The following is a 144,179-nucleotide window of genomic DNA, read 5'->3' on the forward strand; positions in this document are numbered from 1 at the left end:
GAACATAGCCCTGTGCTATTTGATGAGTCAGAGCAACATGTTACCTGAAATCATAATGACAGCTTCCAGTGGGGGGGATATAGATCATGGCATGTTCCCAGCAGCACCTTACCAGATGCTTCATCTCCCTTGACCCTCCTCCTCCTACCTAACGACTATCTCTATGCCACTGTCCCAGCTGCTGGTAAAGTAAGAGAATATTGCAGTTTGTTGCTGTCTCCTTTAATGATTTTAGTGTCGAAGTCTGATAACTATAATAAATTTGGATCTCAGACATGGGGCCATGGTCCCATTGCTTCTTCATAAAAATAGTCCTTTTGCTGTCATTCTAAACCCTGCTGCAGCTCAGTACATGCCTTCATAAAATTCTATATTTTGTCAGCTTCTGACAGGAGAACTGCCTTGTCAGGAAAGATGATCCATTTCATGATTAGGTGTGGACAAAATGATGACTAATCTCCCCTGTGCTATCTGGCTTCTCTATGGTCTAGGAGTGTTCATGGAATGCTCAGCTGAGCCCCCTGACAAACTTCCTGGGTCAGAACAGCAAGGGTAGTAGGAAATTTTTGTGCTGCTGGAACTGTAACATCCTACCTCAAGAGTCTAGAAGAATGTGGGTTACTTATGGGAACCAGAAGAGGACCTAGCCAAGAACATTTGTAGAAATGAAATTTCTATTTACGAAAAAAAAATTGTAGGATTACAGTGCAGAACAAAACTATTTGTCTTGAAGAAAGTTTGGATTTGGGAGCTTTAAAATTGTTCATAAATATAATCACAGCTCTTTCTGTTCTGGATATATGAATACCTCCCCCCCCCCATCACAGCCCTTTTAAAAACCAAGAAATACTTGCATTTGGCATTGAATTTGATAAGTGAACCCAATGACTCTATGACTTAGGATGTCACAGAACTTAAGTATATTAGATTTGGAAGTGTCATTAAAGATCATCTAGTCTAATTCCTTAATTTTCTAGAGGATGCTAAATTAATAATAAAATAAATTTAAATTAAAAACATTTTATTCTTGATAACTTCCCATCTCTACTTGGCCAATTTCTGCTATAGGATTGTAGGAATGCAACGTTAACTTGAAAATTTAATTTTAAAGGTAATTTCCTTTCTTATTAAAATTATTTTATTAACATTTTAAATTAGCAACAATGAAAAAGGAAATATTAATATATATCCAGAGCTATTTACAAAGAAATAAATTTTCACCACCAAAAAAAAAAAAAACCAAAAAACTAGAGGGAACTGATGTCCAGGAAAACAAAGTCACAACCATGCTCATATAGCTCATTTATTGCAGAATCGTATCTAGAGGTCAGGTCTTCTATCTTCTTTAATATTCTTTTCACTTCTTTCCTGTAAGTACTAGAAATAGTAAAACATTTAGTTGATAAATTCTATGAGTACAACATAGTAACCTCCATAAAGAATACCCCTCCCCTTACTTATTTGAATATTTAAGTGTATGTGAATTCATCCATGTGAGTACCATACCAACCAGATTTCAACTCACTTATTAGAAGGATGGATCCAGTAGGTGGTTTTCATGAGTTTCTGTGGTCAATTACATTGTCATACCACCTATGGAGGTAATTCTCCTCAACTGTCTTGACTTCTCTGCAGCCTTTGACACTGTCAATCATCTTTTTCCCCTTAATACTTTCTTCTCTTAGGTTTTAGTGACATTGCTCTTTCTTGGTTCTTCTCCTTCCGATCTGACCATTCCTCAGTCTCCTTTGTTGGATTTTCATCCAAACCATGACGATTAAACTTTGGTGTTATTTAAGGTTCTCTCCTGGGCCCTCTTCCATCTTCTTCTCTACTATTTTACATGATAATCTCATAAGGTCTCATGGATTCAATCACTTCTATGCAAATGATTCTGAGATCTGTTTGTTCAGTACAACTTTTCCTGATCTCCAGGGTTGCATTTCCAACTACAAGTTAGCTCTGAATATACTATATATGAAGATACTATAGATAACTGAATATACTATAGATATCTAGAACTCAAAATTTTCCAAACTGAACTAATTATCTTCCTCACACCCCTCCTCTATTCTCCCATTTTTAACTTCCCTATTACTGTCAAGGACACCACCATCCTTCTAGTCATCCAGGCTCACAATCCACATATAATTCTCAAGTCTTCATTCTCTCACTCCCTCTATCTAATAAGTTGCCAAGTCTTGTCATTTCTATCTTCCAAGTATCTTAGATATGTGTTCCCTTTCTTTCCTCTGACATTGCCACCCTGGTGAAGGACCTCATTACCTCATGTCTGACTATTATAATAGTCTTTTATTTGGTCTCCCCCCCTCAAGTCTCTCTCTACTCCATTCTGTCTTGTGCTCAGCTATCAGTGATCTTCCTGAAGTCCAGGTCTGACTGTTTTACTTACTCCAGAAGTCCAGGTCTGACCATGTCACTTACCTACTCAATAAACTCCAGTGATCCCCTATTACATTCAGGATCAAATATAAAATCCTGTTTTTTCATTCAAAGTCTTCATTACTTGGCACTTTTCCACCTTTCCATTCCTCCTATACATTATCTTCCTACATGTATTCTATGGTCCAATGACACTGGTCTCACACAAGACAATCCAACTTTCCCTGTTGAGCCTTTTTGTTGACTCTTCTCCATGCCTGGAATTTTGTCCCTATTCATCTCCTCCTCCTATTTCTCTGGTTTCCTTTAAGTCACAGCTATAACCCCACCATTAACCAGAAGCCATTCCCAATCCACTTTAATGCAATTACCTTCCATCTGAGGCTGTCTACAATTTAAACTGTATATGTCACATTTGTACATGGTTGTTTGCATGTTGGCTCCCATATTAGATTGTGAGATCCTTAAGGGCAGAGACTGTTTAATCTTTTTTTTTTCCCCCTAGCAGTTAGTTCAGTTCCTGGCATATTGTGGGTATTTACTAAATATGTGTTTACTTGACTTTATTGGTAATGTTTTAAATATCACCATCATGTGATATTCCATGTGATACCTGCATTATCTTGAAATTCCCTTCTTGTAATAATTTCCTCTCTCTCTCTGTTTTTTTGTTTGTTTGTTTTGCGACTTCATTGGTTCCCATGGTTCAACTATTATTTCTATACTGATGACTAACCAATCTAAATCTTTCTCCTGAATGTCACTTAGTGACTACTGGATACCTCCATCTAGATGTTCATTGTTATCTCAAACTTAACATTTTCAAAACAGAAGCCATAATATTTTCCCTAAACTTGCTTTTCCTCCAAACTTTCCTTTTCTATTTAAGACACATCTGTCTTTCCAGTCACTCTGTTTCTTCCTTTTTCAACTTCCCTCATTCAATTAGCTGCCTAAGTTTGCAAATTCTATCTTTATAACATCTCACATGTGACCCTTCTTCCGCATGGCAAGCCAATGTCATAGGTCATAGCCTAATCACCTCTTAACTAGATTATTGTTAAAGCAACCTAACTGGTCTTTCCATTGTCAAATTCATGCTCACTCTGCATAGTTTCCTAAATTAGCTTCCTAAAATATATGTCTAACTATGTTAGTACTCTGATTAAAAAAAAAAAGGAAGGAAGGAAGAAAGAAAGGAAAGAAGGAAGGAAAAAAGACTTCACTGGCTCCCTATTACCTGGAAGATAATTTACAAACTCCTCGCTTGACCTGGCATCAAAGACTGAACAATTTTGCTAAGATGCACCTTTCCACTTATTACACACACACACACACACCACACACACACACACACACACACACACACAATCAGACAGCTAAGCTAGTACTAGGCTTGAAGTAAGAAAGACCCAATTTCAAAGTCATTTATCAGAGGGCAGCAAGGTGGCACAGTGGATAGAGCACTGGCCCTGGAGTCAGGAGGACCTGAGTTTAAATCCGGCCTCAGACACATAACGCTCACTAAGCTGTGTAACTCTGGGCAAGTCACTTAATCCCAATTGCCTCACCAAAAAAAATCATTTATCAGATACCTACTATATGACCCAGCTCAAGTTATTTAGTTTCTATCAGCCTCAATTTCCTTCTCTGCAAAATGAAAGGATTCAACTCAAAGGTCTCTAAAGTTCCTTTCAGTTGAAAATATATGATCCTATGACTTTTTTTTTCTTTGTATCCTCTGTACCTGGGACTTGCCGTGCATATAATAGTGATTTAATAAACATTATTTGAAATTAATTGAAGTGATTTGTTGTCATCAGCCTGTTATTTCTTCTGAAGTCCAAATTGATATTAGAAGAATATAGTAGATAACAGTAGAATAAGAATGTTTATCCTAATCATACATGTACATGAAAATGATTATAAAAAAATGGCTGTAAAGTAATAAAGCTAAACCCATGAGCCACAGATGCTCAGTAGTGCTAGGTGCTCTCTCTAATTAAGCTAAAATGTGGTCTTTGGCCTCTAATTGCTTGCAACCTATCATAAAAACAAGATATTTGCCTGCACTGCTTAGCTCGGTTGGTTTGATTTCATATAGGCCAATCAGCTCTGCTCAGAAAAAAAATGTTGTTCCATGGCCAGGGGCAGTACTCCCAATCTTATCTCATAGGAGGCTCATGAGAAGGACTGGGTTAGAGAATGTGATTGACTCAATGTCAGCTGATCAGCTTTACTGGGGGTGGGGGGTCCCTGCAGCATCCTAAGTATAGCTCATTTTTCTATATCAATTCAGTTTAACAGCTTGCAATTATAAAGTACTTTACATGTGATATCTCATTCAGTTTATACAACAATCCTGTGGGATAGGTGCTATTATTATCCTCACTTTACAAATACTGGAATTGAGGCTGAGATAAGTTACTTACCTTTAGTCATGCAGCTAATAAATGCTCAACATTTGAGCTCACTTCTTCCAGAGTCCAGCCCCATACTCTACCCACTGAGCCACCTAGCTAACTAGGTTACAAAGTACTTTTTTCACAACAACATATATACATATATGTGTGTGAACATCTAGATGGAGGTATCCAGTAGTCACTAAGTGACATTCAGGAGAAAGATTTAGATTGGTTAGTCATCAGTATAGAAATAATAGTTGAACCCATGGGAACCAATGAAGTTGCAAAACAAACAAACAAAAAAACAGAGAGAGAGAGAGGAAATTATTACACTATACATATGGGTATGTATAGTGAAATTATTATTATGTTCATTTTACATCTGAGGAAACTGAGTTTCAGGAGGTTGCATAGATTTTCCAAGAGGACAGTGCTAACTAGTGGCATAACTGGGATTCTAATCAATGCAAGTATAACTGGGATTCTAATCAATGCAAGTGTTCTGTCTCTAATACTAGGGTTCTTTGTTCTGTACCATACCATCTTAGAAGTTAAGATCAATATTTCATAATATCCCAACCTAGTATGTGAGCTTTGAGATGGGGGCCAGGGTGCACAATGATTTTCCCTGGTCTGGTTGAGCCATGGTTTATAATGAACAGGGCAGAAGAATCTGTGTAGGGAACAGATTGATGGCCCAATGTGCTAAAGGCCAAAAGAGTATTTCAAAATCTGACCAGATTACTGAGTAAAAGGTGTAACAACTTCAGGTACTTAAATTGGCATTATCTACTTCACAGGTTGTTTGGGAAAAGTGTTTTGTCAAGCACTTTACAGGTGAACTGTGAGGTATTGTCCATCACCATAAGGGATTCTATTCTTTGGTATTAGAAAGCTTTGTAATTTTATCAGTATGTATTTCTGTGCCTCCTCTTCACCCTCACCATAACCCCCAACCCAGCCAATGACTCATAGATGGTCTTTAGGATTTGCTGTGTCAAAAAAAAATTAAAAAACAAACAAACTTAACATCCTGCAGTCAAGCTGGGCTGGGCCTATGTTCACAGTCTTTCTAGCTTGGTTGGACCATTAAGAGTTTGCTCAACATTCAGATTGATCTGTGATCTCATCTATGTGGATATTCCCTTCAATGAGGCACTTGACAGCTCACACATGCCTGACCATCCTGTTTCATCCTAGCCCATATTCTCCCATCAGCTCTCCCTTGGAGGTCAATTCATGCCTTTACTTTATCATGTCATTATGAAGATGATAAGAAGCTTCACTGAAATAGCCGTTAAGACCCTAGAACCACCTCCACACACTCACAAAAAAATAAGGCATTGGAGTAGGATTTTAGTGGATTAAGGAGTTCTATATTGAAGGCTATTGTAGGTTGTCTGTGATATGGAAAAAAGTACTCTCCATCTCCATGCTTTCGCACTGACTGCCCCATAGGGTCACTCCTTCCTTACCTTTCACTCACAGAATCACTCTTTTACTTCAAGATAAAGTTCAAACCCCACCTGGTACCTGAAGCCTTTCTTGGTTCCTGCTGTCCTTCCTCTCAAACCACCTTGTATTTACTTGTATTCACTCTAGATAGACAGATAGATAGACTGACAAATAGATACTTATCATATACCCCATTAGAATGTAAACTCCTTGAGAGGAGAGATTGTTTCATTTATTACATTTGAGTCTATGGTACCTGGTATATAATATATACTGTAATAAGTAATTTGTGATTGACTGATTGTAGTATACTCTCTTTATGATAATGGGTAATGAAATAGTAGGTTTATTTCCCTTTTCCTGGAAGTTCAAACACATACACATTTCTTGGGACTAGCAAACAATTTTCCCAAGAGAAATATGAATATCAGTGTCATGTGGAAAAGGGATTAGATTTGTGTTATGTTACTCTGAAACAAGGGTCAATCAGTTGATGGAAATTAGAAAGATGCAATTTGGATCAAAATAAGGAAGAAATTCTGTTAGAGTTGCCTCTTCAAGTATTAGAGCTGCCAAACTTCTCTCAAACTGATATTCTTAAAATGCAGATCTGACCTGTCTCTCTACTACATAAAAATGTTCAGTGGCTCCCTGTTGCATCTAAGATAATATACAAACCTCCACTTGGAATTTAAAGCCCTCAGTGTTCTAGCCCCCACCTACCTTTCACAGACCCTTCTTCCAAGCAAACTAGCCTACTGGTGAAACAATCTCTGCTCTCAAGGAACTTACATTCTAACAGGGATAGATCCAATAAGGATCTATCTATATATCTATCCAGAATGAATAAAAGTAAATGCAAGGTAGTTTGAGGGGGCGCCTAGGAACCAGGAAAGGCCTCAGGTATAAGGTGGTGTTTGAGCATTGTCTTGAAGGAAGAGAGGGATTCTATGAGGGAAAGATGAGGAGAGAATGCATCCTATTCCACATGGGAGATTCCCTCTCCCATTTTCCTGCCATGTGTGATTCTATTCTCACCTGGGACTTAAAATTCCTAGCTGCTTTCAAAGCAGAGTTGGTGGTACCTTCTTCATCAAGCCTTTCATGATCCCACTGGTGCTATTTTCCTCTTGAAATTTACATTCACAACTTCATATATATCTTGGGACTATTTTTTTTTGTCTTTGTAACTCCACTATATGGTATGGTGATGTGAATAAATGTTAATTTAGTTGAATAGAGTTGAAGCAATGAGTATCCTGTCACTGGTGGTGTTCAAGCAGACAGAGGAATGACCATGTGAATGATACTGTGAAAGGTTTCCTACATTGAGAGGACCACTGGATGACATTTATGGTCCCTTCTCAAACTCTAAAACTCTAATTTCATGTTTTTCTCATGACTCTCACACCACCTTGACTCCTTGTTCCAAACTCTTCATGGTATAATTGGTCTAGTAAGGGAAGAATAAATTCTACTGAAGGAAAGAGAAACCAAGTCATTTCATTCTTTGAACATTCTTTGAGTCATTTGAGTAGTTTACATTTATATTAGTGGTGCAATAGGTCTCCTGTTGTATTATTAAAAGATCTCACAATGAACCTCTTGTGAGCATCACCCTAGTTAGTATATTCTTGGATTGCTTATTATTGTGTGTTTATTAACAATTTTTAAAGAACTGCTAAACTGAAACAAGTATGATGAGACAGTAGAAAGAAACCTTTGAAGGAGTTCACATATTAAGTTACTCTCCAGGTCACTCAGATCTTACCCCCAGATGTCTCCATACTCTTCCTTGGGATAAAAACTTATCACATGGGTGATGTATGCTAATTATTTCAGTTGCTTTGGAATAAGCATTTTTCCACACAGCAAGACTTCTAGACCAGCACCCTTGGGTCTGCAGATGCTGAGATTTCTACAGGATAACACTTCACAGTCACTTTTATTTGGAGTTGAGGAAGTCAGGTAAGTAGCTGGATGGTATAAACAACAGTGATAGGAACAGACCAGGTATTTTTCTTTAATGAAGTCACCTGGTTCCACCTTTCCCACATCAAGAGACTGCAGTTGTGAGCCAGTTTCCCACCTCCCTGATGTCTCTTACAACCAAATAATGTGGATCCCAACTACTGACTGCTGGATTTCAACTCCCTCAGGAAACGAACTCAGCTCTAAATCACTTTTCTCCAGACCTTGCCCTTAGAGCTAACCTGATGACTTGACTTAACATAGTACCTAGGGGTGGGTGGGGGGAGACGATGGGACTTGAAGAACTGAGGAATCTGTAGGGGGGTGTGGCCTTAAGAGGAGCTCTGAAAACTTCCGATTTTTAAACCTCCGTTGCAAGAACACTTGACTATTTTTTCTATAATACATCAATATTATCATATACATCACACGCATTTTAGGTTTGTTACCCGCCTGCCCCTCGCCCCCTCAATCCATGCTACAGGCTTCTGCTACTGCCTAATGTCTCTTTTCAATCCACTTGAGGACCTAAGAAAGTGCAAAGGACCTGGGCACCCAGGAGTACCCAGGAGAGACCGGGGTCTTCAGGCAGCCCCAATAGCTGCGGCAGGCACCGCCTTGAGAAGGGCAGCTCCAGGAGGTGTTGAGCGGAAATCCTTCGCACGCTTTGTGATATGTTAAAAATGCAGCATCATCCTCCCCGCTCTTTTCCCTGGAGCTGAAAAGCGAAATTCGCGGGCCATGGGAAACCGGAGAGGAAAGCAGGCTTTTGGTAGCAGCGATGGGTTAACCTGCTTTCCCAGCCTCCAATTACCTCTACCTTTCCAAGAACCCCCAGCCTAACTGAGTCTTCGCACCTTCGCTTGTTTCCTCTTCCACTCACTTGGGTGACCCTGGGCTGGAAGTTAAAAAAAAAGAAGAAGAAGAACAAGAAGAAGAAGAAGAAAAGAAAAAAAGAAAACAAAAGCAAAAACTCCAAAAATAACTATCGGCACTTAAAATTTCAAAAAAAAAGTATCTCTCTGCCCCCTTTTTCCCTCTCCTTCCTCCGCCCCCTCCTTTTCTCCCCCCTCCCATCCCATCCTGGGGCACATGTCTGCCTCTTACAACACCGAGGCACATGGTTCTAGTTAAGTACATAAATCCAGCCGAACTGATAGGATAGCCCTGGGACAGCTCCACACCAAACCACCTCCTCCAAGGGAGGTCGGGGGGGACTGCAGCAGAGAGATGAAGGGATAGCGAGAGAGAAAGAGAAAGCTGCCCATGCGGTGAGCTGGGGGCCCAGGGAGAAGCGGAGAGGGGCGCCAGGGAGGGGCGGAGGTGGGGTCCCTGGCGCCTAGGCGTCCAGCTTGAGTCCCCCCCACTCTCCGTCGCCTGACCCGTCTCTGCCTGCTTCCCCACCCCCCGCCCCCAAGCCCGTTATCCATTTGTGCCCGCCTTGCTGCAACTTGCTGCAGTGTTTGAAAGAGTAGTAGGAGTGCATGGAGGTGGGGATGGGGAAAGACAAGTGGCATGGTTAGGGAGGTGAAAAGGGAGGGGGGAGGGGGTTTGTCAGTCACGTCGGTGGTGGTGACCGGAGGGGAGGGGGTGTCAGCTGGGGGGTGGGGGAATCCGGGGTGAAGGAGGGGGGGACAGCCCGGCGCTTACACATGTCACATGTGCTTTTTAAGACGGCCGGGAGCGTCTGCGAGCTGGATCGGGTGGAGGATGCTGCGGCAGGTCATTCGCAGAGGGCTCCAGTCGTTCTGCCACAGGCTGGGCTTGTGCGTGAGCCGGCACCCCGTCTTCTTCCTCACCGTGCCTGCAGTCCTGACCATTATCTTCGGCTTCAGCGTGCTCAACCGCTTCCAGCCCGAGAGCGACCTGGAGCGGTTGGTCGCTCCCAGCCACAGCTTGGCGAAGATCGAGCGGAGCCTGGCGGGGAGCCTCTTCCCCCTGGACCAGTCCAAAAGCCAGCTGTATTCGGACTTGCACACCCCTGGGAGGTATGGCAGGGTAATCCTCCTCTCCCCACCCGGACACAATATTTTGCTCCAGGCTGAGGGGATCCTGCAGACCCACCGAGCCGTGCTGGAAATGAAGGTGAACCACAAGGGCTATAATTATACTTTTTCCCATCTGTGTGCGTTGAGAAATCAGGATAAGAAATGCGTGCTGGATGATATAATTTCAGTGCTAGAGGATCTCAGGCAGGCTGCCGTCTCCAATAAGACAACAGCCAGGGTGCAAGTGAGGTATCCCAACACTAAATTGAAGGTATGCTCCTCCTGCATGCTTCTGCCAATTAAAGAGGAAGCTCTTCATTTCTTGCCCTAAACAAGCAAAGAAAATGCAGAGGTCTCATCCTGAAGGCGATTTTGTGGGAGGTGGGGGGAGTCAAAGATGGGAAGTGCTGAATGAAGGAAATAATGAATTTTACAGTTAGACATTAAGTAATTAAATGAGAAAAGAAAACTAAATTTTAAAAAGCTTCTTCTGAGACCCTGCAATTATATCTTTGTTAAGGGTTAAAAAAAAAATCAGTGAATGGAAGTGGGAGAGGGAATCCTGAATAGTTTGGGAAATTTCTTTCCTTGCCTGGAGGGGGAGGGTAAGATATATATTTTTATTACTAATTAGAAGTTCAGGTGGTAACATAACTATATATGTGATGGCTCCAGTGAAGACTGGCTTCCGATGTGTCTCGAGGAGTTTGTATCTGTATCCGTGTGTCTGTCAATAGTGAGTTATGAATGTAGTAGGGATTCCAGGAATTGTGGGAGTGTGTATTTGCATACAAAAAAAAAGGTTGGGAATTTTCTCTGAGCAAAAATAATGGTCTGCCACTGACTGATCTACGGTGGGTTGTATGGCATCAAAGATCTGATATTTCTTTCCTCCTACGAAACCTCAAACTGAAAACAAGAGGACTGTAATATTTTGCATCCAAAAAAAAAAAACTTGTTCAGGCAATATAACAGAGTTAGAATCATTTCAAGTTAAATGAGCAGTAAGATGAGTTGTGTTTTTTGAACCACTTTCTCCACTTTCTATAACTTTAAGTGAGATTTTTCAGGCCCATTCTGGATTGTCAGAATTTGTCTGCTGCAGGCAATGAAGCATGCAGCCTTCAGGTTACTGAAGTTTCAGGGACAAATGTGACTTCACAAGAGTCATTGCACCATTTGTGGGCTTAAAGTAGTGAATCTTCTGAAATTGCCCTTTATTACAGTAACTTGAGGCAAATGTAGTGTCCTGAAAAAAAAAGTTTATTTTTTTTCTAATTGTCATGTTAACTTCCTATAATTGCATGATCCCACCATCCCCGGCTAGAAATGGGGAGGGGGAAAACATGGTATTCATTCAGAAACCACAGGCAGTTCATACAATCTGGATAAACAAAGAGCCAACACAGAAAGGTCATTGTATTTGTTTACCTATTGCATTAATATAGTGATGTCTCCACTATGAAAGTTAGCAGTAAGAAAGTGAGCAGGAAAAAAAAATAAGTCTTTCTTTTGAATTGAATTATAGTTGGATACACCGGGCATGATATTCTGACATTTAGAATCCCTTAGAGAGGCCCTTAACCAGCTTTTTTGAAGTGTTGTGCCCTGGTTGAAAAAGATGTAGACTGACCACAGTGTCAGCTGAGGAGCCCCATAAGATTTAGTGAAACAAGAAAAATGATTCATCACTGTTAAATCTAGGTAAGGGCCTTGTGTGGTCTCCAGTCACTGAAGGGAGAGTAAGGAATATGCACATGTGTATGCACAGCAGTGACTTTTAAATTCCTGAATTCCCTGGGATCAACATTATGACTTGCAAAAGAAATGATGATATTGGGAGGTAATTCCCCTAGCCTGCAAAGTTTATATATAGGTCATTCCTAAATAGACTTTATAATGTGAAATAGACCTTGAAACTATTTTTTACTTTAACCTCAAATCTTCCTTACCAAGTCAAGTTTGCACTCCACCAATACTTACTATTTACTGAGACTTATTTCTACTTTCTTTAGATAAGGCAATATTGCCCAGCCTGAATATTTTGTTTATCTGTGCAGATCATATCTCTAAAGTGCTTTAGCACAGTGCCTAAGCACATAGTAGGTGTTATGTAAATGTTTATTCCCTTACTCCCACCACTGACACCCTGGTAAGGAAAGAAGGAAATAATCATTTATTAAGTACCTACCAAATGCCAGGCACTTGGCTATTGTCTCATTTGATTTTTACTACAACCGTGGGACGTAGGTGTTATTATTATCTCTATTTTATACCTGAAGAAACCAAGGCTAAGTGACTTGCTCAGGATCTCAGGACTAGCGAGGTTGGATTTGGACATAGGTATTCTTGACTCCAGGTTCAGTGTCATATCCACTGTGCCACCTAGTTACTTCTAAAGCCCACTATACACATTACTGAGATGCTGAGTGAACTGAAGTAATTAGTAAGTGAGAAGTAAGGCACCACCTGGCCAAGGCTTCTTGTACAAGGACATTGCCTTACACACTCTTATACCCCCACCATACCTACTTTATTCTAAAGAGAGCTATAGCCAGGGTGAGGTAGATGGGGCTTTTTCTAGGGTGCTAAAATTAGATGTGTCTGGTAGCACTTTCTGTCTTTTACTAATATAGAAATAACTGAACTTAGCACTAAGTTATCAAGAATAATTAGTTTTAAATAGCAAGATACAGTGACCCCACCTCTGGGGAATCCCTTCGTATACTGGCAAACATCTCGCCCAATATAAAAACCTCCCCAGATGTGTTTGAGGGAACATGTCATGTCTTGACTGGGCACGTTCTTGACACCTGACCCTGAATATAATGGCTATGACTAAGCCTATAGTCAGCTTTCAATAAATACTTATTGACTAACTGATATACACCTGAATAGGGATTTGTTGATATTTATGAAAGAGTGTAACAATCAGAGTTATACCTTAACTACCTATATTATCTTGGGCAAGTCACTTCATTTCTCTTGGCCTCAGTTTCCCATCTCTAAGATGAGGAGTTGGACCAGATACCTCCTGATATACCTTCTAAGCTTTAGATCTATAATGCTATAATACTGTAATAGATGGAAATGAATTTTAGCAATAATAAAGTATTATAAATTGGCCTTGTAAATGGGACATTACTTCCAGTCACTTTATTTTGCAGTCTTCCGAAGCCTATCTTGGACATCTTTCTCAAGATAACATAGAGCAAAATATTCTTGTGTTTTCAATTTCTTCAGAAAGGATTTTAACTTTATAGTCTTTCACTTTTCTCCTTCAAATATATTATTCAAATGTTCAAATATTCAAATATTCAAAATAATATTTTCAGTAATAGCAAGGCCATTCTATTATGGTTCCATAGGACTAAAAGATGCTACTTCTGGGTGAAAAATAGTGCAGCAACAAACATTATTGAGTTTCTGCTATATACAGAAGAGTGTGCTAGGCATTGGAAGAAATAGCAAGTATAGATAAGAGATGGTCCCTGGCCTAGAAGAGTTAATATTTTAGTTTAAGGATTGCTAAGTGGTTTGGTGTATGGAAAGCAAGGCCTTGAGTAGGAGGACCTGAGTTAAAATCCAACCTCAAACACTTACTAGCTGTTTAACCCTGCTTGCCTCAGTTTCCTCCTCTTTGCCAAGAAAACTCCAAATGGGATCAAGAAGAGTTGCACATGATTGAAATGGCTGAACAACAACAAAACAACAAATAAGGAACAAAAACTAAGCTTGGCTATAATACGAGATAGTACATGGTAAGTGGAGAAAGATCACAGAGCATAATGTATAGAATGTTTCAATTGAAGTCAAAAAGATCTGAATTTAAAACTTTTCTTGACACTTAGTAGTGATGTGACCATGAGCATGTCATTTAATCTCTTCCACTCAGGCAACTTTCTAAGACCGGGTGTTTCAGCTGAGCTGTGATTTGGACTGGAGGGGTTGTATACAAAGTACTAGGTAAAGTCAGAGAGCAAAGCCCCTTATCAGCAGGGAGGCTTCATAAAGGAAAGAGCATTTGAGTTGAGCTGTAAAGAACAGGTAAGAATTCAACAGGCAAAGTGGAGGAAGGAGACCTTTCCGGGCATAGAGAACAGTTTCAGTAATGCATTTATAAAGTACTTTCAGGTTTATGAAGCACTTTATAAATATTATCTCATTTAATCTTCACAACAACTCTGGGAGGTAGGTGTTATTAATATCCCATTTTTACAGATGAGGAAACTGAGGCAGACATAGCTTAAGTGACTTGCCCATGGTCACCTAATTAGTAAGTGTCTAAGGTTAGATCTATACTCAGATCTTCCTGACACCAGATCCATTGCTCTATCTACTTCACCCCCTGCTTCAGTAAAGCCTAAGAGCCATGACAGTATAAGGATCAGCAATTGAGGAAAGGGGTATGTAGCGAATATGTTGCTGGGCATGCTGCAACATGGACTTCATCAGTCAGCAAGCATTTATTAAGTGCCTATGCTATGTGCCAGACAATGTGCTAGGTCCTGGGAATACAAAGACAAACATAAACCATTCCCTGCCCTCAAGGAGTTTACATTATTCTGTCACACTAGAAAATAGGCATGTACATGTTACATAAAATATTTATAAAACAAATACAAGGCAATTTGGAGAGAAAGAATACTAGCAACTGGGAATTGAAGGGAAGGAGTTTTAGGGAAAAAAGCCTTATGTGGAAGATAATATTTGAACTGAAATTTGTTTTGTTCCTTTGTTTTCATTTTTATTGTTACGAACTTGACAAAGATCAATAAGCATGAATATTTCCATAATCAGAGGGACATTTTCAAAAACATATGAACTAAATGTGGAAGGAAACTAGAGATTCTGAGAACTGGCAGTAATTTGATGGAGTAGGGTAGAGATGAGGAGGAGAAGGAAGATACTTGCAGATATCCTGATACTAAATTTACATTGATTGGAGGGATTTGAAAAGCAGAAAAACTTAAGTAAAAAAACACAAAACCTTAAAGGCAGCTACCAAATGTAGTTTGATTTCCAAATTATCCATAGCTGAAACTTCTGGTAAACTTTATTATTCTGACAATGTTAGTTAACCTAGTGGAGGCAGAGTTGTATAAAATTCCAAACTGACCTTGAAGCAGCTGATTTAAAACTGATATGAAGGCATCACAGTCCTCTTAGAGACAGTTGCTTGTGAAATGAAAGGTGGGTAGGAAAAGAGACAAAATCTGAACTATATATCAGCTATATGTCTTCATCACACAATTATATTATTTTCTCTTGTTTTATGTATGTCAGACTTGTTTCCTCAAGTATATCTCAAGCACTTTGATGGTAGGGGCAGTGTCTTATCCTTCCTTTGTTTTTCCCACAGTACCTGTAATATTGGTAGTCATAGATTCGTAGTGTTAAGAATTAGAAGGGACCTTTGTAATTATTTAGTACAACTCTTTCATTTATAGATTAGAAAACTGAGGACCAGAGGGATAAAGTTACTTGCCGAATGTCACAAAGTATGATGTAGTCAAGATTCAAATCCAGGTCCTCTGATTTCAAATTTAGTAGTTTTTCCATTAAACTATGATGTTATATAATTGGTGCTCAACCAACACTTGATGGTTAGTTAATTGCTTGAAAAACTTGACCATAATCAGAGAAACAATTTCATATCCTTAATTACAATTATTTTGATATTTCTCTGAGTTTTCTTTATTCTCTTCAAATTTCTTCATTGTATTCCTGATACAATAATAAGAGCCACTTACTTTCCAGCCGTGACTCTGCAGAATAATATTAGCTGAGAAAATGTGATTTTAGGCAAGTCCCTTGACCTCCCTGAGCTTCAATTTCCTCAACTCTAAGAGGAGGGATTTTAGATTAGAAGTTATCTCAGGCAGTGATCCCATGAGTTTTGAATAAAACGTTTAAAATGATGTATACACCTCACATTTTTGCTAAGATCAAAATGTCACCCTGAAAACCCAAATAGGTTTCACTCAGAACTTTAAGATATGTCTTAATTTTTGCTCAAATGGTATGTTGGATTTCAGGTAATATTTCTCACCACCTGCCTTCAAAAGAGCAATAATCCTAGCAATGACTCACATTTTTATAATGTTTTACAGTATCCCTTTGAAGTAGATAGTATAAATATTATCATACCCATTTTTCAGATGATGAGACAGTTTCAGATTGATTAATTGTTTCCCACACAGTCACATAAACAGTAAGTGTTAGAGCCCAAATTTAAATATATGTTCTTTGAATATAAGGATAGGGATAGAGAATGACCTGTAATACAATTGGTATAGGGAACTGCCAGGGGAGCAAACCATGTCTACCATGAGATTGTTATAATCTCTGCAACTAAAAGTCTTAGAAAGTTGCCTAGAACCCTGAAAAGTTGCAAGGCTTGCCAAGGGTCAAACAGCTATTATCTGTGAAAGGTGGGCCTTGAGTCTAGGTTTAGCTCTATTTACTAAACCTCTCTATCTCTTCTGCCCTTGAACATTGTTACGGTATAATCAATTTTTATTAAAGTGCATTCTGGTCCAGTAAAATTTCCACTACATCTGCCTGCTTTAAAAGAAGGGAATTCTCAGAGTAGTATTTTAGGCAGACACAGTCATGCATGTCTTTCTCTCACTGATTTGAGCCCCCAAACAGGGCATTTTATAGTAGCATCCAGGGTACAAAAAGTGCTGAAGTTCTGTATCCTGACAACAGGAGAAGGGAGAGGTAGGGAAATCTCAGAAAAAGCATACCCCTCGGTAATTGATTTTATTACAGTTCTAGATCACAACTTTGACCGACAAAATGATAAAGTAGATTTGATTTCACCACAGCTTGCCCTTCTGCTGAATTCAGTTACGAAACCACATTTCAGTGTCAATGTTTTGATGAAGTCGGTTTGTACTGTGCTCAAGAATTATTGCAAAGATGGAATTTCCCATTACTTAATAGAAGACAGAATATCCCCAGGCATATTCTCAGAATCTTAGATTTGGAAAAGACCTCCAGAAGTCATTTAGTCTAGCCTTCTTCTGCCTCCGGTTAGAGCAATTTAAAATGGAATGATGAGTGTCTCTCATATTCTTAGAGATCACCAAGGAAAAGTGATTGCACAGCTTTTTTTCCCCTCCTTATTCATTGCAACACAACAAAACTTATATATTGAAACTCTTTCTAAGTGTATACTTAAGCCCATTTCATCTTTATCCTGTGGTAGAGATAAAGAACAATTGTTGCATTCTATATATAATAACCATTCTAAGGGAGAGTTATTACAATACTTCTTAAGCAATCTCAGATCCATATTAAATACAGAGGGACCTCACCATAATGGTGTCCTCTGTGCCTATTTTGTGACTGGTTTATGTCAATCCAATTAAACTGAATCCATTAAACATTTGTCAAAAATGACTATGAGCCAGGTATTTAATGCAAAGTAGGCTGGCCTTAAATTTGGGGAGACCTAGGTTTGGATCATACCTATAAAACATAACTAGCTGTGTGATTCTGGGCAACTTCGTTTAAACTTTAAGTGCTTGAGGAACCTTTCGAGATTCTGTCACAGTTAGTTGCTAGGCAGCATCAGTGGGAGAAGTTTCCACACTTGGAGATTCCTACAATAATGAAATCACAGACCTAGATGAAAAAGAAGAAAGAGAAATAAAGACAGACAGACAGGCAGAAAGAAAGAATGAAAGAGAAAGAAAGAAAAACGAAAGAAAGAAAGGGCACTATGCTGTGGACAAATATGAAAACTGAGTCCCTGAACTCAAGAAACCTATGTTCTATTGGGAAGAATATAAACCAGACTGTCCTAGTATCATAGGAGTTAGAGTTGGAAGGGACCACTAAACCTCTTGTTTTCGCAGATGAAAAAAATGGATGCCCAGAGATGTGAAATGATTTGCCTAAGGTCACACAGGTAGTAAGTTGCAGACCTGGGATATGAACCCATGCATTTGATTTCAGACCCAGTGCTTTTATACTACATTTTTTTTATTATATAATGGCTTTCTCTGAGACTAGTCCATCAACAAGCATTCTTTAAGGACTAACCGTGTACCAGACACTGTAAACCATATCATCTTCAATAAAGGTCCACCATAATTCTTTTTTATAACAAACACATATGCTTTTGTGATATTACTAGGTAGTTTGAGCCCCTCTAAATTGTACTTTCTAAAACAAAGTTTGCATGAAAATATTCTTAGCTGCTTCCAAAGGGGTCGTAAAAATCAGTTGTTTAGTCAAAAGGACACTTTGGTTTCGCCAATGTTGCAGGAAACTTGAGAAACATGGCATTTCTAGTTGTATCCAAAAACTGAGCCATGCTCCTTCACTTGTGTCAGGGTTTGGTGTTCTTCTAGGTTAAAGACCTCCTCTCCCCCTTCCCCACTGTGCTAGCTGTGTCACCTTGGCCAAATCACAACTTCTGTTTGCCTCAGTTTCCTCAACTATAAAATGTAGATAGTAATAGCACCTACCTTCCAGAATCTTTGTGATCATCAAATGAGACAATATTTGTAACTTAGTACAGTGCCTGGCACATGGTAGGTCCTATATAGATTCTAGTTCTTCTTATTATTAATTATTGTTGTTGTGTCAGCAGGTGTGCATGCACACATAATACACTGCAGATTAAAGGTAATAGTACCAGTTTTTCTGGGTAAATACAGAAGTATACAATTGCATTTCAACAGCTCAGGAAAGATGTTTTTTCAATAACGTTTCTTAGCTGTAAATAGATCTGTGCAGGGATCTTGTTGTAGTCAGTGACTACAAAAATAATACTGTGTCCCTTTAACAAAATATACCTTTTTTGCTGAACAAATGTTCCTTTTTATTTAACATTCATTTAAAAAAATGGGTTCTAAATTCTTTCCCTCTTCCACTCATTGAAAAGGTAAGCAATATGATATCAATTATGCATGTGAAATCATGCAAAACATATTTCCATATTAGCCATGCTGCCAAAAAAAGCAAGAAAAATAAAGGAAATTAAAAAAGTCTGCTTCAATCTTCACTCAGAGTTCATCCATTCTTTCTCTGGAGGTCAATGGCATTTTTTATCTTGGGTCCTTTGGAAATGTCTTGGATCATTGCATTGATCAGAGTAGTTAAATCTTTCACAGTTGCTCATCATTACAGCATTGATGTTACCATGTACAGTGTTCTCCTGGTTCTGCTCATTTTGCATCAGTTCATGTGAGTCTTTCCAGATTTTTCAGGAACTATCTTGCTCACCATTTCTTATAGAATGATAGTACTCCATCAAAATCATATGCCACAATTTGTTCATCCATTCCCCGATTGTTGAGCATCCCCTCAATTTACAATTCTTTGCCATCACAAAAAGAGCTGCTATAAATATTTTTGCACATAGGTTCATTTCCCTTTTCTTTTATCTCTTTGGGATATAGGTCTAGAAGTAGTATTGCTGGGTCAAAGGGTATGCATAATCTTATAGCTTTTTGGGTATAGTTTTAAATTGTTTTCCAGAATGGTTAGAACAGTTTACAACTCCATCAGCAGTGCATTAGTGTACCTATTTTTCCATATACCCTCCAGCATTTAATATTTTCTTTTTCTGTCATGTTAGCCAATCTGATAGGTGTGAGCTGATACCTCAGAGCTGTATTAATTTGCATTTCTCTAATCAATAGTGATTTAGAGCATTTTTTTATATGACTATTGATATAGCTTTGATTTCATCTTCTGAAAACTGCCTGTTTGTATTCATTGATCACACAAAATATATTTTTAAACTAACCTAAATATTTTAACAGTTGCCAATTCACAGTCATTTCTGTGATTCAGAGTGGGGGAAAAAGAAGAAAGGCGTTGGAGGCATCATTATCATTGGAATGATAACCTTCCACATCACTCTCCTCTCACTTCCTTCACTTACAAATTCTGAGCATCGGCCTCTCCTTTGTCAAGCACCAAAGGCAAAGAAAAATGTAAGGCCCCTGAAGGGAGGATTGGGCATTGCTTTTGTCTTTGTAGTAGGAGTGCCAGGCACAGTACATGATACATGATACTTGGTGCTGATTAAATGACCAATTGCAGGTGTAAGAATGCACAAGGGGAACACTGGAGCTGTCCATTGATTAAGATATGGAATTAAAGACATTAAAAGATGAATGGCTTTAGGGTGAAATTATCATAGGGTCCTAATATCAAAAGACACAAAGAACATTAGGGATTATAAAATCTAACCCTCTCATTTTTCACAGATGAAGAAATGGAAAATTTCAAAGGTTAATTAAAGAATTGACTTCAACAAACAAAGTTATTAAATGCTGTGTTTATGGCACTGTGCTAGAATATAGGAATACAAAGACAAAAATGAAAGCATTCCTGACCTCAAGGAGCTTACATTCTAACTGAGAGATAAAATAAGTACATATCTAAGCAAACACAAGAAAATACACATTTTTAACAAATTATTCAACATTTAATGTTTTGCTAAGTGCTGGAGATATGAATGTAAAAAATGCCAGTTCCTGCTCTCCTGGAGTTTATATTCTGGTAGAAGAATACAACACATTTAAGGGAATGGTGTCAAGAGAAGGAAGTTTCAGTCTAAGAAATCACGGAGATATTAAGTTTAAATATCTTATATTCTATGCCCAGAGCAGGGGCGACTAGTTGTCACAGTGGTAGAGCACCATAAATCAGGAAGATTTGTCTTCCTGAGTTCAAATTTGGCCTCAGACACTAATTAGCAGTGTGACCCTGGGCAAGTCACTTAAGTCTGTTTGCCTCAGTTTCTTCATCTGTGAAATGAGCTGGAGAAGGAAATGTTAAAAATCTCTAGTATCTTTGCCAAGAAAGCCCCAAATGCAGTCACAAAGAGTCAGAGATGACTGGGAAATGACTAAACAGCAAAATAAACCAGCACAAGAAGCAGAACTTGGGAAGTGAAAGAGAGGGGAAAAGTGTGAAGAAGCAGACATGTTGAGATAGCCTGGGAGAAATAAGGGGAAGGGAGAGCACTAACAACTTAAGGGGTGGCAGTCAGTTTCTTATGTAACCTGTGGCCCATGGCCCCCAAAGAGTCTGAGCTGACACAAATCTAGTCCCATCTCAAGGCTTGCCCCTAAAGGTTCAATTTATTTTCCTTTGGCTCATTGCCTCCACCTGGACTAATCCATCAAAATAACCTAACTAAGGCTTAGATATAGATTGTGTCTAGGATGTTGCAGATGTGGTAGAAGTGTGTCCAAATCTTACACAGATATTCAAAATACCACATTGGACATTGGACATCCTTTATTCCACTCTACAGAAAATTCATAAAAGGCTAAGGACTCAGTAGCATCCCTAAACTAATACAGAAGTATGAAACAGTCCTTCACTTCACCTGCCCCCCAAAAGGGAAATAAACACGGGATTGCTCCTTATGTAACTGTAATTCTAGTAAGGGGCAGCTAGGTGGTACAGATGATAGAGAGCCAGACCTGGAGTCAAGAAAACCCATGTTCCTGAGTTAAAATCTGGTCTCAGACACTTCCTAGCTGTGTGACTCTGCACAAGTCACTTAACCCTGTTTGCCTAGTTTCCTCATCAGTAAAATGAGCTGGAGAAGGAAATTGCAAACCATTTCAGTATCTCTGCCAAGAAAGCCCCAAGTGGGGTCACAACTAATTCTAGTGAATCCTTTACCAGAGTTCTACCATTCTTCCCAAGTATCACTCTGTGCTTAAGGCTACCCTCAAAAAGTAAACACGCTCTGAAGCTTTCTGAACAAGCAATAGTCTTCTCATCAAGTTTACACTGTCAGAGCAACCCACTGGTTTCGCTCTTCTAACAGAGTACTGTGCAAGAGCAATGTAGACTGCCTTTTTCCTTCTCCAAGGAATAGTGTAAACTAGAAAATCTATTCTCTCTCTAGAAGGAGCAGTGTTTAAACTCCCAAACTCAGGAATTCTTGAACTTGGAAGCAACTTTTCAAGCTGGTGCTCCTCAAGAGAACTCCTCTCTCTGCTAAAAGGCTAGATTACATTATCATACTACCTTAAAGCAGAGGTATCCAATATATGAGCCACATGCAATTTACAACACTCTTGAATGTGTCATGACCCAGATTAAAATTTAATTGGGAAATATTTAGCAAATTAAATAAAAATGTAATAAAATATAGACAATATTACATTTTAAAACTAAGTCAATATGTGGCCCTCTGGTATACTTCTGCACAGATTGGTGGTCCCCTTTTCTATATGAGTGACACCCACTGCCTTAAAGAATTTGTAATCTTACTTTTCCTCTTCTCTACACATGGCAGCACGGTTCAGGAACAGTATGCACAAGCTCTGTTCTTAGGCTGTGTGCAAGCACATGTTTACCATGGCCATGTGCTTCTGTTATAAATCATCACTACTGCTCCCAGAAGAGAGGGAGAGAATTAATACCCTTGCACCCCACATTGTACTTGGGAAGAATATCCATAGGGTAAAGTGAAGCTCACATTTAAAAAGCAGAGTCCTCCAGAACTGAGGAATCTTGAGAATGAGGCCAGTTTGCTTGTATAGGCCAGGAGGAAATGTGACTGATTTTCAATCAACCAATCACTTGTGTTATGAATCACTTCATATAGTGGCAGGTACCCAAAAGTGTCAAAAAAAATTTAATCGGGTGTTGTTTTTTTTTTCCTGCATTCTTTATGGCAGCTAGGTCTGTTGCTGTTCTGCTGCTAGATCTCCTAGCTTCTGTGACTCAGCTGAGCCAGGAAAGGTAATGGTAGCCTCAGTTTACTACATGCCAAGGCATATTAGGGAAAGGAGTACATTTACATAATGCCTGCTTTGTGCTAGGTAATGTGTTAAGTGCTATTACAGATATTATCTCATTTGAGCCTCACAAACAACCCTACAATGTAGGTACTATTATTGTCCTCATTTTACAGTTGGGGAAACTGATTCAAACTGAGGTTAAATGACTTCCCCAGGGTCACAGCTAGTATGGGTCTGAGGCCATATTTTAACTCAGGTCTTCCTGACTCTAGTCCCCATACTCTATCGACCTCTAAATACATAAAAATAGACTGGGGCAGAGAACACCTATATGGAAGAGAATACACCAGTACCATGAAATGCTGAAGACTGGAGGAGGCAAACTACTGGAGGAGCAGCAATTTTTCCTGACACAAATGTAGACAGGATGGTGAATAGAAAGAATTTTTCTTATCGTATGATCAACTTGAGCAAATAATTTTACTTTCAAGACTTTAGTTTCCTCCTATATAAAACTGGGGGGAGAGTTGAAGTGGAGGGGGATTGGTAGAGGTAATTGACCTTTCTTGCTCTAGTGATATTCCTGGTAGCTTGCTTCCCTCACTCTGTATCAAACTCCTAAACTTGAGACCTCTTTTTGACTTTAAACCCTCCTGCACCCACCCATTTCAGCCGCTTTATTTGTGGACATTCTGATAAATCAGACTCTTGACCTGGCCTGGCCCCGATCTACATTTTCTTAGATCCCAATTTGGATTCTGACCTGTTTTTCCTCAGTCGGTGGGATTTCTGCCAGCTCTAATCAGTAGCACATGTTACCCCCCTACCCCCAATCCTTGCTAGAGATATGATAGTCACCTGGTTAAATTTCATGCTGATTACTATATTTCAATATTTTCTGAAAACTTTGAAATTAAATCTAACCATTACTTTAAAGAGAAAACAATCAGTATCTCTTTCTTCAGGCTTCCTTGCCTTTATTCCACAATACCAGCAGCATTATGTTGTCAATTACAGTCAATTATGTTAAGATTATGTAAGCACCCAAGGTATGTCAGCCCTACATAAGAGCAAGAGTATTTTAGGGAAAGTGAAACACAAAATTAAAGTGGAGTGTATTTTTAAAGCATCACTCCAGTCACTGCTATCCTGAGACAAAATTACTGCCCCACCATTCACTGAAATCAAAGCTCATTTTCTGTCATTCAAGGCAATTCAGGGGTTTCTGAAAGGTTCCTGATGAACAGCACTCAAAACTCGTGGTCTGATTTAGTCACAGGATGTGTTTGAGCAGCAAGTGTTTCCTTTCAGATCTGTCTTCCCGATTTGGGGGAGTTTCACCTGGACCATCATAATCTTAATTAGCTGTCTCAAGGTTCTTGGTCCAGAGGCATCCAGTCATTAGACATCTTGGGAAAATACCTACAAGCTGAATTCAGATGGAAGCATACTATTTGCTATTTTTCTTTTCTTCTGCTGTGTTTTGTTTCCTCTTTCTGGTGGCTCCTCCTCTTGGTTCTAGTTCTTATTACAACATCTCTAATGTGAAAATATGTTTAATAGGAATGTATAGGTATAGCCTATATCAGATTGTGCACCATCCTGGGGGAGGGTGATGGAGAGGGAGGGGGAGGAAAACTTTGAACTCAAAAGCATATGGAAGTGATTGTTGATAAATCAAAATAAATTTTTAAAAGTGACACTAAAAAAAAAAGAAAGAAAAAAAAGAAAATAGCTACAAGCCCAAAGGAATTACTCATGGCCGCAAAGAAGGCCAAAATCAGTCATCTCCATAGTGAGGGCTAATGCAGACTCGGCAGCCTATTTCACCCTTTGCCTGTAAAGGTTTGTGCCTCCTTTGCACTCCAAGGTCTGTTTCCTCAGCTTCCCTAAACCCAGTGGTAAAAATAAGAATATTAATAGCTAATATTTATATGCCACGATGTGCCAGGCACTGTGCTAAGCACTTGGTATCTCATCTGATCCTTGCAATAACCTTGGAATATAAGTGGTTTTGGTGATACTGAAGTGGTTTGCTATTTCCTTCTCCAGCTCATTTTACAGATGAAGGAACTGAGGCAAACAGAGTTTAAGTGACTTGCCCAGAGTCACACACCTAGTAAGCGTCTGATGCCAGATTAGAATCCATGTCTTACTGGTTGTAGGCTCTATCCGCTGTACCACCAAGCTGCCCCGGTCACGTAGGGCGGACACTGTCCAAGGGTGAATTTGATATAAAACTTTTACTAATGGTGGGGAGGAGCATAGACCCATAAGATTATAGATTTTAGAGGTAGAAAGGCCTTTGAGGTCACCTAGTCCAGCCCACACATTTTGCTATGGTCCACAAAGATGGAATGACTTGCCCAACGTGATACTGACATTAAGCGGCAGAATGAGGATTTGAATCCAGGTCCTTTGACCATTCATATTCATTGGACCACACCACGATAAAAGAATACTTAAAAAAAAGAAGACCACATTTCTTGGTCTCCCAGACCTCATAGGTTCATTGGGTTCAATTCTATTTCTCTTGCTTTCAAGGGTTACTGCTCCTGCTGCTCCTTATATCACATGTCTAAGGGACAGTGTTAGGAGTAGGGTAGAGATATTACCAATTAGTCATTATTGTCGCTATTCATTCAGGCATTGCTACTCTCTCCTTGTCCCCTAGAAAAGCACAAACATGCATAGGCAATCATGTCCAGGTGTGGATGACCTCTAGAGAATTCTGGCCCTGATAACCCTATCTCTGTCTGTCTATCTATCTATCTATCTATCTATCTATCTATCTATCTATCTATCTATCTATCTATCATCTATCTATCTGTCCATCTATCTATCTGTCTGTCTGTCTGTCTGTCTGTCTGTCTATCTGTCTATCTAACCATCTGAGAGGAGATATCTTAGGGAAATGTAGACATAAGAAAAATTTACTCAGAGTTGAAAGACCTGGGTTTGAATGCTGGCCATGATTACGTGGTGTCTGACTTTGAGAAAGCATTTCACCCTCAGGATCCCAGTTTCTCATCTGTAGAATAAGAAGTTTCAACTAGAAAGTCTCTAAGATGCCATTGAAGGACAGTATCCTATGACTGACCATATTAGAAATGATTTAATTTATTTATCTGAAGAATGATGGATAAAAGGAATTAGACTTAAGTATGATTTAATCTGTGAGGGGATCTTCTGGAAACTACTTCCACCAATGCAAAATTCCTAAGAAGTTAAGTGATAGCCACAGTAACACAATAAATAAGTGTTAGAGGCAGGCCTTCAACTTTGGCTTTCTTGATTATTGTCTGTCCTCTATATAACATATCAGGAATTCTTAACCTGGAGTCTACAAATTTAAAAAATCATCTTGATCACTACATTTCAATATAACTGGTTTCCTTTATAACCCTCTGTATTTTATTTTATTCATTTTAAATTATTATTCTGATAAGGCTTCATCAGATTGTCATAAGAGTTTATGACACAGCAAAGGTTAAGGACCCCTGTACCATACCATCTGAGTTCGCAAATGAATAGATTGTAAACTCTTGCAGGCAAGTAATAGTTCATTTTTTGTCTTTGTGTACCCAGCAGTTAGCCCAGTATTTAGCATGTAGTAGGGTTTTTTTTTAAAAGGTCTGTTGATTAATTGACAGTAGATAGATTATATAAATAGATTATAGATATATAGATAGATATAGATAATAGATAGTTTATATATAACATTTATTACTAAATGCAAGAATGATTATAAGATGAATCTATTTGTTCATTTTGGTCACCTAATGTACCACACGTTTATTAAAAAAGAAAGTTGCTTTTATTATTTATTGACCTTTTGTTTTAATAAAACTTTAGCTCAAAACCATTTATTTGTTCAGCTCATTCACTTACCAGTAATTTGTTAAATCCTTCTTATGTACTAGGCACTGGGAGGTATATGAAGATGAATAACAATCCCTGAATTCATGGAGTTTATATTCTACTGAGGGGAGGTATGGTATAATATAAACAAAAAAAATTCTATAATTATAGTATAACTATAATGAAGTGAATACTTAAAAGGACCACAAATCTAGAGTCTGAAGGGACCTCAGACACATCCTGGCCCAACCCTCTGCTTTTGCAGGTGAGGAAACTGAGGCCCAGGAAGATTAAATTACTCATCCAGTGTCTCACAAAGAGTCAGCATCAGATATAGAATTTGAACCCAGATACTCTGCCAATGAACGTAGGAATCTTTCTACTGAGACAAACTGCATCCTACTTCAATACTTTTAAGGATCCTAGATCTTTGGTGTGCAAAGGAGAACAGAAGTGTGGAGATGTTGTGGAAGCTGAACCCCTTTCAAAGAAACACACACACACACACATACACACACATACACACACATTTAAGGCAGCTACTGATGCACTATTATGGATACAGCAGGTAGCAATCTATTGATCATTAAGCCAGGAGTTAAGAAAACCTGAATTCAAATATGTCCTCAAACACTTACTAGTTGTGTGACCCTGGGCAAGTCACTTAACTGTTCTGCCTCAGTTTCCTCAATTGTAAAGTGCAGATCATAATAGTACTCATATCACTGAGTTGTGATAATGAAATATTTGTAAAGGGCTTAGCACTCTGCCTGGCACATAGTTGGTACTTAAATGCGTGTTCCCTTCCCTCCCCTTCTCTATTTGGGAAGGTCTAGAGTGACCTATGAAAACCTCATTCCCTTCTCAGGCTTCATTCTGGAAACAAGTTCTCATTGTTTAGTACACAGTAATACAGTCCATAAAGGAGCTAGGACCGAAAATCTTCTGAGCCTTGGACACAGCCCCATTGGACCACATCTTAATAAAAATCAAATTCTCCATATTTTCCCCTAAAATAGAGTGCTAAGGTCAAGGAGAAGAGAGAGAAAGGGTAATGCATTGGAGTCTGGTTAATTGAGAGTTCTGGTTTCACTAGGTTTGTTTAATTAAGATTTTACTGTATTCTCTTCACAGCAGGCTTTGATCCATCACACTGGTATTCCCCTGAGGGCTTTCTTACCAGCTCCTTAGGGAACCCATGATTTCTTTATTCACAATCAGTTGGCAGCTTCACTTTTCAACAGTCCCAACCTAGAGACTCTGCTATAGGCCAGAAGGGTCAAACACCAACCCACAGGCCACATGTGATAGTCCAATATAATCAGATCAAAATGGAATTGGGAAATGTCTAAAAATAAATAAAAATACAATAAAACATAGATAATGTTAATATGTGGGTTTCTAAGTCAATATGCAGGCAGCAGAGATCCCTATATACAGCTTACTGGCCCCTCCTTTTCATTTGTGTTTGATAGTACTGCTCTAGAATGCTCTTCCAAGGTGTTTTTCATTTTCAAGGCCAAACTTGAGAGACAGCATAACCTCCACGATAAAACGAAAGTAGGTGTTGCTTCAGTTACATCTTTTACACTTTAAAAGAAAAAAACAATTAACGCTTAAGAATCATGATAAAGATTTTGATCTGAGTATGAAATTGAGGATACATCAATGTTATAAAATATATAATGGGAATTTCACCTTAAAATATAAATGTTTTGTGTGTAGAGAGCTATCTTTGGAGTCAGAAAGACCTGGGTTCAAATCTTTCCTCTGATGCATGCTGGTTATATAACCCTGATCATCACTTAACCTTTCAGTACAAGTCTAAGATTACAAGTTGCAGAGCAGGTGATGATCTGTTTCCTCATCGAGAGGAGTTCTTTATACCAGTGCAATCATGGCTCCATACTGATCCAATGTTACCTAGGAATGGAAAAAGGGTAATATGGAAGTTTGAAGTTTGTACCCATAACAACCCTATAAGATAGGTGTTATTATTGCTGTGGGGGAAGCTAGATAGCAAAGTAGATAGAGTGCTGGCCCTGAAGTCAAGAGGACCTGAATTCAAATCTGGAGCTGTGTGAACCTGGCAAATCATTTAACACTGTTTTCCTCAGTTTCCTCATCTGTCAAATGAGCTGGTGAAGGAAATAGCAAATCACTTAATTAACTTTTCCAAAAAAGCCCCAAATTGGATCACAAAGAGTCAGATGTGACTGGAATGGCCAAGCAACAACATTGTTACTGTAATTTTATAGATAAGGAAACTGAGCCTAAAAAACTTGCCCAGGTTCATACTGCTAGTAGATATATGAGACAAGATTCAAAATCAGATCTCTATGGCTCCATGTCCCATGTTCTTTCTATTGGTCTGCCTAGCTGCCACCACATTTAGAGCCAGAAGGGTCCTTAGAGGCCACTCAGTTTGACTCTTTGTTTCCTCCCATTTTCTGCTTCATGAAACTGAGGCCCACAGAAGCAACATGACTTTCTTAAGATTGCCCAGATAGTAAGTAAAGAAGGGATTTGAATTCAGATTCTCAGACTTCAAATCTAGCACTCTTTCCAGTATGCCAAAGGAATACGCGAGTGTGTGTGTGTGTGTGTGTGTGTGTGTGTGTGTGTATGTGTGTGTGTGTGTATTCTGTCTTTCTTCCTCAGTACACTTTAAGGATTGATGTATTCGATTAACTATGGGGTTGAAAATCCAGAAAGGTAAATGGAGGAAACAAGATTCCTTGATTAATCAGTGTGGGTGATATAGGAAGGCAATGAGGCAGCTATCTGTGTGAATAGGGATGGGAAAGGGTCATGGCAATAGGGAGAAGGAGGGCTGCATTGCAGAAAAACCAATGACCCTGTATATGCTCTGTTAAGTAATAGGGATATCCAGCTTGTCACAAGAACCACAGCATAAAATAGCAATTTCAAATGCTGTGAGGTTCTAAACTTTCATTGAGCTCCTCTTTTGTCAGAGGATCAGATGTTTGTTTGTTTTTTACCCCCCTAAGAAATGGTAGGTCCAAAAGAATTTAAGCTTTAATAGCATGTAAGACATAATCAGAGTCTCTGACTGAATTCCGGGTTTACCTTTTTGGTGTTAGCCTTATTTGATGCTAGGTAAGTCACATTATCTCACTGTGTGATCTCTTACATAGGGGTTATTGGGAGCATCAACTTTATTCAGGGTCAAGGCAGAGCATAGCTGTGAATTAGGTCAGGTTTGGCTTGGACTCATTCAGCTTCCTTGTTGTGCATTGTTTGGCCCTGTCAGTAATTTCATTCTCACTTTGCTTGTCGTATTACTTTTCTTTTCTGCCATTTGGAAAAACCTGCTCCCAGATCCTTCACATACACTAAGGTATAACATTTCAGTGTCCACAGTATTTGCATTTTAAAAAATTAAATAGTTAGCTTAAAGGGATGAACCTCTGATAGTGAAATTACAGGCAGCTGCCAGTGGGTGGGAAAGATTTTTGTGTTGTTTTTTTTTTTAAATTTTGCATGGGCATCTTCCCAATCATGCCTTTATTAACCCCGCATACTCCTGTATATCTATTGGATTTTTGTGTTCAGACTTTTGTTTTTCAGTGGAAAGATAATTGTAAATACTCTGAGAAAGGAAGTAGGAACTTAAGAAATGCTAGTTAACCTTCTGACTCTACCTTGGTGTATACGTGAAAGATCTGAGAGCTTGTAGGAAGAGGACAACTGGAGTGAAGTTGAGGTCATTAAAGGGGCTTTGGAGTCAGTGGACCTGCGTTTGAAAGCTAACTCTGCCCCTTCCTACCTTGGGCAGGTCACTTGCCTAAGTTGGGCCACAGCTTCCTCAACTGTAAAATGAGGGGGTTAGACTACATAACCTTTTCAGTCATTTCCAATTCCATATCTATGATGCTATTATTCTATATTTCCCAAAAAAGGTGTTCTGTGGAATATATGTATGTATGTATATGTATGTATGTATGTGTGTATATATGTATATATATATACATATATATATGTATGCACACATATACATACAAAACATATATGTATATATTAGTTATATATACACATATACATAAAAATGTGTATGTATGTAGAGCTATAAATATATATATATATATATATAAATATGTGTATATATCTGGTATTATCATCTTTTTCCTTCCGACAGATGGAGATTTTAGTAGCTGATATTAAAAATATGGAGAGCTTTTTCATCTCTACAGGCCCAATCTCATTCTATTCCAAAGTCAATTAAAATGTTGCATTTAGCTTACTCCCAGTCATTTAATTCCCTGGCCAATTTAGAAGACAGTGGAAAAATACTATAGACTGATTTGTTCTATTTTTGTTTTTTTTCTATGTTGGTTATGGAAAGGTTTGGACATATTATTATTTATAAATTTTTAAGTATTTCTAGGATATCAGAAGGCGTTTTATATTACTTTTAGTAGAGTTGGTGAGAAGCAATAAGAAATGTTTCAGTCTTATGAAGAAAGGGGGGGAATGAAAAGAATAGTTTTTAATGGAACTCAATCTTTTGCCTTCCTATGTCAATTTAAGGTGATCAGACATCTCAATTTTGTACAACCTTTGCAAAGTGTCCTAGGGAAACCCTAACCAAGGACAAAGATCTTCATATGGTTTTATGAAGAAAATGAAAAGTGAAGCATAGTGATTTATAAATGACCATATCACACATCAGAGTTTTGAAGGTATTTTATTAATTATGCTGTCATAGAATAATTCTTATTACTTTTCAGTGTGTCTATAATTTAGCATATAGACCCTGGATAAAAGGCAGCCTGCAGCTTGATTCTATTGCAGAACAGGATAAGAGACCTTCCTCCCTCCTCATCCAGAGAAAAGAATCCATGCTCCCTTCTAAGCACTTCAGCCACAGGATTGGCATGGAGAATGTGTTAAAAAAAAAAGTGCAATGGGTTTTTCTTTAAAAATTAACTGAAGAAATGTCCCTCACTTGGTACCACAGTTGCTTTGTGTAGCTTTTGGGAGTGTGTGAAAAATTGAAAAACTGCCACCATCACTCCCACTCCTATGCCTTGAGCCACTGACAGGTCCCTTCCAAGCTGTCATCGATTGGGTGATCTTATTATATAGGCATATCTTTATCAATGTCTTTCTAGTTCCTATGCTTAAAAGATTCTGGATTCTGAGTCATTGTGAAAATAGTACATGATATTTTTAAGGATACCATTACTTTATTCATTACTTCAGGTAAGATAAACCAAGATAAGTCAGTTCATCTCCCCCCAAAAAAAGTAAGCTGTGGCATTGTAGTCTAGGTGGTCAGAGGATGGTGTGGTCCTGAAACTTGAAGAAGCATATTACCATTTATAATAGACTTTTATATTTTTATTAAAATTTATTATTGTCATAAACCCTGTTTTCTTTAAACTTAACTACAAGACTTTGAGGCTATGATCCTTGCTAATTTATATCATTTTTCTCTCCTTTCCCTCTGTCTTTCCCTTTCCTCCCTCTTCCTCCCTTCCTCCCTCCCTCCCTTCCTTCTTTCCCTTCTTCCTTCCTTCCTTCCTTCCTTCCTTCCTTCCTTCCTTCCTTCCTTCCTTCCTTCCTTCCTTCCTTCCTTCCTTCCTTCCTTCCTTCCTTCCTTCCTTCCTTCCTTCCTTCCTTCCTTCCTTCCATAGCATTATGACTTATACATAGTAAGAACTTCACAAATACTTGTTGAATAAATTAAGAATGATGGTTCCAGCTATCACGTTTTTAGCATTATAAGTAGAGTAACAGGTCTTGTGAAGTCCTGACATTCCATTTTAGTTTGGGCTTTAAAGGTCAGCCACATCACTTAATTTTCATCTTCTGTTTCTCCACCTGTGAGAAATAATATTGCCCTACCTCTCTTGAGGCATGAGTAGTGGCAAGGTTAATTAATGAATTTAGTGAGCTAGAAACCCCTAACTCATCTATAAAATCATCTTGGCTTCCCCAGACCAGTGTAGTATTCCAAATCATATCAGAGCATAATTAATATAATGTCCAGCTTAACAGAAAAGTGTGTTCATTCAAATAGAGTGAATATTTGAAGTGAATTCCAGTAACAACAAGTCATAACAATCTACTTGCTCTTCTTGGGTCAGTAAAAAGCTTATCTGTTAGCAGCTGAGTGGGTTCACAAATCATAGCCTACCTCTTCTTCTTGTTTTAAAATGGCAATTATAAATCACTTCCTACACAGCACAGAAATGATATTTTCCCAGCTGGTGGGAGGTATGTGCGTGCATCACTGACCACTGCTATGTGAAAATTATTCTTCACTGAAGTGGTTAGAGTCCCCCAAATACCTTTGCATTAAATACCACACCTTTTCTCAAGTAGGCCAAATAACCTGAAAAGACCTAAATGCTTATGGGATTTTTTTCCTTATTACATCCTCCTGTAACATGATGGCAACTAACATTCAGTATCCTCATCTGTGAAACATGGCGTCATTCTGACCTATTTCAAGGATTTACTAACATAATAAATACCATGTTTGGTTTTCTAAGTGGGCATGAGATCATTGAGTTGGGACACTATCTGAGTGAGACTTTAGAAGGTCATCTAATTCATCTCTCTCCTTTCCAAAAGAACTGTACATTTTATTAATCTTCAAGAGTCAAGATCACCAGAGTAGATTCTACATCTTGTGCAGAAAAGCAGGCTAATGTTGAGTAATTATCCTCAATAGGAAATGATTTCTTATAGCCAATCAAAATTGTTATAACCTGAGCCATTTCTACTTTTTTGTCCTCAATGAAAATAACAGACTGGACACCATCCTCCAAGCCATCATTTTCCTGAGTCCTTACTTTATTTTTTTTGGGGGGGGCGCTACACTCTAGGGAGACAATAGTTTAAACCTGTTATATTATCATTATGGAGACTTCTCAGCTTCTAATTTGGAAAAACCCACCACCAAGGCAGATTGGCAATTTATGTGAAACTTATAATCACGAAAGTGAGAGGTTAAAGTGATTTATATATCATCACACCCGTGCCAGAGGCTGGACTTGAACCGAAGTTCAAACACGTTAAGATTTGCAAAGTACTTTACAAATATCTCATTTTATCCCCATGATGACCGACCCTAAGAAGTTGGTGCTATTATTATCATCCCCATTTTATGGATGAGGAAACTGAGGATCAGGGTCACACAGATAATATCTGAGGACAGATTTGAGTATTAGTCCTGACTCCAGGTACATTATTCTACCTATTGTATCATCTGCTTGCCTTAACCACACTGAATCCGTGGCAGGCTTTTTATTCACTACTCAATACTGCCTGCCTTTTAGTCTTTGGATAAAATTATTATTAAATTATCCTTATCTCTCAACTGAAAAATTTCAGACCCCAAATAACTTTGCTCATTGTTTATTCTCTTTGTTTAAATCCTAGATTGTGTTACCATGTGATTCTAACAAAGATTAACATGTAAAACATTGTTTCTGCATATGGAAACTTGTTCTTTTTAAAGAATCTCCACGGCATTATTCTTTTAATGGAAAATTTGAACCATGATGACGATTAGCTAATGTAAGAATTTAGAGCACATGTAACAAAAGCAAAGGTCATCCAGTTTTGGATTACCTGGATGTCATCTGTACCCATCTCTTAGTTGTATAGGATAATAGAGCAGAGACAAAGCCAATCCTTCAGTGATGCACAGGCCTCTTTATTTTATCCAGTTATGCCTTGATTAGCTTGCATTTTCTCTCTTTTTTGTCCCTGTCTTTTGTGCTCCCTCAGCTGAAGGATGTATAAGGGCCAAGAGAGAATCAGGTGAATGAGGAGAAGCTAAGGTCCCAGAGAATCCACAAACCACAACATTAACACTTGAATAATCAAACCTAACCATCTGTCTCCTCTTCAAAAAAGATAAAACAGACTCACCCAGGGAAGGCAGTCTTTTTTGGGGTGAATAATATGAAGTATTTTTTTTTCTTTTTGAAAACTGTAGGCATTCAAATGGAGGTCAACTAATTTGTTCTACCTCTCTGACTTATTAGCAAGAAAATATTTTGTTGTCATCAGACTTTGAAAGCTATGAAGTCAGAAAAAAAGCAACTCACTGATATTATGGCACAAAACCAATGAACATGGGACAGGAAAATTGTATGGGTATACACCAAGGAAAAAAACATATGTATAGTTAAAATGATTCCTGTGAACTCACCAGAAGGCACAGTTTCAGTGAGCTAGGTTTATTTAATACTGGAGATTCCCATGACCTCCCCAAAACCCTAAACATTCCCTCTTCCCCCAATAAAAATCTTTACCCCTTCCTTCACTAATCAGGTTCAAGTGTTTAATATAATGTGCATGTATTTTCATATAACATGTATGCATGAGATTTTAGGGAACAGAGATTTAAGCACATAAATAAGTCTTTCATACTTTTTAAGGTCAATGAGGTTTCCTAATACTTGAAAAAGGGTTTAATTATAGGATTTTTCAAAATGTGGCCTGGGGACCCTGATATCTCTTCAGGGGGTCAAAATTATGAAAATGCTAAAATGTTTTCATTCCTAATAAGGTAAATGTTGGTAGATAGAACACATATAAATAAAAGCTCTTTAGGTGGGATGGTCCTCAATAATTTTAAAAGTGTAAAGGGAGTACTGAATTCAAAAAGTTTGAGAACTTTCATTTTATTGCATTATACGGTAGACCTAAACCTTGAAGTTACTTCAGAGGTCTTTGAGTTCTACCCCTTCAATGTGTTGATAGAAAAAACTGCGGCTTGGGGAGATTAAGTGACTTACCCAGGGTAACACAAATAATTCAAAGATGTGGGATTTGAACCCAAGTCTTCTCAATTGTAGAGTCAATGCTCTCTATACAGTACCATAGCTATGATCTCTAATGAGGATAATGAATGAATAGCCCAGATCCTCTTCTGTAAAATAGGTCACATCACTGCAGTTAATTATTTTGCTAGTATTTGGAGGCATGTGCTTGTGTTTAAAAAAAGTGTCTGAAAGCAGTTTCTCTGAAAGTTTGCACAAGAAGTGTTTGTCTGATAGCTAGGTCTTTGGCTATGTAGATCATCATTGAATAGAAATATTTCGTGTTAAGAAAACCAGGGATGAGAGAATGCCTAGCATTACTCAGAGCAGCATACTTTTCATCAATGTGAATAAGAGTGCAGACCTGTGATCTAATTAGTGTGAAGAACTCCCACTGACAAAATCCCTGTACCAACATAGATAGGCAACTGTTATGCAACTTAGATTCTTGAGAGTGTTGCCTGGGGGGGCTCCAAAGGGTTAAATCCCTTAATCAGGATCATACCATGAGTGTATGTCAGAGGCAGGCTTTGAAGCTACTTCTTCCTGATTCTTAGACCAGCTTACTATCCTACAATCATGGACTGAGATTTGGGAAGAACTTTAGAGACCAGGCTGTTTTGAATAATTACCCAGGGAATTTGGTCAGTTTAGACATTCACTCTGGGTATTTCAAAACAAGAATTACCTGCATGAAAACAAAAGTTTTTTGTGACCTCAATTATTTAGAAAATCACTATCACCTCCAACTTGTAGCAAAGTATCACATAAAGACAATTGTGTTAGCAATAAAGGAGAAAACAAAGTTTAGAGATGAAAGTTTCATTTGGTTGGGCCTTTTCAGGCACAAACTATAACCATGAATTGTCCAGCTCCATTCCCTGGTTCTAGAGGTCATAGAATGTCAGTGCAACTACTTCAAAATGAGGGTACTCATTTATATCATATAGAAGTACAGCTTTGCTTCAAGTGAACAGGATGGACTAGTTGTCTAGCATTATAATGACTTGCATTTTGAATATTCCAGTGTAAATTCCTAATGTTATTCCTAACATTTATTCTTGAAACTTAAAGATTAGAAATGAAAAAAGAAAAAAGATTCACTGCTTAATCAAATCATCTTCACCCAAGAATTAATAAAGGTATATTCCCTATGGCAATTTTTTTCACGAGCAATTTATTCAATTTTATTAGAGTTCAGTTTATGAGCATCTCACTCAATTGATGGGGCTTCTGCCATTTATGCTAGTGCTATTGAAAAGTCATAATAAATCTCACTGATATAGAGCTATTTTCCTTTAATATTTAATTCCATTATTCCTAATTATAATAGCTACCTAGGATGACCCTAAACCAAAGATTCTTAACCTTTTTGTGTCATGGATCGCTTTAGCAGTCTGGTGAAGCCTATGGACTTTCTCAGAAAGTTTTTAAGTTCACAAAACAAATCAAAATAAAAAATTAAGTTACAAAGATAGCCACTTATAGTAAACTATACTTACCAAAATATTAAGAAAAAAACAAATTCACAGACCTCCTAAAATCTCTCCATGGGTCCTGTTGTGGGGGGAAGGGGCTATGGACCCAAGTTAAGAAACTGCCCCAGACCATTCTTATCTAAGATGATATGTAAATATGAGTTTTTGTAAAGACCAAAATAAAAATCCATGCCCAGGTTCATCCAAAAAATCTTAGCTCTTTCTATAATAATAAATTGAATAAAAATAATATTAGAAGCAAATCTTCTAGGACTAACCCAGGAGTATACTGGAGCTAGCTCAAAGGGCTCACTCAGGCTTAAGAAAGTGATGGAGAAAATGTTAACCATTCAAATTAAACTTAAAAGTGTTTCCTGCTACATTTTCAGAGTGCCAATTGTTAAACATTGTCAACACATCCCTGGACCTGCTCCAAATTCAGACTTCTGCATGCTTATAGCTCTAGTCTCCCCAAATGATCTTAACAATGCATAGCATAGACTCGGCAACTAGGATCACAGGACTTGGAGCTGGAAAGGATCTTAGAGGTTACCTAATTGAATCTCCTCATTTTGTACAAATTGGAGGATTTTGCCTTATAGGCACACAAGACACATAAAAGTATAGTCAACAAATATTTACAGATTCTTAATATGTGCAAGACTGATACATTTTAAAGCTTGGGCCTGAGGGGCAGGGGAGGGGGTAAGGGAAGCTTGTCAAGGGTGAATAAGAAAAGAGTTAATCTCATTTTATTTCTTTTGTACATATGCATAATAGACTCTAAAATTTATTTTCTCTTGTCTTGAATAAAGGACAGAAGGTTTATTGAAAGTTTAGAGGCATGGCAATGCAAAAAGGTTCAGAACACCCGTTGCAGTCCTTCATTTTACCCATGAGGAAACTGAGGCCTGGAGAAGGTAAATGATTGATCCAAGATCCCATAGTTCTTGGTAGCATTGTTGGGATTTAAGCCCAGCTTCTCTGACTCCTAATTCAGCTCTCTTTCCCCTGGGATTCAAGGAATCATACTCTCTTGCCATTAGGGAGTTAATAGGATGTCAGTTTTTTCATAGCAGGCAGTATGTTTGCTCCTTGAGAGCCTGTTGTGTAGCTGTTTTTCAGTCATGACCAACTCCTCATGACTCCATTTGAAATTTTCTTGGAAAAGATCCTGGTTTGCCATTCCTTTCTTCAATTCATTTAACAGATGAGGAAACTGAGGAAAACAAGGTTAAGTGACTTCCCCAGGGTTACACAGCTAGTGAGTATTTGAGGCCAGATTTTGAACACATTAAGATGAATATTCCTGATTTCAGACCAGGCACTCTATCCACCTTGCCACCTAGCTTCCCACTTTAAAAGTCTAGATTGTTTTATTTTTGTCTTTGGCACAGTGGAAAGAGCTCCAGGCCCAGAGTCAGGAAGATTCAATTCCAATCTGACCTAAGACACTTATGACCCTGAACAAGTCACTTAACCTTGTTTGCCTCAGTTACCTCATCTATCAAATGAACTGGAGAAGGAAATGGCAAATCACTCCAGTATCTTTGCCAAGAAAACCACAAATTGGGTCACAAAGAATTGGATATGACTGAAATGACTGAAGGAGAACAACAACAATCCTCAGGACATAGTGCCTGGAGGTGCTTAATAAATGCTTGTTTTTATTTTTTAAATTAAATTTTATTTTATCTTGAGATCCTCCTCTTGCTCACACCTACAACCCCCCACATTCAGAAAATAAGAAAACTAAAATCTCTATTAAAAAAATGTGGAGACATTAAAAATAAATTCCTGTACTGTCCATGTCAAAAAAAAAAAGTCTTAGTCTGAGCTTTGAGTCAATCATCCGTCTCTCAGGAAGTGAAAACGTTTCATCTTGAGTCTTCTGGAACTATAGTTGGCCATTATGTTGAATAGAATTTTAATAAATACTTACTGAATGATACCCCTTTGCTGGACCTATAACTACATTGATATTGGTAGTTCCCAGTAAGAATTCCCTCTACTATTGTAGATCTACATCTGTTCTGTACCTCATTGTCTTAGAAAGTTTCTTGGAACAGTGAGAAGCTAGGTGATTTGTCCATTGTCATATAGCCAATGAATGTCACCATCTGGATTTGAATTCAGATCTGTCCTGTTTTTGAAGCCAGCTCTCTATGCATTACACCACATTAACTGAACGTCACATGGAAAGGTAATGATGCAAGGTAATATGAGGTAAGTGCCAAAAAGAATGGCACAGTCATTTTGTGCTATAAGATTTAAGAGGAAAGTGAGATCATTTTGGGCTGGTATAGTTTTATGGAGGAGATGAGATAAGGTTGACCTTAAAGGAACTATCGTATTCAGGCATGTGGAAAGGAGGGAGGAGAGAATTTCATGTGGAAGGAGTAAGTAGCAATCTCGTAGTCCTACTGTACATATATGAGGTAGATAAATTAACATTATGTACACCCATTTTACAAATGGGCTAAGTATCACATTCCTTAGCTCTTCCTTTTCTTTGTTCAGAGTAACAATTCAATTCAACAACATTTATTAAGCACTTATTATGTGCAAGGTATATTTGAGACCCAGCCTTATAGTAGTGAATAGAAAGAATGCCTTGGACTCAAGAGGACCTGAGTTCAAGTCCTGTCTCTGATCCATACTGCCTGTTTGACCTTTGGCAAGTCATTTAACATCTCCTTTCTAAGTTGCCAAAAAGGTGCTGACCTGAATTAGTAAAGAAATTTCTTCACTGGGAGCTTTCTAGAGAGATGAAATCACTAGCAAGGTTTAAAAAAAAAGAATTCTAGGCAGTGTGCTGGCTCCTAGGGATACAAGGACAATAGCAAAATAGCCCCTGCCTGCCTTCAAGAGAGGATACAGTATATATACAATTAAAACCAAGAAAGTAACAATTGCAGTGTTACATTTTAGGATTGGGAGGGACCTACAGAGATACCTGAATCAATTTCTCTGTCTTCAGGTTGGCTTGCACTTAAGCCAGCCCAAAGAGATTGCTGTCCACCCTGTTTTCTAAAAGCCTTCTGAGAAAAAAATAATATAGCACTGTATAGCTTTGGAGTCAGAAGACCCGACCTCAGATTCCACTTCTAATACTACTGGTGTGTCTTTGAGCAAGTTGCTCTACCTGCTGAGGCCTCAGTTTTTTCATCTGTAAAAATGAGTTTGGGCTACATGGTCTCTGAAGTCCCTTCAAGCGCTGAGAGCTACAATTCTATAATCAATGATTCTGCAATCCTTCATTGAATTTCCCTCACCATCAAGAACATCAACTTTAAAGCTAACCCTCCCATGATACAGTTTTTAATGCCCTTCTTCAGTGCCAATGGAGACCCCAGGACCTTCTTTAAAAGGATTCTATTCCCTGGGTAGGAAGCTTGGATGTAATGCCTGCTGAACCTCCAGGAACACCAACAAAGGGATGACTAGTGACTGCTCATAGACACCTCTCTCTCACACTGAGGAAGAGCCCTGTTAGTTCTTTTCACTTGTCAAAGCTGTAAGCTTATTTAGATTAGGAACCTATTTCAATTGTAAATCCAGTGGGCAGGAAAAGTTCCATGTTTAGGACACTGCACAGCTGGTGCTTCCTATATGTTAAATAATTCATCTTCCTCTGAATGAAGAATCTGAAACTGCAGAGCAGAGATGCTGTAAATCTTAAGGTAATATTGCAAAACCTAGTCATTGGGACTAAAAATGGAAAAGGTCTCCTAAATCAGAGTCCATCCTCCCATGGCTTTGGGCAAAGCTGGGGAGGCATTGCTTTTTGCTAGCTTGATTTCATCCCACCCTAGGAACAGAGGGAAGCTGGCTTGCCTTGGGATCATGTGATAAAACTCTGGGGAGCTTAGCCAGCCATTCTGCATTTTATAGGCTGTCATTACAGTGCCACTCATATCCAGGGTCCTGTCTGAAAGTGAAATATTTTGACTTCTCTTTAAAAAAAAATAAAGAAAAAACATGAGTCTCCAGAAATCTGAATGTAATCACTGAAGAATGAAGGAAAAAGCAGCTGTAGTTTGTAAAAAAAGGAAAAAAAAGATGTGATTTGAACAACTCCATGGCTTTAAATTTTTCTCTTTGGGTTTCTATATGGATTCATTGCCATTGCTTGCATGTCTACATCACGTCAAATTCTTCTAGCACATAAACTAATCTCTATAAAAGGCTTGGAAAGCTGCAGTAACTGTTTCTAGCCACTAGGGCCTTGCATTGGGGTGATAATGACTGAGTAGGCTGGGCACTACTGGGCACCAGATCATGAAACCTAGCTCATTTGTCTGCTTTATGAAATGCAAACGACATTGCAGTTAAAAACAAAACAAAACGAAAGCAAAGCAATTTTTAAATAAGCCAGAAGTAACTACCTTGCTGAGTAAGTTTCAGCACTTTGGGAAGTTCATTAGCATTTTTCCAGTGAATGGGAATTCTGAAAAAGTCATTTGTTAAATGCTATTCCAGTGGCCTGAATGACTTAACATTGTTTCTAAAGCATCTGATTTTTATCTAGTATAAATAGAATTTAGTTCAATAGATGACATAGAGTGGATCTACCCATGCAGTAAAACTATAAGCACAGATCTATTATTATAATATATACACACTTATACATATATGTATATGTGCAGGCATGTATATATGTTATGAACGTGCTACGGTGTAATGGAAAGAACCATAGATTTGTAGTTGTAAGATTCTGAATTTAATCCCAGCTTGGCTGCTTAAAATATGTGGGATCCTTGGCAAATCATTTAACCTGACTGTGCTTCAGTTTCCTTATCTGTAAAATGGGGATATGATACCTTCACTACTTGCCTCACAAGGTTGTTGTGAGATCAGATTAGTCCTTTGTAAATTGTAAAGCACTCTATCCATGTCAACTTTTATTGATTCCTGACATGACTAAATGAGGAGCAAGGGTGGAACCTTTGAACGTGCCATGCTTATGGCCATCTCAATATGCCATGATCATAGGCTATTAGAGGATAATATATTTAGAGCTGGGCTCAATTTACAGATGAGGATACTGAGAGGTCAAGAGGTTAACTCCAAGGTCACAAAATCACAGACTCTCTGATTTGGAAAGGCTCTTAGCAGCTGTGTAATACAACCCAAAACAAAAAGAATCTCTTTCTGCCAAGTGCCCAATAAATAGCAATACATCCTGTGCCCCAAGCCCTGTAATTCAGGGAAATCAACTGCTTCCTGAGGCAATCTGTTCCACTCTTAGAAATCTCTAATTGCTAGGAAGTTTCTCCTCATCTCAAATTTTTCTGACCTGTCTCACTGCCCACCAACTCCTCCAGTTGCCCACTTAAATCCCACCCAGAGGTTAACATACTCCGAGATTTGGAACCAGTCCCACACCTAAGCAATGGATTCCCATGGATCTATAACTCACCATCATGTCACTAATGTGCCATACTGACAGTTGGATGTGTTCTGACCTTATGATACTTTGTTTCCAATAACTGGACTCTTGTTCTCTCAAAGCTGACCAACTCTCTTGCCAGGTACATCAATCACGGCAGCTAGGTGCTTGTCTTGCTCTATCTCCCTACTACAGTTCCCTGAGCTATACTCCAGTTGTTCTAGGACTAGGGTCCTGTCCTGGAATCTAATTCCTGAGGTTGACTCCCTATCTGCTTCCAGAGTTCTCCTCACCCCTTCCAAAACCCAACATCATTTGCCTGCGTGCCTGGTCCTCTGAATTTTGCCAGACTACCTTGATGCTCTGCTCCACCTGCCTTCTAGGATACCCACCTGCTGCCCACAGCTAGACCTACCTCCCTGCTGCCAACCAGCTGTCTTCTTGGATCTTTGCCTATTGCCTGCTGTCATAATCCCTTGACACACCCTCCACCTGTCAGACCTATTGCCTACCACAGGGACCTTGATGGCTCAGCTGTCCTGACTTAGCAGTTCTGTCTAGTCTCCAGTCTCACAACAATTCTGGTCTGTTCCATCCTCTGTCCAAAAGGCCCCTTTATTCATCTTGACTAATCAGAACTATCTAATCTTTCCGTCAGTCTGGTTCTTCAGACCTCTGTGAAGCCACTTAGAACAATTCTAAACCTTAGTGAAGAAAGACAATCTGAAAAGTCTGTGTCTAGATAGTTTGATGATCAATGTAATGCATGTCCTCAATGATAATTTAATTACTTTATTCTAAGGGAATTTCACAGGTCACATGGATGGATTAAATTGAATTATGTACCTGGAATCTGGCCAGGTATGAGTAAACAAAGCCTACGTTTTGGCTCATTTGATGAAGTCTATCCCCCATCTCATAAGAATATTTAAAAAAGTATATGCTCTTAGATTGGATCAATGGTTCATGTTTCTGACAGCGGGACTAAGAGATGATTTGTTGGTGCGAACCCCTGTTACAATGGAAGGTTCACTGATTTTGGAGTTGAGAAGAGCTGGTTTTGAATCCATGTTCTGCAAATATTCTACATGTCACCTTGGGCAAGTTACATAGCCTCTATGAGCCTCAGTTTCCTCATATGTAAATTTAGAGGGTTGGACTAGATGGCCTTTTGAGATTTCAGCCAGCTCTCATTCTGCAGTTCTATTTTTTCCTTACAGATTAAAGAAATTCTCCACCCCACCCACCCCACCCCCAACATGATGAACTCCTTTATAAACATTATGCCATGCCTTCCATTGAGAAGCCAAGAGTCTAATCCCACTTTTGTTTATAATCATTTAGAGATAGTTCCATATAGGGGCACCTGTGTGAATTCTGCCTTTGTTTGAAAACTGCTAAGTGTTATATCATTTGTTATGTTAGAAAGAATACAGGACTTTAACTCGACCTCCTTCTAATATCCTAGCTCTGTTATGTTTGCTATGTTAGCCAGAGCAGGTAAAGCCCAGGGCTGAAGGCCCCTTGTTAACATAACCGATTTTAACAGAAAAAGATTTTTTTTTCCACTTAGTTAAGTGAGTGTCACTTTAACTGTATTCTAAAGTAACCAAGCATGTTAGAGACGTAATGGTACTCTAGAGACCCCTTTTTGTCAGGTGGTGACAAAGAGAAACCCCTTGTAGGAATTTTCTAGCAGCTGGGGAACCTGACAGAACTGCTCCTTGCAGTGTCCAAGGGGCCAGAGTGTAGCTGTGCTTGGATCAGAGAGTAAAAGGAGGAAGGTGCTTGAAAGAAGAGACTGGGAGTCAGTGTTTCAGAGACAGTAACTGATAGGGCCTTAACTGATTATCCTTGAACGATCTGGAATCAGAAGAACTAGCTTAGGTCCTGGTTTTAACATTTCCTAGCTGTGAAACTTATTTAGTATTTTTTCCTAATCTATAAAATAAAGCTCTTTGTAAGTTGTCAAGAATTATTAAAAAATGTGATCATTATTGTTATATTTTAAGTAGATGAATTATCAGCAAGAATAAAGTATATAAAGAATAGTTATAAGGAAACTTGGTGTGGGCTATAGTGGGCTAGCCTTTGGGTCAATAAGATGGCTTCAGGTCCTGAGGGGAAAGAGCAAGCATTTAAGAAGTACTTTATGAATATTATCTCATTTGATCTTCACATCAACCCTTTGAAGTAGGTACTATTATGACCATCATTTTATAGTTGAGGAAACTGAGGCACACAGAGGTTAAGTGACTTGCTCAGGGTCACACAGTTAGGAAGTGTCTGAGGTCAAATTTGAACTCAAGTCTTCCTGACTCCAGGTCCAGCTGTACAACCTAGCTGTTTGGGGACTTTTACACATAAATTAGCAACTTTATATGTAAATTAGTGACTCTAAGCATAAATCATTAAGCCTCTCTGACCCATAGACTCTTCCTCTATAAAATGGTAATAATAATAATAATAACTTGGATCTTTTTTATAGGCCATTGCGAAGAAAATACAAGTTGTAAAGCATTACAAAAAAATGATGCTACTGTTACTATTGATATACAGGACATCCCAAGAACCTTAGTGTGATTTGAAGCTACTAATGCTTTAAACCCTGTATTTTAACTGATGTAAGAATAGAATGAGTAAAAATACTTTTGAGGCAAGAAAGCATAGTAGGTAGAAGACTAACCTTGAAGCGAAGAAGTAGTACAATGGAAAGAACACTTTTTGGAGGCAGAAGTCAACTCTTGTCTCTGGTGATTCTTTATATCTCTGCTGGGATCTTTTGTCTTTGTTCATTCATTTCAATGGTGTCTGACTCTTCATACCCCATTTTGGATTTTCTTGACAAAGTATTGTAATGATTTGCCATTTCCTTCTCTAGCTCATTTTACAGATAAGGAAAGTGAGACAAATAGGGTTAAGCGACTCGTCCAGGGTCACACAGCTAGTAAGTGTCTGAGGTCAGATTTGAACTCAGGAAGAGGAGTTTTCTTGATTCCAAGCCTGACATTCTATCCACTGTGCCACCTAGCTGCCCTTGTAATCTTAGGTAAGTAATTTGACCTCTTTGGGCCTCAATTTCTTTACCTATAAAATGAAGGGTTTGACCTGAATGACCTCTAAGTTCTTTCTAGCTCTCACTCTGTGGTACTATGATTATTTGCCAGTGAAATTAATTGCTGAAGGTGGCCCTGGAATTCCCTTCCCCATCCCCCGCCAGAAAATTTTCAGAATATGCACAGCCTTGCTTGGATGACTTAGCTGTAGGACTGACTAGAGCCAAAGGCCTTGGCCTTATGGCCTATTCAGGTCCTTTCCTATCTCATGATTGATGCAGGGAGGATATACAGAGCTGACATTATACAATAAACCATTCTGGCAGAGATGGAAAGGAAGCAGTAAAAGGTCAGGAGACATGTTGTGCAGGAATTTGTAAGATTTGGTGGGCTTGGAAATATCCCAAAATGTGGAAATTTGCATAATATTCTTTTTGTTGTTTTTAATACAATTTTTACTGATATCTTTTGATTTTATATCAATCAAATTTCCTCCTGTATCACTTCCCCTCCCTACTCCCTGAGAGTCATCTTATATAATGAAGAATAAATTTTAAAAGAAAAAAAAAAGATCAGCAAAATGATCAATACATAGAAAACATGTGCAATGCTCCATAGAAATGGACCTCTCACCTCTGCAAAGTAGCAAGGACTGGGCCTTCTCGTATCTTTCTTTGTTCTTTATCATTTTGCAATATTCACTTTTGATTTTTGTGATTGTTGTTTTTGTAGTCATTGTGTGTATTATTTTCCTAGATCTGCTTATTTTATGTTACATCGATTCATGTAAGTCTTTCCATGATTCTCTGCACAGTATACATCTGGTTTATTTGTGACAGCACAGTAATATTACAATATATTTAGATGTTACAATTTGTTTAGCCATTTCCCAGTCAGTGGGCATCTATTTTGTCCCCAGTTCTTTGCTATCACAAAAAGTGATGCTATAAATATTTTGTTATATATATGGGAACTTTCTTTTTATTAATGATTCTGAGTATAGGCCTACTAGTAGAATCTCTGAGTCAAATGGCAAGAAATTTTAGTCACTTTATGGCATAGTATTCTTAAAAAGTGTGTGTGTGTGTGTGTGTGTGTGTGTGTGTGTGATGTGATATGTTAAAGCGCTGGAGGATGAGTTGTTAGCCAAGCATCCTTAATATTATTGGCCTTTATGTCACTTGGTGTTCTTCCTCTAAAGCCAAGCTCCCATTTCAATCAATCAGATGCTGTTTGACAGAATTTTGATGATTTTGTCATTTGGAATGCATGTCAAGAACTCTCAGAAATCCTATCCCTCTAAGTTCTCTGTGCCTGAATTTTCAACAGTTTATAATTTGCCCATTTAAATGGGAAAGGACTCCTCTAACTTATGGAGTGTCACACACAAAAATAGAGGGGAAAATGTATGTTTTTTTGACAGAAAATAGTCACTCATTTAAAAGTGATGAGGAATGTTCTTGTGCCAATATTTGGACCCCAAGAACAGACACACACACATACACAGAGGGACAGAGACAGAAAGAAAGACACAGAGAGAGAGAGAAAGAGAGAGAGAGAGAAAGAGAGAGAGAGAGAGAGAGAGAGAGAGAGAGAGAGAGAGAGAGAGAGAGAGAGAGAGAGAGAGAGAGACAGAGAGACAGAGAGACAGAGAGGGAAAGAGGAGGTGAAAGGGAGGGAACAAAGGGGAAAGAATATTATGGAAAGATGGAATGGGAAGGAGAAAAGGGGAGAAGCGCAAATAAGCAGAGGGACAGAAGGGGAAGAAAATAAGAGGGAACAAGAAGGAAGGAGGAAGAAAGAGGAAAGGAATATAATGGAGAGAGTAGGAGGGAGGCGAGAAAGAAAAAGAAAGGGTATGAGTGACAGAAATTAATTTGAATGTGTAATTATTCTCTGGAGTAGGAAAAGTTGTCTTTTATTTTTTTTGTCTCCAGAATCAAAGCATCATAGACCTCTATATCGATCAAAAAAGTATTTATTAAGCATTTACCATGTGCTAGGAACTGTGCTAGGCACTGCAGATACAAGTACAAAGAATGAAACAATCTTTACTTCCCTAGATCTTATATTCTAGCATGAGATAGATATAAGTACACTATATAAATATAAGTACAAATATAAATATAAGAAACAAAAATATAGCATGAATAAAAATAAAAATATGCCAAGTTTTTAAATAGAAGGTTTAAGAGGGAGAAAACTAGCAGTTTAGTGGAGGGGACACAAAGACACCCACCTAGCACCGAGACTGGTGATTCTGTGGACACCTCTTTCAACTGTCACTTTCTCAGAATATCGCTTGATAATAGCTGTAGAACTAAAGATGCCCCTTCAGGGACACTCAATGAAAAAAAAATGAAGCAAAAGTGTCAGGTTGAATCATAGAGTCAACCTCAGCTATAGGTGTTGTTTTTCATTTGTTTGGTTTTTTTGTTGTTGTTGTTGGGAGGGACTGTACATCCTTTCAGATGAATTGGCTTAGAGAAGGAGAATATTACTAGAAATTGCATAAGAAATACCCTGCTATTGTGATGTCTTAGAAATTTCAGACAGCAGAAAATTCAAAATGTCATTTTCTTTCTTTTTCAGAGTCTAAAATTGTTCCCTTCATGAAACTGCCTCAGGATGCCAGTGCACAAATTAAAATATTAATGAAAATACACAAAATGGCTACAGTTAGTGTTGCATTAAATCCCCTTAGGGGTGAGCCTCTTAGAAAGATAAAGGGGAGAGGGGAGGAAGGGAAAAGGGTAGGATAAGCATCATGGGAAGGATGAAGTCTTTCTGAGGTCAGTGATTTGTCCCTCTTCCCTTTCCTTTCCTCAAGACCCCCTATTTAGCTAACTTTTTAAAAATCTTATATGTTGGAGGAGAGGTGGCTCAGCCTAGATTTTGGTCTGGACTTGGAATGAAAACTGCCACTTTGTATCAGTAGGTTAAATGGCATATCTCGTCTGGTCCATGGGTAACAGTTATGTGTAAATGTTGTAGTGTCTTTCATAATACCCTCTTCCTCCTCCCTACAACCTCCCACCCTCACACACAGGAGTCAAACATCTTCATTTTTATAAATACATTTTGTTTGGTGGCATTTCTCTCTCATTCTCAAAAATTATTAGAGGACTTTTTCTGTGCGGTGGTAGTAGTGGTAGGGTTTGTGTGTGTGTGTGTGTGTGTGTGTGTGTGTGTGTGTGTGTGTGTTATAGTGCATGAAGAAACATCATGCAGATGTATTTGAATATTGAAAATAAGATATTTTTAAATCTCATACAGCATTTTGCCAAGGTTAACTCATCCTTATCATAACCCCTGTGAAGGATGATATGACTCTAGTCATCTTACTAGATGACTAGTAAGGCCAAAGGGAGGTATAGGAAGGGTGAATGAGTTGCCTAAGGCAAAACTTTGAAATCGATAGAAAAAAAAGGAGAAATAGAAACTTCAAATTTAGATTCCTACTTTCAGGATTTTGAAAGTTATAAAATGAGGTCTCCATTAGCATGAATAGATTAAATAGTTTAAGAATGAATTTGTGAATGAATAAATGAATACCTACTACATGCCCCATACTGGGTTAAGTGCTCAGGATTCTAACACAAAATTCACAGTTCATGTCCTCAAGGACCTCTCACTGTAATAAGGGAACGCAACAAATACAGAGGATTTGACCCTAGAGGAGAGAGTTTTGGCCTGGAGAATGAAAGGGACAGTGTGTAGACCCGTATAGCAAGTTTTTTGTCTTTCCTTTTCTGGAGTCATGGTACTTGATTACACTTCCCAAAGTAAGAGGCAGATGTATATCCATGGGAGGTTAGATGGCAAAATGCCCAGGGTGGGGGGTGGCTGGATGGTAGGTTAAACAGCGTCTGGGATATGTTTTAGATTGTATCACCAATTATCTATCTAAATGCCTGCATTTATATGTGTGTGTGTGTGTGTGTGTGTGTGTGTGTATATGTATATATATATACACACATACATATATATGTATATGTATGTATATATATATACACATATATATGTATGTGTATATGTATATATATACATATATATGTATGTGTATATATATACATACACACACATATATATATAATATATATGTAATAGTTTACATTTATTTGATACATTAAGGTTTGCACAGCACTCAGAACAACCTTGTAAAGTAGATGTTATTGCCCTCATTTTACAGATAAGGAAACTGAGTCTGAGAGTCTTTATTTGACTTGTCTGTGCTCCACACAGCTAGTAAATACTTAAGGCAGGATTCAAATGCAGGTCTGGTTGACTCAAAGTTCAGGACGTTAACGACTACACTGAGTGGAGCACTGGTTTATGCCTGCCTTTGAATAGTAGTGTGGTAGATGCAGAATAATTTTAAAAAATAATAATGAAATTGGAGTCATAAGGTGGGCTCAAATCTTAGCTCACCATTTATCATGGAAGCATCTGAGATGAAGCATTTGATTTCTTGTTATCTCAGTTTCTCCATCTATAAAATGAGAAGGCTATAGGCTTGTAAGTTTGTAAGTCTGATCTCTAAGGCTCTTCTCAATTCGACATATTGTGAATTGATGTAAAAACTTGTTGGGGGGCAAGGGAGATCCTATCCTGGTCAGGTTAATGATTATCATGAAAACTAGAATAATTAAAGGAAGCCCTTTCACATATAAAACTTTAATGTTTGTGATTGCTAATGTGACTCAGCTTCCTTGGAAATGTGTTATATATTCCTTTGATGCAGTCTTTCCTCCTCCATGCTGTTTTAATTCAACATTCAACAGACATTTTATCTATAATGCATTGTGCCAAGTACTGGGGGAAATACAAAGGTACTCCTTTGCTCTCATGGTGTTATGGGTCCAGAATGCTTTCCCTCCTTACCTCTGCCTCAGAAGCGTCCTTCAAAGTACAGCTTGACATAACTCCTAGATGAAGCTTTTGGCAGTCAACTCAGTTATGAGTATCATCAGCCCCCCAAACTTGAAATTTCTTTGTATTGATAGACTTCTGTAATATAATAAGATCATTTATTTAGAACTGGGAGGAGCCATGGAGTCCAAACCCCTTGTTTGACATATGAGGAGACTGAGGCACTGAGAGATTAGGTGTCTTGCCCAGGTTCACACAATTAATATGTATCTGAGGCACAATTCGAACCAAGGTCTCCCTGATAACATATCTAATGCTTTGTCTGTTACAATGCTTATCATATTTGTGGTTTCTGACTGCTTAGTAGTATTATAATACATGTATATTCTGCAATTTGTTTAGCCATTTCCCAATCAATGGGCATCTATTTTGTTTCCAGTTCACTGCTCTCACAAAAAGTGCTGCTATAAATATTTTGTTGTATATATGGGAACTTTCTTTTTATTGATGACTCTCTTAGGGTATATATCCAGTAACAGAATCTCTCAACCAAATGGTACAAAATTCCAGTCACTTTATTGCATAATATTCTCAGGATATGTCTGATGTAACAAAGTATTGGAAGATGTTCATGTTGCCTCTTTTTTTTATCTCTTTAGTAGTATATAAACTCTTTAAAGGAAGATACTGTTTTTTATTTTTAGCTTTGTATCCTTTGAACCCACACAGTTCCTGACACTTAGTAGACCCTTAATATATATTTGTGGGATTGAATTTGTTGAATAAAATGTATTGTCCCTGCCCTCAAGGAGCATATATTTGGGTTCCCCTATTAGACAGTGAATGCTCTTGACGTAGACAGATGAAAGATTACTGGCATATCACCAACAAGCACAGTAGATGTCAAATAGGCACCAGGACTTCCCTCTGACTAAAATTTCCTGAGTAGAAATTAAGAAAATGAGAAAATCCCATTAACAGTTTTTGCTGATTTTGTTGGGACTTGATTTTTTGGCTCATTAATATTTATCTGGTATCTTCAGGCCACCTGTCTGGATTGAGGCAACTACCAACAGCTGCCCCAAGAATGAAACAGGTTTTAGCTGGATAAAGGAGAGAGAAGTAACTGCAGTGCAGTGGGCCCAGGCAAATCAGCCTGGGGCAATCGTGCAACAAAAAAATGAAGCCAGAAAAAAAATGGGACACAGAGTAAGAGTTGGTGGAGAAATGACAGTTATCTTACTGTCTTTGGATCTCAGCCTGAGAGATGGAAGGGACCAGAGACCATTTAGCCAAGGCTTATCATTTTGCATATGAGGCACCTGGATCCCAGATTGTGAAGTAATTCCCCCAAGGTCACACACATAGTAAGTGTCAGAACCAGGATTAGAACTTAGAATTTCAGATTCCCAGCCCAGTGATCTTGCCATCACAACAATTTTCATTCCTATTCCAGATTTTGAGAACCTTTCCAGTTTTACATTATGATTTTTAGCACATATTCTGTCATACTTCAAAAATACCACAAATAAGACATACAAGCTCTATCTTGATAATGAGTAGGTGACCTGCACTTTGATAACCAATAGGTGGCCTGCCCAACTAAACATTGTCTGTAAAGCTGCCTGTGTGCAGACTATAGAATTATATAGAGTATGAAAGCACTATATTTGTGCCCCTTATTTACAGAAAACATGGCTGTTGTGTAGAGAACATCTGATTTGGGGTCAGAATACATGGAATTAAGTACCAACTCTGTCACTGGCTTTGGACAAGTCACTTTGTCTCTCAGGCTTCAATTTCCTCATCTGTGTGTCTGGGGGGGGGGGCGTTGCTGAAGACTACATGGCTTCTGAGGTTCCTTCTAGCTTTAAGCCCTATTAGGCTATAGTGGGCATGCCTATTTCTAATCTGGAATTTTGGCTGTAAAACGAAACAAACAAAAATATCTTAATTGAAAGCAGGAGCTGGTTATTCTATGGCTAATAGGTAACAGGTTCTCAAAAATGGCTATGATCTTATACAAGTGGTACTGCTTCAAATAATCGGGCCTACTTGCAGTTTTTCTCATGAGATACTTAATCTCCCACCTCCAGGCATTTTCATTGGCTGTCTTACATGCTTGGAATGGTCTCCCTTCTCATCTCCATCTCTTAGCTGCCTTGACTTCTTTCCAGACTGAGCTCAAATCCCACCTTCTATAGGAGGTTTTGCTCAATCAGAAGCAATTAGGTAGTACAGTGGATAGAGTGTTGGGACTAGAGTCAGGGAGACTTTCATTCAAATCTAGCTTCAGACTTATAAAAGCCATGTGACCCTTCCAAAGTAATTTCTTTTATCTGCCTCAGTTTCCTCATCTGTAAAATGGAGATAATAATTGCACTTAGTTCCCTGGAATGTTATGAGAGCAAAATTAGATAATATTTGTAAAGTTCTTAGCAGTGCCTAACAAATAGTAGGTACTTAATAAATGATTGTTCCTTCCCTCCCTTCCTTTTTTCTTTCCTTCCTTCCTTCATTACTTCCTCCTTTCCTGTCTCCCTCCACATATGCTCAATGTCTTTTCTTTGAGATGACTCTCTCTCTTTCTCTCTCTCTCTCTCTCTCTCTCTCTCTCTCTCTCTCTCTCTCTCTCTCTCTCTCTCTCTCTCTCTCTCTCTCTCTCTCTCTCTCTCTCTCTCTCTCTCTCTCTCTCTCTCTCTTATATTTATATATATATACACACATATATATGTATATATATATGTGTGTGTGTGCATATGTACACATATATGCATATATATGCATATATACACATATGTGTGTATACATACACACATACACACACACACACATATATATATATGTATACATACTTACACATAAAGTACATAATTATTTGCATGTTGTCATCTCCTCCATAAAAATATGAGCTCCCTGAAGGCTGAAACCATTTTTTGCCTTCCTTCTTATTTCTATCATTAACACAGTGACACATAGTAGGCACTCAATATATAATATATAATCACTCCATATACACTTGTTGAGTGACTTAGTGCAGTAAAAAGAGCATTGGTTCTAGTCTGAGGACCTAAACATTTAAATCTTACCTTGACACTTCCCCCTATGACCTTGGGGAAGGCATTTAACCTCCTTGAACCTGTTTCTTCAAGCATAAAATGAAAGGGTTGTATTAGATGACCTCTCAGGTCTCTTGTAGGCCTAGTTTTATGACCTTCATAGATCTCACTTTCCTTATTAAATGAGAAGTTCAGAAGAGATTGTCCTGAAGAACTTGTCTTAACTCTAGTGCTCTAATTCTCTGCTCCTTGGGTTAATGAGAGTAGATGATGTTTACACTACTCACCAAAAATATTAGCCTGCCTTTGCTAGCTCCTGCTGTCCTTAAGATGATAAAAATAAAATTTTGAAAGCCTGGTCTACACTATAGAAGCTCAGAATGTGGCCTATGTCTAGGCTTGGATATAAAAGATTCCACCTGACCCACTAGAAGGTCTATTTCTTTCTGCTGCAGAAATGTTTGTGATGCTTGTTGTTTCTGTCCTTCCTATAGTTTAAGCACTAACACTTCCCACTAAATTGAATCACTGGGTGTTGAACTGCCCAGGGAATGTTCCCTGGACCCAGATTCAGCCTTGTGCTAATTTATAAAAGTGACTTCCCACCTTAGAGAGTGAAGCTAGGATTCTAATTAAAATAGGACATGTAGACAGCTTTCAGCTTAGCTGCATGAATTTTCAGGTTCTTTTTAAAAATGAACTTGTACTTTAATGAACAACACAATCAGATGAGCCTATATTTAACATTGTTTATATATTTTTATTTGCTGACTCATTTTATTTAATCAATTAATTAATTTTTTTAGTTTTCAACATTCACTTCCACAAGATTTTGAGTTCCAAATTTTCTCCCCATCTCATCCCTCTCCCAACCCTAAGATGGCATGCATTCTGAATACCCCTTCCCCTAACCTGCCCTCCCTTCTATCTCCCCCCCTTCTCTTATCCCCTTCCCCTTCTGTTCATTGTTTACATTTTACAAAATTATTTATATGTACAACATATCCATAGCTCCCTATTAGTTACTACCTCCACATTCCCTTTTGTTCTGTTTGTCCATTCAACTCTGTATTTGTGGATACACTTTTTAAATTTTCATATAGTATTTGCATTATGCTATTCTTCAGAATCTACTTTCTTCACTTTGAATTATCATATACTTTCGCAGATTTCTTCTTAGCCCTCATATTTATTATCTTAGTCACGTTACAGTATCCCATTATGTTTCTAAACTTTTTAAATTTAATTTAATTTAATTTTATTTTATTATTTTAGCCCTTTACCTACTGTTGTGCATTGAAGTGGTTTCTAGTTCTTAGTAACTGCAAAAATGTATGTCTACATACATGGATAAAGCACTTATCTTATTATTATTAACTCATTATGTGTCAGTCTTTTCTCTCTCTCTCTCTCTCTCTCTCTCTCTCTCTCTCTCTCTCTCTCTCTCTCTCTCTCTCTCCCTCTCTCTCTCTCTGTCTCTCTCTTCCTACATACATACATACATACATACATATGTATATCTGTATGTGTACATAGGTATAGGTGTTGCATGTGCATATGTATGTGTATGTACATTGTGTAACATATATTTATATTATGGGAGGTAGAGAAGGAAGGGCAAAAATCCCTATTCCTGGTTCCGATTTCCATTATCCCACCTTTCCCAGTGATAGTATTGATTTTGCATGAGAATGTAACACCCAGCCCATTGATTGGGTAATGGATGGACAAACATAAGACATTTAGAGGAATATAAGAAAACCTACATAAAGTGATGGAAGATGAAGTAAGCAGAACTTGGAGAACAATTAACATAATCACATAGATGAAAACAACTCTGAAAGGCTGTTGATAATATACAGTGTCCCCAAAGTTTTAGTGGGCTTTTAAGCTATATTGGGGGGGCATGTTGAAGAATCAGACACATCTACAGATCTGCCACTTCCAAAGTCTCTGTCTCTGTCTCTCTCTGTCTCTCTCTCTCTCTCTCTCTTCTCTCTCTCTCTCTCTCTCTTCTCTCTCTCTCTCTCTTTCTCTCTCTGTCTTTCTCTGTCTCTGTCTCTCTCTGTCTCTCTCTGTCCCTGTCTCTGTCTGTCTATGTCTCTCTCTATCTCTGTCTCTCTCTTTGTCTCTGTCCCTGTCTCTGTCTGTTTCTGTCTCTGTCTCTATCTCTCTTTGTCTCTTTCTCTGTCTCTCTTTCTGTCTCTCTGTTTTTCTGTCTACATGCCTCTTGTCTCTGTCTCTCTGTCTGCCTCTTTGTGTCTCTATCTATCTCTCTCCCTCTCCCTCTCTCTCTCCATGTTTGAAGTCTGTCCTAGAGTCTAGAACTAAGAATGTCACATAGGGACAAAAAAATTACACCACAATGTTGTCTTCATCAATTAGGAGAGTCTCATAGAAAATGCTCTGACCTTGGCTCAAAACATGGATTACACCAGCAAAAACAGCAGCTGTATCTAAAAGGGTAGGTAGCATTCTGTACAAGTAGTCTCTCACCTGTGTAGTAAGAAGGAAACGTTTTTCATCATCTGTACCACAGAACAAATTGTTCATTAGAAGTAATCAGAATTTGACTGCTTTTCAGAGTTCCTTTCATCTGTGTGATCATGTACATTGTTCTCCTAGTTCTGCTTACTTCATTTTCCATCAGTTCATGCAGGTTTTCTTGTATACCTCTAAATATCTTGTGTTTGTCCAGCCATTACTCAATCAATGAGCTGGGTGTTACATTCTCATGTGGAATCAATAATATCACTAGGGAAGGTGGGGTAATGGAAATCTGAACCAGGAATAAGGATTTTGACCTTCCCTTCCCCCTCTGTCCCTGAATATAGACAAAAAAAATGTGGACTTGATACTTTTCAGATGATCTCTAAAGTCTTGTATAGTTTTATAATCCTGAGAATCTCAGACTCTTTTAATGTAGCCATTGAGAAGAGAACATGCTGATTGGAAAGATATGAAGAAAGGACAATATTTGGAGTCAGAGTGAGGGTGGAGTGTGGAATGAGAGAAAGCCTGTATTCTTCCCTTGTATTACTAGGTCACCTTTATTTTTATTTGTGACAATATCCCTGTAGTAGCTGTGGTCTGAGTCTGATAGTGATGACACATCCATTTACTAAAAATGAAATAAAAAATACCTAATTTAGCCTTTTTATTTCCCTACTATGAAAATAAAGAAAGTTCTATCTACAGTTTTCATATACCTATGCACTGCTTTTCTTCAGCTCACCCTCCTATTGCAGCTTTTCTTTCATTGTTCAATCTCCACATCCCTCAGCAATGTACCTTGTGCCCTTATGCTGTCCCCTGCTGCTAATGTTCCTCATTATTGTGCCCCACTTAGGGTCTTTCCCCTTGGACAAGACAGACTTCTCCAGACCCTTTCCCAACCAACTGTCTTCTCCATAAAAAAAACTTACCTCTCCTATAAATTATTGCTTCAGGGGCATACTTTTTATTTTTTGCCAATATGATATATTGGTTTGTTTGTAGGATGTGACTCAGCCCTTGAGCCCAAGGTAGCTCATGACAGAGCTGTGAGCAAGGGTGTGTGTGCTGCCAGTGATTTTCTCTGTAAATATAAAGGAGACACAGAGTCTTGGTGTCTTTCTCTGCATAGTGCATACCAAAAATCATTAACTTGCCATAGAAGGTAGTGATAAGAAATAATCAAAACAGAAACTTTTATATTTTGCATTTACAATGCATGTTCCAATGGAAAAGAGCACCAGTATTGCTTTTCCATGATTTAACCTTTGTGGGAAACGTCTTTTCTCTTTCTCTTAGGGAGAATGAGGCCAATTGAGAACATAATGTGTTTGCCATAAAAGTCAATGTGTTTACTAGAAAATGAGGACACCTTTAGGGTAGATAGGTTGTCCCTGGAGACAGATTTCAATGCTCCCCAGAGTTCTATGACATCATTAGTATCTGGAACAAGCAATTGCTTTGTGAATTTTTTTAAATTTTGCTTCTCAAAGCATTTTCTTAATCTCCATCTAAAGCAAGGATTAAGAAAATAGGATGAAAAGAAAATGCTGCCTGACTTCATGGGTGTTTCTTCTAAGAAGTGATGGTGCCTGCAGCATTTATGCCTTGAGTGATGGATCTGCTGAAAGATCAGGGAAGCGTAGCCTAAGGAGTAAGAGAAAGCTATCTTGGCATAGAGAACCTATTATAAAGGGAACATCCCACTGGAAAATTTCTCTCTCTTAATTTGACAATTTCAAATTGGGGGGAAAAGACAGTGGCTTTATGGGCTTAATTTTTTTTTTAATTTTAAAAAGTTAAAAATTTTAATTAAAAAAAAATTTCCATTTTTGTGCCCCCAACTCATCAAGACACATTTGGTCATTTGGTTTATATGGGCTTCTCAGAGAAGTGGCGTTCATTTTTTCAGGGAAATTAGATGAGAGGCAACCAACTTCTAAGCTCTATTTCTGCCTTTTTCCCTATCCCTGTCAACTTCAAATGTCAAACTCATAACACTATGCCTAACAGAAATTCATAGTTTTGTAAACAATCCCCTTTATCTGTTCTTCTTTGTATACTACAATGTTCATGATGACAAAGAAAAATCCCCCACCCCCCAAAAAACCAACAAATTAAAAGACAGCATTGTCCACAAGCTACACCCCAGGAAATTGTAGATTCTCATCTATGATCATATTTCATATTGAGGTCAGAGGTAGTCTAATATATTTCATATCACATTTATATTTTACCTTTCAGTGCTGGTATGTCCATCTTTGTAAAATACAAATGCTGCTCACTATTTTTATATAAGAGGGATTATAGGGCTGGCCCTGGTCAAAACTTGGAAACATGCATCCTCTTCTTCTATAGGTGCCAATTTTCCAATATTACCATCCTTTCTGTGGCACAGAGCCCTCCATCAACTCATCTGTAAAATTGGAAGATTACACTTGATGACCTCTAAGGTTATTTGAGTTCTAGATCTAAGATCCCATGAACTAGGGAACTTCATACACGTCTCTCCACCACCATCCCACCATGTTTGTTGCAGCTATCATGTGGTAAGACTTACTTATTTAGTGGCCCCCATTGCCTAATAGTTTTGCTGTGTTGTTTGCAAAACTAGCAAATACATTCACCTAGAATGTACTTAGGTACCAGCTTTGAATAGCATCCAAGAATACCCTGAGATAACATTGATTTTTGCAGAGGCCTTCATTTTCTGGCCCAAGGAATTTTGTTTTCTGACCATAATAGTAAGCACTTACAAGCAGATAGAATTTGGTGTCATGGCACAAGGGAGAGAGAGCAGGAATGGTCTTTTACAACTTCAAACCATGTCAGCCACAACAAAAAGACAAGAACAAGAAGAACAAGAGAAAGGAGGAGGAGGAAGAAGGAGAGGAAGAAAAATATTATGTGGCTCCTATCCATCTATTCATCAACTTACAACTCTTGCTTTTTCACATCCTTCCCTCATTTTGGATAGATATCTTTTGCTTCAATGGGTCCCTGAAGTCCAAAAAGAATAGTGCTTCCAAAAACTAACCTGCTCATCTGGATGTTGATAAATTCGTCCTGATTTATAAGTATATGGCACCACCAGTTATTTCATATGAAATCACTTTGAACTTATAAATTACTATACCACAGAATTAGAAGAGTTCATACTTAGAAAGGACCTCAGAGGCCCTCTACCCCAACCTTTATGTGAAAAATAATTCTTTTAGACTCAAGGTTTAGAGACGAGGTGACCCAGTGGTTAGAGTACTGGACTTGAGGTTTGGAAGACCTTCAGTTCAAATACTACCTTAGACATTTACTGGCTATGTGACCCTGGGAAATTCACTTAACATCTCTTAGCCTTAGTCTCCTTACCTGTAAAATAAAGGTTTGGACAGTTATAAATCTATAGTCCTATAACCTTGTACAGCAAAAATGATAAGTGATTATCTAGTCTTTGTTTTGAATATCTGTATTATTGAGAAATTCAGCTTCCTTCCACTGAAGGCTGTTTCACTTTGGGGCATTTTTAATTGTTATTTTTTTCCCCTTATATCAAGGTGGAGTTTTTCCTTTTGCTATGTAAAAAAAAAAAAAGTTAGATACCAGCTCACTTTGCTTGATCTCAAAGAGTAGGTAGTGAAAGGACTCCTGATTTGTTGAAGTAAAAAAAATACAACTCTGTATGTCTTTTTCCCATAGTGTATTTATCATTAGAACTGGGCATAAATTGGCACTCATATAAGGAGTTATAGAGAGGAAAAGAAACAAGGAAGAAGTATGTGACATAGGACACAAAGGTATACTATTCTAGACAGCCAGAGACAGAAAAGAACACTTGGAAGCCAAAAGGTATCAGAAGTGTCTAAAGAATTCAGAACTGAATGAGAGTCTAAGAGAATTGTATCAGATTTCATCAGCTCCTATTTTATTTTAAAATGATCTAAATAGTTTAGATAAATGGGAAACTTAATGTGGCAATAAAGTGCTTTGAAAATAAGAGGATAATGAAGTCTTCTAATGATCTTATTACATTAACTATGACTAGATTCAAACCATCAAAATGGAATCATAAGCAAAAACTTGATCAAGATATTTCTTTCCTTAAATAATACACTGATGTATCATGTACAATTCAACTGATTTCAATGAGCATTTTTAAATGTCTACTATGTTTAAAAATATTACATGCTGGGCATTTGTGTTACAAAGATGAAAAATGAAAGAGACCTTACCCTCAAGGACCTCACTGGATAAGAAGGAGAGATAACATCTATACAAAAAAAGTACACTATGAGTTAGAGTGTAATAGGTGCAAAGAGGAGAGAGATTCAGATACAATGCTCCAAGAAATTTGTGAAGGGAAAGGTCACTTTCAGTTGATTTCCTTTGCTACACAATTTTTCAGAGAAATATTCATTCATTCAAAAAAAAAAGTTACTGATGATTTGATTTAGGAACATATCTATATGTTTGTTTATAGATCCCCAAAGTTCCTTTGGGGCAGATAGGTAGCACAGTGGATAGAGTGCCAGACCTGAAATCAGAAAAACCTGATTTCAAATCCAACCTCAGACATTTACTATTTGTGTGCCCTAGGCTAGGTGTTTAAAAAAAAAACTGTTTGCCTAAGTTTCCTGACCTGTAAAATGGGAATAACAGTAGCACCTAACCCTCCAAGTTTCTGTGAGAATAAAATGAAATCATATTTATAAATGGGCTTTGCATTTATATAAAGCATTTATATAAAATGTTAGCTGTTGTTATTAGTAATATTAGTATCATTATTAGTATTATGTGAAAAGAATATTTGATTAGGAATTTAAAATAGGGATAATATACCTGTATTACTTATCCACTGGGTTGTTGGAAAACCTTAAAATAGCATATAAAAGGTTTATTATCATTGTTTTTAAGATTTGGCCCCATCTCATTTGCTTCTAAATAACTGAGCTCTCCTTTACATCCAATCAGTTAATGTAAAATTGTGTCCTCACCTAGCTCTGTATTCAGAGAATATAGAAATATAAATTTATAGTTAGAAGGGATATTTGAGATCATGTAGTCCTCACCACCCTCTTTTTACAAACAAAGAAATGAAAACCTAAAGAAATTACAGTGGGAATCTGAACTAAAGGCTTCTCACACTCAAAATTCAGCACTCTTTCCACACTACTTGTTGGTAAAACAGGACGTTAGTGTCACTTCTGAGAATTTCTATTATATGGCACTCCATCACTGGAAGTAGAGATTATAGTTTCCACAGATATCTGTCTTTAACCATGTAGGTATTGTTTCTTGTTATCTCAAATAAATTTGCAGTACTCTCTGCTCCTCTTTTGTAGAGAATACCTATACCAAAGACAATGAGTATGTCTTTATAATGAAATGCATATGTTTTATTACAAGGTGAATTATTCATCTCAAAGGGTTGAAAGGGAAACACCTTTAACTTAACCAGCCTTAATGCCCTTTTAATTCACTGGGGGAAACTCCAACATTTGAATATTTTTTGTATTTGTGCCATTTTTCATTTGATTATTCATTGGATAAATTGTTATCCAGCATAAGCCTCATAGAACTTACTCTGCAATAGTTTAGAAAATCTCATCAGTCACACCAGCCTTTGTAATAATACCTCCTTTTCTATTTTACTTGTTATCATTAAGCAATGATGGCTCCATACTTAGTGTAATGTTTTATTGAGATTGAGTGAAAAATGTTGATATTTACTTCCCTCATGAGTCATCCATCACCTTGTGTCACTCTTGGGGAGTCATATCTTTCCCTCCTTCTCCTAGTTTTCATTCACTAAACCTTTTATATACCCAGGTAGAAAGTCATTTTGTCTAGCCATCTCTGATCTGATTCTTCCTTGATAATATTTACTCGTTTGTTTTTCCTTCCACAGGCTCTTTAAAGGAGTGGATTGTGAATTAACTTCTTTTGGCAATCTTGTTACATCAACTATAACCAGATTTAATTCATGGGAAATACTTGTTTCTGCTGTTTCTCACCCATTCCAATTAATAGAAATGTAGACTTAGAGTTGGAAGTAGCCTGAAAGAATAGAAAATCAAAGATGTAGATCCAGAAGGAACTTTACAGGCCATTGGGTTCAACTCTATTTTTTTAGATGAGGAAACTGAGGCACAGAGATATTAAATGACTTGCCCAAAGTTACACAGCTAGTGAGTGTCTCAGGCAGAATCTGAAGCCAGATCTTCCTATTTCCATGTCTAAACCCTATCCACTATAGCATGCTGCCTCTAGCGCATCTAATCTAACTCCCCCATCTTACAGATGAGCAAGCTGAGGCCCATAGAGGTGACATGAATTATCCAAAGTTACACAGGTAGTGCATGAAAGACTTTGGATTCAAACCCAGGTGCTGTGGTGCTCTGATTTCAGATCATTTTTTCAGTCACCCTCTTTCCAGTATCTTTAGGTAGAGAAAGGACAGGCCCCTGCTCAGAGTCACATACATTACATGATAATTGGAGCAACATTAAAAAACCAATACTGTTCAATAACCCTGATAATGTGAAGTCATGGGCTTCATCTACTCTTCTGCCTCTCAGGAAGAGAGAGTTCAGGTTCTTTAATATAATTTTAGACAATCCAGTTAAATACTAGTCAGTTGGCAAATCTATCTATACCATTCATCTCCTTTAATTTAGTGGTTCTTAATCTTTTTTTGTGTATTGTGAACTCCTTCAACAGGCTGGTGAAAACTATAGATTCCTGTTCAGAATAATATTTTAAGCAATTGAAGTAAATGCTACATTTCAGCAATAGATTAGTACAAATAGGGATGATTCCTCCCCCAATTTTCCCCATCAAATTTCAGAACCCCTGAAATCTATCCATGAACCCTTTCATTCCCAATTTAAGAACTGCTCTAATTTCTCCTTTGGTTATTTCACTTCCACTCTGTCTCTCTCTGTCTCTCTTTTTCTCTCTCTCTCTCTCTGTCTCCCTTCTCCTTTCCCCAGCTTCACTCAATACTTTTGTTACACATATCTCAGATCAGGTTCTGACAGTTTCTCTGGCTCTAAAGGAGCCAGAGTGTGTGTATTTGGTGTGTGTGTGTGTGTGTGTGTGTGTGTGTGTGTGTGTGTGTGTGTGTGTTTGTGTGTGTTGGCATGTTTGCATTTTTTTAACAGCTTACTGATATAACATGCATCTGAAAAATCTGCCTGAAATACCTACTTATGTAATTGATTGCAGTGGCTTCAAATAGCCTTGATATGTCAGGCAAAGTGCAGCTCTACTTACAAAGTTAATTGCACTGCCATTGAGTGCCTTTGTATAAATAAAAAATGTGGGATTGTTTTCTTTGTAAAACCTGAACCTAAAAACAGTCTCTCCCATTCTATCCTACTCTTTGCAACCTGCCGTTCTTTTTAGATTATTGGCCTTTCATCAGTGCTGTAAGGAACAGTGGGGGTGTGGCAAAGGAAACAGAGGTTGCAAAAAGTTGGGAGCATCTGGAGGGTAGGAGCCATATCTTGTATTTCTATTAGAACTCCACAGTGCCCCAAATGGTATCAGCTCATAGTAAGTATTCTTTGTGTATGTATGTGTATGTGTTTTGCTGATTTCACTGGTATGGAAGACTGGGGGTAGGGAAAAAACTCTCTACCACAATGGATTAGCAGTTCTGTAACTAATAATCATAGAGAATTGCCTAGGGAGCTGAGACATTGAGTGAACTGCTCTGGGTCACATAAACAACATATATGAGGAACTGGCCTTCAACCCAAATATTCCATGACTGAGGAGTTGTCCACAATTTGAATGCTTAATGATAAACATTTGCTAGTTGGAATTTTAGCTTGAGAGTAATAGAAATACTTGTTCCTGATATTCTTTTTCTTTTCATTTTGACTGTCTTGGTTTTCGTCTTTTTGAGACTCTTTAAGGAGGACATTTGCTATTGGTGGAAAAGTTTTAATTTGTATCAACTCTATTTAAATCTCGGAGTTGTTGAGCAAGGATCAGTTATGCCTAAGACATATATTATAAAATCTTAGAGAATGGGTTTGTTATCTATGAACAATTCAATTCAACAAGCATTTATTTAATGCCTAGTGTGCCCTGAACTGTGCTAGGTACTGAAGATAAGAAGACAAAAACAAAACAATGTCTGTCTCATTGAACTTACATTACATTGGAGATGGCCTAAAAATCAAATACATTGGGGAAGATGTTAGATACTCAAGAATTGTGCCATGAATTAATTGTATGATTGTAGGCAAGGAACTTAAATTTTCTATGTCTGAGTTTTCTCCTCTGTAAGATGGGGGTAATGATACTTTGCCTACCTCACAGGATTGTTGTGAAAAGAAAACCTGTAAATTACCTTACTATGGTGATTAGAAGATGGAATTATGTTATCATTTTTATTTTTTTTTTTAGTTCAGTGACTAAAATGAGATAGGTGATAGTTTCAGCATTTAGGACACACCTGGGGGAATTGAGTTTAGTACTGGATGCCATGTTTTGGGAAGAACACTCATAGTCAAGACTGACAAACTGAAATCTTTGAAAATGAGGGCTAGGATGTTGGAGAGTCTGGAAACTGTGTCTCATGATCCTGTTGTTGGAACTGTGGATGCCTAGCCAAAGGACAAGAAGAATTGAGAAGGGAAGATTTTATTGCTGAGCAGAGTAGGATAAATGGGTGGAAGAATGCCCTAAATATACATATCATTGCCCAACTGATAAATGGTCAAAGGAGATGAAGCAGCTTTCAAACAAAGAAATCAAAGCTGTTTATAGTCATATGAAAGAAAAGCTCTAAATCACTATTGGTTACAGCAATGCAAATTAAAACAACTCTGAGGTACCTATCAGCCTGGCTAATGTGACAGAAGAGGAAAATGATAAATATAGGAGGAGATGTGGCAAAACTGGGACACTAATGCACTGTTGGTGGAATTGTAAACTGATTCAACCATTCTGGAGAGCAATTTGGAATTATGTCCAAAGGGCTATAAAACTGGGCATACTCTTTGATCCAGCAATACCACTACTAGGTATGTATACCAAAGAGATTTTTAAAAAGGGGAAAAGGACATATATGTACAAATTATTCATAGCATCTTTTTTGTTGGGCAAAGAATTGGGAACTGAGGAGATGTCCATCAGTCGGGGAATGGCTGAACAAGTTGTGATATATGATTTTAATGGAATACGATTGTGCTATAAGAAATGATGAGTAGTATCCTTTCAGAAAAACCTGGAAAGACTTAAATGAACTGATGCAAAGTGAAGTAAACAAAACCAGAAGACTGTAGACAGTAGCAACAATATTATACAATGCTCTACTGTGAATGACTTAGCTATTCTCAACAATACAGTGATCAAGATAATTCCAAAGGATTTATGAGGGAAAATGCTATCTACCTCCAGAGAAAGAATCGATGGAGTCTGGATGCAGATTGAAGCATACTATTTTTTGCTTTCTTTATTTTTTCATGTTTTTTTCTCTTTTCTGTTTTCTTTCACAACATTACTAATATAGAAATGTGTTTTGCATGATATCACATGTATGACCTATACCAAATTATTTTCATCTCAGGGAGGGTGGGAGAGAAAATGGAATTCAATTTTTTAAATAAATGTAAAAAAAAATTTTACATGTAATTGGGACAATAAAATATTATTTTTAAAAGAATGTCCTAAATATTAAACTAGTCCAAATAAAGAGTGCAGTACTTTGAGAAGTAGTGAATTCTTCATTACTGAAAGTTTTCAAGAAGTTAGATAGGCACGTGTTGGGATATCATGAAGACGGATCCATTCCTCAGTTGTAGGTTGGACTAGTTGACCTATCTCTAGGACCTTTGTCCCTTCCCTGATTCTATGACTGCAAAGCACTTTAAGACTAGTGCACAGCAGATGCTCTTAGAAGAAATCCAAGAATCTACTTTAATAAAAGGTAGGGGAGGCATGGTTAGATAGTAGTTACACTAAAAATGATCTGGTGGTTTTAGTAAACTCTAAGCTAAATGTGAATCAGCTGTATGATGTGGTTGTAGTGGGGGGAAGTGTCTCTAAGGTTGCATTAAAAGAGACAGATTCTAGGGAAAGTAATTGATGGCCCATTATATTCTGCTTTCCTAAGACCACATCTGGAATATTGTGGTCAATTGTGGGCACTGCAGTTTGAAAAGAACATTGATAAGCTAGAGAGCATTTAGAGGAAGGCAACTAGGTTGGTGAATAGCTTTGAGTCCATGTAAAATGAATAAGAGTTGAAAGAAGAGGAGGTGTTTATCCTGGATAAAAGAAGACACTGAAGGGGGATGTAATAGCTGTGTTCAAGTATTAGAAGAGCTGTCTTATAGAATACTGACTGGAATACTTGTTTAAACACAGAGGGCAGAACCAGGAGCAATGGGTAAAAGAGGCAAAAGTGCCTTGATGTCAGGGGGAAAAAAACTTCTTAATTATTAGTGCTGTCTGAAAGTGGAATGGGTTACCTCAGTAGGTGGTGGTTTTCCTCTTCTTGAAGGTCTTTAAGCAGTGGCTAGACACTTCTTGGGTAAGTTGCAGTGAAAATTACTTTCAAATGTAGGTTGTACTAAATGGTGGCTGTGCTCCCTTTTATTTCTTAAATTCTGTGATCCAAATCACATTTCTTTGAAAAGTCGTGTTGGATGTTTAAACAATAGAACAGTAAACACAGAAGGGCAAATACCATAATTGAGAATATAATAATCTTTTGGGTTTGTATGTGGTGTTATTCACATGCTGTATGTCAAATTATTACTGATGTAATAAAGGTGTCTGTAAATACTTCTGTACCTACCTCTCATTTGGACGTGACTGAACTATGCTTTTGAATACCAAAATTTGCTGAGTAACAAGCCCTAGTCCTTAGCTCTATTGAATATTGTGTCAAAATGATGTGTACAGAGAATACCCCAATGTCTCAGGCACTCTTTATACTTGGGGTATTTGGCAAATCCAAAAGCTCTAGACTATGTGATATCTTCTGTATATGCCAGCTGATATGACCCTGTCAAGTTTCAGGGATGAACTAATTTCTGGTTACAAGGGTTTCTGAACCAGAAGAGTGTTTTGGAGGTGCCCGATTTGGACCAAGCCCATTTTGCTTACTCTAAACAAATTAAAGTCATAGAAATGTCCCAGACTAAATTGGCCTACCTAGAGATTAGACTTTGAGAGCTATACTAAGAATAGAACAAACTCCTTGGGGCAGAAAGAAGAGGAAAATTAGTCTTACATGATTCCTTATATGCCTCCTCTGGGACATTTTTTTAATTTGATGCTCATAATAGCCCTTTGAAGTAGGTAAAAGACAAATATTATTATCTCCTTTTACAGAAGAGGCAACTGAGGATCAGAGAGGTTAAATGACTTGCCTAAAACCATATAGCTAGTAAGGTCAGAGTCAGATTAAAACTTAGGTCATCAGATTAGAGTAAATGTTCTTTGCTCTATTCAAAATCTTTCTTCAGTGAACCCTAGAGATTCTTAGAATTGCAAATACAAACTTATAAAAGTCTCCATTTTGTTGAATATAAGATATTATTGATGGCTTAATGGCCCATTTATCTCATGTCTGAAAGTTTTAGTGTCTTTCAAGAATTCATATTGTTTGACTATTCTAATGCCAAGCCAACATATCTTTTTTTTTTTAAATTTTAGCAGGCCAAATAGGCTCTCTGTACTTCAATCCCCAATTTACCCCTCAGAAAATTAGAAAGATGTGGCACAGTTTATGTATCTGCCTCTTAAAGAGTAAAAAACAGACTTTAAGAGTATCTAGTAAGTAATTTTTTGCTATCAGAAGTAAATGTGAAGACAAAATATTGGTTGTTTGATTAAGAAGAGTAAGACTATTAAAACTCATTGCTCCTGTGAGAAAACTTATAAGCCAAATTAAACCAGTTTCAAACAGGAAATGAAGGTGTCAACTGAAGATGTGTCTCCAAGATGCATATGTTAATTTAAGTAATATTAAAATTGGCCCTCAACTAAAATCCTCCACTGATTCTCCTTCATGGTGTTATGTTGATCCTGTACTCTCAATAGGCATAGTAGCAGAGCCCAGAAATACCTAGTCCCCCACAAACTAGGAAGTTTCTAATAATTGGGCAGCAGTATTTGCTCCTGTCATCCAAAGACCAACTAGTTATATATGGAGCTCACTAAGACAACTGATCATGAAGGAATGATTTTTTTTTCAGACACAGCAAACTCATAAATAACATCTCTTAAGACATGAGAGGTTATGGTCAGCATCAACAGAAGTATACACACAAGGTGAAAACATGGCTCCAGTAGCAAAAGTGCTATTGCTGGAGTCAGAAGAGGTCTTATATTCAAATCAAGGCACCTTAAGAAAGAAACAGGAGGTAGTACATACCAGGAAAGTCAAACTAACACCACTACCCTGACCATCATTTCCTCTGAGATATTGATGCACAAGACCCTGAACCCAAAATCCTTGGAATAGCAATGCCTCCCCAAGCCAATGGACTTGCTCCTAGCTCAGCCCTTGGAACCATCACTGAAGGGAGAAATCATTGTGAAGAAGAGACTGACCTTTCTCATTATTATCCCAGTTTACAGATGAGGCACCTGAGGGCCAAAAAAGTTAAGTGATTTGCCTAAAGTCATACAGGTAGTAAGTTTCAAACCAGGTTTCAAACTTAGGTTTTTCTGACTGCAGTACAGAGTCACTGCTGTTTGCTCTATTTTAAATCTTTCCTCAATGAACCCTAGAAACCATCTGCTGACCACTTGGGCACAAATGCCCTGGAAAAGGAAGTGTCCACTGGTCCTGCTTTTAACCCAGACCTTAAAGCCATCTTCTTGGTGAATAATTCTTGTGGAAATGGGGATAGCCATCCCAACCAACTGCCACCCACAGGGCAGGCAAGCCAGCCTAGCATCAAGGCATCCTGAGAGATAGGAAGCAGCAACTGCCAAAAAAAAAAAAACCCACCATCTTCGCTATGACCTGAGACACTGATGGAAACAGCCCAGAACTCTGAACCCAACAGCCTTTGGAATAGCAATGCTTTCAGCCCACTGCTGTCAGCCATCATCCTGGGGAGCGACTCTTGTGGAGATGAAGACTAGCAGCTGCTTCTGGAGGTATTATAGCCACATTTATCGAAAACTTACAGAAGAAAGTTTTTGCCACCAGTCTTTGGTATTGTCAAATGGTTCAACATGAGAAATTAATATGATTTAATTAGTGGAAATAACATTAAAGAAGAGGCATAATTATCTGCTTTGCCATTGTATCCTATGGATCGTGGCACTTTTCCACTGGACTTGCAGCTGAAATCTCCTATATAAGTTATCTCCATCACTAGAATGTGAGTTCTTCGAGAGTAAGGACTGTCTCACTTTTACATTTGTATCTTAAGTGCCTAGTATGATGATTGGAACGCAGTGAACATCTGAAAAAGGAGTAGCTACAATGTAGATTAAACAGCGGTTACACCTCCCCAGGCCACAAGAGGAAGAAGCAAAGTGGGAGGCTTGGCACTGGTATACAGGAGACAGTGGCAGAATTGAAATGATTGAAGCTCAGCTCTGGAAAGTAGACGGACTCCTGAATTTTCCAAATTTTCTCTAGAATACTCCAGAAATCTTTTTACCATAGAATTTCACTCCATTCCTCTACCATATTCTCTCTCTCTCTCTCTCTCTCTCTCTCCTCTCTCTCTCTCTCTCTCTCTCTCTCTCTCTCTCTCTCTCTCTCTCCACCTCTCCGTCTCTTCCTCTTCCCACTTCCCTCTTCCCTTCCTCCTTTTTTCTCCTCTCTCTCCTCTTTTTCCCTCTTCTCCCAGATCCTCCATTTTAAGGGGAAGGCCCTGGCTAGCCACTTTTTTGTTCTTTTCCATGGTGCACTTGACATTCTCCCAGGCTTTCTGAACAATGCCCATCCACTGGGTATCTTCATTTCCACCCCTTCCCTTTTTTGGCCCCCTTTTATGTATTATCTTCCCCTATTAAAAAGTAAGCTTCTTGCGAGAACAGGGACTGTCTTCCTGCTTTTAGTTGTATTCTCAGAGCTGGCAAATGGTAAGTGGTTAAAGAATTCTTGTTGATTTAATTTAACCGAGTTGTTTTTGTTGTTATTGAGTCATTTTCAGTCACATCTGACTCTGTGTGACCTCATTTGGAGCAGTTTGATATTTCTTTCTCCAGCTCATTTTACAGATGAGGAGACTGAGGCAAACAGGGTTAAGTAACTTGCCCAGAGTCACACAGGCAGTAAGTGTATGAGGACAAATTTGAACTCAGGAAGATGAGTCTTACTGACTCCAGCATGCAGCATACTATCTACTGAACCACCTAGCTGCCCTAACTTAACCAACTACACTTAAATATTTCAAAAGATGCATTATTTCACTGGTCTGATCATTCCCTTTCCCAATACAAATCATAACTTCTTCACCCTTTAGGATTTTTTATGAGTTTTGGTGACCCAGACAATTCGTCATCTGGTGGCACCCCTCTACCCTTAGCTGGACTAGTCCTTGCCCTATAGACCAGTGATTTATGGCTGTACCTGTGTCTAAAGCCTTTCTAACTAAATAGATAGCATTGTGTTCCACTGACGTAGCTTTGAGATCACAGAGTTCCCATTGTGCTACCATGAAGCACTAGAGAAATTATTCAGTTGAAGGTATCTCCAAAGATAATTTCTGTTATCCTTTCTAAATTAGACAATGAATCCCCTAACCTAATGTGAATAAAGTATTTCTGTTGCAGTAACTTTCCTTTTAGGTAGCCCAAAATATTTTTACAAACTTTGTTGCTTATCTTACAGTGAAAAGGAGTCTCATTTATTAGACGTACAGGAGCTCTTTCTTACCACAAGAGTTCAATTTAGCACATTAAACATATTTTTAAGTGCACTTGGTGAAAACGCATCATATCAACCTAAAGAAAAAGTGATCACATCTGAAAGTGTACATTTTTACCTTTATCTCCTACAAAGGAAAGAATTTGGTATTTAAATCTTACACAGTCCTGTAAGATAGGGAAATACTTACTTTCCTAGGGAAAAAAAAACAAACCACTTACTAGTTTCAATTATGTTAATATCTTTGGGAGGCTGGATGGTTAAGTAGCAGTGATGAGCAATGGTGTGGATCACATTAGAATGTATGCCACATAAAATATTTCCTAACCTTGTATGTCCTTTGGGGAATTAAAAAGAAAAGGTAATTTAGTTAAGATAAAATAGGCTTAAATTTGCTTCACATTTCTTTATCTGTGTATTTTACTGACATTGTCCAGTAATTATCTTTCACTGGTCCTGAGAAATAGATGTCTTAAAAAAAAAAAAGGAAGAAAGAAAAAGAAAATGAAAAAGCACCATGCTGAAGGACAACTGTATGATGCTAAAACCAGCACAATCTTAAATAGAAGTATGAGAATGGTATGTTTTGCTCTCTTAGGAAAATGAGCACCTTTAAATGCTGAGGTGTCTTCTTAGCTGCATCTTCAGGCAGAGGATATACAACTGATTTCATCAAAATATGTTCAGGTCACTGAGTTTCCTTGAGACAGAAGCCTCAAATTAGCTTTATTTGGCTCAGGAACAGTGTTACATCCATCTCTAGTCTCTGGAGTTTATTTTGGGAGGGTTGTTTATGTTAATCATTAAATGACTCAGGTGCAGAGAAATGTTTTGAGAACACAGGGGCTGAAATTTTTAATCCCTCTCCAGCCACACAGGACAAATCACCAATTTTCCTAAGACTTTTGAATGAAACATATCCATAGAGGACTGTCAGGACTATCAGGTCAGCCTTCTGTGACTATAAATATTTGGTGATTTTAGGGGTACATCATAGAACTTTGGCATAGTATATTAGCATATTGCTCAGCACATAGTAGGTACTCAGTAAATACTTATTGATTGATTTGGCTTTCATCTCCAAAGTAACCAGAGGGAACATGGTGGTTTAGGTTGGGAGAGTCAGAAAAGGAACTCCTTTGCAAGAATGCAAGTCCAAATCAGAATACCACAGGAGAACTGATATTGAGTACATTCATTCCAAAGACTCTCTGATTCTCTTTAAAGGGGAAACAGACTAGTTTTCATGAAGGACAACCTTGAAAGTACATGTAAGTTAGCAACCAGGGAACATAGGCCCCAACAGTAACTTGCCAGTAATCTGAAATATGATTAATCTTTCATTGCCAAGTGTCTCAGTGGAAGAAGTCTTTACCAAGAAAGAGAAATGTCAGCATGGCACAAGCTGACTTGGACCCAATGAAATTGGTTGTCCGAGCAGGGCTTCTTAAACTTTTTCCACTTACAACCCCTTCAGCACTTCTTGAACTGTGGATCATGACCCCTGATGAGGTTGAAGTTCAGGAGAGAGATTAGGGCTGGATATATAGGTATGTGAGTCATCTGTTTAGAGACAATAATTAAACTTATAGGAACTGCTGGAGGTACGTGGATTAGGTTAGGTCATAACAATCTTGATGGGAACACCCTACATAAGACCAGCAAGAGGAAAGGGCAAAGTGGATATAATTGTTTTAGAGATGCCTGTGATTGGCTGGGGGGAGGGTGATATTTGGCCCATCTTTCCACTCTTTGATTGGTTGATAACACGCCCCTTGGGAGTGAAGCTATGGACCCTTCAGAAACATTCTATGATTTCCACTTTGCTGACCACTGGTCTAGTATGAGTTTAGAAGTTGGGATGCTCTGGCACCGTTCCTAGATATCTCATTGCTTGCTCATGTGACCTTGCCTTGATTAATCACGTGCCACTTTGATCATTCCTTTATACTGTCAATACCCATTTGCACTGAGCAGTACCCTATATCATACTACTTTTACTGCAGCAGAGACTGGATGAACACTGGGTGGAGATACTTTAAAGGGAATTTCTATTCAGGTACAGAATGAGATTGCTTCTGAGGTCCCTCCCAACTCCAGGATTCTGTAATTCTGTATGAAATGCTATTTTTTAATTGTTCTCATGTCATTTCACATGTGTGTTCTGCTTCTTCTAACTTGACTGTAGCTACTTATAAAAAGAAATTACATATTTTGTTCATTTTCTCACCCCATCACCTAACATAGCACTCTTTACACATATGGACTTAATAAGTGATTATTCACTGACATGAAGTTTCCCTTTATTTTTATTTCCTTGGACTTTTTAAAAACAATATGATCATGTGTATGAATAAACACCTCCCCTTTAGGATATGAGCTCATTCTTTTAGGGGATCTTTTTTTTTTGTTCTAAAGGAGATTATTCTCTTTGATGATGGCTAAGTAAAATTCATTCATTCAATCATTCACCAATACTTTTTAATGATTCAGCAGATATCAATGAAAATCTGCTTTTCATGAGTACAATGCTAATTGCCACTATTTTTAAATGTTTACAGATGTATTCTGTTTTTACATCACCTATATCCTCCCTCGTCTCTTCCTCTATTCCTTCCTATAAAGCCATATGTTATGATAAACGACTATAAAAGAGAAATAATTTTTTTTAGCAAAATGAATCAACATATTGAAGAAAGCCTATTATTACATGCAGCGTTCCCCACCTTTGGACATGCCCTCCTGCAAAGGATTTGGGGGAGGTGTCTTTTCATATCTCTTCTTTGGAGCCAAGCTTGATCATTAAAATTTTACAAGGCTGCTTCAATTATTTGATAGTTGTTCTTGTTTTTCCATTTCCAATGTTGTATTCATTGTGTATATTGTTCTCCTAATTCTGCTTGCTTGATTTTGAATCGCTTTATATGACTCTCTCTATTCTTCTCTGAATTCATTGCATTTATCTTTTTTATTTCACAGTAATATTACACTTGTTTGCCACAATATAGCTATACTCCAAATGACAGGCATCAGCTTTGTTTCTAGCTCTTTGCTCCCATAAAAAAATGCGACTGTACATATTTTGATATCTATGGAATCCTTTTTCATTTAATTTTTGGGATATACACCTAGTAATAAAATCTCTAGGTTTGGACATTTTAGGGCCATGGACGTTTTAGTTACTTAAGTGTGTAATTCTAAATTGTTTTCCAGAATGGTTGTACTAATACACAATGTAATCAACAAAGTCTTAGAGTTTGCCAGTTATGGGGTGAAACCTCAGAATTATTTGATTCACGTTGATCTTAATACTGATTTGGAGGATTCTTTCATGTAGTTGTTAATATTTTGAAATTGTTCTTTCGGAAAATATTTGTTCATATTTTTTGACCACTTCTCTATTGGAGATGACTTTTGGTCTCCTATTAGTTCTCTGTATAGCTCGAATATCAATCAAGTCATTTTCAGAGATGGTTGATAGAAAAATTTCTTTTTTCCAGGCAACTATTTCCCTTCTTATCCAAAACACATTATTTTTTCATGTAAAAGCTTATCAATTTCATGAGCACAGAATTATCTTATATATCACATGTCCTTCCCTCTGTCACTTGTTGAACAAAGAATTTACCCTTTATGTAGTTGTGAAAATATATAATGTTATTCTCTCTTAATTTCTTTATTATAAGGTCTTTAATATTCAGGCTTTATTTTGAAGTTGTTATTGTATTCCACATCCCACGTACAAGATAATTTATCCTTCTACCGATATCAATATATTTCTACACTACAAGGAAGAGGGTGCTTTTCATAGGATGAAGTCAATTATAGTCCCATTATTGTAAAGAATTTTGAGAACTTCCAATGAACTGATTTTGAAATAGGCAATGTTGTTCATACTGATAACATGCTAACAAAGGAAAGGACCACTATTACATTATAGGGGAGGAAGCTGAGGTTCAGTGAGATTAAATGGAAGTGCTTTATAAGTGGCTATAGAGTCAGAGAACCTGGGTTCAAATCATGGCTCTGCTACTTTCTACCTGTTTGAACTTGCTCAAGTCACTCTACCACTATAGGTCTTAGTTTTTGCAAAGGAAAATAAAAGAGTTAGACTTTCAGTGCCAAAACATGACTTGCACAAATTTACATTGTAAGTTAGTGGTTGGTACTGAAAGCCAGATTTCAGCTACTCACTATTCTTCCTGTAGGGCCTCCTACAATTCAGTGGTGGGATGGTAAATGTTTAAGTACTAGCTCTCTGGGGGGTGGAGGAGTGTGATATTCTTGACACATTTTTAAGCTTAATCTGTATTATTAAATTTTCCTATCACTTTCTTGAGTCTTGACAATCAATAAAACCACAAATCAAGCCTCAAATTTTTTTTTCAAGCCCTGAACAGTGTTTGCTGATTATCTAGGTAGAAGTGTGTCCACTAAAATTTTTAAAATTGTCTCTAGCCTTCAAAAGCTGACTCCAGCACACCCCTATTTCTACTCCTCTTTTGCTCTCTTCCCTTTCTCACAACATTTCCCCCAATATGCTTCAACCAGCACGTCATGCCCTCATTCTGATTTAATACTGTTCTCACTCTGTTGCCAGAAGTATTTTCCTTTTTTCTTGAAAAACAAAATTTTCTTCTATATTCCATTCCCTCATGGCCCTGCCTACTCTAAGATGCATGCAGATAATTTGATGAACTAGTCTATGCTAATGGATTTATCCTATTATTCCACTGCCTGGCACATAGTAGGGGCTTGAGAAATATTTGTTGATGGATTGATTTTTTTTTAATTTTCTATTTTTAAATTATTCTGAACTTAAGAAACAAAACAAGCATTTCCATAATATTATTTAACATATACCATTAAATAGGAGCCTTCTAAAGAAAATTCCTGGTCCCAAATAATTGTAGTTATGTCAATTTCAGACATTGCTGCTAGCCATAAATGGGAAATAGTTTGGCCTAGTAAGGACTTTGTCATGATCCTCAAACAATATGAAAGGAGTGTCTGTGCTTCAAGGTAGCCCTGGTGATGTTTTAGATAAAGTAGAACATTTGAAGTCGTTACATGAAAAACTCATTTAAAAAAAGCTTTTTATGTAAATCACAGTGATAAGATATAAAGTGTGTTTTAGAGACACTAGAGAATATTACAGAAATAAAGTCATTATTAATTCAAATTTAATAGGAATCTTTGTAGAATATTTCAGCGAGAAGAGAAGAGGTTAATTTATTATGTAGTATTAAACAGAGAACTATGCATTACAACAGAAGAACTAGCAACAATAAAAAGAGACTTGGAATTGAAATAAGTTTAAACCTGAGGTTGGGAGTGAGGTGAATTATCAGTGCTAGGCAGACGTAATATACATGAAATTGAAATGGGACATTTTCAGTCTTCATAACTGTCTAGTCAAACTGTCCATTGCCTTATGTTGAGGTCTCCCAGCAGTAATAGAAAGAAAGACAAGGAAAGGAGTTCTCTGGTCAAGTATGTATAACAACTGGATCAGACTTAGAAGAGGAGACACATCTGGGTGTGATTCTTTGGAAGTGAATCCAGAGGATATTCAGGAGTGGGAGAGTCATGTTCTCTCTATGTCCCTGTCTCCCATTAGCACTTTCCCTACGTCATCCCATGCAAATAGGCTTCTAACTCTTCTGTTCAGATATCATCCCCATGAATGGATTGTCTATAAACTTTATCATTGCAAATTTTTCTAATTATTTTTTTTAGGACACGGCCCTAGGTTGCCAAGTAAAGACGAAATTTCTATATATCTGAATGGAATACATTTATAGTATGTAGATAAGTATATGTAAACATGTATACATGTCATAATGAGTATTGAGCATAATAATCATATTGGTTCTATGTTTTCATTGGTATTGGGAGATCCAATTGGTATTGGGAAATACATATATATATGTGTACGTATATACATATATAGATACATATATAGATACACACATATGTACTATTTGTATATAGTTATTATTAAGTTGTGTCCCCAGGAAACTGTGATCTCCTTAAGAGCAGGAACCATCTTTTGTTTTTCTTTGTATCTCAAGAATTTAGTACAGTGCCTGGCACATAGTAGGTTCTTCATGTATGTTTCCTGACTGACTGCCTCTCACAAATGCTCTTTTGAAAATGATCATACAATATATAAATGAGCATTTATATTGGAGAGGCAACCTGACACAATGGATAGATAGAAGGCCGGTCTTGGAATCAGTAAAAGATGGGTTTAGGTTCTGCCTCTTAACACATACTAGCTGTGTAACCTAGACAGTTCTCATAACCTCTCTGGGTCCCAGACAGCTCTCCAAGTCTATTCCAAGGCTGAAATAGTAGTAAGAAGGGGGGTTCTACCTTAACAGAAGACAAGATTAAAATATTTTTCAGGTATTGACCAAAGTTACATAACTATTTGTATTGATTGGGGTTGGTGAGTTATTTAGAAATTATATGTTAATAGAATAAAACCACATGCTATAGAGGAAATATTACTGTTTAATCAGTGGATTAAGTTTCAATATAAGAAGTGCCCTATAACAATGAAAATAAAAATAATAATAATGATAGCTAGCATTTATATAATGCCTTAAGGATTACAAAACTTTTCCCATATGTAATCTCATTTGACACTCATAGAACAGCCCTTTGAGGTAGGTGCTGTTGCCCACATTTTACAGATGTGGAAACAGACCAACAAGAGTTAATCTATTTCTCCAGGGTCACATAGTGAATAAATGTCTGAGGTGGAATTCATTCTTCAATTCTTTTGGAGGCAATCAGGGTTAAGTGACTTGCCCAGGGTCACACAGCTAATAAGTATCTGGGGTCACATTTGAACTCAAGGGCTCCTGCCTCCAGAGCCTGTCCTCTATCTACTGTACCACCTAGTTACCCTAGAGATAGAATTCAAACTAAGGCCGTCCTGACTCCAGGTCTATTGACTATAGCACCTACTGCCATCACAGGTCTAGATCTCCTTCCTCCCATCCCCCAAAAGGTATGCACATAAAAAATCGATGCTTGGGGGCAGCTAGGTGGTGCAGTGGATAGAGCACTGGCCTTGAAGTCAGGAGGACCTCAGTTCAAATCCAGCCTCAGACTAAACACTTGACACTTACTAGCTGTATGACCCTGGGCAAGTCACTTAGCCCCATTGGCTAACCAAAAAAAAACAAAAGATATGCTTATATATACACGTGTGGTCACTAGTATACACACATATGTAAACATACATGCATGTGCTCATCCTTATTCAAACATCTACTAATTGGATCACAGTATCCATTGCTGCAAGGGACTGAAGATTATCCAAAAATCCCTCCCCTTCATTTTATACTTCAGGAACCCCAGGCCCAGAATAGAAGCCTGATTTGCCCAAGGTCACATAGGCATTACATGGTAGAATTGAGATTTTAGCCCAGATCCTTTGATGCCAACCTAGGTTTTTTTTTTCCCAGTTCACCCCAGAGATGCTGGCTAATTGAATTATCTTGTTGTCCCATAGATAAGTAGGAACACCTTTTGGAGTCTACCTTTATTATTGACAGTCTTTCTAAAATGTGCTTACCAGGGCCTTGAAAAATGCATGGCTACAAGTAAATCTTTCCTTGATGACTGTGGATTTCATAGTGCCTCAGGGTCATCATTTGGAATATGAATAGTCATTGTGCATTTCAGTGGGTATTAAGAGAGGCATGGAAAATCAAATCATAGGTACAGAATCCAAGACACATACTGCAAGTTTCTTTTTAGACAAAATAATTAAAAGACCTTGTTTTCTCCTGAAAGGGAAGTGAGGGGGGAAAAGTGCAGGTAACTAAGGATTCCATTTAATTGGAATTCATAGTTGGTTTGTCCCGAATAAATTATAAATGAGATATTAAATGTAAGAAAATGCTTCTGTGATAAGAATCTTTCTGCTTCCTCATCACTTACCTTTCATGAGATTTTCTGTTTCGCCAAAGAGGCAGCTGACCATCCAAGAGTTTCCGGTAACCTTGCAGTCCATGCTGCATTGAAAATCGATAGAACCTGAATTACAATACATTGTCTTAGGCAGGGGCTGGGTTGCTGAATTATCCTGCAGTGACAGAAAACATCTGAATGTCAACATCGAATAGATGTATATTGAGTAAATATGACACTTGCTCCCCTCTGTTTCCAAAGCATCGCCTGGGGATTTTTCATTGCCTCAATTTTGTTCTGATGTTAATGGTTCAGCCCTCTAGGCTGGTCATAGGAATCTGCTCTTTGGTTTGACTTGTGAATATTGAATCCTCCTCCCAACTGTGAAGGTGGAGACTGCTTGTGGAAATTTCAAATGCTGCAGAGAAGATGACTTCAGCTGATGACAAGCTAAAGGAGCTCAGAATTTGGGTTGAGGATTCAGGTGGCGAGAGCAATCTTGTGCAACTCCTTCCAGTTTCTTAGGGATTTGCATTGAGGAGACTTTGTCCACAAGAGAAGAGTTTGAAATACACTCATTCCTAGGATTACAACTGGAAGGGTGTTTGGAGGTCATCTGGTTCAACTTCCTCCTTCTACATATTGGGAAACTAGGGCCCAGGGAAATTGTCACTCGCCCGAGGTCACGCAAGTAGCAAGTGACAAATCCAGAATTTGGACCCCGGTCCTCTGATTCCCAGTCTTCTTTCTACTGCACATTACCTTGCAAGAGAACAAGTTTCCTTGAATTAAAATGCACCAATGCAAGAAAACATTGATAATAGCTTCCACTTGGACTCACGTATAGCACTTGCTTATCCTCTTACTGGATGATTGATCATACTAGTTATCTCTGTAGGTGTCTAATCCCCTCACCCCAGACTGTAGGCTCTATGTAGTCAGGCACTTGATCACATCTACACATTTTATCTCCCACAGTGCCTGACACTGATCTGCAAAATCTAAGTACTTAATAAATATTTGGCTGTATGATAAATGGATGAATGAATTTAAATGCCTCCTACAGATGTTCCAAATAATTCCATAACATTTATAGTTTACATTTATAAAGTTTATTAATAATAGTTATTATTATCTAGCAGACACTAACTGTGTGACCCTGGGCAAGTCACTTAACCCAGTTTGCCTCAGTTTGCTCATCTGTAACATGAACTGGAGAAGGAAATGACAAACCACTCCAGTATCTTTACCAAAAATAACCCCAAATGGGGTCACGAAGAGTTGGACATAACTAAACTCCAACAACAACAATGACATATAACTTTAAAATTTGCAAAGCACTTTACACACATTATGTCACTGATCCTCACAACTCTTGAAGGTAGGTGCTATTATTATTTCCATTTTATACATGAGGCATAGGTGAAGTGACTCACCCACAGTCATACTGCTGATGTCTTAATGGTTATGAAGTATTTCCCATGGTTTCTATTCTTCTCATATTATGAAAGTGAAACCTGAAACCTGAGAGGTTGTGTCACTAGCTAGTGACAGAGGCAGGACTGGCTTCTGACCCCTAGATCCAGTTTTTCTGGCCCTTTCTCTCCCAATCCAGTTGCTTTTTTCCCCCACTTTCCCATTAGAATGTGATCTCCTTAGCAAGTGACTGTTTCTTTCCTTTATTATCTCCAGGACTTAGCAGAGTGCCTGTGCTTAATAGATGTGTTGACCATCCTACTGTGCCTCTTGAACCTGCCCTTATTTTTTGGTTAAAGGTAGAAAACTCCCTAAAGCCTATTGGTGGCAAGTCTTCCCTTGGATAAAATTCCAAATAGGATAATGAAGACCATGCTATTCTGAAAACAACAAGTTAATAAAAAATAGCTGATTCACGTAGCCCTTTGAGATTTTCACAGTGTTTTGCATATGTTGTCATACTTAGTACTTGCAACAGCACCATTTCTTAAATACTACAGATTATATTCCCCATTTTACTCATGAAGAAATTGAGGTTTAAAGAAATTATTTGACTTTTCTGGAATCATACAGTTACAGCAAAGGTAAACCAAGTTTCACCTCCAGCTGAAAGCACTCATTTCATTACTCTTCAGCTTAAGCGCAAGACCTCGTCTCTGAGATTTGTGAGTGAAGTTTTGCTGGTCAAATAGCTTGGTCTAGTGAATGAAATATTACCTAAGGAGGAAAGACCTAGTGATGAATTGTTGCCAAGCTTATCCATGTACAAGGTTTTTTGGTCCCTCCCTCCCCCCACCCAGTAAAAAGTAAGTAAACTGCTTGAGAGCAGTCAGGGATTTATATATATTTTTTCTTTCCCTTTTTGTATCCCCAGTACTTGGCATAGTGCTTCACAAAGTTTTCACCCCTTCCCCCATGGGGGAGGGGGAACCAGGCCTGTGATTCAATTGGTATAGGAACTCCGAGTGAGGAAATGCCTTCTACCAAAGCAGATAGATACCTTCTCTGCAGTTTACTGTTGCCAAAGGACAGTGAGAGGTTAAGTGACTTGTCCAGGGTGACAAAGCCATCATGAGTCAAAGTCAAGATGAACCCAGGTCTTCCTGACTCCAAGGTAGGCTCTCAATCTACTATGTCACATTGCCTCTCTAGTAGATGCTTAATAGATAAATGTTGAGTAGAACTGAATTTAATTGTCTGAGGTCCAGTGTAGCTCATTTTAGAAAGTTTCATTAACAGGTTAGCTTCTAGATTTTGAATTGTTCTTTATTTGTCTGTTTTGGTTACAGAAGCTCTCAAAGGTCATGTTTTAAGGAAGAGACAGGATTACAATCTGGGCTTGGTAGACCTCACATCCATGCAATCAGGGATAATTGAAATATCGACCTAATTCTTGTTCCTTTCCGTGCCACTGACATTGTCTCCATTGTGACATTTTATACGTATAAGGCATCCTCAGTGTGTGCTTTATGGCAGAAGGCTGAACAGAGTATGTCAAAGACAGAGTCTTTGGGAGTCTTCACTCCTTTTAGGTTGTGCCTCTGCCACATATAAATGCTAGATGTATGACTCAACACAAACTTCTAAGACTTGTTCTTGATCTCAATTGTTTTATAAAGAATTAATGAATGAATGGATGACAGTGTAAAAGGTAAAGTATTTTCCTCAAAGACATCTGATTGACCTTTATTCTTTCATCCCTATCTCTTTTCACCAGTATCACATGAGTAATAAAAATAGTCACCTGCCTAACTAGGAGGCAGTGAAGAATAGTAGGGTTGTAGAATTTTGCTTTGATTATTGGGGTCCAAAATTCCCCTAGTGTGCTTAAATGGTGTTGAAATTACAATACTCCAAATCTACATACCCAAGATCCCATAGATATGAACCAAGATACAAGAGACATTCTTTCAGCATGTTGGTAACTTATAATAAACTGGTAAGTGTGGCAGGTGATGGGAGCCAGCTGGTACATAGGTACTAGCTTCTCAGGAAAGTGAAAATAGAGCTCCTGCCCCTGGAAGGAAAAGAGTTGAAAACCTAAGAGAAACCAGAGTGAAGCTGCAACAGATGTATTCACTCTGCCTTTTCTTTCTCCCACCTACTGGTTAGATTTTCTGTGAATTTGTGTGGGTGAGGAGTGGGAGGGGTTTGGGGGGGATCTTCACCATGTCTTCCGAGGCACTGACACCAGGCCGGGAAGCCCAGCCGCAGGCGCAGGAGAAAGCACCTCTAGAATTTGTTTAGAGCCTTTCTTACAGGTATTTGGAGGGGTTTGGGGGAGAGCTCATGCAAGTCACTACTTTTACCCCACTATCTTGGCTCCTCTGCAACAATAATGTTATACTACTAAAACTATCACTAACCTTATAAGATAGATTTGCTTAACTTTTGTGTAGGACTATGTTCACTTATCTAAATATGCTTCTCCAACAAGGAAACTGGAAGGCGAGCTATCCTGGCTTAAAAGAGGATGAACCTTTCTGCCTCTGAAATACATAGGTGGTTTTCTTGAGGCCAGAGCAATAGGGTCAGCCCTAAGATAAACTATGAAATAGGCAGTCATCTCTCTCCAGAGCCCCCAGACTTCCTATTATGAACCCCTTTCCCTCTTCACTTGATTTTCCTGTTCAGTCCCCTAGGAGCCCAACGGTTTGTTTTCCTCACATTTCAATCCCCTAACCTGCTCTCAATTAAGGCTCTAATATAGTCATTGACTCATTACTATGAATTCCTGTCGTATTGCCAGGTGTGTAATTTACTTTTTATCTTTAGTTATGGAATGAAAAAAAAAAGAAGAGGATTTAGAGTTAGATCTAAAGTTTCAAGTGAAAGGGAACAGGAGGAAAAGGGAGAATGAAATATTTTTGAAGACAATAAGACCATTCTTTGTACCTGTGTACCAGCACCTTGCAAACCATGTGACGTAGAGCAAGTACATAATAATATTAATTGATTCTTAATAGTATTAAGAATTAATAATAATAAATATTGATCGATTGAGTTGGTATGCTGCGTAGGAAAGAATCCTGGTTTTGGAGCCAAGGGCACTTAGTTTGAATCCTAGCTCAGTTAATTACTCACTATGTGATATAGAGCAAGTCACTTCATTTCTCTGGAACTCATTTTCCTCATCTGTCAATCAAAAGGGTTGAGCCAGGTGACTTGTGAGGTTCCTTCAAGCACATGGGCCTTTAATCACTGCCAAGGACCAAGTGCAGTGGCTTACTCAAGGATTACAAAATCCTTGCCATTGGAAAGAATGAAGGTGAAGCTGTGTGATCTCTTGAGGAATTCTGAGCTGAAATAGGCCTATTGTGTGTCCACATTAAGTCCAGCACCAATATGGTTAGTGCCGGGAAGGGGGCACCAGGCTGCTTAAGGAGTGTCAAACAGGCCTGGGTAGTGAAAAACTGAGGACAAAGCTCCCTTGCTTATCAGTGGTGGGGTCATTCCCTGAGTAAACATTGAACTTTCAGCCTCCTCAAGATAAGGAGACCCAGTCTTAGAAAGAAAAAGAAAGAAAAAAAGAAGAGAAAAGAAAAATAACAGCCTAGGAGGATTATTCTTTAAACCACGCCCAACTTTGCTGTGAGGGCACTCTACCTTAAACATAGATTTCTGTATTTTAAGTCAAGCAAAAGCTCCATTTATTTATTTTATTTTATTGCCCCTTTAAATGACAAGGTCTTTAGGTAAAGTTGTTTTAGGTGGCTTCATATTGTTTCTCCTTCAAAGAAACCTTACCAAAATATGTTTGGATTGTGCTCTTAGGGTTTTGTGAAAAGCCCATTCTTTCTTTCTTGCAATTAGAGTGTATATACTGCAACAAAAACAGACTAACTTTTCCAGGAGCATTTTCCATTCAAAAACCTCAAAGGACCTTGAACTGTATTTGTTTGTTTTCATGAGAGAGGGAAAGAAGAAGGAAATCTATTTTCTTTGCTCCATCCATTTAGATAAAAGAAACAGATAAAAAGCGTGTCTTTTCTACCGTAATTTTTGTTAAATAAAAAGGAAATAAGTCAGATAACTTCAAAATGGGCGGTTTTAGCAGCCAAGCAAAGCCAATGAAGACCTGTTATTTTAAAAAGCTATATTTAGACTTCCTAAATTTTTTTTTTGAATTTTGGCCAACTGTATTATCAACATTTCCTTTGATCCATTATAATCTGCAAAATGACTCCTGAGGGATCCATAAATCTTCAGATCATTCACTTGCTAAAAATCCCTCAGAAATCATTTTGATGACTAAAATGAGTACAGGCAGTCAGAGTAACACATGCTGAATGATATAGTGCAAGCTTTTATGATACTTTCCCTTTCAAATACCCAGAAGGGCAAAGCAGCTTCAAAAACAAGTTATCTGGGAGGGAGTGAGGGAGGAAGAAAAGGAAGTGGGATAGAGGGAGGGAAGAAGGGAGAGAAGAAAGGAGGAAACCCATAAAACTTTAGCAAATAAATGTGTGTCCCTGGGGAATTAGCTGAATTGATTATCTGAGACTGAGCTGATCAATTAGAACTTTGATTTAAAAAAAAAAATCTCTGTGCCCCAGAGTGAATTTCCTTGTGCTACTGTCTTCCTCTTTATAATTGACCTGTATTCATTTAGCCTCATTATTTCACAGTTTACACCATAGGATCACGGTATAATAACTGAAAAATGACCTTAGGGGACATCTAGTTCAAATCCCTCACTTTATATAGGAGAGAACTAAAGCCAAAGGAAGCTAAGTGATTTGCTCAAGGTCACACTGATAGTAAGCAACAGAGATAAGATTTGAACTCTGGTCCCTTAATTCAAAAGTCAGTGCTCTTTTCATAAATCTATACTGTTTCTTAATCAAAAGACTCACATCAGACCTCAGTTCCATCAGTGGTGCTATTAGATGAAAAGGCTAGAAAGTGAGCCCAAAGTTAGAATGAGTTAAAAAAAAGGATAAATCTTGATACCTTAATGGAAAAAGAGGTAAAAACCTTTCAAGTCTTGGCTCAGAATAATACAATTTTGCTTGGATTGGCTAGACTGAATGAATTGAGTGGAATTGATAGTGTGTTAATTCACCTTTATTTTTGAGTTTGGGAGAAGAAAACAGATAATGTGTTTGGCATAAGAGGCAGCACTTAGAGTAAAAGGTCTTGGCTTAAATCCCACCTCTGATGCTTGCTACTTGTGTTACATTGGACAAGTCACTTACCCTCCCTTGGTTTCACACTCCTCACTTATAAAATGAAGGGGCTGTATTCGATGGTCTCTGTGGTCCCTTCCAACTCAACATCTAGAATCTGGATGAAGGACCCTTTTAGAAGCATGTATTAGAAGTATTTTTGAACTTGTTCTATTTAAATTCCTTCTAATAATCTTAGGTGTTATGATAATAACTAACATTTATAAAATAGTTTAAAGCTTTCAAAGTTCTTTGCATATGGTATCTCATTTGGTCCTCATAACAACCCTGGGAAGTAGATGCAATTACTATCCCCATTGTTTTTCAGATAAGGATGTGAGATTGAGAGGTTATGTGATTTGTCCATATATGATTTGCCCAAGGAGTTATATGGCTAATAAATGTCTAGGGCAGGATTCCAACTCATGGATTCCTAATTCCAAGACCAATGCCCTATCCACTGCACCACTTAGCTGCCACACACTATTCCCTGCTACTTCTGTTAAAGTTCTGTGTTGTTGTCTGATTATGGCAAGGAGATGATCCTGGGTTCTCAAAATCAATGCCAGTAGAGCACAGACTTTTGCAGGTTATACTACACTGACAGGGCTTTGAGCCCAAGACCCAAGAGCAGAATGTGTGTCTTCATTAAAGAGTACTTAGAGCAGATTATCTAAATGGGAAGAAGTTCAGTATCAGTAGATTGACCACTAGATGATTTGTTATTATTTCTTCTTTTATTTGGCCAAAGCAATTCATGCATCTATTAACACATGAAGAGGTGGAGAAAGAAGGGGCAATGCAGTCTCTGTTGTTGAAGTGCTCACCCAGATCCTTTCAGGTGTCTTAAGTATGTTATCATCCTAATGTTCCAAAAGTGAACCATGAGGAAATGTAATTTCTCACCTGATGACTTTCCATCTCTTCTTTGATTCCTCCAAGGAGTGCCAATCATCAGATCAGTCAATCAAACATTTAGAGCTAGAAGGGACCTTCGAGGCCATCAAATCCAACCCCCTCTCCTTTTATAGATGACAGAGCTTGCCCAGGGTCACACAGATAGTATGTGTGAGCAAGATTTGGACTCAGGTCTTCTTGATTCCAGATCCAAGACTTACACTGTGTCATCTAGTTGCCTTTACTGGCATTAAGGCTGATCACAAAAAGCAGATTGCTTGTTTTCTCCCTAAAAATTCAGCTGTGTGCACATAATAGCAGGCATTTAAAGAGCTGAATGTTTTGAATGTTCATTTCTTATTTAGGAAAAAAAAATTGCCAGAAATGAATTACTCCTAAGGAAGTCTGGCTGAGAGAGAGTGAACTGTGTATGTAGCTGAGGTCATGATGGAGTTTTTGATTGCAAAAACAGAACCCTAAATTCACTTAATCAATTGTGCTTTTAGAAAGATTGACATCACAACAACGGCCTATGGGTAGAGTTAGCATTGCTAACTTAAAGAAACTATGGTGTTCTCATGGGAAAGAATGCTATCTCTAAGCAGGAAAATGGAACAACTTGCCCAAATCTATAGCACTTTTTTTCTTAAAATGTTTCAATCTCCAGCCTGTTATTGTACCAGGTCACCATAGCTTTTTCAATATCCTAAATCTGTATTTCTCCAGACATTTTTCCTGTCCCCCATTCATCTTTCTATGCTGTATAATCTTCAATTTATTCTCGATCTCCTTAACCCAGTTGTAAGGCTATAAATTGGCCAGCCATACTCCGCCACGGGAGAATATGTGTGTGAGACTTGCTTGTGTATCCATGATATGATTCACCCTTTGTGTACATGACTAAATAAAGATGCTTTGGTTAAGCCACAAAAATGCAGAATAATAAATTAACTAGTTGTTAGGTTGTTGTTGGTGGTGGTGATTGCTAATGATTTATACCGTGTTCCCTGATAACAGGGACTAGATCTGTGATTTTATTGGTAGAGGGAACTGCCTGGTTGAGATGGAGGTCAGTACCCTTTTCATTTTTTTTTCTTTTTTTCCCCACTTAATAGTATTTTTTTCCAATTACATGTAAAGATAGTTTTCAACATTCACTTTTACAAGATTTTGAGTTCCAAATTGTTTCTCCCTCCCTCCTTCCCTTCTCCCCTCCCCAAGATGTCAAGCAATCTGATATAGATTATACATGTAAAATCATATTAAATGTGTTTCCACATTAGTCATATGAAAGAAGAATCAGAACAAAAGGGAAAAATGATGAGAAAGAAAAAACAAAAAAATGTGAAAATAGTATGCTTTGAAATGTATTCAGACTCCATAGTTCTTTCTCTGGGTGTCAGCACCCTTTTCTATGGCTTATAATCTTAGAAAGTTGCCCAGTATCCTGAAAATTTACCCAAGGTCACACTTAGTATGTGTCAGAGGTGGAACTCAACTCCCAGACCAGCAGCTCATGCTGCTTTTCATGATATGCTTCTTATTAGATGGAATCGGATTCAGAGAATGTAGTGCTCTGTTCTAGGAGTTTACATTTGGCTCCCAAAGAAGGAAGGTGTTAGGGAATGGAAGTGTGGGATGATTGTGAAGTTATTAATGTGCTTGTGGGTGGTGGGAAGGGAGGTTTGTGGCTTTGCAGCTGTCCTTTGTGATATTGATAATACTACGTGGTATATCCCATGTTAATTTAAAAGGCTGAATTTACTTTCTAGTCCTAAGTTGACTCCATATCATTTGAGTCAGTTCCCAGTTAGTCTGCAGTTAGTCTTTAATGGTCAATCAGTCAATAAACATTTATTAAATGCCTGCTATGTGCCAAGAACTGGGGTTACAAAGAAAGGTAAAAGACAGTTCTGACCCTCAAGGAGCTCATGATCTAATGGACTCCTTCCCTTAGGGTAAGGAACCTCAGTCTGGAATGTGTACTATACTCTGTCCCACCATAACCTGAGTCTCCTTTTATGTTTCCAAGGATGGGAGGAGCACCTTTATTGGACACCAACTGGGTGGTGTCGATGTGCCCAACAGCAAAGACCAGCGGGTCAAGTCAGCCAGAGCCATTCAAATCACCTACTACCTCCAGACCTATGGCTCTGCCACTCAAGACCTTATTGGGGAAAAGTGGGAGAGTGAGTTCTGCAAACTGATGAGGAAACTGCAAGAGGAGCACCAGGACTTCCAGCTGTTCTCTCTAGCATCCTTTAGCCTCTGGAGAGACTTTCATAAGACCAGCATCCTGGCCAGGAGCAAGATCCTGGTGAGCCTCATGCTGATCTTGACCACAGCCACCCTCTCCAGCTCAATGAAAGACTGCCTTCGGAGCAAGCCTTTTCTGGGCCTCTTGGGTGTGCTGACAGTTTGCATCTCCAGCGTAACCGCGGCAGGGATATTCTTCATCACTGATGGAAAATACAATTCCACCCTCCTGGGCATCCCTTTCTTCGCAATGGGTAATTATCCCTCTTTATCATGATCAGATTTTTTGTGGTTTTGGTGGCAGAGTTTCCAGATAGAATTTAGTCTTTGCATTAGAGTTAGGGGTATTGTTAGGTCTGTTTTAAATCTAACTTTGTATGATTTGTTTGCACTATGGGATACCTTCCACTTATCAAATCATCCCCTTTTAGGCAATAATACATCTTAACAAGTGGCTCCAAACTTATCCTGGTTTAAGGAATGGTACAAGGGACATGTCACTGCCACTGGAGGCAGAGGGACCTAGGTTCATGTGTGGTTTCTGAACCTTACTGTCAATGTGAACTTTTGACAAGTCACTCGCTGATCTTCAGCTTCCTTATCTGCAAAATAAGACAGGCTGGGCTCTGAGCTCCTTTCTGGTTCCAACTGTATTGTTGTATGAAATACCTCCCCCCTTTTAAATAGTTAGCTTGTTTTTAATCTCACCTAAATTTTCCACTATATTCTTCTGTTAACATCTTCCTAGACAGCTAGTTATCCCCTTATGGCAAAGAATAAAAAAGGAATGAGTCAGCTCAGCAAATCTACTCACACGTGAAAAAAGTCTGACCCTATATAGTGTTTGATACATATAGTTTCCTACCCAGGGGTACACTGGTAAATGTTGAGCAACCATCTCTACAAATACGTACATACATATATACATACATACATGCATATATATATATATATATATATATATATATATATACATATATATATATATACACACACATATATATACATATATATTTAAAAGTACACAGAACATACTTTTAAGCATAATCTGCATTCTTAACATTTTTCTCAATTACTTTCTTAAATCTAGACAATCAACAACAGTAAATAAAGCCCTGATGTGTAGCATTTGCCACTTTTCCAAAATATAAAAGGCCACACTGAAAATTTGTGGTCATCTGGCTATCTAAGCCTGTTGAACCTGGTTCCAGAATACCTCTGCCCCCACCTATGCAGTTGTAGGAAAGGAGAGGAAGGACTCCTTCTTCTTTTCTTTTCTTTTCTTTTCTCTTCTCTTTTTTTTTCAACTTTGGAGTCGAAAGATTTTGTGGATCTCCACATTATAGCAATTGTACTATTCCTATATCTGGCAGCTACTTTGCACAGTGGCTAGAACACTGGGCCTGGAGTCAGGCTGGCCTGAGTTCAGATATGACCTCAAATACTTTCTTGCTATGTGACCCTACACAAGTCGTTTAACTTGTTTTCCTCAGTTTCCTTAACAGTAAAATGGCAATATCAGCACCTATCTCCCAGGGTTTTTGTGAGGATTAAGTGAAATATTATTTATAAAGTGCTTATAATAAGCATAGTGCGTATTTCCTTCCCACCCATCATGCAAAAATATAATGGTAAGAGTCTATTTACTATAACAACTTAAAACATTGTCAATCCTTTCTAAAAAATATAATAGGGACTTTCCAACAAATTGCTATGTTAATCTCCTTGCTAGATTAACAATAACATTACATATACTTGAAAAAAAATACATAAAGTATGTATGTGTGTATATATCACTTATGCATATGTGTGTTGTGTGTGTGTGTATAGATAGATAGATAGATAGTATGTCCATGTAATACATATGTATTATTTTGGGGCCCTCGTTACTTCTTCCTCATAAAATGGGGATATTGGTTTATCAGGGATAGGGAACCTGCAGCCTCAAGGCCACACGTGGCCCTCTAGGTCCTCAAGTGTGGCCCTTTGACTGAATCCAAACTTCACTGAACAAAATGATTTTGGGGATTACTTACAGTTTGATTTCTATCCTATAAATTCTGTGCTTGAGACATATCTTTTATTTTGTCCACAGCCAACAGTCTAAAATTAAGTTTGCTTATTTATTAAGATGAGCCATTTAATAATAAGCACCCCTTGCAGTGACCCTGCAGTTACCCTAATGGCAGCCACTAATCCAAAAAAAAATCTGAGACAAAATATTTTCTGTTCTGTTATTTCCCAGATGACAGGTTAAGGGTTATTGCTTTAAAAAAAGCCTGTATGGTTTTTAAATGTTTGTTAGTGATGTGCCCAGTTATGAAAAAATTCATGGAGTTGATACCATAGTATAAAAATGCTTTAGAACCACAGGTCAAGGTCTAACTTATCCTTTAAAATATAAAAGAAGACTTTCAGTAATCCCATTATTCCACTGACCTTGTAGACTGAAAGTGTCCATTCCAACCTAAATTCTTTCTTGCTACCACTTAAAGAGGTTTCCTTCCTTTCTTCCACAATGATTGAGAAGGAATGGTTAGCAGCCTTAATGCTACCCATCCTAAGGGCAGGCTTGTACCAAGCTTTCACTTAAAAGGTATGTCTACAAAGACCCTCATTAATACCTGAGGAAATGGGTGGAGATGGTTGGGTGTTCATGAGTATGTGACTAAAAGGAAGATGGAAGGAAGGAGAAAGGAAGAATTATAGTTCCTGAGCAAGACTGATGGGTCTTATCGTCAAGGTGATTATAGTGCTGATATCTACAGCATTGCAGGAGAGGGTTTGTCAGTTGCCTGTGTGATCTAATCCTCTGTGTGCACAGACTTGGCAACAAATGGTAAAAATGGACTCTGGGTGGCCAAGTGGCATGAGCAGGAGAGAATATAGCTGACAATGAGTAGTTTATACTTCTCCAGGTTAAAATCTGTCATGCTGCTCCCTAAGTTATGTCCTTCAGGACATAACCCATAGTATGCAATGAAAGACTCGGGGGGGGAAAAATGATGGACAGGGATTTTCCAAACCTTTTGGAAAATGTATGTTTCCTGCTTATGGGGAACATTCTTTCTGCAGAAAAGGATGCTTCCAGAAATGTTGGCACTAGGCAGGCAGTGATTATGTATTTAGAACATTTTGTTATGCATAAGGGATTCACTTACATTAAATGAAATATGATGAGAATTCTGAGATGCAACTGGTACCATTCAGCAAAAGGGGCAGGACTGTACTTGGGGGTATAGATTTGTTATCTAAGAGTCCACTGGGGCTCTTTCAAAATCTATGAGTAAGAAAATGAGGCAATGGGAACATTTATCAGGGAAAGGTAGAGTGATACTCTACATACATTTAAGGAACAAAAAAAGTGTCTCTGAGGATGCTACATAATAAAATGTACATTATAAAATTCTGATAGCAGTTTCTCACATTACACCACTGACCTATGCTAGCCTAGAAATACAAGAATGAGATAAATTCCTAGATTCATATAGCTACCTTCTTTCTTATCTCCCAGTGACCAGTTTGATTCTGCAGGCCTGGGGATATGATTCAGCTCTGAGGTATGTTCATTATTGCCCTAGGTTACCCTTAGGATATCTGGAGAACCCTGGGAGATCAAGTCACTTTTAGGCAAAATCAAGGGATTTGGTTTTCCTCCATGAAAAGATAAGCGATCCTAGGTCTCTTAGATTGAATCTGATTAAACTCATTTAAGAATAGATCTTAGCTCCTTGGTTAGCACTGTACCCCCAACCATTATTCATAGGATGATAGATTTGGACTGGAATGAATTTTAGAAGCAATCCTGTCAAACTCCCTCCTTTTATACATGAGAAAACAGACAAAAAGAGCTTAAGTGACTTGCTCAGAGTTGCCCAGCTAATAAGTGTCTAAGAATGATATTTGAACCAAGATCTGCCTGCCTCCAGGTCCACTGTTCTCTCCATTGCCCCGTGCTTCCAAATGTATTGAGATCTAAGAATCTTGCTTCCAAGAGCCAGGATTTTTCTAGATTTAGAGACAAACTAGAACTAGGCTGGTTGACAACCATGAAGATAATATTAGACACCTGCAGCATGCACTCAGTCAAGGTTTTTTTTTTAAACCTTCATTAACAAGTCCATTTCTGAGGGGAGAATATTTTTAGATGCATAAAATTAAATACGTAGTATTATAAAGGAAATTAGTTATACTGAAATGCTCTTATCAAAGTTTTTTGTTTTTGAAAAATCAAGTTCACAGACCCTGGATTTACCTAGGACCAGAGCATAATTAGAGTAACCTCTAAGAATTATCAGAGTGAGCAATAGTATAGAGCATTAGTTGATCAATGATCTTTATAAGAAAAGAGCCAAGGGAGAGAAAGATAAATTATGTCCTCAAGAAGGTAAGTTTAAGTAGCAAGGGACATAGGGGCTATATTTCACTCAAACATCTGAAGCAAAATCTACATCACTGACCTTTGAAACCACAAAATTTGCCATCACAGTTTCTGTATGTTATTTTCAAGGGAGCCAATCATGGATTTTTACAGCTACAGGAACCACCTTGACATTCATCCCATCCAGCGTCTATTATTTCTAAAAACTATGTAGTGGTAAATTAACTCACATAGATAAATGGCCCATCTTCTCTGGTGTCAGGCTTTGAAAAACAGCATGTCCTTTAAGAATGAAATACATACCTGCTTGATTTGGGCCCTCTGCCACGATGAGACTCTAGCTACCCCATTCCTGTGCTTTGTGTGACAAGTTATAATTTTCCCAACAAATCATCTTATTTCATGTTAAAGAGGTAACTGTGAGACCAACACTTTAAAATGAGGAGGATCCATATCCTAAATAACATGAAGAAGGGATAGCCAAAGGACAGTGGGGGTAGAGCATTTTATAGACTATCAGATGTAGTTGCTATGTGAGTTAGTTTTTTCTGAACTGCTTTCTCCCTCCTCTTTTCTCTCTTCTTTCTTCTCCTCTTTTTCTCCTTTTCCTACTTCTCATCCTTTTTCTCCTCCTTTTCCTCGGCCTCTCCCTTCTTATTCTCTTTTTCTTTCTCTTCTGTCCCCTCCTTCTTCTTCTCATTCTATTTGTTCTTTTTCTCTTTCTTCCCCCACTTCCCTTACTTCTTCCCCCAATCCTGCCCCTTTCCCATACTCTGTCTTACTCTTCCCTCCACCCCCAACCATTCAGTGTTACAAGGGATGGTGCACTGGAGAGAGGAGTAGGGTGAGATATTGGAAATGGAAGTGATGTAAAAACAATATACATAAACATAATATACAATACAATTAATATTATATTATACAATATATAAATATAATATACAATATAATTAATGTTATATTATACATTACATACAATATTATAACTATGTATAATATAATTGTAATGATTTATTGTATATAATTTAATAATAATTGTATATAATTGATTATAGATTGAGAGTTGAGAAAAACATAAGAGGACATTTAGTCCAACCCCTTCATCTTACAAGTGAGGAAACTGAGGCTAAGATTAAAAGAATTGCTCAAGTTCACATAGATGAGGTCCACACTGAGTCTTCTTAGCACTCTGTTGACTACACCATACTGCATCATAACTAAAGCTGTATATTGGAGATTGAGCTCCAAAAGCTCTGGCTACACCTAGGTCCTGTTTTAGATTTACTGGTAACCATGGAGGATGTTACACTTGATGACAATATCATACAATTGCAGGTTTGGATGGTTAAATGGGACCTCTTTAAGTATTATCCAACCCAATTCCCTTGTTTTACAGATGAGAAGACTGAACTGAGACATTTGCCTTAGGTGACTTACCTAAGGTCACAATGGTTCTTCACTGCAGAGTTGGGACTGGACCTTAGAACTCCTGATGCTCAATCCAGGGCTTTTTTAACTTTCCACTTCACAGATAAGCCTTTGGTCAATTGGAGGAAAATTTGTTCCTCTAATGACATAGAACAAAGCTATGCTCTCAGCTGTTTCTCTTGAAGGTCTCTTCTACTACATTGGTTTCAATTATCACCTCCATGCAGATGACTCCCAAATCTGTCCTTGCTTAACTTCTTCTTGTTTCACATCAGTCAATTTTTATTATATGTCAGACATTATGCTAGGTGCTTAGGACACAAAGAAAAAAAAATGAAACTGTCTCTGACTTCAGAAAGCTTACATTCAATCAGAGGACATGATGTATTTCCGTCACACAGTCAGTGGAACACACTCTCCATCTGCTGGACTGGGGCATCTCCTGTAGATCAGAGTGCATGCCCGACTATTGCCCAGTACAACGCTCACCCTGGTCATCATACCTCCCCCTTCCCCAACCGAATTATGTAAGTATATATAAAATAAATTCAAGGTAATTGGCCTGGAAGGAGGCACCAGAAGCTGTTGGCAGGGATTAGGAAAGACTTCATGTTGAAAGGTGGCTCTTGAACTGGACATGTCGACCTGGATGTCACTTCAAAGCCAATTATATAAGAAGGGAAAAGTACAACCTTTAAAAAAAATCCTGTAACTACATCCTTCTGTATCTCTTATTCATAGACTTTTTCTATCTCTGATGTAACAGATTTGTTCCTTTCTGTCCTGCCCTCCAAGTTTCAAGATAATTGATCCTCATTTTGACTTATCTTATATGCATAGCTACTTCTGATTCCCAAAGCCTTCTTTTCCCCTTTCCTTTAGTCTTCATCTCTATAACTCCCTTTTCCATATTGCTTTTCTCCAATTTCATTCTACTTTGTTTTCTACATATCTATTAAGAGGCATGTAGCTTCACATTGGATTCAGTGTGCCCCATAAAATATGGTGATGTACAAACAGAAAGTGATTAAAAATAGAAGCTCACAATGACCATGCATTCCTTTTAGCCCAAGATCTCTTCCTTTTCCAATTACAATCCAATGGGAAGGCTGCTAATTTAATTTATGACTTTCTAAACATCAGCCTTTTATTACTTCATCTGCTTTATGTGGATCTACTTTCTCCTTCTAGTGGGAGAAGAGTTAGCTAATACTGCGTGTAGGAGCCAAGCTAGTTCATGCTACATCTTTCTGATCTTCTGTGGATAATTTCCCCAGGTATCAGCAACCTTCATTCAAAATGAAATTTTCTACCTTGTTCCAAACTGCTTATGTTTCTTAGCCTTCTCAAAACCCTTTCTGATGTGCATGCCTGTAACTAGGGATTTACCCGTTATCTAAAAGTATTCAGAGCATCCAAGGTTAAGCTAAAAAGAGACCCAAATAGATAGACTTGACTTACTATAGATCTAAAGGAGATCATTAGGAAATTTTGTGGATGATTTCTTTTCCCAGGGAGTTAGAACTAAGGCAGTGTTTAAAGCAAGGCCTATATCTTTTATTTCTTTTGGATTTTTTAAAAAGTATTTCCATTTCATATGGAGGCAAAAAAGGTCAAGAATCTCTAGAGAAATAATGAAAAGATTACATAAAATTAAAAATAAATTTGTCCAAACAAATCTAGTAAAGGTAGAAGAAAAGGGAAAATAATTGACTAGGAAAAAACATCTTTTCATAAAGCTTTCCTCATAAAAGTTACATTTCCAACTTGTAACCGATTCAAATTTACAAGACTAAGATCTATTCCCCAAGTGATAAATAGACAAAGGATATGAATAAAAAATTCCAGCAAAACCCTTTCTTATATGCTTGCCTGTAACTAGGGATTTACCCATTCCTTAAAAGTATTCAGAGTCTCCAGGGTTAGGCTAAAAAGAGACCCAATCTGAATGGTGACAGGTGGAATCTCTGAATTGCTTTTATTTGTATTTGTCTTATTAGTAATAATTTGAATCATTTTCATTTGGCTCTAGTAGCCTGAGTTTCCCTTCTGGAAGGCAATTTGGAATGATACACAAAACATTACTAAAAACACATACGACCTTTGGCGCAGCTGTACTATTTCTAGGCCTATGCCCAAAAGAGATAAAAGAAACAGGAAAAAGTTCTATATATCCCAAAAAATTATGGCACCCTTTTGTGACTAAAAAAAAAAAAACCCTGGGAAACTAAAATGATATCCATCAATTTACAAATGGCTGAATAAATTGTGACATGTGAATATTACTATGCTGTAACAAATGAGGAAATAGATGATTTCAGAGATGTGGAAAGATTTGTACAAGCTGATGCAGAGTGAAGTAAGGAGAACCAGAAGAATGAGTCATACTAGAACATCAAAATTATAAAAACGAACAATTTTGAAGATTCTTACCAATGGTTAAAGCATGAAATGAGCAGAACTAAGAGAAGAATAATAAGAAATGCTTGAAAGACAAGCAAATTTGAAAGCTGTAAGAACTATGAAAGGTGGGGGGAGGGAATAAGCACTTCAGTAGCACCTATTACATGAGGGGCACCAGGATAGGTGCTTTTACAAATATTATCTCATTGGATCCTCATAACAACCCTGGGACAATGGTACTATTATTATTCTCATACTACAGTTGAGAAAACTGAAGCAAATAGCAGCCAAGTGACTTTCCCACGGTCACACAGCTAATAAAAGTCTGAGGCCAGATTGGAATTCAGGTCTTCCCGACTACAGGTCTATAGCACTCTATCCACTATGCCACCAGATATATAATTAATAAAATGACCATATGTGTTTCTGGAGGACTGATAATGAAACATACTATCCATTTCCTGACAGGAGATGAATTTAGGAAAAAGAATGAGACATCTATATTTTTGCATACAGTCAATGAGGGAATTTGTTGTACTTGGCTATGCTTATTTTTACAAGGAATTTATATTTTCTTTTTTAAAATTTTCAGTAGGTTAAGGAATGGGAGGTAGACAAATAGATTTCTGTTAATTAAGGAAAACAATTTAAAATAGAGAGGTAAGGGGTGCTACAAATGCCAGATGTTACACAGACTATCAGATGAGGTCACAATAGCTTTGCTTATCTGTTTTACTAAGATTTCCTCTTTGGTTGTCTTCCACTTTACTTCTACCATTACCTCTCCTTCCTATTCCTTAACCTACCCCCCCCCAAGAATCCTCTCTTCTCCTGTCCCTCCAACATATCCCCTTATCCCCATTTCTTTCTGAATTTAGAAGCATTTTATACCCATATTGATGTATATTTATTGTGTTTTAACCCATTCTTGATGAAAGTAGGGTCCCAGAAGTACTAGCCCTCCTCCCCCATCTAATTCTTCTGTGTTAATTCTTCCTCTTGCACCTCATTTATATGAGATAATTTATCTTTTTACCTTTTCCTACAACATTTTGCTTTTTAGACTTACATCATACTCAGCTCTACCCCACTCTTTCTTTTAAGCTACCCAATTAATAATGATAATCTTAGAATATAGTTTATATTTTCACCTATAAAGAGTAAACAATTTGTCCTTACTGAGTCCCTTGTAATTAGCCTTTAATGTTTACCTTAATTTCTCTTGGATTTTGTAGTCAAACTTTCCCTTATCAGTACAGATTCCCTCAGTCTTCCCCAACTCAGATGCCAGATTCCCCACACTTTCCAGGAGGTGAAAATTTGTGTGGCTGAGGTCGAGGTACCTCACAATCCAAATGCCCTCAGGGCTTGCAACTTGCTTTCTCAGTGGAGCTAGTTTGGAGAGGTTTACACTTCACTCAAGTCAAAACCTCAGTCCTGGGATCTTTTTTCAGATCTTCTCTGGTTGTCCCAGGAGGACTACTGTTCTGCCCTCAACTCTTGTTTATTTTTGCCTTTCTACATTTGCCCTGAGGTGCTATTTTGTCTTGTTTGTGGAGGATATCTGGAGAATTTGGAATTTTCTTCCCAGAATCCTCTCTGAAGCTGTGTAAGATGGATTTCTATATTCAATTTGATTGTGTATATTTTTCTCTCTTTGAGCCAATACTGATAAGAATAAGGTTCAAGTGATGGTCATCACCACCCTCTGATCTTTCCCTCCATTTTAATAGGTTTTTCACATTTTTTCATGTGAAATAGTTTACCCCATTCAATCTCTCCCTTCCTTTTTCACCCAATGTACTCCTCTTTCTCTTCCCTTAATTATTTTTGTGTCATTCCTTCAAATTTACCTTATATCTATATCCTCTGTCTGTGTATATTCCTTCCAGATGTACTATTAGTGATGCATTTTTTTTAAGAATTGCAAGTAATCTTCTCATGTAAGGATGTAAACATTTCAGCTCCTTTGAATCTTTTATGTTTTATTTTCCTTTTTTACCTTTTAGGCTTCTCTTGGGTCTTGATGTTGGAGATCAATTTTTTTTGTTCAGTTCTGGTCTTACGAAAGCTTGAAATCTTTCTATTTCATTGAATGACCATTTTTTCCCCTTGAAGTATTATGCTTAATTTCACTGGGTAAGTGATTCTTGGTTACAGCTCTGGCTCATTCACCTTCTGGAATGTCATATTCCATGACCTCTGATCCTTTAATGTTGTAGCTGCCAAGTCCTATGTAATCCTGATTGTGGCTCTCTGATATTTGAAATGTTTCTTTCTGGCCACTTGCAGTATTTTTTTCCTTCACTTGGTAGTTCTGAAATTTGGCTATAATGTTCCTTGGAGTTTTTATTTTAGGATCTTTTTCCTGAGGTGATTGGTGGACTTTTTCATTGTCTATTTTGCTCTCTGGTTCCAGGATATCAGGACAGCTTTCCTTGATAATTTCTTAAAAGATGCTCTCCAGGGCCTCCTTTTGATTATGGGTTTCAGGTACTCTAATGATTCTCACATTATCTCTCTTGGATCTATTTTCCAGGTCAGTTGTTTTTCCAATGAGGTATTTTACATTTTCTTCTATTTTTTCATTCTTTTAAACTTGTTTGATTGATTCTTGATATCTCATTAGCTTTCACTAGCCCAATCCTAACTTTCAAGAGTTGTTTTCCTGGGTTAGCTTTTGTATTTCCTTTTCCATTTGGCCAACTGGACTTTTTAAGGAATTGTTTTCTTCAGTGGATTGTTGTATCTTCTTTTCCATTTGGCCAATTCTACTTACTAAGTAGTTTTCTTTCTCCAAGCTGTTAACTCTTTTTTTCATAATTCTCTTACACCACTCTCATTTCTTTTTCCAAATTTTCTTCTACCTCTCTAATATGATTTTTAAGCTCCCTTTTTGAGCTCTTCCATGAGTTCTTTCTGGGCTTGACTTCTTCCCAAGCTTCCCTGAGCTCATATCTCCAACTATTCACTGCTCCTCTCCAGGTGAAAATCTCATTTTTTCCTCAGGCTCAACTTATTTCATCTAATACTGCTAACCCTCCTGAGCTTCATTATTTCTGTCAACAAGCTAGCAGTCCCCCATTTCTTTGCCATGCAGAGGTGTATTATGTGTTTCATTATCTATTCTCTGGGACCAGTATTTATTTTTCATTTATTCAAGGTTTGACTTCTTTTTAGTAATCTTTTTATTTACATTACTATAACCATTGTGTATACTCTTCTTTCTGCTATGTATATTCAATCTTTCCACTCAACTGGGATTGAAATAGTTATTTCATCTTTGACTCCTTCCTGATTTGAGCTTTCCAAATCAAATCAGTCTTCAAGTCCTGCTTCTTCTTTGTTCACCACTTTGTTCACTTCTCTTTTTCCCCCCCATTTCCTCTGCCACCACCTAATTTCTCTAAGAGAGAAGCCACCTAATCCTAGTGTTTCTTTGCTCCTTTCCAATCCATCCAGCACATCAAACATAGATCAGTCTTTCTAAAATAATACTTTGATTATATTATTCTCCTCCTCAAAAACCCTACTTGTAGATTTCTACTGAGTTCATAGATCTCAAGAACCTAACCTCAGTCTTCTTTTCTAGTTTGACCGATTGCTGTCTCTGTACTTGAAAAACTGTTTTACTTAGTAGTTTACATATTCTACACATTCCCACCTCTGTGCTTCTGTTCACTTTACTGGCCTTACCTGTAATGCCCTTTTTCCTTCTTTCCACCCATCAAAAGCTTACACATGCTTCCAGGTGAAATGCAGAATCCCAACTTCCTCTGTACACCAAGCCTCACAAAATCTCTCCTTCTGAATTCTCATCATGCTCATTATCTGTACTATTCATTAGTATTTATAGATAAACTGCCTTAGTTATTGTCTCAAGCTGATTATAACTTCCTTGAAAAGAAGGGCTGTGCCTTATAATTCTTTGTAACACCCAGTGATACAGAAAGATCATATATATATATATATATATATATATATATATATATATATATATATATATATGTGTGTGTGTGTGTGTGTGTGTGTGTGTGTGTGTGTGTGTGTGTGTGTGTGTACACATATATATGTTTATATATGTATATATATATATGCACATATATATATATATATATATATATCTATAAAATGTTAGATAAATATTTGTTAATTGATAGCTTGGACCGTTGTTGCTGCTTTGGGAGAAGAAATGTTACAGTCATTCTGTTGTCTTGGGTTTCAGTCAGAAGCCATCCAGTCTCCATAATTCCTTTCTTCCCTTTCTTGAACTTCTTTGATAGATGTAACAGTGGTATATTAAATGGGGGGAGGGGTTGGTTGCTGCTGGACTATTTTTTTTAGAGGAATCAAGATGATACTTTGCCATTCCCATATGACCTTGGTAGGTTTGCTGGAGGACACAGATTTTGAAAAGGAAAATTAGGTCTACTCCAAGCATGTAAAGCAGAATGGAAGAGAATGTGCAGTCTATCATAAAGCCATAGGAATATGGCCCTTGCTCTTTCTTATATGTTACTACAAAGGCAGTGAGTTTTGAGCAAATTCCTGCATCTTGGTTTAGGTTAAAAACTATATTCAGTTTTAAGATTATGGAAAAGCCCTGTGCAGTCCTAGAGTCCCAGTTACAGTATGTACTGAATTTTAATTGTATCCTGTCTTTTTGAGATTTGTGCAGATTGTGCGTTTTCTCTGGGTTCTATCTTAGCTCTTTTGTACTCTTAATAAGCTTCCTTCCAGTGGCAACCATTTCAAAATTTTAATAGATCTGTGAGCAGGTGCTGTTACATAAAAGTGATTTTCCTGAGGGTGGAAAGCATACCTAGCTTAACCAATAACCATGTAGTTGGTTATGGTCTTCACTGGACAAGCTTGATGCTAATATATAGACTTTACACCTCAGTTCATGTTTTTCAAATAGAGGGGCACATGAGGATGCCTGAAAACGATGTAAAATGCAATCTAGGCTGATGGTTTTTCATCAGAATCGAGCAGTGAATCAGGCTTGGGTATATGAGCAGAGAGGGGGGCACGTTCTAAGATAAAAGGGGAACATCAATTTCTCTGACTTATTCAATAATATTTGCACGTACGTTGTTTCTTTCCCCATCTCTAAAGCCATCCTCAAACACTAGCTTGTGGAAAGCAGCCTTCAACAACTCTGTTTCATAATTGAGTTTGCCTTTGTTCCAGTGCCAGTACGTCCCAGGACAAACTATTCCAGACCTGGACATGAGCACTTCAATGGCAAGCCAAGTTCTTGATGACTTCAGCGCATCTGGGTACATGCTAAGGGTGGAATTTGAAAATTCACTAGAAAATTCAGATTCTGTTTCTGAAAAATGAAAGTAAAATAGAGTAAGTTTCCAGAGAGGAATCCCAAGAAATCTGTGTACACACACACACACACACACACACACACACACACACACACACACACACACACACATATATATACATGCACACTTCTTTTTGGGGAATAAATGCTTTATTGAAATCCTATTTTTATACCACTGTTAGTTCTCAATAACTATCCTTCCCCAGTAGAACCCTCCACTACAACAAATAAGTACAAATGAGTAAAACAAATAAACACACTGACCATGTGGAAAAAAGTATGACTATTCCACAACTGTTGTTGATGACTTCAGTATCTATAGGCAGGAAACATGATTCACTATCAGTTCATCTCTGGAGTCATAACCATAGTTCTAAAAGTCTTTCAGCGTAGTTTTCCTTTACATTATTGTAGTTTTATGCAAATTGTCTTCCTAGTTCTACTTCCTTCTCTTCCTTCAGTTCATAAATTTTTTTTTAAAAATTTTCTGAATTCTTAATATGCTTTGTTTTACATTGGTCCAATAATAGTGCATTAACCAAGAAGATGTGGGTTCAAATCCTGCCTTATATAGTTGCTAGCTGTCTGGGCAAGTCATTTATCTTTTCTGTGCCTTGACTTCCTCAACTCTAAAATGAGAGATTTGCCCTTAATGGCCTTCAAGATATTTTTCAGCTCTGACTCAATGACACTAGCCTTATACCATGGCATTCCATGATTTGTTCAGCCATTTTCCAAGCAACGGGCATCTACTTTCCTTCCAGTTCTTCTGTAAAAACCTACATCTTCAATGTTAAGTTCCTTTTGAAATTTGAATCTTACTACCTGTGTGACTTTGAGCACTTCATATCATCTCTCTGAGCCTCAGCTCCTCATCTGTCAAAAGAGGTTATTCAACTAGATGACCTCTAACATCTCTCAAGCTCTAAATCTATGGGCCTATGATCATTATCCCCCATGACAGATAAGTCTTCATCAAAGACTTGCAGAGATAAGCTGCACAGATGTCACTTGTGTCCACTTGAAAGACTGAGAAGCGTGCCACATGCTACTACGGCTTCAGCCATCCATGAACCCTTGAACCTCTATATTTCCAGCTTCAGGAAACCACTGAACCCTGATGTTAACTGGTTGCTTGTCTTGTATAATAAATGCCTATTTTTGACACTCAGAATTTCAGGTTTGAAAATCCCTTCATCTTGCTTTGTACTAAAATATGATATTCAACTCTAAGACTAGAGGAAAGCCCTGAGCAATCTTAATGAAATTACATTCCAGAGCTCAAATATAGTAACACAACATGATGTTTTATTTACTCATTTGGCTTTCTATCTTATATTTGGGGGAAATGAGAATGGAGAACTATTTCCCTGCTTTTGTATTATCTTGCTACTAGTGGGTAGTCAGTCTAATTCTCAAACTCTTAAGTTACAACCTGCTTTTTTCCAAAGAGTTTAGTCCCTTCAGAAGGTAATTTGGTCTTGGGGTAGTGGGAAGAGTGCTAAATTAGGAGTTAAAATGAACCTGGGTTCAAATTTGAACACCAAACACTTGCTAAATGTGGAGCTCTTGCAATCTCACCAAGCCTCAGTGTTCTCATCTGTAAAGTGGCAAAAAATGTCTACACTATCTACCTCATAAAGGTACATATAGTAAGTATTTGATAAATTTTTAGTGCTGTGGAAATGTAACTTACTATTATGAAGTACTAATAAAGGATTGGTAGGGATTTAACATCTTCAGCACAAGACAGTGAGAAACACTTTTTCCCATTCTCTCACCTTACTTTTTCTTGTCACAAATGGTAAATAAAATGTCACAAAGGGAAAAAAAAGAAAATTATATTGTTTTTCAAGATTTGGATTAGAGTGTGAAAATTTGTGTCTCTGTGCAGGTAAGGGATTTGAGAATTCTAGTGAAATATATTTTAGATAACTGGTTGTTGACATGGTTTTAAATAAATTATTGGTTAACAAGAGGAAACATGGAATAATAGATAGAGACTCAAAATACTTGGGTTTGAGGCCCACCTCTGATACCTACTGGATGTTTGACTCTAGGCAAAGAACTTTTCAGTCTCATGGCAATTCTTTAAGACTGTAAGTTGAAGAGCAGATATTGATTTCCATTCATAAAAGGAGCTTTCTCCATGAAAGTTCCCTGTAGCCATGAATCAAAGGTCTGGTCTGGGAAAAAAAAAAGTGTGTAGCAATAAAATTTTGGGATTTCAAAGAATAAGTATTCAGTTTTAAGGTTATTATATTGCATTTTGCTTTCTATCATATCAAAGTCCTTTCTATATCCATTACTTTAGTTATTCTCAAAATGACCTGTTGAAGCAGGTGAAGCATGTACCATCCACATTTTGCAAATGGAAAAACAAACAAAGACTCAAAGAGTCTTAAGTGAGCAATACAGATCATATAGTTAAAGCCAGGACAAAACCAAGAGTAGAGCCTAGGGTCTCTTAATTGCCTTCGCAGTAATCTTTCCATGTCTCCTTAATGACTCCCTTAAGAGATGCTACAGTTTTATGAAAGTTTATCCATATTCATTGTATGATAATGGGAGGTGCATTTCCACCATCTGTGTCCAAATGCTTAGTACAACCATTCTTTTTTTAAAAAGATTTCTATGAATATGAAGTATATTTAACATCTGAAGACCAGCTTCAGTAGAATATCTGGCTTATTTGATAGTATTAGTCCATCTCTTCATGCCTATGGTTTTCACCGAACAACTTTATCCTGTTGTCTCTCTCTGTAGTGTTTGGTTGTATTATGCAGTGCCTTCAAGATACATTCAAGGACTACTGCACCAACCCCACCAATATCTGCCAGTGGCTTGTTTCTTTATCAATTTTATTTCTGTTGGTTCAAAGACAATCTAATGAGTATTCTCTGGGCTATCTCAGAATTACCAAAATTCCAGAAACTCTGGTTAATTGGCTCAGCCCTCACCTCCTGGTAAAATCAGGGATCTATCTTTTCCCATGCCTTATCTCAATCACAAACTACATATTTGTAGGCTTGGACAAAATTGCTATTAATGGTCATGTCATTTGTTAATTGTATAAAGTGAGAAGGAACCATAGGAAAAAAAAAACATTTCAACACTGTAGAAAAGGCTGTATTGGAGCCCATAGAAAGAATCACCTCTTTCTCTTTTCTTCCATCCTACTCCCAGAATTGCTAAATAAATCAGTTGAGATTTGTGCTGTGAGTGAAATTTGCCATTCACTGTTCTTTGGAAAAATATGTAAAAAAAAATTGATTGGACATCAGTCCTACAAACTTTCACAACTGTTGGTTAAACCTTATTTTAGCTCTAGACTACTACTACCATGTGTCTGTTATCTCTATTATTACTCACTGGTCTATGTCTTTAGACATTTGTGTCTCTTGCTTGCCTCTCTGCCTACCTGTTTTGCCAGTTAATGACTATTAGTACCTCTAAAGAAACTGAGCTCTTGGTTTAGCCCAAGGATTCTCTTTCATCCTACTTAGATGATGTCTATAGATAGATGATAGAGAAGTCTTTGTCATTTTAGGGAAGTGATCCTAGATCATTGTGATTCCAGGTCCTCTTTAACCTTCCTGGGTCTTAGCAACCCAAGGTCACATTTGAATGCCTCTTGATGTGGTAGAGTGAAAACAACAAGAAGAATTCCTTCACCATAGCACAAATAAAATAAGAGCTGAGAGTGTGTCTCTGAGTCTTTTCTCTCATCATAGTTTGCTTTTTTCCTGTACCATGTGTTTCATGCTGGATGCTGGCATTCCGTGGAGCCAATGGTCTGCATAAAGAAAGAACAGGGAAATAATGACTGTTATGTGGAGATTTACAAGCCAGGCATCATCCTGTCCTCTCTATCATATTTAGGTTATGATGCCTCTTATCTTCATTACGTCTATTTTAAGCTTAAAGTGGTTGGATGTGAATATGCTGTTTTGTATGTAAACTCCAAAAATATAGAGAGGGAGGCCACCTGCCCTCATTTTATGCCATGGTGCTGTTGCCTCTGCAGCTCAAAATAACATTGGCGCTCCTTCCTGGCATATAACACTGTGAACTCCCATCTAATTTGTTGTCCACTTTCACCCTGGAATCTGTTTCAGCATTTTGCTGCTTTCCAAGTATTTCCCTCTCATTGAGTATCTGTGTCTATTCTACCCTCCAAGGCATTCATTTTCCATTCTCAAGGTTGATATACATCATCTACCTCTTTTTCTTCCTCTCTCTAAGGACTCTTTATTTTGTCCATCTTGAAAACGATTTTCAAAACTTGTCACTTATTATATGTAAAAATTGAATGGGTCCTGGAAAGATCATTAGCAAAGCTATCAAGTGTAATGGGACCCAAATTCAAGCCCTGCAGCCATGCACATCATAATTGCCACAATTTACCTGCACAGGAAATTATATAAGTCAATAATTTGGCCTGATAATTCTTCAGCCAGTATTTAATCAGAGGTAATGTTCCAATTGAAGATTATTTTTAAAAAAAACTTTTTTTTACATTAGATGACGTTTTTAAATGGCATATCAATATCCTTACCAAAGATTAGGTTTTTCCTACATTCTCAATTCAAGCCATGATAGATTGTATGAGAGTGCAGGCTATGCAAATACATACATAACAGCATGACACAGACTTTATTTATGAACTGAGCAACAGTTGTATCAGCCACTGACAACATATGATGTCATTCTACCTCTTGAGGCAGAAAATGGCGTGCTGAAATATGCCCTGCATTTGGTGTCAGAAGAGCTTGATTCTGATCCTGTCTTTTTTACTTACTACATGGTTTTCCTTCACCAAGTAGTTTCCCTTCTCAGAGGGTTGATTTTCTCATCCATAAAATAGACTAGATGATCTAAAGAGTGCAGTACAGCTTTAACTTTCTATGCATAAAGACTTCAATTTTGCTTTCTCCTTTTTTTTTTAACATTTCAATGTATTATATATTTTTAGCATTCTTTTTTAAAAATAAATTTTGAGTTCCAAATTCTCTCCCAACCTCCCTCTGATGCCCCCCACACTTGCTGAGAAGGCAAGCAATAAGACATCAATTATACATGTGAAATCATGCAAAACATATTTCCATATTAACCATGTTTTTTAAAAGCAAAAAAAAAAAATAAAGTGAAAAATTATACTTCAATTTGTACCCAGAGTAAATCAATTCTTTCTCTGATGGATGTGATTTCAAATTATTCTCCAGAATGGTTGAAGTATAATTGGAATGGTTGGAATAATTCACTATTCTACCAGCAGTGCATTAGGGTACTCATTTTTCCCTCATCCCCTCAAGTGTTTGTTATTTTGATAGGCATTAGGTGGTCCCTCAGAATTGTTTTAATTTTGCATTTCTCTAATAAATGATGATTTAGAGCTTTTTATGAGGCTATAGATAGCTTTGATTTCTTCTTTTGAAAACCGCCCATTTATATCTTTTGACCATTTATCAGTTGAGGAATGGCTTTTATTATTATCAGTTTGACTCAGTTCTATATTCTGTATATGTGAGAAAAGAGGCCTTTATTAGGGAAGCTGGCTATTTTTTATGTTACTTCGTTGTCTAGGATATCTTTTAGCGCAATGTAGGTACCCTGATTATCTCTTTTAATTAGGTCTATTTTTGCTTTTGCTTTGTCTGAGATCATAATTGCTACCCCTACCTTTTTCACTTTAGCTGAGTCATGTTAGATTCTGCCCCAGCCCTTTATTTTAACTTTATATGTGTCTTTCTATTTCAAGTGTGTTTCTTGTAAACAACATATTGCTGGATTCTGGTTTCTAATCCATTCTGCTGTCTGCTTCTATTTTATGCATAAATTCTTCCCGTTCACCTTAACAGTTATGATTACTGTGTATTTCCCTCCATCCCATTTTCTTCTTTTTTCTTCCATCCCCCTCTCTCTCCTCAAAAGTTTATTTTACTTCTAACCACTGCCTCTCTTAACCTGCCTTCACTTTCATCTCCCTCTCCTTTTCTCTTATTCCTTTCCCTTCCTATTTTCCTGTTGGGTAAGTTATGTTACATAGAAATATTCTTCCCTCTTTAAACGAATTCTGATGAGAGTGAAGGTCAAGCATAGCCCACCCCCATTTTCTTCCTTATTGTAAAAGCTTTTTTTGTGAACTTCTTTTATATGAGAAAATTTTCTGCATTGTACTTCTCCCTTCCACCTTCTAATGCATCCCTCTTTCTCAGCCCTAAATTTTTTTTGAAGATCATTTCAACATAATCAACACACATCCATGTTCTCTATTTATGTAAACTCCTTTTAGCTGACCCAATAATGATAAAATTCTTGGAAGTTACATGTATCAGCTTCCCAGGTAGTAATTTAAACAGTTTAACTTAACTGAATCCCTTATGATACTCTTTCATGTTTACCTTTTTATGCTTCTCTTGAGTCTTGTGTTTGAATGTAAAATTTTCTATTCAGCTTTGCTCTTTTCATCAGGAATGTTTAATTATTTCATTAAATATTCATTTTCTCCCAGAGGATCATAGTCTGTTTTGCTGGGTAGGTTATTCTTGGTTGTAATCCTAGCTCCTTTGCCTTCCAGAATATCATATTCCGAGCCCTCTACTTCTTTAGTACAGAAGCTGCTAAATCTGGTGTGATCTTAGCTATAGCTCCATGATATTTGAATTGTTTCTTTCTGGTTATTTGAAATATTTTCTCTTTGACCTGGAGCTCTGAAATTTGGCTATAATATTCCTGGCAGTTTTCATTTTGGGATCTCTTTTAGGAAGTGATTAGTAGATTTTTTTCAATTCCTATTTTATCCTCTGGATCTAAGATATCAGAGCAGGAAACTTTCTTGAAATATGATATCTAGATTCTTTCTTTGATCATAGATTTCAGGTAGTCCAATAATTCTTCACTTATCTCTCCTTGATCTATTTTCCAGGTCGTTTATTTTTCTATTATTTCACATTTTCTTTTATTTGTTCATTCATTCTTCTAACTTTGTTTTATTGTTTCTTGATGTTTTGTGGCATCATTAGTTTCTACTTGCCCAATTCAAATTTTTAAGCAATTATTTTCTTCAGTGAGATTTTGTACTTCTTTTTCTTTCTGGCCATTTTTTTTTATAGAGTTCTTTTCTTCAGTGAATTTTTTCTACCTCCTTTTCTATTTGGCCAATTCTTCTTTTTAAGGCATTCTTTTCAGTGGATTTTGTGCTTTTTACCATTTGACCAATTCTGCTTGTGTTACTTTTTTTTTAGTTTGTGTTTGTGTATGTTTGTGCCTTTTACCAAGAAGTTAATTCTCTTCATAATTTTCTTGCTTCTCTCTCATTTCTTTTCCCAGTTTTTCCCCTACCACTCATCTCTTTCTTTAACTTTTTCAGGAATTCTTGTTGAGTTTGGTTACAATTACCATTTTGAGACTATTTTGTACCTGTTTTCACATTGTTGTCTTCTTCTGAATTTATGTTCTAGTCTTCCACATCATTAATGTAGCTTTTCATGGTAAAATTTTTTGTTGTTTGTTCATTTTCTCAGTCTATTTCTCAAATTTAAACTTTTTGTTAAAGTTGGGCTCCATTCACTGAAGTAGAGTAGGTTGTGGTGGGGATAGGGAAAAACAGTATCCCACTCTTCAAACTTTTTTTTCATGCTGCTGTTTTCAGAGCTAGTTCTGGGGGTCTCTTAGTTTTTGGTGCTTCCAAGGTGATGTGATCCTGGGACAGGTATGATCACTGCTCTCCTAGTTTGCATTCTGGTCTTTACCCAGGAAAGACCCTTACTCCCCTGCAGTCACAAGCACCCATGCTCCTCTTTGCTTTGGAACCACAGATCAGGGCCCCTGCTCCCTTCTGACCAATGCTCCTCTTCTCCCTGGAACTGTGACCTAGAACTGTGTAGAAGCAATAAGGTTGCCAGTTAGCAGCCAACTGTACCCAGTGCCAGCAAAGTTATCTCTTTCTGACAAGTTGACTGATCCCCTTACCATCTCTGGGCTGAGAGTTCTAGAAACTGCTGCTGCAACTGCTGTTGCTGCCACTGAATTCATGGGCTCCACATAGGCCTCTACCCATTGTTACAGACTTCTGCCAACTTCCTAAGTTTTCTTAGGCTAGAAAAATGTCTCTCCCTAAACTTTTCTTGGCTCTGCCTCTCCAAAATTTAATTTGAGGCATTATTTTAAAGTTGGTTGGAGGAGAATGTTGGAATAGTTCAACTGGGTGCCCCTAATTCACCATCTTGGCTCCCTAACTTCATTTTCTCCTTCTAAAAAATATCTATTTCAGTAAAACAAATATTATTTAATATTCTCTAGGAAAAATTGACAATTATATAATTTTAAGGTGATAATTCTCTGATAATGAACATTATACAAGGGGATACAAATGACAAGGGGTAGCTATTATCACAAAGCAATATAGTTGAAAAAGCACTAAATTTTTAATTGCAAGATCAGTGTTCAAATCCTGACATTGTTATTTACTAGCTGTGTGAACTTGACCAAGTAATTTCCCTTAATATTCTTGATTACAAAATGATGGAGTTGCATCAGAGGACCTATAAGGCCCATTCTAGTTCTTAATCTATAATAACATGACTTTTCTTAATCTGTAAAATTGTGATAACAGTGCCAAACCCATGAGTGTCATGAGTAGACTGAAAAGTAGCCATGTTTACAAGAACTTGGTGAAAACCCTTTTGGCCATTTGATAGTTATTATGGCTAAGACCTCAGAAATATCAGTCAATACAGCTATTTTACAGATACTTCACTATGCAGAATTTCACAACAACATGTCCTTATTGGGTAAAATTCAGTGTTAAACAATCAGCTCACTTGTTCATTTAACAAATATTGATTTGTTAAGTCTCTAATTTATGTAAGACACTATGCTTGGTATATACCTAAAAAAAAGACAAAATAAATTAAAATATAAAATAAAATAACAAAAGTAAAAAATAAAATAAAAAATAAAACAATTTGAGACCTCAACTAGTTTGCATTCTCTTTGAAGGAAACAAATATTTACGTAGATATATAAATACCAAATGTAGAAAACATAAATCCAAGATAATTTCAGACAGTGCTGAAACACAATTACTACAAGAATCAGAAAAAGTTTCTGATAGGTTATTTCTGGAAAGAGAGACTGTAACCAGATTTTGAAGGGTTTTAAATGCCAAAAAGAGTGTTTTTGGGTTTTTGTTTTTGTTTTTTTGGCCGCCCCCCACCCAGTGGCAGAAAAGAACCATAGAACTTTTTAAGTGTGGGAGTGACATGGTCAGATCCATGCTTTAGAAATACCACTTAGGTAATTGTGTGGAGGATAGATTGGAGGGAAGGAGACATGAGTCAGGGAGACCAATTAGTACCATATTCGAAGAGGCTTAATTACTGAGGTACCCTAAAGACCTCATTACAGGGCAATCTCATGTAGAAGGTAGTCCCTTGGTTAGACGTTCTAGATGATGGTGTTACAACCTCATTGTAGGTGAATGAAAATTCATTCCTTGTGTTTTGTTACTACATATCTTATATTAACAGTGGAGCCTCAGGGCACAGCAGTGAAAATGACATGAATATAGATGTATAGTACATATAGCAACTGAATCAGCATGATTTTTGTGTTCAAGTAAATTAGTCCTTATTCCTTTCACCAAAAAATCAGTAAAGATCAGGGTTGGGGGCAGCCTCACAGACAGGATTTTTTTACTGTTTTTTTCTAAGACATATATATATATATATATATATATATATATATATATATGTATGTATGTATATGTATATATATGTATATATGTATATATACGTATATATGTATATATGTATATATATATATATATATATATATATATATATATGGAGAGAGAGAGAAAGATTTAATTATTTCCTCTTCTCTTAAGGAAATTAATACTATAAAGTTTTAATTATACATAAAATACATTACATATTACATATTCTCTTTATAGGTACTGGCTAGTTTATATATTTGATGAAATAACTCTGCATCCCTTAGGGAACATTGAATGATTCTGGCTTATGCCCTTAGGTTATACCCCTTATTGCCCTATGCAAAATTCATAAATCCTTGTGTTTTCTTGCTGTTTTTATGCTTTGAGACTTTCCCCCCCATTGATGATGCCTTTAAAGAATTTGGATTGCAGAGGACATGGAACAGGAAGCAAGAAGATTGGTTTTGAAAGTCATTTGAAGGAGGGAAAGCATAGGATAGTAGAACCAGGTCAAAGAGACCCAAATTCAATGCCTACCTCTGATATTTACTAGTAGCATGGTCAGGAGTAAAGTCACTTAAGCCTTCTGACCTGCAATTCCCTCATGTGTAAAATGGTAACAATAATTCATATAATAGTGACTTCATGGAATTGTTGTGAGGTTCAAAGATACGACGTTTGTAAACTGGTTTAATTACGTACTACCATTATATAAATGTTACCTAATAAGTCAAATATTATTATGGTAAAAGGCATTAATGCTTCTGAGGAAATGAATTTGAAATTTTAAAAATGTATTTTAATCTATGTGTAGTTCACAGAAGGTACCAGACACAGACATCGCTTTATGTAATGGCACCTGTAAAACATGGGATAATTTCTAAAAAAAAAAATTAAATAAAAGATTATCTTCCATATTGCCTTTCAAAGAAGTAGAATGCTAATCCATGGATTGTAAATTGGTTTGCTTTGGTCATTTCCCTTTGTTCTTTCTTCTCTGTGTATATTGTAGGGAGGGAGGGAGAATGAAAGAGAGACAGAGAAAAAGAGAGAGACTATGTTTGTATATTTTGTATGATAACTACACTCCTAAAAAGTTATATTTATTTCAAATTATTGTAAATCAAATAATTTTACCCATTGAATTCCATTATAATTTCTAAAATGCTTCAACAGAGCTCCTCTAGTGGTCAGTCGGGTTGGGAGCTATTATATTTCTGTCTGAATACATGAATATATGTGCCTGATAGCAGTGCTTAATAAATACTTGTAGATTAATTAACTGCTTTTTTTTAATTTCAATTGATTATCATTGGTCAGTAACTCTAAAAAGTTGAGGTGTCTCTGTTTCCTCGCTCTAATGTGAAATAGTTAGTGATTTGTAAAGAAGATGCAGTAATAGATAACTTATTTTAAATTTAGTTTGATAACCTTCAAATATGTTTCAGTTTAATTTTTAAATCCATTTATTATGAAATGTGGCATGCATGAATCTCTTTTAACTATGAGTTAGTGTCAGTTGTAAAGTTAGAAATATAGTTTATATAAGAACATTGTGTTTTCTACTATATTCTAAAATAAGTTCATTTATATTGGCCATCTCTGTACAAGGAAGCCTATCACTTTTGTTTTTAGCACTGAACATTGTAAGGAAAAGGGCTTAAATATAGCCCATATTGTACAGTCATCCCTTTAGATGGTAATTGGGTCAAAAGTATGGCTAAGATTATCTGCCAAATTCAGCATTATTTGCTATTTATGGCTTGTGAAGTTTTTTTTTTTTGTTTGGGTTTTTTTTTAATCTTCTAAACAACATGAATAGTGTTGCTGTTTTTGTTCCCCACAATGAGAATGGAGGTTCATCATAGATGACTATGCATACTGGAAGATTGTTTTGAAATTTCCTAGATATTTAATACCACTATAATTCTTGCAGCAGTTTAATGGTCATTCCCTAACTTCTGTTTATTTCTTAAGTGTATAAAAATCATTCAAACATTGACTACATTTTACAAGCTGGTTCTCTTAAACCCCAAGGACATATTTTGCACACATAGCTGTACTTTAAAAAGGCCAAAATTTGATATCTTAGGTATTTTCCCTTATGGGGCAAAAAAAAAAATGAGAAGAAGAAGCTGAAATGCCAGATAATTTTTTTTTCCTTTAGCTTGTAGGAATATTTTTAGGGCTTTTAAATATTCAAACTTAAGTCATAGCTGACATTTATAAAACACTTTGAGATTTGCAAAGCACTTTATATGTGTTACCTTGTTTGATTCTTCCAACAGCCTTATGTGATTATTAAATATATCATTATTCCCATTTTACAAAGAAGGCAACTGAACATTGGAGGTATAGTTGAAAATTCCAAGTCCAAATAGTTAATATGTGTAAGAAAAGCGATTTGAACCCAGTTTTTCTTGATTCTACATTCATTAAATACCTATAAAAAATGCTACATTTCAAAGAATTTTGGAAGAATTGTAATTTCATTGATGCAAATATGGAATTGCCTATGAGTAAATGATATCTTTTATCAACTCACATTAATATTCATTATTTTTAAACATTCATTGTTCATTTTAAGTTCCAAATTATCTGCCTCCCTCTAGCCCTTCCCCTATGCATTGAATAGGCAAGCAATAAAATATCCATTATGTATGTGAAGTCATGAAAAATATTTCTATAATAGACATGTTACAAAAAAGGCAAGAAAAATTTAAAAAATATATGCTTCCTCTGTACATAGAGGTTCATCAGTTCTTTCTCTCTCTCTCTCTGTGGAGGTAGATGGAAATTTTTTATTATGAATCCTTTGGAATTAGTGCAGATCAATGTATTGATCAGAGTAGCTAAGTCACTGTTGATCATCAATGTTCTCTTGGTTTTTCTGACTTTACTTTGCATCAGTGAATATATAGCTTCCCAGGTTTTTCAGAAAACATCACTATCATTTCTTTTTTTTAAAGATTCATTAATTTATTTATTTTTAGTTTTAAACATTCACTTCCACAAGATTTTGATTTCCAAATTTTCTACCCATCTCGTCCCTCCCCCAACCCCAAGACAGTGTGCATTCTGAGTACCATATCCCCTAATCTGCCCTCCCTATCTCCTCCTTTTCTCTTATCCCCTTTTTCTTCTATTTTCGTATAGAGCAGGATAGATTTCTATACCCTATTGCCTGTATATCTTATTTCCCAGTTGCATGTGAAAACAAGTTTTTCAACATTTGTTTTGAAAACTTTGGGTTGCAAATTTTCTCCCTTCTTCCCTCCATCCCCACCCTCATTGAGAAGGCAAACAACTCCATACAGGTTATACTTGTGTGGTCATGCAAAACACTTCCACAGTAGTCATGATGTGAAAAACTAATTATACTCCCCTTCATCCTATCTCACCCCCCATTTATTCTATTCTCTCTTTTGACCCTGTCCCTCCTCAGAAGTGTTTACTTCTGATTACCTCCTCCCCCAATCTGCCTTCCCCTCTATTATCCCCCCCCATCTCTTATGCCCTTCCCCCCTATTTTCCTGTAGGGTAAGATAGCTTTCCATACCCAATTGAGTGTGTATGTTATTCTCTTCTTAAGCCAAATTTGATGAGAATAAGATTCACTCATTCCCTCTTCCCCGCTTCCCCTCCACTGTAAAAGCCTTTTCCAGTCTGTTTTATGTCAGATAATTTACCCCATTCTATGTCTCCCTTTCTCCTTCTCCCAGTATAATCCTCTCTCACTACTTAATTTTATTCTCCAGCTATCACCCATTCATCTTCAACTCACCCTGTGCCCTCTATCTATCAATCTATCTATACATGTAATTTTTCTCCCTCCAACTACTCTAATATTGACAAGAGTCTCATGAGTTACAAATATCATCTTTCCAAGTAGGAACATAACCAGTTCAACTTTAATAAGCCCCTTATGATTTTGCTTTCCTGTTTACCTCTTCATACTTCTCTTGAATCTTGTATTTGAAAGTTGAATTTTGTATTCAGCTCTGGTCTTTTCATCAAGAATGCTTGAAAGTATTCTATTTCACTCAATCTCCATTTTTCCCCATGAAGGATTATACTTTGTTTTGCTGAGTAGGTGATTCTTAGCTGTAATCCTATCTCCTTTGCCCTCTGGGATATCATATTCCAAGCCCTCCAATCCCTTAATGTAAAAGCTGCTAAATCCTGTGTTATCCTGATTGTGTTTTCACAATACTTGAATTGTTCCTTTCTGGCTACTTGCATATATTCTTTTTGACCTAGGAACTCTAGAATTTGGCTACAATATTCCTAGGAGTTTTCCTTTGGGGATATTTTTCAGAAGGTGATCAGTGGATTCTCTCAATTTCTAGTTCACCTTCTCATTCTAGAATATCAAGGCAATTTTCCTTGATAATTTCTTGAAAGAGGATGTTTAAGCTCTTTTTTTGATCATTGCTTTCAGGTAGTCCAATAATTTTTAAATTATCTCTCTTGGATCTATTTTCTAGGTCAGTTGTTTTTCCAATGAGATATTTCATATAGTCTTCTATTTTTTTTCATTTTTTTGGTTTTGTTTTACAACATCTTGATTTCTCATAAAGTCGTTAGCATCCAATTGCTTCATTCTAATTTTTAAGGAAGTATTTTCTTCAGTGAGCTTTTGGACTTTCTTTTCCATTTGGCCAATTCTGCTTTTAAAGACATTCTTCTCCTCATTGGCTTTTTGGACCTCTTTTGCCATTTGGGTTAGGCTATTTTTAAAATGACATTTTCTTCAGTAATTTTGGGGTCTCCTTTAGCAAGCTGTTGACTGGTTTTTCATTATTTTCTTGTATCACTCTCATTTCTCTTCCCAGTTTTTCCTCTACTTCTCTTACTTGCTTCTCCAAATATTTTTTGAGCTCTTCCATGGCCTGGGACCAATTCATATTTTTCTTGGAGGTTTTGGATGTAGGAACTTTGACTTTGTTGTCTTCTGATTGTATGTTTTGATCTTCTTTGCCATCAAAGAAAGATTCTATGGTATGACTTATTTTTTGTGCAGTTTGCTCATGATCCCAGCCAATTACTTGAGTTTTAAACTCTTTCTTAAGATAGGGGTCTGCTTCCAGTGTGGAGAATGTACTTTCCCAAGCTTCACAGGTTTTGTGCAGCTGTTTTCAGAAATACTTCTAGGGACCTGTAAGTTTTCAGTTTTTCCAAGTTGGTACGATCAAGGGTGAGGTGTTTACTCCTTTCCTGGCCTGTGCTCTGGTCTATGAGTGATCACAAGCACTCTTTTCTGACTTGGAACTGTGATGAGGATTTCTTCTTTACCACCACCACAAGCTCCACCATGCCAGTACTCCTCCTTGCCCCAGGATCACCAACCAGAACTGTGATCCAAGCACAAGCAAAGCAAGAGACTCCTGCTTCAGTACCAGCAAAGAGATCCCTGCAGTCCCCCTCTGATCAGCCACTTGATTCCCACTCAGTCTGTAGTTTGGAAGCTCCAGAAGCAGCCACCACTGGGGCTGCACTGGGACTGGGGCTAAGACCAAGCTTCTCTCTCACCATGGTCACTGACTTTTCCTACTGACCTTCTAAGTTGTCTTTGGCATGTGTGGTTTGAGAAATCTGGAAAGCACCACAGCTCCCATTGATTCAGTTCTCTGAGGCCTGCTCCAGGTTTTCTGAGGCCTGTCTTTGTCAGTGTGCCCATGCTGAACTGTGTTTCTCTCCCAGCCTGACACAATACACTTTTCTAATCAACTATCCAGGTTGTTTTGGGCTGGAAATTTGTTTTACTCCGTCTTTTTGTGGGTTCTATTGCTCTAGAATTTGTTTAGAGCCATTTTTACAGATATTTGGAGGAGTTTGGGGGAGAGCTCAAAAAAAGTTACTGCTTTTACTCTGCCACCTTGGCTCCACCCATCACTAACATTTCTTACAGCACAATAGTATTCCATCACCATAATATACCACAGCATCATTCCCCAACTGATAGACATCCTTTCAATTTCCAATATTTTTCCAACATAAAAGGAACTGCTATAAATATGCTTTTGTACATGTGGGTCCTTTTTCTTTTTCTTTTATCTCTTTGGGTTGCAGACCTAGTAGAGGTATTGCAAAGTCAAAAGGTATGCATAGTTTGGTAGTTCTTTGGGTATAATTCCAATTTGTTCTCCAGAATGGTTGTACCAGTTCAAATTCTACCAATAGTGCATTGTTGCAATAGTGACTATTTTTCAACATCCTTTTCAGCATTTGTCAGCTTCCTTTTCTGTCACATTAGCCAATCTGGAAAAAGAAAAAACTATTTCTACCAGTGCAGCTTGGGACTGTTATCTGGGGGCACTGAGAGGTTAAGTGACTTACTCAGTATTACACAGCTAATATGTTCCAGAGATGGAACTAGAACCGTGGTCCACCTGATTCCACAGATCTACTACACCACACTACCACCCTCTAAGCATTAATATTCAGAAATTCTAGAAATGAGCAGTTACAAAGCTGGTTAGCTGTCCCCTGATAATCAAGTAATTTCCCTCTGGAATTCAATGTATTTATTTTGAAGCATGCACAAACCCAATATTAAAAACTTCCCATCCTCTGGTAATTATTTCATCAGATTATAGGATTCAGAATTTGTAAGGGTCTTTGGAGATCATCTAGTCAAACTTCATTATTTTTCAGGTGTGGAAAATGAGGTCCAAAGCTGGTAACTGACCTCTCAATCTCTTTTCCCTATGATAACTACAAAACTATATCAATTTACTATAATCTTGGTATTTTTTTTTCCTTTCTCTCTTTTCTTCTGATATTTTTGTCATGCCTATTCCTTTTTTTGTATCTTTGTCCTTTCATCCTCTCCTTTCCCCTCTCTTTTTTTGGCCCAACTTACCGGAAAAAAATGGGTTACCCTTTAAAGTAGCCACATCTTAAATGTATAGTTTTCAGTTGGATGCTTCAGTATCTATTGATTGCCTGTTACATGCAAAATATAATTTTGAAGAAGGCTGGTCTTAGTCTCTGAGTAACTTGCACTGTTGGTTAGATTTGTTGAGGAAACGTTTCTTGAATGAGGCAAGATGAGTTAATCTTCAAAAACTGGTAGGAATTGGACAGGAGAAGGCTGGTTTTTGTTGTTATTTTGGATGTGGTTGTGTTTTGTTTCAGGAAATAAAGAATGTAGGTGAAAATGAGTATGTGTTTGGCAGCATTAAGGGGGCTAACTTCGTGAGAGCAAGGAGCTAATTTGGAGCACTAAATGGGAGATGAGAGGCAACATGGAGTAGTGGATGGAGAGCTGTTTTCAGAGTCCAGATGGCCTGAGGTAAATTCCTGCCTCTCAGGCTGTATGATCCTGGACAAGTCATTTAATTTCTTAGCATCACAGGCAACTTTCTGTGACTATTAGTTGTGAAGGTGCCAAGCTGAATAGAAAGAGGAAGCTATCTCACTAGGAATTTCCTTATATCAATGAAATCATAGCTCTATTTTAAAAATAATCTAAGATTAGATATATAAGATTATTTACATTATGGAATGTCTTGAAAAGCTGGATAAGAACATAATGCTGTAAGCAAATGGGGAGTTGTTGAAGGATTTTTAATTGAAGGAAGAGTTGCTGAAAGTGATGTTTTAGGAATACTGATCTGGTGAAAGATATAAGATGGAAGGAACTATGGCATGATGGGCTAGCATGCTGAACTTAGAGTCATTGATTCAACAAAATTTTATTTAGTGCCAAAATAATAGCTCACATTTATCTGTCATGAAAGTTTGCAAAGAATTTCAAATATGCTATCACATTTGATCTTCACAACAACTCTAAAAGTAGATGCTATTACTATTCTTATTTGACAGGTGAGGAAACTGAGGCTTATAAAGATTAAGTGAGTCTCATAGGGTCATAGAGAACACAAGCATCTGCATTGGGATTAAAACCCAGGTCTTCCTGACTCAAGGTTAAGCATTTTGTATGCTAAATAGCACTGCACAACCTGGATTCAAATATTTCCCATGACTTTTCTTTGTGGTGTAAAAATGGATGAATTACCTAATTTCTCTGAGCCTCAATTTCCTTATTATAAAATGAAGATAATTATTTCTGTAGGACCTACTTCACACAGATACTGTGAAGCTCAAATAAGATAAGCAAGTTATCATTTATTAATTACCTACTATATACAAGACAAGGAGGCAACTAAGTGACTCAGTGGTAGAGTGCTGGGCCTGGAGTCCGGCAAAACTGAGTTCATATCTTGGCTCAGAAGTTTACTAGCTGTATGACCCTTGGTAAGTCACTTAACCTAGGTTTGCCTTAATCCACTGGAGAAGAAAATGGCAAATAATTCCAATATCTTTGCCAAGAAAGCCCCCTGGACAGTATGATCCATGGGGTCATGAAGAGTCAGACAAGACTGAGCAACAGAACAACAATGTAAAAGAAACTGTGCTAGGTGCTGGGTATTGGAAGAAAAAAATGAAATGGTCTCTGATCTAAGGAGGCTTACATTCTGATGTTAGAGAGGAGGGGAGATACATCTATCTATCTATATAAATATAGATATAGATTATATATATATATATACACATATATATGTACGTATATGCATATATACACACATGTATATATGTGTGTGTATAGATATGTGTGGATGTATATACATATATGTATATTTGTATATACATATGTGTATATATGTATATATACATATGTTTGTGCGTAGATATATTCATGTATACGTATATGGGTACATATGTGTATACATACAGAGAGAGAGAAATTGGTTATAGAAAACACATGTATAGGTGTATATGTAAAACACATATATAGGAGATACAAGGTATCCTTAGAGAGGAAGGTACCTGGGAGATCAGAAAAAGGTCTAATGCAAAAAAAAAAAAGGCAGTTGATCTGAGTAGTAGGGGAAAAAATGGAAATTCTGGGAGGCAGAGGTGAGAAGGAAGAACATCCCATGCATAGGATACAATCAAAGCAAAGTCATGGAGATGAAGATGGAATGTACTGTGTGAAAGACTGCTGGTATGGCAAAGAGGGTATGGAAGAAAGACATGTATAAGCAGGTATGGAAAGGAGGATGGGAGCAGGTTGTGAAGGACTTTAAATTCTAAATGGAAAAGCAGCATAAAAATGTCAGTAATTGTTATACCTATCCATAATCTTCTGTTCAGTATGTAATCCCTAGAGAATGTCTGAATTGTCTGTTGAAACTACAGTTATCTGAATGTTTTCCTTGAAGAATTTTTAAGTGCTAGAAGAGGAAATCCCCCAATGATGGTGGTACAAGAAATTTCCCAGATGTTCAAACAATAGTGGATACTGATTATATGTTAGTACAGCTAGATCCACAGGAGAATTAGGCAAAGTATAGCTAGGCATCAGTTTTAGAGGAGTAACAAGATGACCATGTGGTGCAGTGAATATAGAATTAATAGAACTTTGTGCCTGGTATACCTGGGCTTGAATTCTCTCTGACAGTAGTTACTTCTGTGAATGGACAAATCACTCAATCTCTCTGGGACTTACTTTCAATATCTGAAAAATGAAGTCGCTGGACTAGATGGCCTCTAAGGAGATGCTCGAGGATAAGGTATAACCACTTACAAGTAGTTTTGTTTTCTTTTAAAACTGAGCAGCTAGGTGGCTCAGTAGATAGAGTGACAGCCCTGAAATCAGGAAGATTTATCTTCCTGAGTTCACATCTGGCCTCAGATACTAGCTATGTGACATTGAACAAGTCACTTAATCCTGTTTGCCTCAGTTTCCTCATCTGTGAAATGAGCTAGTGAAGGAAATAGCAAACTACTCCAGGATTTTTGCCAAGAAAACCCAAAATGGGGTCATGAAGAGTCAGACATGACTGAAATGACTGAACAACCACCACAAAAGTTGTGGGTGATTTTTTGTTTGTTTTGATTTTGCTTTTGAGGATTTTTTTATTTGTTTTCATTTTTTTTTTAATCCTGAAAATCTCAGTAAGGAGACCAAGAAAAAGTTTTGCAGATTTGCATTGAGTATGTAAAATATTTCTGCCATAGCAAAGTGATTTTTATCTGTATTCAAAGTATAGTGTAGTCTCTGTCCCCAAAGTGAAAGTTAAGGAATTCAAGGAATACCTCTTCCCACTTCAGGCCATATGGGCTATGTTCTCAAAGAGGCTTCAATAAGCCCCCCAAAAAAGGCAGTGATATGAGGTAGATGAGGGGATGAGTGTCACACAGAGGATGAAAGGGAGGAAAATGACAGCTATATACCTGGAGCTACAAACAAAAACTAGGTTTGAGACCTATCATAGAGAGGAAGTTGGATGCTATGAGAAACAGACAGCTGCTAATACTCCAAATAATAGAGTAGAGTCATAGAAGCTTTCAGGTGAGAGATAGTTTATCAAGGCTCAGAGGAAGAAAAGAGCAGTGGTGGTTTGGAATTTCCTGCTAAGTAAAGAAGCAGCTTTCTGTCCATCTGATAACAACAATGGAGAAGTCAGGTCTATTTCTAAGGGGCTCCATGACTATCTCACTGTATCAGATTTGGACCATGAGTGATCCAAGTTTGGAGATTTGGGAGAATACCATATAAAGCCAAATCCACATTACAGTACCAAAAATCATTTTATTAAAGCTATAGAAAATATAAGACAGGAGTAGCTTATACCTGAAACAGCACAGGGGGAGATGCCAATAACATGACAAGCAGGCCATCTCTATCAGAAGCTCATAGCATTGTGGTTCTGAGCTCAGTAAAAGCCTAACTGAGCTAGGCCATAGTAGAAGTTTGTATGAAGATAAATAAAAAGATAGTAAGGGTATGCCTTATCACCCTTGATGAATTCAAGTCACAGGGCCAAAACTAACTACATCCTTATACATAAAAAGGACTGATAGATGATTGCTAAACTATTATTAGTAATATTAGAAAATAGAAGAAGGTACCCCAGGACTGGAGAGAACAAATATTGTCTCACTTTAAAAAATAGAAGAGAACAGAGTCTGCAAACTTCAAGTCAGCAAACCTGACTTTGATTCTTTGGCAAATTCTAGAACAGGTCATGAACAGATTTGCATAACATAAAGTTGTTGATTAGTTGGCAAAAAAGGTGGTTAACCTGACGTCATCAAGCAGAGATCAAACCAGACTTGCCATATTTATTTTCTTGAAAGCAAACTAGAATTTGGGGGAATACAGTGGGTCTAATTTGCCTATATTTTAGAAAATCATTTGACAAAGTAATCATATTGTTTTGTGGCCATGATGGAAAGAAGTAAACTAGACTATAATGGATGGATTTGGAAGTGGCTTAATGATCAGATTCAAAGAGTAGTTGTTAATGGTTCAATTAGTTTGGCAGGTTAGTTCCAGGAGAATGCCCCAGGGATTTTTGTTTGGCTCCATGTTTTTTGTCAGTGACTTGAACAGAGGCATAAATGGCATGCTCGTCAAGTTTATAGATGATACAAAACTAGAAGGGGTAGCTAACACAATGGATGACAGAATCAGAATCCAAAAAAGAAAAAAAAAGATCTTGAAAGATTAGAGAATTGTACAGAATCTAATAAGACCACCATCCATGTGGATAAAAAATTTTACTCTTGGGTTCAAAAAATTAACTTTAAAAGGTCAAGATAGGGGAGGCAAGGTTAGATAATTTGTCTGGGAATTTGAGAATTTTGGATAGCAGTTAATCTGAGAGTAGAGTGGATCATAAGTTCAAAATGATTCATCAGTGCAATATGGCATCCAAAACAGCAAATGCAATCTTGGACCACATTAAGAAAGGCATAATTTTCAGGAATAAGGAAGTCATAGTCCTGTACTCTACCCTGGTCAGAGCATATTTGGAGTATCACATTCATTTCTGGGCGTTGTGCTTTAAGTAGGACATTACTAAGTTGAAAGGTATCTAGAGGAGGGCAACTAGTATGTTGAAGTTCCTTAAGCCCATGTCATAAGAGTATTAATTTGAAGGAATAGAGCAAGTTTAGCCTGGAGAGAAGACTCATGGGGGAAATGTTGATGACCTGACTTTAAATATCCAAAGGACTGTCAGTGCAAAAGGGAATAGACTTGTTCCATTTGGCCCTAGAGGGAAAAATGGGGACCAAGAAGTGGAAAGAGACAATTTTAAAATTAATTTCAGAAAAAAAAAATACTTCTTAACAATTTACAGCTGTCCAAAAGTGGAATGGATTGTTTTAAGAGGTGATGGGTTCCTCTTCTTTGGAGATCTTCGAGGTTCTAGATGATCACTTCTTGGGTATGCTATAAGGGAATTTTGTTTTTGTTGTTTATGGGTTTGACTAGATGGCTGCTGAGGTCCCTTCAAAGTCTAAAATTTATGCCTTTCTTAATGTGGTCTGAGATCGCATTTGCTCTTTTGGCTGCCGTATTGCACCGATTATTCATTTTGAACTTATGATCCACTCCACTCTCAGATTAACTGCTATCCAAAATTCTCAAATTCCCAGACAAATTATCTAACCTTGCCTCCCCTATCTTGGGATTTTACTAGCACAAAAGCATGATGTTCAATAAACCCGAAGATCCCACTTACTGGGGTAAAAATTCACTATTTCACAAAAATTGCTGGGGAACCTGGGAAGCTTCCTGGCAGAAATAGATATAGATCAACGCATCACATCATGTATCCAAAATAAACTCTGATGCATACATAAGTTAGACATAAAAGGTGATATCTTAAGCAAATTAAAGGAGAAAGGAAGAAATTACCTTTGAGATCTATGAATAGGGGAGAAGCTCATGACCAAACAGGATTTCATGAATGGGCTTGCAAAAGATAAAATGGACAATTTCAATTGTATAAAATGTTATATAAAATCAAAAGTAGCGCAATTGGGATTACGTAGTTGAAATTAAAAAGGAAATAGGTAACAGGAAAAATCTTTGCACTAATTTCAGTGATAAAGGTCCCATATTGAAGATACGTAAGGAACTGACTTGAACATAAAAAAAGTCACTTACCCAGTGACTTGTACATAGAAAACAATAGATCCTACCACTGCTATATTTAGTAGTGAGTGTCCTCTTACTAGACCTAAGTGGTATTTATAAAGTTATACTTTTATTTTGGGGCATCTAGGTGGCACAGTGGATAGAGCGCTGATTTTGCAAAAAGGTGGAGATATACTCTGCCAATGCTAAACCAAGGAAATTCCTATTCTTTCTTGGAAAAAAAAACTCTAGAGCAGATTGTTCAATTAGTGGTATACAAGCATGTCAAAAGAGGGTGCCGATAATATTGTGTCTTGGCTAAGATAATTAATGGTTGTATGACTGGGAAAAGTCATATCAAATCTATAAAACTTGGGTTTCTTATACATACAATGTAAATAATAAAGCTTATATGACCTAACTTATAGGAATGACATTCAGAGAACTTTGCAAATCTTGAAGTACAATCAAAATATGAATAATCATTACATTAGCAATTCTTTTGCCCTATTTCCTTTAGAAACTTAGTAAATTCAGTTTTTAAATTGTTAAGGAATTGCTTCATAGACATTGGTAAAATATAAGTTTCTTACAGTAAAACAGAAAATTTACAGGTTTCATTAAACAATGATGCTGACCCACAAGGTATATGTTCCTGAGAGATACATCAGAGAAATGTCGATAATTTAGAAGATAAGAAGCACAGCTAGAGAAGAAGCTACTCAGCCCTCTCAAATTTCCCCAAGGAGAAAAATGCTAAGCAGTCACTACTGGGAGAATGTTCACCAGAAAGGTTAAGCTCCAGATGTTTGGAGTACATATCCATTTCCTCTTCTGCTATTTTGCTATCTTAGAAAAGACATTGGAGTGATGGCTATAGTTACATGATACTAAGGTGTCTAGTCATTTAGAAACAGAATTAGTTTTAGGCCCTTATCCCTTGCCTGGACTGTGGTTAGAGCTTCCTAACTTACCTCCCTTCCTCAATTCTCACTCCTCTACAATCCATCCTTCACACTGCCAAAATGATTTCCCTAAAGTAAGGATTTGACCACATCATTGTGTTTCTAAAAAATCTTCAATGATCTCTTATTTCTTCTAGAAGCAAGTACAAAATTCTGTCTTTGGCTTTTAAAGCCCTTCCAAACTTAGTACCAGCAAATCTTTCCAACCCTGTTATGCGTTATTACTCCCATTTCCACACTTAGTAGTCTAGTCAGATGGGTCTTCTTGTAATTCTCACACACTAAATTTCATCTCGCATTTCTGTGCATTTGCATTGGCTCTACACCATGCCTCCTAATTTTTAACTCTTAGAATCCCTAATTTCCTTTGAAGGTCAACTCACATGCCATCTCCTATCAGTACCTTTATAGGTATCTGCAGCTATTGGTGCTTACCTCAAAAGCATTTTGTATTTATTTTCTACATATTTTGTACAGTATATACTTGTAGATGTAGCTGTCATCTTTATTGAATGAAAGTTCTTCAAGAACAGGGACAGTTTTATTTTTGTTTTTGTATACCAGTATCTAATACAGCACCTGGCACACAATAGATCCTTAATCAATATTTGTTGATTTTTTTTATTGTGGATATTTTGTTTACATGATGCCAAACAGCCTGATAGACTGAATGTTTTAGTAAATTGATGAGATCTTTTGTGTCATGTAAGCTAACTTTATCATTCTTTATACTTTATTTTTCTCTGACAAAATTATAGAACAATCATTAGCTAAATAAATATGAAGAAACAAAAAAAAATATGATCACTAAATAACAACTGGATGCCAAGGCATACTCACCTTTATATGGGAGAGGAAGATTGAAGAGCTAGTTTAAATATAATCTTTAATAGATTAGATAATAAAAGGAAGGTAGCAGTTGCAATATATCTTAGACAGGTGCAAAGTCTTTGCAATATATTATTTCAGAATTCTTTTTCATAATTAATTCACAAGCCCTTGGACAAGAGCCCTTTTGTAAGTTAGCTGAAGGATGGAAAGAAAGTCAAAACTTTAATAAAAGAACATTCGTGGAGTAAGCAATGGAGAAACTAGAGAAAAAGAAACTGCCCCCACAATGGAAAAAAAGAGAAGGAACATGAAAAGATAATAAACATCCACTCCTACCTATGGTATGGTGAAGAGGTTCCCATTCATGGGGTAATAAAATAACCATATGACAAATTATTCATTTTCAAGTTAAGTGGAGCAAAATGGGAATTTTTTTTTCATTTATTACCATTGACATATTAGAAGACTCTGGGAGAGTCAGTTCTGTTAGAGGGTCAATTTCCTCATTTACACAGTTTGGAAGTAATGTGGCCTCTTACCATAGAAAGGATACCTTCTACAGGAAGCCTTTCCCAACCCCTCTTAATTCTATTGCCATACCTCTTTTAATTATTCATTTTTATCCTAGTTATAGCTTGTTCGTACATATTTGTTTACTTATTGTCTCCCCCATTAGACTGTGAACTCCTTGAAGGCAGGAACTGTCTTTTGCCTCTTTTTTCTTCCCCAGCATTTTGAACAGTGCCTGGCATGTAACAGGTGCTTAATAAATGTTCGTTGACTGCCTAGTGTCCCTGATTCACTCACTTTGAGGAATCATTTGGGAGATTTTAGAATTCAACACAAAGAATGTGTAAAATTATTTCAGTGTTTTTCTTGGTCATAAAATCCTGTAATACCGAAGCTGAAAGTACCTTAGATATCAACTAGCCTGACCCTCTCATTTTAGAGATGAAAAAAAAAAACTGGAATGAGAAAACTGAGGCCAAAGAGGATGCACAGTTTATCTAAGATTACATAGAAAGTAGAGGGCATAGTTGTACTTGGAACCCAAGTTTGTCAAATTCCAACTCAATGCTTTTTTTTTGAGTTAATCCAGTTTAAAAAATATATCAAGCATATTACTTATTACCATATTCACTAAAGGCAAGCCGTTAACCAGTAATACTTGCAAGGAGATGGGGAAAAGCACAAACTTGTGAACATATTAGAGTAGCCAGTCTGAATAAATACATGTTTGAAATAATGTTCTCTGGAGGGTTCATCAAGACAGGTTGCATCTTTCCTAGCTCCAGTCATTTGCCTAATATTTATTTAGAATTAGAGTTCACCAGGGGTGAGGAATGCAAGATTAGGTAGTTAGTGGCTGATTTAAAGGAATTAAAAGGAAACAATTGCATCACAAACTTTTGGTTTTTAATATAGCACTTTCCCGAGGAAGGGCTTGTCCTGCCCTCTACCAAATTCTCATACTTCTTCCTCAGACCATTTTATATTTAAGTACAGTAGTTCTAGAATTGGACTCAGGAATGCTTGGGCTTGAATCCCACTTCTCACCATGGATAAGTCACTTCAGTGCTCTTTAGCCTAAATTTTCTCGTCCATAAAATGTATCTAATTCACCATGGAGATAAGAGATTCAAATGAGATTGTATATGGAAAGTGATTTGTTCACAAAAAAAAAAGAGATATGAGGAGACACTACTCCTAGCTCTTTCACAGAGCTGAGAGTTCATAGTCATAGCACATTATATATAACATCAGCTTTTTTGATGTATTGATTGGTTTTACTGATTTTCTCTTCTTTTTAAATTTGTCCTAAAAATTGTTTCTTTGGTACACAGAGAGGGAAGGAATACAGGGAGAAATTTAAATGACACAAAGTCAAAATATATCTGTAAAAATTTTTTAAAAGGAAAGAAGAAATAATAAATAAATGATTATAATCCTCATCAATGTTATCCAGGTATATATGTCAAGCTAAAAAAAAGTGGAATGGCTGTCTTTGAACGTGGGATGGCTAAGTTCATTTTATGAAAGGCAATATATAGAATATATGTAGGACACTCTCCCTGCCATCTCCCTGCCAGTAGTTCTAAGATTAGGCTTGCAGAATGATGAGTTTTTAAATGAAAATTGAACTATTAAACAGTTTTCTGCATATTTCCAAATATGGAAGAATTTTATTGCATCACAGGGCTGTTGGGACAGAAACTTGCTGTGGTCCAGGCCATCTCTGATTGTCTAGAGCAGTCCTGTAGGGGTGGCTCATAGTCCTTCAGAAACATGTTTTCATGAATCCACTTGGAACCTGGAGATCCAGACTCCTAGAGGAACTTATATTAACTTCCACATTAACATGAAGACACCACTGTATTCCCATTCACCCAAGTTTGAAATGTTAGGTCATCCTTGGTTTCTCACTGTGACTCACTCTACATATCCAATCAGTTGTCAAATCTTGTTAATTCTTCCTCCTCAACATCTTTCGTATGTGACCTTTTCCACTCACACGCCACCACCCTGGTACAGGTCTTCATCACTAGTCATCTGGACTTTGCAGTGTACTGCCTTTTAATTGGTCTCCCCTTTCCAAGTCCCTTTGCACTCAAATCTCTCCTCCATTCAGCTACCAAAGTGATTTTTCTAAACCTTGAGATGGTCAGTGTCATGCCCCCTTTTAGCAAATGTCAAGTTTCCTAATACTCCTAGAATTAAATATCAACTCCTCTATTTGGCATTTAAAGCTCTTTGCAAGCTGGCTCCTTCCTGTCTTTCCATCCTTCTTGTATTTTAATTCCCTCCATGAACTCTACAATTCAGGTACAATGACTTGTTTGTTGTTCCTCAAACATAATACTCAATCCGCCATCTTCTTACTTACGCACCAGCTATCCCCTATTCTTGGAATAGGGAACAAATAATTCCTTATTCCAGTCACCCTCATTTCTGCTTCTTAGTCTTACTGGCTTCCTTTAAGGCTCAACTCAAATCCCACCTTCTACAAGAGACCTTTCCCTCCAGGAATTAGCATCTCCCCCTCTCAGATTACCTTTCATTTACTCTGTATATATCTTCTTGTTGTTGTATTGTTTTTCAGGTCAGGACTGATTCTTTGTGACCCCATTTGGGGTTATCTTTGCAATGATGCTACAGTAGTTTGCCACGTCTTTCTCCAGCTCATTTTACAGATGAGGAACTGAGACAAACAGGGTTAAGTCTTGCCCAGGTCACACAGCTAGCTAAGTGTGTCTGAGGCCAGATCTGAAAGCATAAAGATGAGGCTTCCTGACTCCAGGCCCAGCACTTTCTCGATTTTTGCCATCCAGCTGCCTACCTTCAGAACCTGGGCTGTTTTGTTTTTGTCCTTGGCACAGTAGATAGAGCACTAGGCTTGGAGTCAGGAAGACGTAATTTCAAATTTGGCTTCAGATATTTACTAGCTGTGTGAACCTGGGCAAGTCACTTAACCCTGTTTGCCTCAGTTTCCTCATCTATAAAATGAGCTAGAGAAGGAATGGCAAATCCCTCTAATATCTTTGTCAAGAAAATCCCAAATTGGGTGATGAATAGTTGGGCACAACTGAAAAACAACTGAACAAAAAGTTATTTACATGATGGTTCCTCCATTAGAATGTAAACTCCTTGAGCTTTTTTAAAAAGTTATTCATATCCTTAGAACTTAGAACAGTGACTGGCACATAGTTAAGTACTTAACAAATACTGTTTGACTTACTCAGTATTGTGAATTACTTTATCATATGGTTTTATTGCATCATAGAACTAGAAAGAATCATGGAAGCCATACAATCTAACCCTTTCTTTTTTATAGATGAGGAAATTGAGGCCCAGTGAAAATAAGTAGGTCACACAGTTATTAAGTGTCAGAGCTTTTAATTTAACTCAGGGGCAGCTGATATATACATATGTGTGTGTGTGTGTGTGTGTGTATACATATGTGTATATATATATATATGTGTGTGTGTGTGTATGCATGTATATATACATTTATATCTGTATGTATGTATATACACATGTTTGTATATACACATATGTGTGTATGTGTATATACACGTGTGTGTATATACATATGTGTATATACACATATGTGTGTGTATATATATACATGTGTATATATACATACACACACAGAGCTATATGGTGCAGTGGATAGAGTTCCAGGCATGGAGTCAAGAAGATCTAAGTTCAAATTTGGCCTTGGACATTTACTAACTGTGTGACTCTGGGCAAATCACTTAACTCTGTTTACCTCAGTTTCCTCATTTGTAAGATGAGCTGGAAAAGGAAATGGCAAACCACTACAGGATCTTTCCCAAGAAAACCTCAAATGGAGTCACTAAGAGTTGAGCACCACTGAACAACAACAAAAGCACTATATAGAATCTCTGGGTTTTTTACTGGTGGTAATCAGGGGAAGAATAGTAAGGGTAGTGTCCAGAAGAGAATCCAGAAGACAAATCAAGTAGGTAGATAGATGAAAGCCAGAATCAGGTACCAAAGTGGAAATTCAAGAAGGCCAGGCAAGCAGGTTTTTTAAAAAATCCATAAGAATTAGCAGAAGGATAGCGTAGTCAAGCAAATAAACAGTATGATGCAGGATGCTTTGATATTGAGGGAACCTGGCCACCTATGGGAAGCTATTTAATGTTTCCTGATACTGTGAAGGCCAATTTCTACATGTGGACATCCTAAATCTTATAAATAAAAAAAAACAAGTAAACTTACTTGACTTGAGTGAAGGATATTTAGGGAAATTGGGAGTACAGTAAGGGTTCAGAAGATGAAGGCAAATGCTGAAAGGACCTCTGGGACTTTTCTTTACACAATTTGAATTTGTCCTTTTAAAATGATATTTTTAAAAAATCTATCTTCCACTAAAATCCCATCCCCCCTAAGATGTCCCCTCTTGGTGTGAAGTTTCCTTTTGATTCTTAAAGGTTGTGTTATCAGAGTATAAGCACTGGCTGGTCTTATTAAGCTGAAAAGGTACCCAGTTTGGCTCAGCAATAGACTAACCTCAAAGTACAAGCCAACTGAAGTGGAAAGAAGCCCATTACCATGAGATTAGTATTATTGGGGGTAGTGATACTACAGAAACTCAGGCAGAGGTGGTATGGTACAGTGAAAAGACCATGGACTCTGTATTCAGAGTGCTTGGGGTTGCTATCAGTGTAACCTAGGACAATTCACTTAGCCTTCTGAGCCTCAGTTTCCTCATCTTTAAATTAAGGGGTAGGAGTTGTGCTAACTGGCTTCTTAGGGCCCTTCTAGCTCTGGATCTATGATTTCCTTGAGTGCAGAAGATTTATCCTCATCAAAGTTGGAGGAAACACCCAAACTGATGAAATCTCTGATCTTTTTAAGCATTCAAGTTTAATAAACTAGTAAAGCCTTTCCCATCAAAACTAGACAACTAAATTTAATCTTTGATCCTTCATGATCCTTAGCACTGTTTGTACTAGTCCTGCTAGTGTCCCTTCAATAACTCATATTTAACACCAACCCTATTTCTTCTTCCAAGCCTGTTCAAATACTTTCCCTGCCTCAGAATATCTGTCATTTCTCACAGACTTCTGAAGCCATTCATGCTGTCTGCTTACCTACCACACACCTGCAGTAATTGTCGGTTTGAGGGAAGCTTTGTTCTTATGTCTTTATAACTAACTCTTCCTTCCAAAGCAAAGGAAAGCACCAGCCCATTTGCATTTATCTTGGGCCACTCAGAATTCTGTTTACACATTTGTTTAATAGCTTTGATTCATTCCCTCAATGAGTCCCTTGAAAAAACCTGTCCCCACATCCTACTGTACTCTTCTGCTCACTAATTGGCATTTCTTCTTCTTTAACATACCAAAGAGGCAGTATGGTATGGTAAAAGGGCATTGGCCTAGGAGTCCTGTAATGTGAGTTTTAATCCTATCTCCACTACTAATCATCTCTGCACATGGACAAATCATTTACCCATTTTGGATCTCTTTATTCGTCTGTAAAATGAGTTTTTTGGACAGAATAATCTGTTAGATCTTTTCCAGACTTATGATTTCTAATGAGCAATGAAGTCAAGATTGACATCACTAAGTCCATTCACCAAAAGGCATATTCATGAAATGTCACTGCTTTAAATGTAGCTCTGAATCTTTTATAGTTATCACATTTTATTTTAGTGGGAAAGAGTAATGAATTTGGACTCAGAAGCCCTGGATTTGAAGCTCAGCTATAACCCTGCTCCTCTATGGCATTTCATTTCCTCATATGTAAAATGAGAATATTGAAATGATTGAGTTCCAAACCTTTTCCTATCTCTTGATCCTGTGAACTATGAACCATTTTACTCCTAAGTCTGTTTATTCTATATGAAGGGTACTGCACTTTAATCTTTATCATCATTCAATTTGATTTGATACCCTAAGCATTTATTAAGCATGTGTTACCTGCAAGACACAATGCTAGGCATTGAGGATATAAAGACAAACATGAAAGAGTCACCAGATCACTGGAAGGGCCCTTAGAGATGATCTAGAGCAACCCCTTCATTTTACAGAGAAGAAAACTGAGTCCCATAGAGATAAAGTTTCTTGCCCCAAATCACACTGATAGCAAGTGGCAGAACTGACCTTTGAACCTAGGTCTTCTCTAAATCTACCATTTTTCTTGTTGCTTTGACACTGACTTCTTGAAGCCCCTGTCCTCTAGGAATTGACATTAGAGCAGGAGATAATAATGTTTAGACTAGGAAAGAATAATGTATTTGTTGTTATTGTTCAGTCACTTTCAGTCATGTTCAACTTCTGTGACCCTATTTAGCATTTTCTTGGCAAAGATATGGAAGTAGTTCACCATTTCCTTCTCCAGCTCATTTTACAGATGAGAAAACTGAGGCAAACAGACATTTGCCCAGTGTCACACAGCTAGTAATGTCTGAAGCCAGATTTGAACTCGGGAAGATGAGTCTTCCCAACTCCAGACCCCAATTCCACTTCACCACCTAGCTGCCCCAGAACAACATAGATAAAGGATCAAAGCTCTGGAGTTGAAGGGGACCTACCTTAGAGCCTCTTCCACTTTACACAGGAGAAAATGAAACTTACCAAGATTAAAGTAGCTGTTGAAAGTCACACAAGTAGTAAGTGTTAGAGAAGAGATTTGAACCTAAAAGTTCTAATTTCAAAGCCAGTACTATTTCCACTGCGCCATAGTACTTTAAGGTTTATAAGACTCTTACTGCATGGATTTATTTTTTCATCTCCTGTTTTGGCATCAGGTTGGTTCAACTGAAAAGTTATCAATTCCTTGAAAGTCATTGAAGCACGTCTCTGCTTTTCCTGCCACGCTGAGGAGCTTACCTGGGCAGGGAGGACAGAAGTATTGGTATGATTTGGAACTTATGGAAAGAGAGAAACTTTTGAAAAGGTGAAGCAGAGGGGAGAGAAGGAGATGGGGACAAAATCAAACTTGTCCCAGAGCCAGCAAACTTCTTGTCCTACAGCCGTTTTCCTGTGATAAAACTTTACTAGAGAGCTCAGCAGTCTTTGAGTGTGAGCCAAATGTCAGGAGAAGCAGGAAACACAGAGAGAGCAGGCCAAGGTCAGAGGCAAGAAAGGTGGAGTCAAAGAGAGGAGGGGATCAACATCCCATCTAGGTTGTCAGGGGAAGCTGAGAGACGTTGCTTTGAGAAAGATACTAAATGAAGAACCCTGAATTTCTTTACCATCTCCATTAGCTGAAGCGCAATCATTTAGGTGATTTTCCTGGTAGTAGAAACTCTATAAGTGGAAGAACTGAATTCAAATGTTTCCTGACTTCCTCGAGACCAAGTGAGCTTGTTGTCTGACTTTAAGAGGCTTCAGCTAACTATAACTTTAGTATGTCAACAGTATGATATGGCAGACCAAAAAAAAGCTATATGATAGTGGGCTGCAATGAAAGAGACATATCTTCCATGAATAGGGGGGATGTTAGTTTTTCTACATTATGATCTAATGAGGAAAACATTGCCTCCAACATAGGGACAAAACAAAAGAAGATAGGCTGAGAGGCAGAGATAGCCTGGCATTATCCCAGATTGGTGTTGGGAGGAGCACCCCAGGAGGTGTGTGGTCTTCATTGCATTACAAGATCATGTAATTTATTAGCACCCCCTTCTAGCAGTTAAAGTAGACTGTGCATTGGGCACAATTCCAAGAGTGAAGGCTATGGAAAGACATCTATGACAAACTGGAAACTTTTATTAATATAAAAAATGTATACTAGTTAAAAGTAGATTAATACATGGCCCTTATAAGTTCTGAGGACCTTTATTCTAACTCCCATACTCTCAGATGGGTATTAAGTCCCTGAGGAAAAGTAATCTCCCAATCAGAGCTCTAGAATTTACCCCTGAGGGGTAAGAAGCATATTTCTTAATGTCATCATCTAAATATGCCACCAGTGTGTTCTTCTCAATATTAGTTGAGGATAATTTTAGTAGCCATCTTTAAGTAGCTTTTAGAAAGAGTTATTTACTAAATGACTCAGTAAAAATACTTTGGCACAAGGCATCCTCCTGCCCCAAATCTGAGATACATTTTCCTCATAAATACAGAATCTAAAGGTAGGTAAGCTTGAGCTCAGAGACCTCATATGGCAAAGATGTAATTCATTATTCTTGGTTGTTAAAGGCTCTTATCCTCCCTACCCTGTGCCATTCCTAGGGTTTTCAAGAAGTTCTCCTTAGGTTTGGCACAGTTTCTTTGCTGAGCTCCTCGGAAAGCTTCAAAGTGACATTCAGTTTGCCCTTGATTCCCAATGCAGGCACTTCCATCAGATGATCCTGGGATTCCACCAGCACACCAGTGAAAGGATAGGAATGCCTCTCTCCTCTGGACACAAAGCTCTCAGTGTCCTCCTCTGATCAAAGGGGATGAGGGCAGGAGCCCCAAAGCTTCCTACTCCCTTACCAGGCATGTCTTTCTCAAGGGGTTCACTTGAATGTCATAGTCTCTCTGATTTTTGGAACGATTCTGGTTCTAACTAGCTTGCTAATTTATAGATGACTCCTAGGGTATGGCCATGATCTATCACAAAATAACTCTTGACCACAATGACAACAGTCAACAACTACTACTGCTAGTGCTGCTGCTGCTGCTGCTACTACTACTAGTACTACCACTACAATAACATTTATAGAGCACCTACTATGCGTCAGACACTGTGCTAAGTGCTTTAAAAATATTTTCTCATCATACCCTTACATACCTAGGAGGTAGGTGCGAATATTATCCCCATTTAACACTTGAAGAAACTGAGACAAACAGAAGTTAAGTGACTTTTCCAAGGTCACATAGCTAGGGTCTGAAGCCTAATTTGAACTCATCTTCCTGACTCCAGGCTCATTCTATCCACAGCACCAGTCTAATGAGTCTCTTATGTAATATCACTCCAATTTTCAAGAATTTTTCACAGTGAGCTTACAGCCTATGTGATTGATTGATTGAGCATTTTATCACTTAAAGTGAGGTGGGGTGACTTGATGAGAAGAAAATATCAATCAATCCCACACTTACAAGTGTTAAATGCAGAAAGAGAGCTTCTAACATGTGATTGAAAACACAGTGACCCCATTCAAGCAGTTATTAAATCCATTTCTAAATTACTTTTCATTTTTAAGGTTTTAGAGATTCTAACATCGTAAAAAGAAATATTTAAAGACATGCTTGGTGACTAGCTCCTGGAAATGCAGAAGAGGGCATTCATGAAAAAGGAAGAATGAGACTAGACTAAATGATTGTTTAAGATCTTTTAATCCTCAAACTGATGGTTTCTTGGCATTTTATTTAAGTCAATAATAGAGAAATAGCCCTTGAGAAAATTCTTGAAGTTTCTTCACACACACACACACACACACACACACACACACACACACACACATATTTATGTTTGCTAACTCATGTGGAAATCTAAATTTATATATCCTCTCTCATTTTAGAGTAGTGTCATGTTGAAGAAAGTTAATCTGATTTTTAAAAAATTTCTTAATTCCATATCTGACAAAGAGAAGTAAATCTCTCAAAGATGCCAAAATTAATTTACCTTGAAGAAGGCATGAATTCAGAAGGGTGAGACTATTGTTAGGATAATCTAGTATATAGGTCACTGTCAATAATCTGCAAAAAGAAATGAAAAATATGTGAAATCAAGACTACCTCCTTGTTCTTTAAACTTAAGGGACAGTAAATAATCTGTACATTTGTTTTACTTTCCCCTTTTTCCAATGTTATAGAGGTGTATTTTGTATCTAAATTAGAGCTTTAGTAAAAGCATAAAACAAGGACTTATATTTTTTTTTCCTTTATCACTTCAGATCATCTATGATTTTACCAGTGTGGTATGTCATCCTCCGCAGATTACAACCCTCTGTGCTTCTGTAGACTATCTCTGAGTTTCTGTAACCAAGGATTTTTATCATCTGATGCCAATCTTTATGTTTTGTATCATTTAATGACTTGTCAAACAACAAATTGCATTTATTAAGTTCCTACTATGTGACAGGCCCAAGGAAAACAAAGTCAAAAAGAAAATACCCCTTGCTTTCTAGGAGCTTTCATCTATTGAGGGAGGGAAGACATACTAATATTCAAAGATATAAATCCCTTATGTGCCATATATGGGATATATTCAATATATTCCTTATGTGCCATATATGGAGTATACTTAATATATCACATATGTAAATCCCATATTTCATTGTTGGGCCCATACCAGAAACCTCTCAAGTATGGTAGGACCTGCAAAACTTTTTGTGCTATTTGTATAGCTGCTGAGAATACAGGGTCACCTCTGTCCCAGCATAGAGTAAGAGAAGAAACAGATTAGGAAGCAAGAGATCTTGCAAATACCAAATGAAAACCGTATCATGAGAAAGAAAGTACTCTAGGGGTTTATGAAGAACAGATTAAATTAAACAGTGTGATTGCCTTTCATTGATTTTTTTTTGTTTGATAGAGAAAGTTTCATACTGACCAATGATGAAAATCTAATAGGAAAATAACTGAATAAACCTTCCCTGGAGAAATTGAACCTGGAAGTATGGAAACCACTAGAGAACATCCAATTCTTCATTAGTGAAGATGAGTTAGATGCTTTTTAATGAAGTGGTTCCTAACCTTTGTGCTATGGACCCCAGGGAGGGTACAGAGTTATCACAAGAAGTTCTCAAATTCATATGAGCAAAAGTAATCTCATTAAATGACTCAGGAGAAACACCTTCTGTAGCCTTGAATATAGATAGACAGAGATATGCATGTATCTTCATATATGTGTACATATACAACACATATTCACACATATGTGTATGAATATGTGTATACATAAACACATGCATCAAACATTTGTATTGCCATTTTTCAAATGTATTTGAATGCCATTGTGATTAAGGAAATAGCATTTTTTAAAGCAGTCTTGAATTCATGGTAGCTTTTTGTCATTAAATGTTTTCTTTGTCTATGGATATTGGTATTAAGACTACCAGTATCTGTGGGTGTGATTCTCAAATTTTTTGATGGTGAAAAATGTATAATGCTTGAAAAGATTAGAACTATGTGTATGTGTGTGTATGCATGTATATTTGTATTTTATCAGTTCTGTTTTTCTTTTATTGCTCTCAAATGAAGGCTCTCTAAGAAGATCATTCTGTATTTCTTCCTTAAAGTATTCAAGAAAGGCAGCATGTCATAGTGGATAAGCCACTGGCCTTGAAGAAAGGAAGATTAGATTCCAATTCTGCCCTGAATACTCCTAACTGTATCAATAAATCAATCAATCAACATTTATTAAAGCTTACCATGTTCCAAACACTATGGAAATTTCTTCTAGCAATACAGATTGGCAGCTGCTCTGCAAGTTAAAGTCAAGGAGGACGTTGGGAAGTTAAGTATCTTACCCAGGAACACATGACTAGTATGTGAAAGAGGAAACACTTGAACCCAGGTCAACCTGATGCTGGCACTCTATCCACTAGCCTTTCTTAATATTGCTGTGGCCGTTGCTTTTGTTGTTTATATTTTGGAGACTGGGTCTCTCCATGGTTTTCCCCTGGGCTAGAAGTGCAGCAGCCACTCATAGATCCAATCTCAATGCTGATCAGCATAGAAATTTTAACCTGCTCCATTTTTTTTTTGAGCAAGTTACACCCTTCTTAAGCAGCCTGGTGGCACTCTGTTCCCAAAGACTTAGCATATAAATGGCAGACTTAGTGTGGACATTTGATCATCTTTAACTTTTCTTCAACTCAGAACCCAAAAACTCAGCTGATCCACTAGCTTCAGCTTTCCCCAGTAGCAGGGATTACTTCTCAGCTTGACTTCTCAGCTATTATTATGAATCATAATTATAGACTCAAAGAGTTTAAGATGTCATTTGAGGAATCGCCTCTGCCACCACCCACTCACCTAAAATATTATTGGACCTTGCATTTATTTGATTTTTCATAATTCCATTCCAGAAACATTTATTAAGTGATTACTATGTGCAAGGCATTGTGCTAAATGCTGGCTCAAGAAGTTTACAGTCTACTGAGATAATATGACATAAGCATAAACAAGAATGGCACAAGATAGAAAAAAGGAAAAAATTCCCTGGGAAAATCTGAGAATGAAGAGTTCATGGCTGAAAATAAGAGATTCAGTAAATCAGTCTATGTGATGCCAAATATGACTAACTGAATTTTTCACTTTCCATTTAGGTATTTCGGCATCATGTAGACATGGACTAGCATTTCATATCTAGGTAGCATAGTGTATTGGGAAGAGTACTGCTATTAGATCTAGGTTCCAGTCCCATATCTGCCACCTATTACCCATGTGACCTTGAACTGGTGACTTAAGTTTCTATCAATTTCAGTTTTCTCATCTATTACCCATGTGACCTTGAACTGGTGACTTAAGTTTCTATCAATTTCAGTTTTCTCATTTATTAAATGAAAAAGGTAGGCTGATTTCTAGGATCACTTACAATTCTGAAGTACTATAACCATCTCTAGTAAACAAGGAATATATTTCTATTTTTGTTCTTTGAGCACTCAACCATTTACGTCATTAGTGTGTGTGTATATCTATATCTATCTATCTATATATCTATCTATCTAGATATAGATATAGATATAGATATAGATGTAGATATAGATATACATATACATATATATTCTTTACTTTTTCAACACTGAATTTTATAAGATTTTTATTTCTAAATTTTTCCCTCCCTCCCCCCTCCAAGATGGCAAGCAAACTGATATAGGTTATACATGTACAATCATATTAAACATATTTCCAAGTTCGTCATGTTATGAAAGAATTGGAACAAAAAGGAAGAACCACAAGAAGGGAGAAAAAGAGAGAGAAAATAGTATGCTTCTCTCTGCATTCAGACTCCATAGTTCTTTCTTTGGATATGGATGGCATTTTCCAAAATAAGTCTTTTGGAATCTCTTTCATCATTTTATTACTGAAAAGAGGAAAGTCTATAAAAGTTGGACATCACAAAATGTTGTTACTGAGTGCAGTGTTATCCTGGTTCTGCTCATTTCACTCAGCATCAGTTCGTGTAAGTCTTTCAAGGTTTTTTTTTCTGAAATCTTTCTGCTCATCTTCTCTTATAGTGCAATAGTATTCCATTACATTCATATACCACAACTCATTTAGTCATTCCCCAATTGATGAGCATCCCCTCAATTTCTAATTTTTTGCCACTGCAAAAAAAGCAGCTGTAAATATTTTTGTACATGTGGGTCCTTTTCCCTTTTTTATGATCTCTTTGGGATACAGACCTAGTAGTGGTATTACTGGATCAAAGGGTATACACAGTCTTATAGCCCTTAGGGCACAGTTCCAAACTGTTTTCCAGAATGCCAACTATTTACTTTTGTGACAATTATTGACACCTCTCTAAAATGTTAGTGTCCTATTGTTTATTGTTTTTATCCATTTATTTTTAAGTCATTTGTTTTATCCAAGATAGGAACTTCCTAGCCAAAAAATTGATTCCTTTGGCACCAACTTCTTGACTTAGTCAATCAACAAAAGTTTTAGATTCCTTAATGACAATCTGAAATGGTTTGATTGGTTCTCAGATCATTCTAAATTCCATCATTTTCTCATGATATTTGCAAAAGATGCTTTAAAATGAACATAACTGAATTTAAAACTACCATCAATAATATGCTCTGCAATAATTAGCATCCTAGCATTGCAACTGTGGCTATGACAAAGTTATGTGTGGGGAGCATATTTTATTCAATTTCAATTACAAATCAACTTAATTTAATACATGTTTAATGTGTTTAGATTTGTTTTTAGGCATATGTTGAATGTCTGTTGTGGGGGGAGGGATTGAGAAAAATCACAGTTATTTTATGCCTCTTTTATATTTTTCTCAAAATTAAATTAGGATCCAATTAAATTAAAAGCCAAATCAAATTAATTAATTAAAATTAATAAAATTAAAAACCTGGGAGAAGGTAGAAATAAATGATGTATGTCTGCAACTTGGAAAAACTCAGGGCATTATTGAAATCTTGGTATTTCTCAGTGAGGTGCAGCAGCAGTCCTTGTAGGACAACTGATATGTAATGGAAGTCATCATATTAGAGTGTCACACACCAGAAGGCATTTCATTGAAAAGAGAGTCATCTCAATGTTCCCATGTGAAACTTTAAGCCTTCAAAATTTTCTTCAATATAGCAAAAGCAGGCTGCATGGAATATAAAAATGCATTTTAAAAATAAATGTTGAGTTTTGAAAATAAACTACTTGCTGCTTGTGGCAACTGAATAAGACTTTTGCAGAAAGTATACTATGATGTTCCATGTAAGGTAATGTTCTTAAATGTATTTGTGTTATTGACTCTTCTGTAAGTTTGGTGAAGTACATAGGCCCCTTCTCAGAATATTGTTGTAAGTATATAAAATAAAATACATAGAATTATGAAAGAAACCAGCTATATTGAAATGTAATCATTGAGGTTTTTTTTATAAAAACTAAGCTAATGGACCCCAGGTTTAGAATCCCTGACATTGGGCATTTCCTGATTTGCCCTCTTCCAGATGCTAATGCCCCTTGGAAAAATTACATTTTCTGTATTTTGTATATGCCTGGATGTGTACATGTTGTCTCCCCTGATAGAATATAATCTTCTTTGTGATAAGAATAATTCCATTTTTGTTTCTGTATCACATGCCTGGAAAATAATAGGTTCTGAATAAATGCTAATTGCTTGATCAATTGCTTTAAAGCCAGATATTAATCAGAAGGGAGATCAATTGTAACCAATATAGTAAGAAGATCCCATTACTAGGTTCCATTAAGAGGCATAAACTTGCTCTTGTAGGGAATAAAAGCTGAATATGATACACTTAACCTAAATATTCCCTTATCATATAATACAGTGTATAGTTATCTATGTTGGCTCATTATCCCCATAGGAATAGAAACCTGACCTGAGTTTTCATTCATGTAGGAAACCACTGAGTAAGGAAACCTCTTTGACCAATGGACGTGGCTACTATCTAGTGGGGGAAGAAGCAGAAGGGATACAACTTAGAGTCTTAGAGAGATATGAAGCATACTGAGGGCTGGTTAAGTGATTTCCCCAGGGTTACACAGCCAATATGAATCATAAATGTGACATGAACCCAGGTTTTACTGGCTTCCAAGGCAACTCTCTATCCACAACACCAGACTGCCCTTAAGTGCAAGGATTATACCTCACCTAAACTTTGTATTTCCCCCACTATCTAACAGTGCTCTGTGACAATGAACATTTAGAATGCTAGGACTATATATTTTGAGCAGGAAGGGAAGTCAGAGATCAGTTAGTTCAAACCTCTCATTTCAAAGATGGAGAAATGATGCACAGAGATTATGGTGATTTGCTCAAGGTCACACAGATAGTAAGAGTCACAGGCTAGATTTAAATCCTATTTCTCTGACTCCCAACCTGTTGTTTGACTACTATGCAGAAGGTGATATTTGATCTGAATCTTAACATTGACTTGTACACAGAAAATAGTGGGAAAATACATAATTAAGAAAATTTATTGTGAAGAAAAAGGATGTGGATTAATCATATAATGAGAATGAAAGATAACAGGTGGACAGTGTGAGAATTGTATTGGTTAATGCAATATTAAGTAAAAGAGTAAGAGATAGTTTTCCTATTGCATCAGTAGGTAACCTATTGGAATTTCGTAGAGGTGTATGGACAAGAATCACACAGATAGAGATGACTAATGTGTTGTATTTCATAGTTATGGAGGCAGTATCTACCAAATAAATCATGACTTCATCAAAGCATTAATGTAATCATGGCTGAAACATATATATATATAATATATATATATATATATATATATATATATATATATATATATATATATACACACACACACACACACACACACACACACACACACATATATATGTATGTATATGTATGTATAGAGTACTTTGTGATTCACAAAGTACTTTACATACATTATCTTCTTTGAATCTCATCATTGTCCTGTGAAGTATTCAGTAAGATTCCATTATAATATTTAACAGATGAGGAACTGATTGGCTTTACCATGATAATGCAACTAGTAAGTGTCAAAGTTGGAATTCAAACTCCGGTGTACTGACCCCAAATCTAGTGTTTCCACTACACTTTATATACCTCTAAAATTATACAAATGAGGGCAGGTAGGTGGCACAGTGAATAGAGCACCAGCCCTGGAAACAGGAGGACCTGAGTTCAAATCCTGCCTCAGACACATAATACTTACTAGCTGTGGGACCCAGGGCAAGTCACTTAACCACATTGCCTAGCCAAAAAAAATTATACAAATGAAACTCATGTTTAGATACTGTTTTATAAGTTTCCAATCACTTTTCTCACAGTAATCCTGTAAAGTAGGCAGTACATATATTTTTATTTCCAAGTTGTAGAACTGAAGTTCAGAGAGATTAAATAATTTAACAGGTTAAGTCATATAAATAATAAGTATTTGAAACAGGTATATTTTGGTAGGCAGTGTTATTTTAAAATAAAATTCATTGGCATATTTTGTTTTTGTAATCAACATTTTCCAATGCATCCTTCCCCTTATTTTCAAGAGAATCATCCCTTCTGATAAAGAACAATAAGGTGGGCATGGGGGTGGGGAGAGTTGAGCAAAGCTAATCAACATCTCATAAAAAGAGCCAAGTATCTTTACTCATATCTTCTGACTCTAAGCATAAAGCTTTTTCCCCACAATATCTTTTCTCCTATTCCTACCTGTTATGCATAGGTTTGCATCTTGTGGGAGATAGTATAATGAAAAGCAAAGGTGGTAAGGGAAGAGCTTTGCTGGTTCTCGTGGGCCAGTACCTCCTGAAATGCTGCCAGAAATGGTGGCAAGACTCTGCTGACTAATTAGCTCTCGGTACATAGCAACAGTTGTACCACAGGAGACATTTATTCATTTTCTGTGTACAGATATCAGAACTTCAGAACTGCTTGATGAACCTGCCACTTCAGCACCATGGCCAGAAGTTTTTCTTCCATGCCAAGATTACTGTTATTTGTTGAAAGCATATATTATAAAA

General features: G+C 37.3%; 1 protein-coding gene across 1 annotated transcript; it reads left to right on the forward strand.

The window, feature by feature from the left end:
- Positions 1-9,890: 9,890 nt before the first annotated feature.
- On the forward strand, positions 9,891-102,112 carry LOC110213603 (patched domain-containing protein 4). The gene is made up of 4 exons (XM_078155664.1): positions 9,891-10,319; positions 88,331-88,808; positions 98,002-98,105; positions 101,960-102,112. Exons 1-4 carry the CDS (start codon positions 9,894-9,896, stop codon positions 102,110-102,112), a joined length of 1,161 nt encoding a protein of 386 aa, XP_078011790.1. The 5' UTR covers positions 9,891-9,893.
- The last annotated feature ends 42,067 nt before the right edge of the window (positions 102,113-144,179 follow it).

Source organism: Phascolarctos cinereus, unplaced genomic scaffold (genome assembly GCF_003287225.1).
Source record: "Phascolarctos cinereus isolate Bilbo 61053 unplaced genomic scaffold, phaCin_HiC Scaffold_5;HRSCAF=322, whole genome shotgun sequence".
Lineage (NCBI taxonomy): Eukaryota > Metazoa > Chordata > Mammalia > Diprotodontia > Phascolarctidae > Phascolarctos > Phascolarctos cinereus.

Coding starts and splice junctions, on each gene's coding strand:
- LOC110213603 (XM_078155664.1), top strand. CDS start 9,894: ATGTGCTTTTTAAGACGGCCGGGAGCGTCTGCGAGCTGGATCGGGTGG. Junction 10,320..88,330: donor GAGCCGTGCTGGAAATGAAG/GTGAACCACAAG, acceptor TATGTTTCCAAG/GATGGGAGGAGCACCTTTAT. Junction 98,106..101,959: donor TTTGTGTGGCTGAGGTCGAG/GTACCTCACAAT, acceptor CCTTTGTTCCAG/TGCCAGTACGTCCCAGGACA.